Raw genomic sequence first — 118,927 nt, forward strand, 5'->3', positions numbered from 1 at the left:
GATCCGGATCTCTCCGGAGCGCAGGGCCACGCTGAAAAGCCCCGGCTCTGTGGCTTCCACGAGGTGGTAGGAGAGCCAGGCATTGCGCCCCGAGTCTGCATCTATTGCCATCACCTTGGTGATGAGAGCAGGAGGGGTGGTGGAGCGGGAGATCCGGAACTGGGCAGCTGAGTCCTCCCCAGCCCTGGGGAAAAGCACCTGGGGGGCATTGTCATTCTGGTCCACTATAAAAACATGAACCAGTGTCCTGTTCCTCAGGGCTGGGGAGCCACCGTCAGAGACCTCCACGTGGAACTGGAGATAGGTGGTTTGCTCATAGTCAAAAGGGAGTTTGGCAGAGACCTGCCCACTTGTGGGATGTATAGAGAGGTAGCGAGTAGGATCCAGGCCTGGATCTGTCCCACCAGCTCGCAGGATGGAGTAGGAGAGGCGGGAATTCTGCTCCGAGTCTGGGTCGGTAGCAGAAACTGCAACCAGCACGCTGCCCGCAGGGTTGTTTTCTGCCACCAGCACTTCGTAGGATGCTTGCTCAAACTGGGGAGCGTTGTCATTGACATCTACCAGGATGATTGGCAAGATGGTGTGGTGGGAGAGAGGTGGACTGCCCAGGTCCGAGGCAGAGACCGTGACGTTGTAGTAGGCAACACGCTCCCGGTCCAAACGGGTGCTGGTTAGCAGCGAGTACTGGTGCTCATAGTCCTTACGCAGCTGGAAGGGAAGATCTGGAGACACGTGACACTGGACCTTGCCCTGATCCCCAGAATCCCTGTCTCTGACGTGTATGACAGCCACCACTGTGCCTGGGGGTGCATCCTCACTCAGGGAGCTGGAGAAGGAGGTGAGAATGACCTCAGGGGCGTTGTCATTGACATCGGTGATTTCCACCACCACGCTGCAGTGCTCCTCCATCCTGGGCGACCCCATGTCTTTGGCCTCCACTTCAATCTCGTACACAGTCGCCTCCTCGAAGTCCAGGTTCCCCTGGACCCGAATCTCCCCAGTTTGCTCATCGATGGCAAAGATCTGGCGTAAGGCAGCCGAGTTGTGGCTACTGAGGGAGTAGCGGATGTCTCCGTTGGGCCCTTCGTCCACATCGGTGGCATTTAACTTCACCACGAGGGTGCCCAGTGGTGAGTTCTCCACCAAGCGAGCTCCGTAGGATGGTCTGTCGAAGACCGGGTGGTTGTCATTGGCATCCAGGACCTGAATAGTGATGCGTATCTTGCTGGACTGAGGAGGAGAACCTCCATCCTCAGCAGTCAGGACCAGATAGTGGAAAGCTCTGAGCTCCCGGTCCAGAGCCTTCTCCAACACCAGCTCAGGAAACTTTCCACCGTCTGTGCGCGCCTTCACGTTGAGGTTGAAGTTCTCGTTGGCACTCAGGTGGTAGGTCTGCAAGGTGTTGGTGCCCACGTCAGGGTCCTGGGCAGGCTGGATGGGGAAGCGGGCACCCAGGGATGCCAGCTCATAGATGCGCAAGGAGACCTCCTCAGCAGGGAACTCCGGGGGGTTATCGTTGATGTCCAGGATCTCCACCTCGATCCGATAAAACTCCACCGGGTTCTCGATGGCAAGTTTCAGGTGGAGGAAGCAGCGGGGGTTCTGCCCACAGAGCTGCTCCCGGTCAATCCTCTCGCTGACCATGATAACCCCAGTGTTCACGTTGACAGAGAAGTACTGGGAATCCGAATCGGACAGTACCTGCAGATTAGCTGCTGCCAGTTTCCCCACATCGGTGCCCAGGTCCTTCGCGATATTGCCCACGAAGGAGCCCCGGGTGAGCTCCTCCGGGATGATGTACCGGATCTGAGCCGAGGAGCTGTGCAAGAACAGACAGAAGGAGAAGACACGCGGCAGTCCCAGGGACCGGCCCGCCTTCCCTGCCCTGGGCATCCTGGCCGGGTGGGCGGCAGGAGAGCGATGCCCTCCGCGCTGCGGGGCCGCACTCAGTGCTCGCCGCTCCCATTCATTGTTTGGGGCGGACACGGTTCGGGGAGGGGGGGGATGGAGGAGGGGGCGCCGGGGCTCCGCGCAACCGCTTCGCCATTGGCTCCGAACGCCGCGCAGCTCCTCCAATCGCCACGCTCCTTCCTCAGGACAGCAACACCGGCGCCAATCGCAACCCGACGGTCGTTGCCGCGCGGCGCAAACCGACGGCGCTTCCCCGAGCGGCGGCGGGTCCACACCCCCCACACCCCCCACGCCGAGCGGGACCGGGAGCGGCCCCGGGGAGCCGGGCGAGCCCCTGCCCCCGGGCTCTCACCTGGCCTGGGTCCCGCAGAGTACCGGTAGCAGAGAGGAAAGCCCTGGTTTCCCTCGGGAGGGTGGCGGGGGGAGGGCAAGGCCGCAGGAAAGTGAAGTCGCTGCGGTCCGAGCCGGGGGAGAAGCAGGTGCTGTAGCACTGGGACTGGGAGTCGGTGGGTCGCAGGGTGACCTCCATGTACTTAAGGGTGCCGTCGGAGCTGAGCTGGAGCTTGGGGCTGGAGTGCTTGAAGAAGTCCCGGGAGGGTGACTCGCTGAGCCAGCAGCAGCAGTAGGGCGAGGCGGTGGCACGGCCTCTGCGACGGAGGCACCGGGCAGCCAGGAGGGTGACAGTGGCAAGTGCCACAGTGCTAACAGCTGCCAGGGCGATGATCAGGTAGAGGGTCAGGTCTGGCTTCTCCTTGGCACTGGCCAGAAAATCCCGAGGCTTGTAGCTCTCCTCCAGGGTTGCCTCCTCCAGGGCCACGGTGATGGTGACAGTGGTGGAGAGTGGGGGGTCACCATTGTCCATCACCTGGACAACGAGCTGCTGTGCTGCCATGTCGGTGTCCTGGAAGGCACGTGCTGTCCTCACCTCCCCAGTGTACAGTGACACACGGAACAAGGAGGGGTCGGTGGACTGTGGCAGCAGTCGATACGAGAGCCAGGCATTGTGCCCAGCATCCGCATCCACTGCTGTCACCTTGGTGACCAAATAGCCCGGTGGGGCTGACAGTGGGACCCTCTGGGGTTCTGGGACATCGCTGTCACTAGCAGGGTGCAGGATGGTGGGGGAGTGATCATTCTGATCCAGCACAAAGATGTAGACAGTAACGTTGGCACGGAGTGGGGGGGACCCCGAGTCCCGCACGGCCACAGAGACTGGCAAAACCTGCAGCAGCTCAAAGTCAAAGGTGCGCTGAGCATAGAGGTTACCATTTTCAGGGTTGATGTGGACGTAAGAAGAGGTGGGGGCACCCTCCACTTGGCCCCTCTCTATGGAGTAAACAAGTCTGGAATTATCCCCATCGTCAGGGTCTGAGGCAGAGACAGTGCAGAGCAGGGAGCCAGGTGGGTTGTTCTCTGGCAGGAAGGCATCGTAGGAGGGCTGTGAGAAACGTGGAGGGTTGTCATTCACATCAGATATGTTGAGGAGCAGTGTGAGCGTTGTGGTAAGGGCAGGGGATCCACCATCCTGGGCGATCAGCTCCACTACATACCGTGGGGCGGACTCCCGGTCCAGGTTCTCCTGGGTGACCAGGGAGAAGTGGTTCTGAAGGGACTTAATGGTGAAAGGCACGTTGGGGGTGATCTCCAAGCTCACATCCCCATTGGCTCCTGAGTCTCGGTCCCGTACGTTGAGGAGCCCCACAGCGGTCCCTCGTGGGGTGTCTTCTGGCACCGGGTTCAGCAGGGAGGTGAGCAGCACCTCGGGGGGATTATCATTGGCATCCTCCACTTCCACCCGTAGCACACAGTGGCCCTCCATCTCTGGGACCCCACCATCACGGGCTCGCACATAGATCTCATAGAAAGGTGATTCCTCAAAATCCAGGGCCCCACTCACCCGGACCTCACCGCTGTGGGGATCCAGGGTAAAGAGCCTTCGGACCGAGTCGGAGGTGTGAACCCCAAAGGAGTACTGCAGCTCCCCATTGGGACCCTCATCAGGGTCAGATGCATTGAGCCGGAGGAGCAGGGCCCCCAGGGGTGCATTTTCCAGGACCTGCACCTTATATGTGGCACGGTCAAAGGTGGGTGCATTGTCATTGACATCCAGGACCAGGACCGTGATCTGCACCGTGCCCGAGCGGGGTGGATTTCCCCCATCCATGGCCGTCAGCACCAGCTGCAGTTCTGGCTGCTCTTCCCTGTCCAGGGTGCGCTCCAGCACCAGCTCCGGGAAGAGTTTGCCATCCTGCTGCTGCTTGACGTCCAGGGAGAAGTGGGAGTTGGGGCTCAGCCGGTAGAAGCCCACAGCATTGGTGCCCACATCGGGGTCCTGCGCGCTCTCCAGGGGGAAGCGCGCAGCCACCGTGGCAGACTCGGCGACGCGCAGCGTGCGGTGAGGGGTGGGGAAACTCGGGGAGTTGTCGTTCAGGTCCAGGATCTCCACTTCCAGACGGAAGAGCTGCAGGGGGTTCTCCGTCACCACCTGCACCGAGAGCACGCAGCTGGCAGCCGCTCCGCACAGACGCTCCCGGTCCAGCTGCTGGCTCACCACCAGCTCACCACTGTCCAGGCGCACGGAAAAGTGGCTCAAGCTCTCCTCCGAGCCCAGGCGCAGCCTGCGACCCGGCAACTCCTCCACCTTCAAGCCCAGGTCCCGGGCCACGTTACCCACCACTGTTCCCACCTCCGATTCCTCAACTACCGAGTAGCGGATCTGCCCGGAGACCCAGCCCCAGCCGCAGAGCGAAAACAAACTCAGTACTTGCCATTTCCAAGTGGATCGCTGGAGGCTGACACTCTCCATGTCCGTGCGCGTCCGGCCCGGGACGCAGCAGGCACTGGGGTGCTGTAAAAAAATCCCTGGATCTCTCTTCCACGGCTTGGAAAACAGCTCCGGGGGCTCCGGCAGGCAGCAGCTCCGACTGTCAGCCTCCGAGCAGAGGGGGTGGGCTGGGGGAGGGGAACTGAATCACAGTCCCAGCGCGGAGGTGGAAGGGGGAAAAAAAAAGATTTCCCCCCCCCTCCCTCCCTTTCCCGCTGTAGATCAACGCCCAATTGGCCGAAAGCTCCGTCCCCTCCCGGGCAGCCGGGGGTCCCCGGCAGGGTGGGAAGCAGGGGCCTGAGCCGGCATCAGCAGGGCTGCCACCCCCGGCCTCCCCTCCGCCAGCCTGAATCACTTGCTCCGACAGCTCGCTTCCCCGTTCGCAGGGCAACTGCACGTCCTGGCAGCCTGGAAGCTAGGTACAAACCCTCCCTGTGCGCTCCCCTCCTCCCACAATGGTGGCTTCACATCGCCCCCACAGACAAAGGGCAGCTGTCATGAGCGCGGCCCAAAGGACTTTTCATGCCCGATGAAAAGGTGCTTGTTAGAGCCCCGAGGTGCCAGGGGCTCTTCTCCCACCCCTTTTCTCACCCTCCAGCTAATGCATTGCCTGCTGCTTGGACCCCAGGATTGCCACTCGCTGCCACTGGTATCACCAGCAGCCCGAAGACCTCACACCACGACAGGGATGCCCACCCCTGCCAGCCCCCCGTGGGTGTTGGAGGCAGAAGGTGGGAACACAGACACATGTGAGCCGTTCAAGGCTGCAACCCAGCTTGTCCCCACTCACACCAGGCTGGATGCCTCTTCCCGACCCTGTGACTTGTCAGGAAGGGGTCAACCCTCACAGTACCCGAGGTGCTGCAAACACACAGAGCCAGCCTGCAAGCCCACTAGACCACCAGAAGCTCACAATATCAGACTGGAAGGAGGCCCCAACCTTCCTCCTGGCAGACACATGCTGAAATACTGCAGCAGACACAGGTTTGCATTCGAGCGATCTCCCAGAGGGCAAAACAAAGGGTCTCAGCCTCCCCAGAACAGTCATTTCCCCCTCCCCCTGTCCCAGGGGAAGGTGGCAGGCTTCAGGGTGTTAGCTCGGTTCACATCCCTGCAGAAGCCTAGAGCAGTCATGCCCTGCAGTCCTATCATTGGAGCACTTAAGGCCACCCTGACCTCCTTTGGGTGCACTCAGACCCTGCGGGTCCGCAGTGATGTGACAGGTAGGGGACCCAGCTCTTGCCGGAGGCCCTGCCTGTCCCCACCACCCCGGGAACCAAGGGGACCTGGGGGAAACAGGGCAGAAAGGCTGGAGACATCGGTGGCTGGCAAGCAGGACCGTGTCCCTGTCACAGTCCACCCTGGGCGAGGACAGAACCGGTGTCGGTGCTGTCACCAGGAGCTTCCCTCCCCTCTGCAGCCCCTTCTGCCCGTTCCAAGAGCCACGGGGTGGGACTATCCACGGGAGAGACAGAGCAAGGAGCCTCACGATTGGTAGAAAACACCTCCGGCTCCCACCTACTGCCTGCTTCAGGAGAGGGGAGGGGGAATTCTTAAAGTGCCAAGACAGAAAAATCACGGACAAGCAGATTCTGCAGCGCACACAGACCGGTACCTGTTCGGATGTGCTCGTTCCCTAAGGGCTTCCGACGGTGCCACCAGCAGGAAGCTGTCACAGTAACCTTGACTCTGAGATGTGCCTTGTCCCCATCCCAGGCAGGGCCCTGGACAGCACAGCCAGGTGACAGACATGGCCACCAGCAACATGGGGTGCTGCAACCCTGGGAATGGGTTTGGTTCTCCTGAAGTGCTTCAGCAGGAGCCCCCCTGTGAAGCCCTTTGGTCTAGGAGAATCCATGCAGTGTCCTGAAGGGGCTTGGTCACCAAGGGGATGGAGTAAGGGATGGGCTTCATATGGGGGATTCTGCTGTTGCTTAGGCCTGCCAAAGCCTGGGATGGGGATGGTGGCAAGGTAGGAAGGACATGGGGTGTCTAGGATAGAGAAGAACATGTCCCCTTCCTGGAGGCCTGGAGCTCACCCTGTGGAAAGGCTCCAACCCAGAGGACCCAGGGAGCTGAGACAACACTGGAGAACCTGCAGGGCAGGTTCCCTCATGGCAGGACATGTCACCTGCCACAGATGGGACCAGCACCATCCTCTCTGCCTTAGTTTTGGGGTCCGGCTGCTGGCATACAGAACAAAGAGGTGTGAGGCCTTTGCAGGCTTGACACAGTCCGTGACATTGGATTGGTTCTGCTGCCACCACAAAGACTGAAAATCCAGGAGCCAGTGCCAGCCCAGCTGGCTCCTCACTACCAGTGCCTTTCTGATATAGAACTAGGGACTACGAGAGAGCCATAGCTAGGATTTGGGCTTTCTGCCCATTATCACCTCTTTCCATCCCCACTCTTAAAACATTTACTGTCCCCACCCTCAGAGGCATCTTGCCAGGACTCTTTGGTAGAGGGGACATCCCTGTCCCCAGCTGTAGCATGACTCAGAGCCACAAAAGGAACACTTGCTCCTGCAGCTGCTGTGCAGCCATTTCCAGCTGCCACAAATCAGAAATGCTGAGTCTTAGGAAAAAAAAAAAAAAAAAGACAAAATAAATCTGGGAGGTTCCTTCCTCCGCCTGTGATTTGGCCACAGTGAGCAGGCGGCACACGCAGCCCCACACCCAAGCACAGCTTCCGCTGCACCTCACTTCCCTCTGCTCCAAGGAACGATCACTGCTCCTCACAGCCTCCCGGGAAGGGACACACACTACCGGCACCAACCTCCTTGGAAACCCTTCAAATCCCCCCCCTTCTCCAGCTTCTGCTGGATCCACCACCCAGCCTCACCTCTGAGGATCAAAGAGTTCCTGTAATTGAAAGCTCTCAAATTAAGCTGCACAGTTCCCTCCGGGGAAGAAACACTGAAGCTGCCTGCGATGTGTGAACACCTTCCTGGCTGCAATCAGGACACCAAACACCACCCAGAGCCAGCACACTACAAATTGTCCAAGGTTTGTGATAAGATGGTTAAAACACCACCTGCTCGGAGGATTCACCACCCTGCTCAGAGCCACAGCCCAGCACAGCGGAGCCCTGGAAGCAATTTGGGATAGTCTGCAATTCCACCCCCATCACCCTGAAGAGATCATCACAGAACTGCCATGGAAACAGCACCAGGACCATCAGGAGTCAAACATGACGCAGGACACGGGTGGGAGGGACTTCTCCATCTGCCAAACAGAGGAACCTTCATCTTTGCCTGTTACACTGTGGGAAGTGAAGACCTGCCACGGGCAGCTGGTGGATCCCAGCCCCATTTGCACCACCACCTCCACAATCCATACCAGGGCACGACGCAGAGAGGTTACTTTCCCCCTGCAGTGCCTGAGCCCACAAGCAGTCCCCTCGGGTATCGTCTTGCAAAGGAAAGGAAATACCATTAGCAGCAACATTTCTGCCAAGGATTTGGAAGTGGCTGCAAGCTAACCTCAACATCCACCAGTTATCCAGTGGGTGTACCCAAAACTGCAACCAGAAAGACGGATGTTTGCCAGCCTGAGCAAGCTGACTCACTTGAGTCACATTTGCTCACCACTGTGCAAATGGTACCAGCACTCAGGATGCCTCGTTTGACTCCAAAGAAACCTTTTCAGCTATAGATACCACTCTTTAGAAACGCGGCAGACCAGAACATCCCCCCCGACCCATTACCATATGGCTATGAACCACAGCTCTGCCCGGCACTGGGAAATGCCACAGAAGCAGCTACATTACCTCTGCAGGTGCAGGGAGCCTGTTTGCAGTGCCCACTATCTGGTGGTACAGCCCTGGCTCACCATTCCTCATGGTGCTCTGGCGGCTTCCCAGAGGGCTGGAGGTGAAGGGCTTTTTAGTCAGGTCACTCTGGCGAGAGTCTGTGGTAAGATAGACCTGTTGGTACAAGCTGGGTGCCATGTAGCCACCCCGCACGGCATCAATGTGGTGGAAGGGCCCTGGTGTCCTGTACAGAGTGCTCCTGGAGTTGTTGAACATCTCCTTCGACTGCCTCCACTTGTAGCACTTGAAGATGCCCACTGACAGCATGGAGATGAAGAAGGCTGCTGACACCAGAATCACAGCCAGGATGAGATAGAAGGTCACGTGCTTCCTGGGATCACTGGTGGGTGTCATGTCAGTGAGGTCAGTGAGCACCTCCTTGATCATCTCAGCCACAGAGATGGAGACAGTGGCACTGGCAGACAGCACAGGTTCCCCATGGTCTTTCAGCAGGATGACCAGTGTGTGCTGGGGAGCATCGTCCTCCCGAAGCTGACGGGCAGTGAAGATCTCCCCACTGTGCAGCCCAACTGCAAAGAGGCTGGGGTCAGTGGCCTGCAGCAGGGTGTAGGAGATCCAAGCATTGTACCCTGCATCCGCATCCACCGCCACCACCTTGGTGACCATGTGGCCGGCAGGAGTGCCTGGTGCCACTACGTCAGAGTAGGTGGCGGTGGTGTTGGGCTGAGGGTACAGCACCACTGGGGCGTTGTCATTGAGGTCAGTGACAAACACACTGACTGACACATTAGTGGCCAGAGGTGGAGAGCCACTATCCTGGACCTGCACCATCATGCTAAACTCCACCTGGTCCTCATGGTCCAGGGAAGTGAGCAGATAGAGGGTGCCATTCTCCTGGTTGATGGAGAAAAGGTGGCCTACAGTAGGGTCACCCTGGAAGAGAGTATAGAAGAGGTGGGCGTTGCGCCCAAGGTCCGGGTCTGTGGCGCTCACGTTAAGGATGGGGATGCCAGGCACGTTGTTCTCCAGAACATACACATCATAGGAGTCCTGGGAAGACTTGGGTGCATTGTCATTGACATCTGACACCTGCACCAGGATCTGTTTTACTGCAGACAAGGGTGGTGAGCCCGAGTCCCTGGCTGTGATAGTGATGTTATACTCAGATTCCTTTTCCCGGTCCAGAGCTGCTTTTGTTTTCAACGTGTAGTAATTTTTGAGGGAGGAGCTGAGCATGAAGGGGATCCCAGGGGAAATGAAGCAGTTGACCAAACCATTGTCGTGGGAGTCCAAATCTGTTACACTCAGCAGAGCTACAACTGTCCCTGGGGCTGCATCTTCAGGCACGGGGCTGTACACCGAAGTCACTGTCACCTCTGGAGCATTGTCATTCACATCCACAACTTCCACCAGCACTTTGCAATGGGCCACGCCAGGAACTGCACCCTTGTCTTTAGCCTGTAAGTAAATCTCATACAACTTCGTTTCCTCATAGTCCAGCTGCCCCTTGACCCTCAGCTCCCCCGTGGCTGAGTCCAGACCAAAGAGCTCTCGTACCTTGGTGGGTGTGTGGCTGCTGAAGGAATAGATGATGTCTCCATTGGGCCCATCATCCAGATCATAGGCACTGATCTTGGCGACCAGGGTACCGCTGGGCGTGTTCTCCCTCACACTTGCCTTGTAGGTTGATTGATTGAAGACCGGGGCGTTATCATTGGCATCCAGGACATCAATGTGGATCTGCACGTGGGCTGATCGGGGCGGGCTGCCCCCATCCAGCGCAGTCAAGACCAAGCGAACCTCCCGTTGCTCCTCCCTGTCCAGCTCCTTCTCTAGAACCAGTTCTGCATACTTGCTGCCATCCACCCTCGTCTGCACGTCGAGCACAAAGTGCGGGTTGGCGCTTAGCTGGTAGGTCTGCAAAGAGTTAATTCCCACATCGGGGTCTTGCGCGCTCTCTAGCGGGAAGCGCGCTCCGGCCGCCACCGACTCGCTGATTTCCAACTTCGCCTGGCTGCTGGGAAAAACCGGGTCGTTGTCATTGATGTCCTGGATCTCCACGGTGCCGCTGTACAGCTCCAGCGGGTTTTCCACCACGATCTCAAAGCTGAGGGAGCAGGGGGAGACCGCGCCGCAGAGCTCCTCCCGGTCTATCCGCTCGCTCACCAGCAGCGCGCCGCTCGTCAGATCCACCCCGAAGTACTTCTTGTTGCCGCCCGACACCACTTGCAACCGGCGCCCCGGCAGCCGCCCGAGGTCCAGAGCCAGGTCGGCTACCACGTTCCCCACCACCGAGCCTCTCCGCGCCTCCTCGGGAATCGCATAGCGAATCGCGGCGGAAACCCAGGCGGAAAAGCTGAACAAAAGCAAGAGGCTCAGTACCTGCCCCGTCGTCACCCCGCTGCTCCTTACAGCAACGCCGTTCATCGCACAGGACGGCCGCGCTCCCCTCCTCGTCCCCCCCCGTCTAGAAATGCTCAGCTCGCCCCGTCATGCCGCTGCCCAAGCCGGGAAGGGGCGGCCGGCGGGGAGAGGGGCATCGCTCTGCGGGCTCCGCCGTGACTCTCTCCCCGGCTCTCTCTGAGCCCGTCTGTTCTTCATCCCGGCTCCGAGCTGGGCCGGGCCGCCAGATCCCCCCCGCTCCATCATTGGCCGACAGCGGCACACAGAGTCCCGGCCAATAACTGCACGGAGCGTGGGGCTACCGGAACCCCGCGGGGCTGCCAGAGCCCCGCCGAGCAGCACTGGGAGGAAGCGCGGCGGCACCAACCCCAAAACAACGGGGTTCAAACCCTGAAGGGAGAGCACAGCCCCGCCAGAAACCCAGTGACAGGGACAGGCGGGCTGGGAGAGTGCTGGCAAAGGCAGCGTGGATCGGGCACGCGTGTGCTAGCAGGAAGGTGTAAGAGTTGGTGCAGAGGATGAAGCCAAAAAGGGCGAGATAGAAACAGGGTGGGGGTGACCCCGGGAAAAAACAATTGGAAAGAGGCAGAGGGAGCAACGAGGGGAGTTGGAGAGGGCGGAGGGGTTGGTTTGGGGGAGTGCCGGCCGGGGCAGGCAGGGCGCTGGGGGGGAATCAGCCTCGGTACAAAGCCCCAGCGCCGAGTGTCATATCGGGATGGCTCGGGACCCTCGGGATGCCGGTCCTCTCCCCCAAGTAGGATGTGAACCCCTTCCTGACATCGCAACGTCTTGCCTCTCTGTACCACCAAAGAAGCGTCGCCGGAAAAACAAAAACAAAAAAAAACCAAAACCACGCTAATTTTTGTGCTGCCGACTTACCAGCAGCTCCTACGACCTCAGCACACACCGCCCCAAGGGGCAACTCCTGCCGAAAGGGCTCCCCGGAGCATCACCCCTCTTGCTTCCCACCGCCACCCCTGTCCTAGCAGGCATCTTTCCCGACACAGCATAGAAACCTCGGCTTAATGCGCCCTCTTGCTCTCGCCACTTCCAAGCTTGCTCTCCGCTCTCTCTTTCCACCAGGGAAATGAGGGGCTGTGATGTGCTGGTTCATCCAGGAGGGGAGCAGTTCCCGTTCCCCTGCGGCACCTGGGCGAGAAGCAGCCAGACCTCGGGCTCCCTGCCTGCCTTTGGGGTTGTTGCTGTCAACAACAACTCGCCATTCGTCGGGTTTTTCAGATGTTTCGAAAGCCGATACGGCTAAAACTACCTCAATTTTGGCGTTCGCTGTCAGTCACCTGCTCAGCTCTCACGGTACAATGCGAAGAGGCCAAAGGAGCTTGAGAAGGGAGAGCCAAACCCTGTCAAGATTGTTCCGATCAGCTGCCGTGAGCACACGGGATGTACCCAGAAGGACACTGCGTGGAAAGCCCACGGTACCGAACGGATCAGCACAATCTTTTTTTTCTCTGCATGCTCAGTTATTTCCTTTCCTATCGGAAACTCGTTGCTGAAGGGTAGGTATCAGGGCTGCTTCTTATCAGCAATCCAGAGAACGTTATAAAAGTATGAGCTTCATCCCAATAAAATCTTATCACTTTAAATAAAATTAAATTCTGGGGCAATTCAATGACTGAGCAGAAAACCGGCATGCTTTACCCACTGCAGCTGCATCGTGCACGTAAGTACAAACAAATAATGATTCTCTATCCATTTTGGGTCTCTTCCATAACCGACCAGGTCTGCAGGCTCACAGTGCTGAGAGATTTCTTTTCCCATAGGCTCTTATGCAACCAAATCCCAATTACCTTTCTCTCTTACATATAATCTAAAAAGAAGAAAATCCACAGCTCTCTTCGAGGTAAATCTCCAAACAGCCTTCAGCCACTTCTTTTCTCTGAAATAAGCTCTGAATCTTTTTTTTTTTTCCCCAGCCACTCCCCCTTTCATGTCTTTCCTAAACTCAAACATGCACAGCACAAGTCTTAATGAGTTTTTCTTCCTTTGGGTGCACACACGACCCGTATTCAGAATATCCTTTTGACATCATCCCGGCAGCACTAGAACAGCCAAGCAGCAGAGAACTGAGAAGAGCAAAGAGATGCCAGGAAAGGCATGGAAGTCTGAATACTTTCCATTTCCTACATTTCGAGTGATCTGGGGACATAACACCTCCTTCACTTTGCCAGGCATCCCTAATACTGAAGGCAACACCTCGGAGCTCCTAAAGGCACCATTTGGAGGGGGAGGAATGGAAATGTGCCACAGCTAATGGGAAAGGAGCCTTTCCTCTGCCAAAGCCTCTCACTTTGCCACCATTCCCAGCGGTGCCGGGGGTACCAGAGGACCCAAAACATTTTGTCTTCGGGTCCGGGCTCGTAGCTACAGTAGTTCTCCCTATGCAGGGGAAATGTTAAGCCACAGGTGTACACAACAGCTTCCTTTTGAGAGGTTCAGAGTGAAAAGAACCGAACAGGAAGGGAAAGAAGTGGACTACAGAGTCACTGCCCTCCCCGAATACACAGCCCGGGATAGATCCCATACTGATACCACAGGAAAGTGCTTAAATCTGGCAGAGGCAATAAATGAAGAAATCACTATGCTATGGGGAGAGGATTGTCTCAGATTCGGACCGCATGACATTTTTGCCCCTGCTCCACCCCATGTCCTCAGCACCACCCTGGCTCTGTGTAACTCGTACCTGGAGCAGGACAGCAAGCCACACAGAGAACACAGAGTCACTTCTAGGGCACAACCAACAATACGTGGATGAAACTGGGCAGGTAAAAAGCAAGAGGCAAGATCACACCCCCATACACACACACTCGCCAACCACAAGCTACTGAGCAGCGCGCCGGGAGGCGACATTGACCTCTGCAGGTTCCCCAGTAAGCCCCGACGGCAAAACAAGTGAAGAGGAAGATTCACAAAGAGTGGAACCCAGGGACAGAAGCTCACCTGTGAAGAGCTCTCGAGACTAAGAGGATCCTTCTCGGAGTGAGAGCCTGAGCTGATTTCCCTGGCCAAAAGACGGTCAGACTGCACTGACGCCCCAGTTCTCAGAAATGTGAAGTCCTTCTGGCCTGACTCGGTGGCTAATCGCACCTCATAGGAGTATGGCAAGGGCAGCGTGCTGCTGCAGTAGTTGTACGGTGCTTTTGAACCCAGACTGGAATAAAGTTCCTTATCAGAAGTTATAAAAATGGGAGGGCTCCTCGACATTCGGCATTTAAAAAAAAATATTAAAATTATTGTCATAACGAATAACAAGGACACGGCGGCGAGGGCCACTACAAGAATGACGTTGAGATCAAACGCCAGCTCGGACGCAGTGTCACTGTCACTCAGCTCCGGCAGCGCCTCCTGCAAGCTCTCGGCCAGCACCACGTGCAGCGTGGCCGTGGCCGACAGCGCCGGCTGCCCGTGGTCCTTCACCACGGCCACCACCCGCTGCTTCGCCGCGTCCCTCTCCGACACTGCCCGCGCCGTCCGCACCTCGCCGCTGTGCAGCCCCACGCGGAACAGCGCCGGCTCCGCCGCCTGCACCAGCTCGTACGACAGCCACGCGTTGCGCCCCGCGTCCGCGTCCACCGCCACCACCTTGCCCACCAGGTACCCGGCCTCGGCCGAACGCGGCACCACCTCGAACGCCAACGACGACGACAAAGACGACGAGGAGGAAGCCTCGGCCCCCGCGGGGGTCCCTGCCGGCGGCCACAGCACCCGCGGCGCGTTGTCGTTGCGGTCCAGCACGAAGACGCGCACCGTCGCCGTGGAGCTCCGCGCCGGCGCCCCGCCGTCCTGCGCCCGCACCGCCACCGTGAACTCGCGGCACTGCTCGTAGTCGAAGGAGCGCTGCGCGTACACCGCGCCGCTCCGCGCCTCCACCGACACGTACGGCGCCGCGCCCGCGCTGCCGCCCGCCAGCCAGTAGCTGACGCGCCCGTTGGCGCCCGCGTCCGCGTCCCGCGCAACCACGCGCACCACCGCCGCGCCCGCCGCGTTGTTCTCCGCCACGTACGCGCTGTACGCCGCCTCCTCGAACACCGGCGCGTTGTCGTTCACGTCCGACACCTCCAGCACCAGCTCCGCGCTGCTCCACAGCGACGGGCTGCCCCGGTCCCTCGCCACCACCCTCACGCGGTGCTCCGACGCCTGCTCGCGGTCCAGCGCGCTCGCCGTCAACACCTTGTACGACCCGCCCGACGAGGCCACCAGCGACAGCGGCGCCTCGCCCGACAGCTCGCACCGCACATCGCCGTTCTCCCCGGAGTCCGCGTCGTTGACGTTCAGGAGGGCTACCACCGTGCCTGCTGGGGCATCCTCGGGCACGGGGCTCGACACCGATAGGATCGTGATTTCGGGAGCGTTGTCGTTCACGTCCAGCACCTCCACCTCCACCTTGCAGTGAGCCACAAGACCTCCTCCGTCCCTCGCCTCCACCAGAAGTTTGTAGCCGTGCGTGTCCTCATAGTCCAGCGCCTCCTTTAGCGTGAGGATTCCTCTCTGCGCGTCCAACCAGAATTTTTCAATCAGTTTGGTAGGAGTTTCCCCGAAGCCGTAGGTGATGCGCGCGTTGGTGCCGGCGTCAGCGTCCGAGGCTGAGACGTTCAGCACCATCGAACCGGGCAGCGCGTCCTCCCGCAGGCTCACGCGGTACCGGTCCTGCGCGAACACGGGTGGGTTATCGTTGGCGTCAGTGACGTTGATGCAGAGCTGGGCGGTGCCGCTGCGGGGCGGGTCACCGCCGTCCAGCGCCGTCAGCACCAACCGCACGCTCTGCTCGCTCTCCCGGTCCAGCGCTCGGCGCAGAACCAGCTCCGCGAACTTGCTGCCGTCCTCGCTCTCCTTCACCTCCACCCCGAAGTACTTGTTGGCCTCCAGCTCGTAGCCCTGCAGCGAGTTACTGCCCACGTCCGGGTCTTCAGCCCTGCCCAAAGCAAAACGCGCGCCAGGAGAAGTGAACTCGTTGATCTCCAACTGGATATTGTCACGCAGGAACCGCGGGGCATTGTCGTTGACGTCCTGGATGTCGACGTGGACGTGGAAAACGTTGAGCGGGTTCTCCACCAGCGCCTCGAAGCTGACGGAACAGGACGCCGCCTCGCCGCACATCTCCTCCCGGTCCAGCCTCTCGCTCACGTACAGCTCCCCGCTCTCCTCGCTCACCGAGAAGTATTTCAGCTGCTTTTTGGCTGCAGACACCACCCGCAGCTTGCGTGCCGGCAGCTCGGCGGGGCTCAGCCCCAGGTCCCTCGCCAGCGGCCCCACCAGCGAGCCTCTGCCCAGCTCCTCGGGGATGGCGTAGCGGATCCGCTCGCCCGCCGCCCGGCAGCACAAGCCCAGCAGCAACGCGGCCAGCACCACCACTCGCCCGCCTGCTCGCCGCCGGCTCAGCCCCTGCCTCTTCCCGCACGCCATGCTCGGCATCACAGCTCGCCAAGATATTCCCTACCAGTCCCTCTCCGCAGGCAGCTCCGGGCTCGGACGCCGCTGCTCTCGCCTCTGCTGCCCGTGCCGCTGCCGCTCTGGCCGGCGCCGGGCGAGCGAGCAGCCTGCGGGGGCAGAACGCTGCGGCTGCGGCTCCAGCGCCGCTCCGCGTCGGCCAACAGCGGCACCCGGAGGATCCGACACGGCACCGCATTCCGTCCCCGGGCAGCTCTGTTGTTTGCTGTCGGGAGTCGGCGCCATCCGCCGCCGAAACGCGAGACTCAGCCTCCGTTTTGGCGAGTTTCCTCATACCCGCGGACAAGCAAACCAAACCGCTCTGATCACCCGTGGATATGAAGAGTCGGGTTGGGAAGGGGTTACGGAGCGGTGGAATAGCGCGGTGACAGCGTACAGCAGAGCAGAGGTCAGTACAGGTAAGTACAACATCTGTTCTGTGCAGGAAATGTCTGACGTATTTCAACAGATTCTGCCATTATTGTGGGTGTCTTTCCTTTGCTGTTTTAATTAATGTCTACGAACTCTGAGAAGCAGCAGCTACGAAGCACTTAGGAAGAGAAGCTAGTGGTGAACAGAAGCACCAGACCCATCACTTCCTTTGAGAAGATACTTTTTTATATCCATTTCATTTCCTATAGCTCTCAGAGGGACTGGGAGCTCTGGGACAACATGGCAAGCCTGATATCTCTACAACTGCAGTATCAACATATGCTCCTACAGATCAGGGAGATCACAAAAAAATGTATGGTCTAAAAGTGGGAACACAGACCTATTTAAAAAAAAAATTGCTTCTTTCAATGTGAGAGGTAAGTAAGTAGTTGTCAGAACATGGATGGGAAAAAAAAAGTGCCCATGTGCCTGGAATGCTGCAATTACCAGCATCCTATTTCGAGAATATTGAATATTGGTATACTCCTCCATGCTGATGCCCGATGTGTTTGTGACATGCCAGCCAACCTTCCCAAGACAGTCAGAGACTTCCGGGAAAAACAAAACAAAAAGCAACACGGCAAAAAAAATCACATAGGAGAAAAGACAGAGAGCAATCCTAGAGAAGACAGTTTAGCTGTGACACACACCTAGGGATGTGTACTTTGCAACAATACCGAGAACACTTCAGGCATGGGGTTTCAGACCCATGAGAAGGATAAAAACCCAATGAAAAAGCACCTGCTCCTCCTCAGTGCTTGTTTGTACACTAACACCATCACTCAGCAAGGCTCAGAGGAAATCAGGGAATGCAAGACCCTCTACAAACCAACAAACTTCGGTGGATCACCATGGAGAAATGGTCACACTGGGACCAGCTGAATCCTTTCAAGGTCTCCACAGACCACAAGTTTGGAAACTAGAATACAGCAGATTTTGCCTGCAACTCTATTGCTCCAAACAAGAGATGACTCCATGGATGACTGCTGTGCCAGCACATGGATATCCTGGCTTTAACTCAGTTCTCAGTTACACCGCTCTTGCTGGTCCCCCAAAAGATGCAAAGGCACTACAAGACTCAGTTTCCCAACTCAAAATCCTTCCACTGCAGCATTTATTAGCAAACAACCACTCGGTCACAACGTCACTGTGAGAAAAAGCTCTTCCTGACTATTCTCACAATGAAGTAGCCACACTCTACTTCAGCTGGAGAAACACATACAGGAAGGTCACCTGTATGCAGGTATTTAGGCTGAATCTTGTCCTTCCTCAACGTTTGAGATGTCATTACTAAGGTACCGCTTACGTGCATTTCAAATAGTTAAGTGCTTTCAAATGAATCTGCAAATAGTTAAATGAAAACGCTGGGTTGTAAGACAATAGTGATAAAGCAAGAAAGGAAAGACAGACTTTTAGGGAAAAAATGCGACTAATAAACCATTTACAATGAAAATACATCTGTGTGCTTAATAGTCCACCTGAGTAACGCTGCCGAGCAAGAAATAACCATTATTTGGCACCTTGGGACACATCGTCCCTACACCTCTCCCTCTAACTACCCATCTCTGTAAGAGACGCTGCGACGAACAGTAAAACAGATGAAAAATGCCCAGGGGTAGAAGCCATCCCTCAGAGATGAATCCCCCTTTGGAAAAAATTGGCTGCAAGGTTGCTGCAGGAACAAACTTGTGGTCAGCAAGATGATTCCGGCTGTTTAGGAGCACAGGAGGAAGTAACAACCTCTCTAACCAGTAACACCACTAAGAACACACAGCAGTCTGTTTGCACCGATTTTACACAGCTAAAATGGAAAGACCTGCTGCTACACGAACGTAACGATATGTAAAGGCACATTAAAAGCACAGTAATTAATAACCCTCACAGAAAGAAAATCTTGACGTTTCTGTGAGCACCATGCTGCCTGCCACACACCCCAGGGGAAACCGTGACAATACTCTCACTTTTTAGCATTTCACCCATAGCTGGAAGGCCTTATAGAGTCTGTAAGCACAACACTGAGTCTGGAAACACAGATTTCTTCACATCATCAGTGGTCACCAGCCACTGCTCATGTGCACACATATATTTCCGAATTTAACACCTACCAACAGGTAAGTTCGATTCTTCTTCCACCCTCTTCCTGATTGGAAGGAGTGTTCTCATGGAGGTCACTTTAAAACAATCAAGAACATTCCCAGAAAGCAACAAGGAATTTACAGGAACACCTGAAAATAGTCCCCTGGCTAATGAACTGCCTTCAGTGTGGAAACATACACATCATTCTAGCACGGAAAAGTTGACACTGCTCTCACTACTGGCTGAGGATTCCGCACATGAGAAAACGGCAAGTTCCACCCCAAAGCAGACACAGAAGAGGCTCACTATTTGATTCCAATTAGGGAAAAAAAAAAAAAAAAAAAAAAAAAAAAAAAAAAAAGGAAAAAGGAGAAAGGAGAAAAAAAGATAAGGAAAAAGTGATAATTAAGTCAACCAAAGCCATAGTTGAGAAAAAAAACGCAATTAACGTACCATTCACGATAAAGAATAAATGAAAAAAAAACAAACGGTATTTCTAATAAAACGATATTACGAGTAAAATTGCCCACTAACTGATAAAGAGCAATGAAAACCATGAGAAATCTTCTAATAAATAACCACTAAGAAAAAATTGATGCTTTCAACGACAACGAGCAACATATGAGCAAGTGCTAAAACACATGAGAACAAGTGGTGATACGACACCAGGAATAAGGCTGCATAAAGGCCATCCTAACAAAACTCCAGCCAAAAGAACCACCACTTCATCCGCCTGACACAATAGCGATAAAAATCAGCAACAACTGCACGCTCAGAGCCCGCACAAAGCAACAACCTGTCCAACCCGTCCGGACCATCGGGTAGTGGGAAAGCGGCACGGAGAATAAGAGCAGCGAATCAAGCGTGGTCAGAGGCACTCACCGGGGTCGGGGCGGTGGGGTCGGGGGGGCAGGGGGCACCGTCAGGGTCCTCGGCGAGCAGCGGCGCGGGCTCGTCGGGCGGCGGTCGGGCCGGCAGGGTGTCACAGCAGCTGCCGGGCGACAAGCGGAGGTGGCTCTTGCGCGAGTCGGCGGTGAGCGACACCTCGTGCGAGTAGGAGTGCAGGAAGGCGCGGACGCCGTCGATGCCCACGAAGTGCGAGGGCCGGGACGCCGCGCAAGGCGCCGCTGCCCGCCGCCAGCAGCTGCTGCGAGCGGCGCCAGCGCCGCAGGCGCAGCGTCAGCAGCAGCAGCAGGAAGGCGAGGAAGAGGCAGGACACGGCCGCCACGGCCACCACCAGCCAGCGCGTCAGCCTGCCGCCCGCCTCGCCCGGCCCCGCCGCCGCCGCCGACGAGCCCGCGCTGCCCAGCTCCGACACCAGCTCGGCCACGCTCTCGGCCAGCACCAGCGTCAGCGTCGCCGTGGCCGACAGCGCCGGCCGCCCGTGGTCCTTCACCACCACCACCAGGCTCTGCCGCGCCGCGTCGCGGGCCAGCGGGAACCGCGCCGTCCGCACCTCGCCGCTGTGCAACCCCACGCGGAACAGACCCGGCTCCGTCGCCTTCCACACCTCGTACGACAGCCACGCGTTCTGACCCGCGTCCGCGTCCACCGCCACCACCTTGGCCACCAGCGACCCGGGCTCCGACCACCGCGGCGCCAGCTCCACCGCCGGCCACCCCACTGACGACGACGACCCCGAGGCCGGCGGCGGGTAGAGCACCTGCGGCGCGTTGTCGTTCTCGTCCAGGATCTCCAGCCGCACCGACACGTTGCTGCTCAGCGCCGGCGCGCCGCCGTCCTCCGCCACCACCCACAGCCCCACCTCGCGCACCTCCTCGTAGTCGAAGGAGCGCAGCGCGTACAGCGCGCCCGTCTCCCCCTGCACCGACACGTACGACGACAGCGCTGCTCCCCGCACCCGGCCCTCCACCAGCCGGTACCGCACGCGCGCGTTCTCCCCCAGTCCGCGTCCGACGCCCGCACCCGCACCACCACCGCGCCCGCCGCGTTGTTCTCGGCCACACGCGCGCTGTACCGCTCCTCCGAGAACACCGGCGCGTTGTCGTTCACGTCCAGCACCCGCAGCGCCAGCACCGCGCTGCTCCACAGCGCCGGCGACCCGCCGTCTGCTGCCCGCACCGTCACGTTGTACTCCGACACCTTCTCCCGGTCCAGCTCCCGGGACGTCTCCACGCTGTAGTAGCTGCCCCGGGAGCCTCGCAGACTAAAAGGGACCCCGCCTTCCAGGGAGCACCGCACTTGGCCGTTCGCACCCGAGTCCCGGTCCTGTACGTGCAGAAGGGCCACCACCGTCCTCGACGGCGCGTCCTCGGATATCTCGCTCAAAGCCGACAGCACCGAAATCTCGGGTGCGTTGTCGTTGACGTCTGTTACGGCGATGGAAACTTTCGCCGTGTCGAAGAGATCTCCATGGTCCAGTGCCTGTACCTCCAGTTCATAAGAGCTACCTTCCTCGAAATCCAGGCTTTGCAACAGACTGATGGCTCCCGTTTCGGAATCCAACTGAAAAATCTCCGATGCCGCGTCTGACACTTTCTTCAACGAGTATTTGACGTGGCCGTTCATGCCCTCGTCGGCGTCGGTGGCCGTGAGGGTGACGAGGACGGAGCCCACGGGCACGTCCTCCGCCACACGCACCGTGTACTCCGCCGCGCTGAACACGGGCGCGTTGTCGTTGGCGTCCAGCACCGCCACGCGGATCCGCGCCGTGCCCGTCCGTGCCGGCTCTCCGCCGTCGCTCGCCCGCAGCACCAGCTCGTGAAACACCGCCTCCTCCCGGTCCAGCGCCTTCGCCAGCACCAGCTCGGGCCGCTGATCCCCGCCGGGGCCCGTCTGCACGGCCAGCGAGAAGTGCTCGTCGCCGCTCAGCTCGTAGCTCTGCAGAGAATTCTGACCCAAGTCTGGGTCGTGAGCCTCGGCCAAGAGAAACCGAGAGCCCGGAGCTGCAGCTTCGCTTATTCTCAGCTGTTTTTCTTCCTCTCGGAATGTGGGCGCATTGTCGTTTATGTCCGTGATTTCCACTTCGATTTCGTAAAACTTCATTTCCCCCTCCACTATCAGCTCACACCGCAGCAAGCACTGCTGCACACTCTCGCACAGCTGCTCCCGGTCTATCCTCTCCGCTGTCACCAAATGTCCCGTCTCCTCCTGCAGACCCAAATACTGTGTCCTGCCTCTGTCTGTGAGGCGGACGCCGCGTTCTCCGAGCGCCGTCAGGTCCAGCGCCAGGTCCTTTGCCACGTCGCCCACGAACGAGCCCTTGGGCAGCTCCTCGGGAACCGAGTAGCGCAGCTGTCCCCACGCCGCCTCCCACGCCGCCACCAGCACGCCCCACAGCAGGGCTCGCTCCCGCCGGCCCCAACGCCTCCCCGCCATTCCACGCACCTCCGCCGATAACAACGCCGCCGATCCGGCTCCGGATCCCGCTCCGGGCTCCTCTCCGCTCCCCTCCGCCTCGCTGCAGCACGGCTCCGCACCGGGGGACGCTCGCAGACCGCCCGGCCGCCGAGCCAGCCAGCCAGCCAGCGATGGAGCCGGGCCGCAGCGGGCGGGGCTGCTGCTCCGCTCCGGCCTTCCTCTCGCTCCTCCTCGGTCAGCAGCGGCACCCGCAGCCTCCTCCCGGCACTGCACCCACCCAGCGCTGCCCGAACCTCCGCTGCCACCGGCATCTCGCACGGCGAGGTATCATGCCGCCCGGAAGAAGCAATTCAGAACACGGATTAAATTATAAATAAATATTTTTTTTAAAAAAAATCTGTTCGAATTGTTTGGACGCTCAATGTTACACGAGACTCCACTTATTCCAAAATCACAATCACCATAACTAATTGCACAGCTTCAGCACCGAAAGAGATCTAACCTGGCTGTCTTTTCAGCTGTCGAACAGGTTCAACTGCACCACTCTGGAAAAATCGATCAGAGAATGAAACGCCAGTACTTGTCCGGTACTCAAGTCAATCTCATTTCCCCACCCCATAATGTAGAATAATCTAGTCTCATTTTACAGTGTAAGGATCCCCTTTCACTATTACAAAAACAGCCCATTTCTTTCAGCAGAGCTTTTGTTGACAAAACTTCCCCGTGGAATCTGAGTGAACTCAGTTAATTCCTCTGAGAAGAGGGGCTTACACGGAGACACAGATTTGGAAAGGATCTACTTGTGAATTACGAAGCATTCTATTCGCGGGTCATCCTTCTACATACACTGTAAAGCATTAATACTTCATAGCTAGAGAACTGTCATTGCCGTCCAGGTCGGACGTAGCCAAGATCACTGCATGAATGGCATCAGGCATGAAATTAAGCCACTGCTCAGCCAAAACCACATTAACACACCCTTTTCTTTACACCTGGTTAACTAACAAAGGAAGAATGGGAAACGTACAGAAATGAAGGGATCGGAGCTTAATGTTTCAGATTATATCAACTGCAGTAGGTAAAAAAGAAAATATATCAAGATGATAAAAGTCCACACGAAGCTCACGGAATAACTCACACCATGGGACCACAGCCACGGTTCTTTCATGTGATTTATGTGGACAACAAAGTAGGGAAAATGCATGGAACCACAACTGTGAGTCACATAAAACAGCGAGGAGAAACTGAACGTTTACATCGTTCATTTTAAATCATACCAAAACCAACGATATTCATCATTTGCAGATAGAATCCACCAAAAGAAAAGCTGCTCACAGAATGCCGCCTTACCATGGAAAATACTTGATTTCTTGCCACGTGTATGGGACAAGCAGGAGCATTTACTCCTGGAACTTAAAAAAACCCAAACGAACAACCAAACAAAACCAAACACCTCTACCAAAGTCTTTTCTCGGATGTAAATGGGAAAGGCACATCAGATCAGCCAGATAAATGGAACAGACGACTTTCTACTCGTTACCAAAGCCTCCCATTTAAGGTTATCACAATAATCAAAGCCAGAAGTGAACCCCTGCAGAAAGGAAGGCACAAAAGAAAACTCTGCTTCATAGTGGCTCTTAAGGTAGGTACATGTTTAGTAGAAAAAGTTAATTCTTGCCAAGGCTCTCATTTGTCCTATGTAACTTAAGTTGTTAGTGTTAATTACAACCTTCAACGACACAGGAAGAACCTCCCAAGGCTACCAATACAGCTGGAGTAACTCGTCTGCTAGCCAAACTTCTTTAAGGACATCAGTCTTGCCCTGTATAATCATATACATGGCCACGGAAAGAGAAAAATTATTTCTCCTTCAACAACCCCTCCCTCACAGCTCCCACGACTCTCATATCCAAGCCTTCCACTTTCCTTGACAATAAAATTTCTCTAACGTGTCATCAAAGGGCCAGGTGCCCAGACCATTTATTTCCAACATGCATCACCATCACACCACAGAGTTCACACGGGTACCTTTACACCTCTGAACCGAGAAGGTAGATGTGTCTACAGACAAGAAGCACCAGGGTTCTAAACGGAAAAGAGAAGTATTCCCCAGTAAAAGACTGGGACAGTGAATACGTGGACAGGGGAAACCTCCCTCCCTTAAACATTCCACCTTCTATCTGTCCCCTCCCGGCACTGTGTGTACTTACAAACCCAATGCACATCAAACACAGTAACGAACAAGTCAAGAAACAAGCCACTGTTATAAACAAATCAATGTAAAAAATGCGGAATCACCGAAACACATCACCCGTTACCTCCAGTAATCCTTTTCACACAGACACCCGCAGATTGCTTCAAACAGCCACAACTTCTAGAACGGTCTCTCACGTTCCCACTAGACAGACAGACCGACAATCAAGGAACTAAACGTTCCTAGGCCCATTCCACCAGCCAAGAAAGAACGAATGGAACACTGGCGAATACAACGACATCTCGCTGCTCACCGCGTTACTATTGAAAACCGAGAAGTGTGCTAAGAGGAGAAAGCACGAGGAGCAGGATAACTGAACCAATAACTTTCCATTTCTGATGCTACACAAACACAATTACTACCAAGAAAACGTCGGAAAATACTGAAAAGCAGAATTGGATATTGGTAACAATGCAACATATCTGTGCTAAGGCTGGTTTTAACAAGAAAATCAGTATTGCACGCAAAAGGACAAAATGAGAAACGATATGGCACGTATTAAAACCACACAGACCAGTTCAACCAAAACGCCACACAAGAGCAACCCCAGTCCTACTGTATCCGAAAAAAAAGGTAAATCCGAGCAAGGACCAAACATTCACCAAGCCAAATCAACAAAAAAACCGCCCTCACAGAACGTGCAGCACAGCAAAGCATGGCCTACCCTGCCATACAGTTTCCCACGGCACGGAGGGATGCCCAGGAATTGGGAAACTGGAACGTAGAGTAAGAGCATCGAATCAAGCGTGGTCAGAGGCACTCACCGGGGTCGGGGCGGTGGGGTCGGGGGGGCAGGGGGCACCGTCAGGGTCCTCGGCGAGCAGCGGCGCGGGCTCGTCGGGCGGCGGTCGGGCCGGCAGGGTGTCACAGCAGCTGCCGGGCGACAAGCGGAGGTGGCTCTTGCGCGAGTCGGCGGTGAGCGACACCTCGTGCGAGTAGGAGTGCAGGAAGGCGCGGACGCCGTCGATGCCCACGAAGTGCGAGGCCGGGACGCCGCGCAAGGCGCCGCTGCCCGCCGCCAGCAGCTGCTGCGAGCGGCGCCAGCGCCGCAGGCGCAGCGTCAGCAGCAGCAGCAGGAAGGCGAGGAAGAGGCAGGACACGGCCGCCACGGCCACCACCAGCCAGCGCGTCAGCCTGCCGCCCGCCTCGCCCGGCCCCGCCGCCGCCGCCGACGAGCCCGCGCTGCCCAGCTCCGACACCAGCTCGGCCACGCTCTCGGCCAGCACCAGCGTCAGCGTCGCCGTGGCCGACAGCGCCGGCCGCCCGTGGTCCTTCACCACCACCACCAGGCTCTGCCGCGCCGCGTCGCGGGCCAGCGGGAACCGCGCCGTCCGCACCTCGCCGCTGTGCAGCCCCACGCGGAACAGACCCGGCTCCGTCGCCTTCCACACCTCGTACGACAGCCACGCGTTCTGACCCGCGTCCGCGTCCACCGCCACCACCTTGGCCACCAGCGACCCGGGCTCCGACCACCGCGGCGCCAGCTCCACCGCCGGCCACCCCACTGACGACGACGACCCCGAGGCCGAGGCCGGCGGCGGGTAGAGCACCTGCGGCGCGTTGTCGTTCTCGTCCAGGATCTCCAGCCGCACCGACACGTTGCTGCTCAGCGCCGGCGCGCCGCCGTCCTCCGCCACCACCCACAGCCCCACCTCGCGCACCTCCTCGTAGTCGAAGGAGCGCAGCGCGTACAGCGCGCCCGTCTCCGCCTGCACCGACACGTACGACGACAGCGCTGCTCCCCGCACCCGGCCCTCCACCAGCCGGTACCGCACGCGCGCGTTCTCCCCCCAGTCCGCGTCCGACGCCCGCACCCGCACCACCACCGCGCCCGCCGCGTTGTTCTCGGCCACACGCGCGCTGTACCGCTCCTCCGAGAACACCGGCGCGTTGTCGTTCACGTCCAGCACCCGCAGCGCCAGCACCGCGCTGCTCCACAGCGCCGGCGACCCGCCGTCTGCCGCCCGCACAGTCACGTTGTACTCCGACACCTTCTCCCGGTCCAGTTCCCGAGATGTGACCAGATGGTAGTAATTCTCAAGCGACTTCACCAGCCTGAACGGGACGCCCGTTTCCAGGGAGCACCGCACCTCGCCGTTGGCTCCTGAGTCAAAGTCCTGCACATGCAGCAGGGCCACCACTGTCCCCGACGGAGCATCCTCAGAGATCTCGCGCAGTGCCGATGATACGGCCAGTTCTGGCGCGTTGTCATTGACGTCTGTTACAGAGATGGAGATTTTCGCTGTGTCGTAAAGGCCACCTCCATCATGCGCCTGTACATCGAGTTCATAGGAGTTGCCTTCCTCAAAGTCCAGGCCCCGCATCACACTGATCGCTCCCGTCTCAGAGTCCAAGTGGAAAATCTGCATGGCAATGTCCTTCTTTTTCTTCACCGAGAATTTGACGTGGCCGTTCACGCCCTCGTCGGCATCAGTGGCCGTGAGGGTGACGAGGACGGAGCCCACGGGCACGTCCTCCGCCACACGCACCGTGTACTCCGCCGCGCTGAACACGGGCGCGTTGTCATTGGCGTCCAGCACCGCCACGCGGATCCGCGCCGTGCCCGTCCGTGCCGGCTCTCCGCCGTCACTCGCCCGCAGCACCAGCTCGTGAAACGCCGCCTCTTCCCGGTCCAGCGCCTTCGCCAGCACCAGCTCGGGCCGCTGATCCCCGCCGGGGCCCGTCTGCACGGCCAGCGAGAAGTGCTCGTCGCCGCTCAGCTCGTAGTTCTGCAGAGAATTCTGACCCAAGTCTGGGTCGTGAGCCTCGGCTAACGGAAACCGGGACCCTAGAGCTGTCGTCTCACTCATTTTCATCTCAGTTTCGCCCTCCTGGAAGCCGGGAGCGTTGTCGTTAACGTCCGTGATTTCCACTTCGATTTCGTAAAACTTCATTTCCCCCTCCACTATCAGCTCACACCGCAGCACGCATTTCTCCACCAGCCGGCACAGCTGCTCCCGGTCTATCCTCTCCGCTGTCACCAAATGTCCCGTCTTCCCCTGCAGACCGAAATACTGCGTCCTGCCTTTATCTAAGATGCGTACTCTGCGTTCTCCGAGCGCCGTCAGGTCCAGTGCCAAGTCCTTGGCCACGTCGCCCACGAACGAGCCCTTGGGCAGCTCCTCGGGAACCGAGTAGTGCAGCTGTCCCCACGCCGCCTCCCACGCCGCCACCAGCACGCCCCACAGCAGGGCTCGCTCCCGCCGGCCCCAACGCCTCCCCGCCATTCCACGCACCTCCGCCGCTGATAACAACGCCGACGATCCGGCTCCGGCTCCCGCTCCGGGCTCCTCTCCGCTCCCCTCCGCCTCGCTGCAGCACGGCTCCGCACCGGGGGACGCTCGCAGACCGCCCGGCCGCCGAGCCAGCCAGCCAGCCAGCGATGGAGCCGGGCCGCAGCGGGCGGGGCTGCTGCACCGCTCCGGCCTTCCTCTCGCTCCTCCTCGGTCAGCAGCGGCACCCGCAGCCTCCTCCCGGCACTGCACCCACCCAGCGCTGCCCGAACCTCCGCTGCCACCGGCAGCTCGCGGGAATAGATAGCATTCCGCGCAGGGAAAATCAACTCTGAATGCCCATGGAAAAAGAAAATTCCTTTCGTCGTGACTTCTCTGCTTCTGCAAAGCAGGAAACCCCATAACGAAAAGAATAGCTCCTGGAGCAGTGCTTGAATGATTTTTCTCTCGCTCTTGTTGCAAACTGAAAGTACTTCTTAGAGCCGCTCTAATTCCCCACATCCTCAGCCACAGACCGACACAACAAGGAAGATATTCCTTGAAATGAAGACCCGAAATTTCCTTCCTTCCCTTCCTCTAAGCTCTGCTTTTCTAAATGGCACCTGTGGTTTCTACATTCCGTTTCATCATAAAGAGTATTTCCAGCCTTTTCATCCCGCTTCGAAACCATCCCCATTAGGAATTTCTCTCGCACTCACGCTTGAACGCGTTACACAAATAACAAAAGAAATTAAAACGTGACAATGCAATAAAACCGCGACTCTGAAACTGCTCAGACAGAAACGCGCGGAAAACCTGGAAGTATCAGACTCATTAACACGAGGGGCTGGAACTCTACTTAAATACTGCATACGGAACACGATGTAAATCAACTTCCCAACCACAACTGACTGAGATCAGACATTTAAAGGATTAACAAGGTGGGACTGGTTCCACCTGCCCAGAATCATCTACTCGGCTCCCCACAAGCTGTCGGGAAAATGGCTTTTTTAAAATGGAGAAGAGCAATGGAACGGGAACGTTTCAGTTAACTGAGCTCCTGGCCAGACCACTAAACTGTAGGAACGCATGAAGGTGCAGCTACTACGGCTCTTGGAGAAATTACTCAGACATTTCATTCCCACACGGAAACACAAAACAACACTCCCATTCCACTCCACCCACCGAAACCAGTAGAATCGCAATTCCCCCCCTCTAAAGAGCATCAATCAAGCACCTGTCTTAGGGAAAGGAGAGAAAAGTAACTTCATTTGCATTTGAGATACCATTTTAAGCCTCCACTTCTTCACGAAAGTCCAGTCAAGCCTTTTTCTTCCGTCATCACCGAGAAAACCTAAAAACATTTAACTGCCTGCTCTTAGATTAGGCGAAGCTTCCCTGCTACATTCCTTCCCGGAACACGCACCAACTCTCCCCATGCAATATACACAGTCTAAAGTTAGAGTTACAGTTTTTGTTTCGCTTTGCTTTTAAGATATCATTTCACACTCCCGCTTCTTCCTGGAGGGCCAATAAAAGCTGCACAAAGAAGGGGAACTGAGAGAAATAAAATAAAGTAGAAAGGAAATATCATATTTGGGCAAAACGTATCAACCCAACTTATGATAATAATCAACAGCATGTTTTTCATCGACGATGAGAAAGCACAATCCCTAAAAGGAAACAAACATATTTCCAGAAAGAAAACGCTCTCCAACACTACCCGTCAGCTGTATTGTCCCAACTCCATCACGGAGCACGAGAACTCGTTCTACACTGGAAGGGGTCACCTTCTGCGCTGCTAGACCAACTTATTTCAGACAACACAAACGTTCAAGACAAAACCTCTCGGCTCAGTCTGAACCTGCCAACACCGAAGAACAGAACTGACAGTTCTAATTCACAAGAATTGTGACTTCTTCACAAGAAGGGAATCACCTCACTCCATTGCCTCCCAGAGACACGCACCAGCACTCCCGATCTAACCAATCACCCGCCGAAAACCACAGAGCAAGAGTCAACCACGGCAAAGGCTGGTAAAGAATGGGGCTGAAGGAGAAAAGCAACAAGGAATCTCCTTCTCCGCTACTGGCACAAAACCACTCGGCTCAGCCTGTCAACACCGAAGAACAGAACTGAAAATTATAATTCTCAAGAAGGGAGTCACCTCACTCCATTCCCTCCTGTAGGCACTCACCAGCACTCCCCATCTAACCATTCACCCACCGAAAACCACAAAGCAAGAGCCACCGACAGCAAAGACTGGGTAAAGAAGCAGAGTGAAGGAGCAGAGCGGTAGCGCTTGGGCTTACAGACCTGCGGTGCGTCGGGGCGGGCGGGCGGCTGTGCCGGTCCGGCGCTGTGGCTCGGGCTCCGCTCCCCGCAGGGCTCCCCGGCGAGCAGCTCCTCGGCGGGCAGGCTGGGCACGGGCGGAGGCGGCCAAGCGGGCTCGGGCAGGGCGCGTCCCGGCGCCACGCAGAGGTTGTAGGAGTAGGGCAAGGTGCCCTCGCAGAAGTCGGCCGGGAAGGCGGCGCCGGGCCCGGAGAAGCGCTGCGCGGCCAGGCAGCGCAGGACGGCGGGCGGCCCGGCCCGGCGCAGCCGCGCCAGCACGGCCAGCGCCACGCTCAGCAGGAAGAGGGCGGAGAGCAGCGCCAGCGCCAGCACCAGGTAGAACTGCAGCTCGGCCGGCGAGTCGGCGCCCGCCGCCCGCTCGCTCAGCTCCGGCAGCGCCTCCTGCAAGCTCTCGGCCAGCACCACGTGCAGCGTGGCCGTGGCCGACAGCGCCGGCTGCCCGTGGTCCTTCACCACGGCCACCACCCGCTGCTTCGCCGCGTCCCTCTCCGACACGGTCCGCGCCGTCCGCACCTCGCCGCTGTGCAGCCCCACGCGGAACAGCGCCGGCTCCGCCGCCTGCACCAGCTCGTACGACAGCCACGCGTTGCGCCCCGCGTCCGCGTCCACCGCCACCACCTTGCCCACCAGGTACCCGGCCTCGGCCGAACGCGGCACCACCTCGAACGCCAACGACGACGACAAAGACGAGGAGGAGGAAGCCTCCGCCCCGACGGGGGTCCCTGCCGGCGGCCACAGCACCCGCGGCGCGTTGTCGTTGCGGTCCAGCACGAAGACGCGCACCGTCGCCGTGGAGCTCCGCGCCGGCGCCCCGCCGTCCTGCGCCCGCACCGCCACCGTGAACTCGCGGCACTGCTCGTAGTCGAAGGAGCGCTGCGCGTACACCGCGCCGCTCCGCGCCTCCACCGACACGTACGGCGCCGCGCCCGCGCTGCCGCCCGCCAGCCAGTAGCTGACGCGCCCGTTGGCGCCCGCGTCCGCGTCCCGCGCAACCACGCGCACCACCGCCGCGCCCGCCGCATTGTTCTCCGCCACGTACGCGCTGTACGCCGCCTCCTCGAACACCGGCGCGTTGTCGTTCACGTCCGACACCTCCAGCACCAGCTCCGCGCTGCTCCACAGCGACGGGCTGCCCCGGTCCCTCGCCACCACCCTCACGCGGTGCTCCGACGCCTGCTCGCGGTCCAGCGCGCTCGCCGTCAACACCTTGTACGACCCGCCCGACGAGGCCACCAGCGACAGCGGTGCCTCGCCCGACAGCTCGCACCGCACATCGCCGTTCTCCCCGGAGTCCGCGTCGTTGACGTTCAGGAGGGCCACCACGGTGCCTGTTGGGGCATCCTCGGGCACGGGGCTCGACACCGACAGGATCGTGATTTCGGGAGCGTTGTCGTTCACGTCCAACACTTCCACGTCCACCTTGCAGTGAGCTGTCAACCCGCCCCCGTCCCTAGCTTCCACAGCCAAGCTGAAATCACGCGTGTCCTCATAGTCCAGCGCCTCCTTTAGCGTGATGATCCCGCTCTCTGCGTCCACCACGAACTTGTCAAGCACCCTCGCCGGAGTTTCTCCGAAGCCATAGCTGATGCGCGCGTTGGTGCCTGCGTCGGCGTCCGAGGCCGACACGTTCAACACCGTCGAGCCCGGCAAAGCGTCCTCCCGAAGGCTCACCCGGTACCAGTCCTGCGCGAACACGGGTGGGTTGTCGTTGGCGTCAGTGACGTTGATGCAGAGCTGGGCGGTGCCGCTGCGGGGCGGGTCACCGCCGTCCAGCGCCGTCAGCACCAACCGCACGCTCTCCTCACTCTCCCGGTCCAGCGCTCTTCGCAGAACCAGTTCTGCGAACTTCTTGCCATCCTGCCTCTCCTTCCCCTCCACCTCGAAGTACTTGTTGGCCTCCAACTCGTAGCTCTGCAGCGAGTTACTGCCCACGTCCGGGTCTTCAGCCATGCCCAAGTGAAATCGAGCGCCAGGAGAAGTCAACTCATTGATCTCCAACTGGATATTGTCACGCAGGAACCGCGGGGAATTGTCGTTGACATCCTGGATGTCGACGTGGACGTGGAAAACGTTGAGCGGGTTCTCCACCAGCGCCTCGAAGCTGACGGAGCAGGACGCCGCCTCGCCGCACATCTCCTCCCGGTCCAGCCTCTCGCTCACGTACAGCTCCCCGCTCTCCTCGCTCACCGAGAAGTATTTCAGCTGCTTTTTAGCTGCAGACACCACCCGCAGCTTGCGTGCCGGCAGCTCGGCGGGGCTCAGCCCCAGGTCCCTCGCCAGCGGCCCCACCAGCGAGCCTCTGCCCAGCTCCTCGGGGATGGCGTAGCGGATCCGCTCGCCCGCCGCCCGGCAGCACAAGCCCAGCACCAAGGCGGCCAGCACCACCACTCGCCCAACTGCTCGACCCACGCTCGGCCTCTGCCCCTGCCCGCACGGCATGCTCGGCCCCGCAGCTCGCCGCGATCCTCCCTCCTGCCGCTGCCCTTTCTGCTTGCCTGCCAGTTCCTCTCCGCAGGCAGCTCCGGGCTCGGACGCCGCTGCTCTCGCCTCTGCTGCCCGTGCCGCTGCCGCTCTGGCCGGCGCCGGGCGAGCGAGCAGCCTGCGGGGGCAGAACGCTGCGGCGGCTCCGGCTGCGGCTGCGGCTCCAGCGCCGCTCCGCGTCGGCCAACAGCGGCACCCGGAGGATCCGACACGGTACCGCAGCCTTCTCATCGCCCTCACTGGGGTACCGGCTTTTTTTGTGTGAGATGTAGACAGGTCAATGGGAACAGTGCAGTACTGTATGGCTGTGGATGGCGTTATAATAATTTCTTCTTTCCGTACATGGGACAAACACCAGGAAGGATCGTGTTGGATTCATCAGTAAATAATCAGAAACTGGTTGGATCAATCGGTTTCCATCTTCTCAGGTTTGGTTTTTTTTTCATTTGGCTCATTTATATCTTTGAGGTTTGTGCCACCGTTTTCCTTGCTGGGAGAACAATTACACTGAGAAATAGATCATCTCGAAGACATTTCTGTCTTGTCTACTGTCTAAACCTCTTCTCTTTCAGTTTAACAGCTTTGAGCCTTGTCTTATCATGACAGAACCTGATAAAAACAGACACCCTGACATCGAGCTGTAGATCATCACAACTCTCCAGGTAAAAGTAAGAAGCCTACAGCTATGAATGGATCAGCTGGAATCATATTTTTTAGGCCAAAATTCATGAGAAGAAGAAACTCCAATGGTATGCCTGGTCCCACAACCCCAGAGTTAATTAAATGCCAAGGAGAAGTAGAGGAGGGATCAGCTTTTCTTCCACAGCCCCTGCCAACAGAGTTCCTCTGAGTACTCTTCCAAAGCACAAGGAATTGCCAGGTTTGCTTCTGACCCTCTGAACTGGTAAAAACAAATGAGGTGATGATGCAGCACAATCAGACAAGGAAGGCTGGGACTGTTGTTTGCTCAGCACTATTCTCAGAGGAAACAGAAGGATTCGAAGGGACATGGATGAGCAATGGCTGAAGTACAAGTCATCCAGCACAGACCTGCTACAATCTCCTCCCCACTCCTTTCACACGCACTGTTACACAGAGATGCAGCCTCAGCTCTATTCCTGCTTTCATCTACACTCCCTGCACAAAACATAACAGAAACACAACCTCACATCTCCTCTCTTCCTTCTGGAGCACGAGCAAGAGGCACTAACACACAATGGAAAAGATCCTGGTACTTAGAACCAACACCACACACATAGGAGATCCAGAAGGGGAAAAAACCCAGAAGCAATGCACAAGGAACACAAGGAACTCCCTGACTAGGAAATGTTGCAGAAGGAACTCACAGGCAATGTCTCATTCTTCACTGCGAGCATTGACAATAATTCATTGGAAGTTGCTGGGGTCTCCCAACTAGAACCATACAACTTTTATCCTGAACTGCATAGTAGAGGGGTTCATTTTATGAAATACTCAATACCTCATTTTTTTTCCCCTCCCCTGTGGCCTGTTCATCTTCATACAAATAAAATGCTCTGAGTGTGAAGACTTTATCATGGGCCTCTTTCTGAAGCAAAGGGAACAAGAAGCAAAGAATTTGGTTTAACTTCAGCCTTATTCTCATCACACCTCAAATTCTGTATACATGCTAAAGCTAAATTTTTCCTGCAACATAAAACTCCCAGGTTCAAATGCAAAAGGTTGATCCAAAAAATGGGGAGGATGATCATCAACCTCCAGGGCATCAAAGAAACATTACATGACAACATTTTAGGGAGAGAGGGACTAATAAAGGAGGTTCCACACAGAAATTTCAAGCCATTCTACCCATCCATCATTATTCTAGGTACACACTTATGCTTAAACGTCTTATTGTCAAAGGGATTTCATGTTCAGTGAAGCCAGAATTAAAACATGATTGGAACAGACAGCAAAATCAATTGCCCAGCCAAAGATGCACTGACCCACCAGTTTTCCTTCTTGCTCTCCATTCAGACTCTTTAGATAAACCATGGGAAATACACAGCACTGGGCCATGTGTCAGTGAAAGGCAAAAGAGCATTTCTTGTTAGGGCTGGAAAACTGCTCCTCCAGCCTGAGGATTTTTACAGATTGCTACTTTTAAAGAATATCTCTCAAACTGAGGCCTAGTTGTAGAACATGAGAAGAAACAACACGAGAAAAATTACCACACTATGGATGAACACAAAGTTATCTCCCCACAGTCCTTGGAAGAAAGGTCAATATGCAGTGCAGTCAAAGATTCAGGTGTTTGTTATCATCTCAAAAACCCACCATCCTGCACATGAGCAGTTTGGAAGGTACATGACTGCAGCCATTAAGGTAATGTTTATATCTATTCCAACCAAAAGCAATGAGTAACTTTGAGTGCATAAAATAACCAGCTTCTTCTATATAGCTCAGATAACAGCCCCCAAGCCCAGACATTCCTGAGTAAAGCATCCTCCCATCTGCTACTGTTACTTCATATGTGCAAGAGACACCAATAACATCCCAAGGTTGGCTGAGACTGGGAAAAGCTCAATACAACAAGGATGAACACACACATCACAGCCTTTGAAGAACATGTGGATGTGGAAATGATGTTTCACACAGCAGTTCCTAGAAATAGCACCCATAAACCATGTTTGCACTTCCATGGCTATTTCTTGCAGACAAATTTCTTAGAGGGTTCTCATCCCCTTTCAGGATATGGGAAAAGGGAGCTTGGTATAAGTAGCAGAGGCCTCAGCATGAGGCATGACATTAAAGCACTCCTCCCAGTCAGATGGAGCACACACCACTCTTTTCCTGCCTGACTTCTTCCCACTCATTTCTCATCCTGTGTATTTCACAAGCATTTCTCCCAGTGACATGTTCAGACCTTATCAGGCACACAGAGGCCCACACTTACCACATCACAACAAGCAAGGTAAGAATTGCACCACTGTGCACAGTAAAAAGCATCAACTGGGAAAGCAAAATGAAGAACACACAGCTTTGGCAGCTGAGGTTCAAGAGAGGTGACATCCACAACTAAAACTCCTCCAGACTCATCTGGTGGACTTCTTCAGGGGGGTGATCAGAGTCAAGAGCAGTGATCATCCAAGAGACAATGGAACATTGGAAAATAAAAATCATGGCCTAGGGAGAAATTCTGCCCTCCTTCTCCTGTCCTGCAGAGGATCAGCTTCTCCTAAGGTGGTGTTTCTATCTATTCCTCTCCATCAATCACAAAACACAATGATGCCATCACACCTCCTGCCTTTCACACCCACTGTAGCATAAGCCACAAGCACCAAAACAAGATAAGTGCTAAAGGAATCTCTGCTGATGGACACTGTGGAACCCAAACCAAACCAAACAAACAAAACCTTACAAAAACATAAATCAGAAAAGCAAGAAGGACACATAACATCTTTAGAAGACAGACTCATCACATAACCACAGCAAGAGAACTTCTCAGTCTTCACTGCAGGCCAGAAAATTTATCCCCCAGAGCACATAGAAGTAATTTATACCTCAGTCTGCAAGAGTTTCCAACAATCCTGCTCTGCACTAAAACTATAGGGCTTCATTTTATGAAACAGTCATCAACTCTCAGTCATCTAATCCATCACCCACTGCTCTCCCACAAATAACCCATAAGTGATAACATCATAACACAGGCCTCTTCCTCAAGCTGAGTCTTCTGAGAAATTACAGAATGGCCTCTTTAACCATGCAGAACATTTCTATGCGTACTTATCCCACAAAGAACACTATGGCTGGAGAACTGGCATTGCCTTGCAGGACAGGGAAACCAGATGAGTGGCATTAGAGATGAAATCAGGCACACAAACCCATCCATTGCCCTAGTTCAGAGCCAGTCTCTCTCCCTCCTTGCTCTGCATTCACTGCTCTTGGCTGCACCACAGACAATATTCAGCAGTTTGCCCATGTGTCAAGCAGGCAAAAGAGTATTTCATTCAGCTGCATGTTGAGGAAAGAGAATTGCATGAAAGTCTGTGCCTGCTGCTGACCATCTTCAAGGTATGGCTGGGAACTCTACCCTAGCCTCTAAAATCTAACAGACCTATTCATGTTCTCAGGGCTACCATTCACAGTTAGGATCCTCTGCAGACCCCCTTAACAACAAATCAACAATGGGAAACCTACAACGAAGGCATTAGAAGAACATTTCAGGCTCTGTCAGCTCCAGAAGATAACCATGAAAGACATCAAATTGGATAAAAGTCCACAGAAAGCTCACACCAAAGACTGTAGCCATAGTTCCTGACTTTCCTTGGATAATAACGTAGGGAAAATGCATAGAATCACAACATTTTAACATTTCAGGTTATGTGAACTGCAGAAGATGAACATGAAAGGCATCTCAGTCATCTGATGTCAGTCATCATTAGATGACCTCTCAGTCATCTGTTCCATCACCCTCTGCTCTCCCACAAATTACCCATAAGTGAAAACATCATAACACAGGCCTCTTCCTCAAACTGAGTCTGCTGAGAAATTATAAAATCGGCTCTCTAAACATGAAAGGCATCGAACTGGATAAAAGACCACAGGAAGCTCACACCAAGGACCATAGACATAGTTCCTCACTGTCTTGGATAATACGGTAGAGAACATGCATAGAGTCACAAGTTCTGTCCATATATGACAAGTAGAAGAAGCTGAGCCCTTAAACACAACTATTTCATCCCTTCCAAATCACCCCAGAGCAAACTTTTCACCTCCCAGGTCGCTCTTTGAAGCACAAAAACATCACTCAACGGGAAAGTCACCCCTACGGTCACACACCACTGAACGGAAACGTCAGCAAATGTTTTCTCCTTAGCAGAGAAAAAAGGTCCCAGCATGGATGCACAGCAACAGATTAACCTGCTCGCCACACTAATTCAAAGAAATGGAAAATATTCTCAAGGCAGAGAAGTTGCCCAGCGCCAATAAAGACACAGTCATCAAAGTAGAAGCTCACAGACACCACCAGCCTGCAGCAAGGGGGCGACGGGCAACACGCAACACCAGGACACGTTCAGCTTCAGCCTGTGATACTCAGCAGCAAACCCCATGAATTAAAAGCCCTCACAGCTCCGATCCATCACGACCACCTCACACGGAGCACAGGAAAGCGTCGCAGAGCAATTGAAGTCAGAGGCACTCACCGGGGTCGGGGCGGTGGGGTCGGGGGGGGCAGGGGGCACCGTCAGGGTCCTCGGCGAGCAGCGGCGCGGGCTCGTCGGGCGGCGGTCGGGCCGGCAGGGTGTCACAGCAGCTGCCGGGCGACAAGCGGAGGTGGCTCTTGCGCGAGTCGGCGGTGAGCGACACCTCGTGCGAGTAGGAGTGCAGGAAGGCGCGGACCGCCGTCGATGCCCACGAAGTGCGAGGCCGGGACGCCGCGCAAGGCGCCGCTGCCCGCCGCCAGCAGCTGCTGCGAGCGGCGCCAGCGCGCAGGCGCAGCGTCAGCAGCAGCAGCAGGAAGGCGAGGAAGAGGCAGGACACGGCCGCCACGGCCACCACCAGCCAGCGCGTCAGCCTGCCGCCCGCCTCGCCCGGCCCCGCCGCCGCCGCCGCCGAGCCCGCGCTGCCCAGCTCCGACACCAGCTCGGCCACGCTCTCGGCCAGCACCAGCGTCAGCGTCGCCGTGGCCGACAGCGCCGGCCGCCCGTGGTCCTTCACCACCACCACCAGGCTCTGCCGCGCCGCGTCGCGGGCCAGCGGGAACCGCGCCGTCCGCACCTCGCCGCTGTGCAGCCCCACGCGGAACAGACCCGGCTCCGTCGCCTTCCACACCTCGTACGACAGCCACGCGTTCTGACCCGCGTCCGCGTCCACCGCCACCACCTTGGCCACCAGCGAGCCGGGCTCCGACCACCGAGGCGCCAGCTCCACCGCCGGCCACCCCACTGACGACGACGACCCCGAGGCCGAGGCCGGCGGCGGGTAGAGCACCTGCGGCGCGTTGTCGTTCTCGTCCAGGATCTCCAGCCGCACCGACACGTTGCTGCTCAGCGCCGGCGCGCCGCCGTCCTCCGCCACCACCCACAGCCCCACCTCGCGCACCTCCTCGTAGTCGAAGGAGCGCAGCGCGTACAGCGCGCCCGTCTCCGCCTGCACCGACACGTACGACGACAGCGCTGCTCCCCGCACCCGGCCCTCCACCAGCCGGTACCGCACGCGCGCGTTCTCCCCCAGTCCGCGTCCGACGCCCGCACCCGCACCACCACCGCGCCCGCCGCGTTGTTCTCGGCCACACGCGCGCTGTACCGCTCCTCCGAGAACACCGGCGCGTTGTCGTTCACGTCCAGCACCCGCAGCGCCAGCACCGCGCTGCTCCACAGCGCCGGCGACCCGCCGTCTGCCGCCCGCACAGTCACGTTGTACTCCGACACCTTCTCCCGATCCAGTTCCTGAGACGTCTCCACGCGGTAGTAATTCTCAAGGGATTTCACCAGCCGGAATGGGACGCCCCTATCCAGCGAGCACCGCACCTGGCCGTTGGCTCCCGAGTCCCTGTCCTGCACATGCAGTAGGGCCACCACAGTTCCCGTCGGAGCGTCCTCGGAGATCTCGCTCAGCTGAGAGGTTATTATCAATTCGGGCGCGTTGTCGTTGACGTCAGTCACGGTGATGGAAAGCTTCGCTGTGTCGGAAAGGCCCCCTCCGTCCCGTGCCTGCAACTTAAGTTCGTAGTAGTCTGCTTCTTCGAAGTCCAGGTTCCGCAAGAGCGTTATTTCTCCCGTCTCAGAGTCCAATTGAAAAAACACCGATGCCATGTTCGAATCTTTCTTCAAGGAGTATTTGACGTGTCCATTAGTGCCGTCATCCACGTCGGTGGCCGTGAGGGTGACGAGGACGGAGCCCACGGGCACGTCCTCCGCCACACGCACCGTGTACTCCGCCGCGCTGAACACGGGCGCGTTGTCGTTGGCGTCCAGCACCGCCACGCGGATCCGCGCCGTGCCCGTCCGTGCCGGCTCTCCGCCGTCGCTCGCCCGCAGCACCAGCTCGTGAAACGCCGCCTCCTCCCGGTCCAGCGCCTTCGCCAGCACCAGCTCGGGCCGCTGATCCCCGCCGGGGCCCGTCTGCACGGCCAGCGAGAAGTGCTCGTCGCCGCTCAGCTCGTAGCTCTGCAGGGAATTCCGTCCCAAATCCGGGTCGTCAGCCTCGGACAGGGGAAATCGAGATCCCGGAGCTGTCGTCTCGCTCATTCTTTCCTCCATCTCCGTTTCCTTGAAGCTGGGCGCATTGTCGTTAATATCCATTATTTCCACTTCGATTTCGTAAACCTTCATTTCTCCCTCCACTATCAGCTCACACCGCAGCACACATTTCTCCACCAGCCGGCACAGCTGCTCCCGGTCTATCCTCTCCGCTGTCACCAAATGTCCCGTCTTCCCCTCCAGACCGAAATACTGTGTCCTGCCTCTGTCGATGAGGCGGACGCCGCGTTCTCCGAGCGCCGTCAGGTCCAGCGCCAGGTCCTTAGCCACGTCGCCCACGAACGAGCCCTTGGGCAGCTCCTCGGGAACCGAGTAGCGCAGCTGTCCCCACGCCGCCTCCCACGCCGCCACCAGCACGCCCCACAGCAGGGCTCGCTCCCGCCGGCCCCAACGCCTCCCCGCCATTCCACGCACCTCCGCCGCTGATAACAACGCCGACGATCCGGCTCCGGATCCCGCTCCGGGCTCCTCTCCGCTCCCCTCCGCCTCGCTGCAGCACGGCTCCGCACCGGGGGACGCTCGCAGACCGCCCGGCCGCCGAGCCAGCCAGCCAGCCAGCGATGGAGCCGGGCCGCAGCGGGCGGGGCTGCTGCACCGCTCCGGCCTTCCTCTCGCTCCTCCTCGGTCAGCAGCGGCACCCGCAGCCTCCTCCCGGCACTGCACCCACCCAGCGCTGCCCGAACCTCCGCTGCCACCGGCAGCTCGCGGGAATAGATAGCATTCCGCGCAGGGAAAATCAACTCTGAATGCCGATGGAAAAAGAAAAGAATTCCTTTCGTCGTTACTTCTCTGCTTCTGCAAAGTAGCGATCCCCGTAACGAAAACCTGTAATTTAATCTGCATTTAATCTGTATTTTTTCCTGAAAATACGCCATCCTAACTTGGAATTGTATAACCTTATAGGCATATGTAGTTACTTAATTTGACATTTTTAACGACTCGTAAAGTTTCTGTTCCAGAAACCAAGGTGTGAGGAATTGCAATTTCTTTCACACAATTTGAATCTAATTCCTAAATCATAGTCTTGAAAACCACCTTTCAACCGAGTACTGTAGAACAGTAAAAGGTAATAGCACACTCTAAACTACTTCTACTATTTGGACTATTTGTAAGCGTGTTAATGCACTTTATTCACGTGCCTAATTGCTTCATTTACATATGTACATCACCAGAACAGAGACCTTTTTTATCTGGAAGGCTGAACTGATATAGAAAGTACCGAGAGACTGAACTTTACGGATTGGTAATCCCCCCCCCTCACCGACATCAACCAAGCACCTCCCTAAGGGAAGGAAGAGAAAATAGGAAAGTCCTTTTGCTTTTGAGATACCACTTTCTTTATGAAAGGCCAGTCAAGCCTTTTTCTTCTTTCACCACCGATAAAACAGAAAAACATTTAACTGCCTGCTCTTAAATTAGGCGAAGCTTCCCTGCTACATTGCTTCCCGGAGACAAGCACCAACACACCACATATAATACATACAGTAGAGTTACAGTTTTTGTTTTCATTTGCTTTTAAGATATCATTTTACACTTCCGCTTCTTCATCAAGGGCCAACAAAGAACTGCACAAAAGAGGGGAACTGAGAGAAATAACATAAAGTAGAAAAGAGATATCATACTTGGATAAAATATATCAACCCGACTTATGCTACTAATCAAGAGCATGTTTTCATGGAGGGGAAGGAAGCATAACCCCTAAAAGGAAACGCATAGCTCCGGAAAGAAAAAGCTCTCCAACACTACCCGTCAATTGTATTGTCCCAACTCCATCACGAAGCACCAGAACTCGTTCTACACTGGAAGGAGTCACCTTCTGCGCTGCTAGACCAAATGATTTCAGACAACACAAACGTTCAAGACAAAACCTCTCGGCTCAACCTGAACTTGCAAACACCGAGAACAGAACTGAGAATTCTAACTCACAAGAAGAAAGTCGTTCTGCTCTTCTTGACCAAATTCTTTCTCTACAACACAAACGTTCAAGACAAAACCACACAGCTCAACCTGAACTCATAACCAACGAAGAACGGAACTGCCACGTCTATCTCACAAGAAAGGAGTCACCTCGCTACATTCTTTCACGGAGCCACACATCAGCAACCCTTGGCCGAAAACCCAGAGCAAGAGGCAACCACAGCAAAGGTTGGGAAAGAAGAAGGGCGAAGGAGAAAAACAATAAGGTGTCAGCTTCTCCGCTCCTAGCACAAAACCACTCGGCTCAACCTGAACCTGTCAACACCGAAGAACAGAACTGCCACATCTATCTCAAAAGAAGAGAGTCACCCCTCTTCATTCCCCCTGTAGGCACTCACCAGCACTCCCCATCTAACCATTCACCCACCGATAAACCACAGAGCAAGAGTAACCGACAGCAAAGGCTGGGAAAGAAGCAGGGTGAAGGAGCAGAGCGGGTAGCGCTTGGGCTTACAGACCTGCGGTGCGTCGGGGCGGGCGGCGGCTGTTGCCGGTCCGGCGCTGTGGCTCGGGCTCCGCTCCCCGCAGGGCTCCCCGGCGAGCAGCTCCTCGGCGGGCAGGCTGGGCCACGGGCGGCGGCGGCAAGCGGGCTCGGGCAGGGCGCGTCCCGGCGCCACGCAGAGGTTGTAGGAGTAGGGCAAGGTGCCCTCGCAGAAGTCGGCCGGGAAGGCGGCGCCGGGCCCGGAGAAGCGCTGCGCGGCCAGGCAGCGCAGGACGGCGGGCGGCCCGGCCCGGCGCAGCCGCGCCAGCACGGCCAGCGCCACGCTCAGCAGGAAAGAGGGCGGAGAGCAGCGCCAGCGCCAAGCACCAGGTAGAACTGCAGCTCGGCCGGCGAGTCGGCGCCCGCCGCCCGCTCGCTCAGCTCCGGCAGCGCCTCCTGCAAGCTCTCGGCCAGCAACCACGTGCAGCGTGGCCAGTGGCCGACAGCGCCGGCTGCCGTGGTCCTTCACCACGGCCACCCACCCGCTGCTTCGCCGCGTCCCTCTCCGACACGGCCCGCGCCGTCCGCACCTCGCCGCTGTGCAGCCCCCACGCGGAACAGCGCCGGCTCCGCCGCCTCACAGCTCGTACGACAGCCACGCGTTGCGCCCCGCGTCCGCGTCCACCGCCACCACCTTGCCCACCAGGTACCCGGCCTTCGGCCGAACGCGGCACCACCTCGAACGCCAACGACGACGACAAAGACGAGGAGGAAGCCTCCGCCCCGACGGGGGTCCCTGCGGCGGGGGTCCCTGCCGGCGGCCACAGCACCCGCGGCGCGTTGTCGTTGCGGTCCAGCACGAAGACGCGCACCGTCGCCGTGGAGCTCCGCGCCGGCGCCCCGCCGTCCTGCGCCCGCACCGCCACCGTGAACTCGCGGCACTGCTCGTAGTCGAAGGAGCGCTGCGCGTACACCGCGCCGCTCCGCGCCTCCACCGGACACGTACGGCGCCGCGCCCGCGCTGCCGCCCGCCAGCCAGTAGCTGACGCGCCCGTTGGCGGCCCGCGTCCGCGTCCGCGCAACCAACGCGCACTCACCGCCGCGCCCGCCGCGTTGTTCTCCGCCACGTACGCGCTGTACGCCGCCTCCTCGAACACCGGCGCGTTGTCGTTCACGTCCGACACCTCCAGCACCAGCTCCGCGCTGCTCCACCAGCGACGGGCTGCCCCGGGTCCCTCGCCACCACCCTCACGCGGTGCTCCGACGCCTGCTCGCGGTCCAGCGCGCTCGCGTCACACTTGTACGACCCGCCCGACGAGGCACCAGCGACAGCGGCGCCTCGCCCGACAGCTCGCACCGCACATCGCCGTTCTCCCCAGAGTCCGCGTCTTTCACTTTCAGGAGGGCCACCACGGTGCCTGTTGGGGCATCCTCGGGCACGGGGCTCGACACCGACAGGATCGTGATTTCGGGTGCGTTGTCGTTTATGTCCAACACTTCTACCTCCACTTTGCAGTGAGCCACAAGACCTCCTCCGTCCCTGGCCTCCACGAGAAGCGTGTAACCCTGCGTGTCCTCATAGTCTAGTGCTTCCTTTAGCGTGAGGATTCCGCTTTCTGCCTCCAGTGCGAATTTCTCAAGCACGCTGGACGGCATTTTCCCAGAGCCGTAGGTGATACGCGCGTTGGTGCCGGCGTCAGCGTCCGAGGCTGAGACGTTCAACACCGTCAAGCCCGGCAAAGCGTCCTCCCGAAGGCTCACCCGGTACCGGTCCTGCACGAACACGGGTGGGTTGTCGTTGGCGTCGGTGACGTTGATGCAGAGCTGGGCGGTGCCGCTGCGGGGCGGGTCGCCGCCGTCCAGCGCCGTCAGCACCAACCGCACGCTCTTCTCACTCTCCCGGTCCAGCGCTCTTCGCAGCACCAGCTCAGCGAACTTCTTCCCGTCTTCGCTCTCCTTCACCTCCACCTCGAAGTACTTGTTGGCCTCCAGCTCGTAGCGCTGCAGCGAGTTACTGCCCACGTCCGGGTCTTCCGCCACGCCCAAGGCAAATCTGGCTCCGGGTGAAGTCAACTCATTGATCTCCAGCTCAAAACTGTCTTGCAGGAATCTCGGGGAATTGTCATTGACGTCCTGGATGTCGACGTGGACGTGGAAAACGTTGAGCGGGTTCTCCACCAGCGCCTCGAAGCTGACGGAGCAGGACGCCGCCTCGCCGCACATCTCCTCCCGGTCCAGCCTCTCGCTCACGTACAGCTCCCCGCTCTCCTCGCTCACCCCGAAGTATTGCTTCTCGGCGCTGAGCCGCAGCTTGCGTGCCGGCAGCTCGGCGGGGCTCAGCCCCAGGTCCCTCGCCAGCGGCCCCACCAGCGAGCCTCTGCCCAGCTCCTCGGGGATGGCGTAGCGGATCCGCTCGCCCGCCGCCCGGCAGCACAAGCCCAGCACCAAGGCGGCCAGCACCACCACTCGTCCGCCTGCTCGCCCCCGGTTCAGCCCCTGCATCTCCCCGCACGCCATGCTCGGCCCCGCAGCTCGCCAAGATATTCCCTACCAGTCCCTCTCCGCAGGCAGCTCCGGGTTCGGACGCCGCTGCTCTCGCCTCTGCTGCCCGTGCCGCTGCCGCTCTGGCCGGCGCCGGGCGAGCGAGCAGCCTGCGGGGGCAGAACGCTGCGGCGGCTGCGGCTGCGGCTCCAGCGCCGCTCCGCGTCGGCCAACAGCGGCACCCGGAGGATCCGACACGGCACCGCAGCCTCTTCATCGCCCTCACCGGGGTACCGGCTTCTTTTGTGTGAGATGTAGACAGGTCAATGGGAACAATGCAGTACTGTATGGCTGGAAGGCGTTATAATAATTTCTTCTCTCCGTACATGGGACAAACACCAGGAAGGATCGTGTTGGATTCATCAGTAAATAATCAGAAAATGATTGGATCATTCGGTAAATAATCAGAAACTGAAGGAAGCAGAAGACACTTCAAGCTCTTCATTCTGGGTCTTGCAAAGGGTTTCCATCTTCTCAGGTTTTGTTTTTTTTTCATTTGGCTCATTTATACCTCTGAGATTTGTGCCACTGTTTTCCTTGTAGGGAGAACAATTACACTGAGAAACAGATCATCTCAAAGACATTTCTGTCTTGTGCACTGTCTAAGCCTCTTCTCTTTCAGTTTAACAGGTTTGAGTCTCGTCTTATCATGACAGAACCTGATAAAAACAGACACCCTGACATCGAGCTGTAGCTCATCACAACTCTCCAGGTAAAAGTAAGAAGCCTACAGATATGAATGGATCAGCTAAAATCATATTTTTTAGGTTAATCTTTATGAGAAGAAGAAACTCCAATGGTATGCCTGGTCCCACAACCCCATAGGTAATTAGAGGCCAATGAGAAGTAGAGGAAGGATCAGCTTTTCTTCCACAGCCCCTGCCAACAGAGTTCCTCTGAGTACTCTTTCAAAGCACAAGGAATTGCCAGGTTTGCTTCTGACCCTCTGAACTGGTAAAAACAAATGAGGTGATGATGCAGCACAATCAGACAAGGAAGGCTGGGACTGTTGTTTGCTCAGCACTATTCTCAGAGGAAACAGAAGGATTCTAAGGGACATGGATGAGCAATGGCTGAAGTACAAGTCATCCAGCACAGACCTGGGACAATCTCCTCCCCACTCCTTTCACACGCACTGTTACACAGAGATGCAGCCTCAGCTCTATTCCTGCTTTCATCTACACTCCCTGTACAAAACATAACAGAAACACAACCTCACAGGCAATGTCTCATTCTTCACTGCAAGCATTGACAATTATTCATTGGAAGTTGCTGGGGTCTCCCAACTAGAACCATAAAAGCTTTATCCCAGAATACATACTGGAGGGTGTGGCTTCAGCCTTATTCTCATCACACCTCAAATTCTGCCTTACATGCTTGAACTAAGATTTTCCTGCAACACAAAACTCCCAGCTTCAAATGAGAAAGGATGATCCAAAACAATGGGGCTGATGAACATCAACCTCCAAGGAAACAAAGCCTGAAAGAAATGCTACATGACAATGATCTAGGGAGAGAGGGACTAATAAAGGATGTTCCACACAGACATTTTAAGCCATTCTACCCATCCATCATTATTCCAGGTACACACTTATGCTTAACAAATTTAGTGTCAGAGGGACTTCGACTTCAGTGGAACCAGAATGAAAACATGATTGGAACAGACAGCAAAATCAATTGCCCAGCCAAAGATGCACTGACCCACCAGTTTTCCGGGTTGGAAGACTCTCACTCTCCTTGGTCTCCATTCACACTCTTCAGATAAACCATGGGAAATACACAACACTAGGCCAGGTATGAGTGAAAGGCAAAAGATCATTTCTTACTAGGGCTGGAAAACTGCTTCTCCACACTGATGATTTTAACAGATTGCTACTTTTGAAGAATATCTCTCAAACTGAGGCCTAGTTTTACAACATGAGGGGAAACAACATGAGAAAAATTACCAAAGTATGAATGCACACAAACTTATCTCCCCACAGTCCTTGGAAGAAAGGTCAATATGCAGTGCAGTCAAAGATTCAGGTGTTTGTTATCAGCTCAAAAAAACACCATCCTGCACATGAGCAGTTTGGAAGGTACATGACTGCAGCCATTAAGGCAATGTTTGTATCTATTCCAACCAAAAGTTATGAGTAACTTTGAGTGCATAAAATAACCAGCTTCTTCTATATAGCTCAGATAACAGCCCCCAAGCCCAGACATTCCTGAGTAAAGCATCCTCCCATCTGCTACTGTTACTTCATATGTGCAAGAGACACCAATAACATCCCAAGGTTGGTTCAGACTGGGAAAAGCTCAATACAACAAGGATGAAAATACTCATCACAGCCTTTGAAGAACATGTGGATGTGGAAATGATGTTTCACACAGCAGTTCCTCAAAATAGCACCCATAAAACATGTTTGCACTTCTATGGCTATTTCTTGCAGACAAATTTCTTAGAGGGTTCTCATCCCCTTTCAGGATATGGGAAAAGGGAGCTTGGTATAAGTAGCAGAGGCCTCAGCATGAGGCATGACATTAAAGCACTCCTCCCAGTCAGATGGAGCACACACCACTCCTTTCCTGCCTGACTTCTTCCCACTCATTTCTCATCCTGTGTATTTCACAAGCATTTCTCCCAGTGACATGTTCAGACCTTATCAGGCACGCAGAGGCCCACACTTACCACATCACAACAAGCAAGGTAAGAATTGCACCACTGTGCACAGTAAAAAGCATCAACTGGGAAAGCAAAATGAAGAACACACAGCTTTGGCAGCTGAGGTCCAAGCAAGGTGACATCCAAAACTGAAACTCCTCCAGACTCATCTGGTGGACTTCTTCAGGGGGGTGATCAGAGTCAAGGGGAGTGATCATCCAAGAGACAATGGAACATCCTTCTCCTGTCCTGCAGAGGATCAGCTTCTCCTGAGGTGGTGTTTCTATCTATTCCTCTCCAGCAGTCACAAAACACAATGATGCCATCACACCTCCTGCCTTTCACACCCACTGTAGCATAAGCCACATGGACCAACATAGCACAAGTGCTAAATAAATCTCTGCTGATTATTACAAATAAAACCATGGACATAGTAGAACATGAAAAGAAAAAAAGAAAACAAAACAAAAAAAACAACCCAGCAAAACATAAATCCAAAAAACAAGAAGGAGGCAGAAAATCATTAGAACACAGACTCATCACATAACCACAGCAAGAGAACACCTCAGTCTTCACTACAGGCAAGAAAAGTTATCCCCCAGAGCACATAGAAGTCATTTAAACATCAATCTGCAAGAGTTTCCAACAACCCTGCTCTGGATTAGAAGTACAGGGCTTCATTTTATGAAACAGTCATCACCTCTCAGTCATCTAATCCATCACCCACTGCTCTCCCACAAATAACCCATAAGTGATAACATCATAACACAGGCCTCTTCCTCAAGCTGAGTCTTCTGAGAAATTATAAAATGGCCTCTTTAACCATGAAAGGCATCGAACTGTATAAAAGACCACAGGAAGCTCACTCCAAGGACCACAGCCATAGTTCCTCACTTTCTTGGATAATACGGTAGGGAATATGCATAGAGTCACAACTCCTGTCCTATATGACAAGTAGAAGAAGCTGAGCCTTAAACACAACTATTTCATCCCTTCTAAATCACCCCAGAGCAAACCTTTCACCTCCCACGTCGCTCTTTGAAGTACACAAACATCACTCAATGGGAAAGTCACCCTTACGGTCACACACCACTGAACGGAAACGTCAGCAAATGTTTTCTCCTTAGCAGAGAAAAAAGATCCCAGCATGGATGCACAGCAACAGATTAACCTGCTCACCACACTAATTTAAAGAAATGGAAAATATTCTCAAGGCAGAGAAGTTGCCCAGCGCCAATAAAGACACAGTCATCAAAGTAGAAGCTCACAGGCACCATCAGCCTGCAGCAAGGGGGCGACGGGCAACACACAACACCAGGACACGTTCAGCTTCATCCTGTGATACTCAGCAGCAAACCCCATGAATTAAAAGCCCTCACAGCTCCGATCCATCACGACCACTCACACGGAGCACAGGAAAGCGTCGCAGAGCAATTGAAGTCAGAGGCACTCACCGGGGTCGGGGCGGTGGGTCGGGGGGGCAGGGGGCACCGTCAGGGTCCTCGCGAGCAGCGGCGCGGGCTCGTCGGGCGGCGGTCGGGCCGGCAGGGTGTCACAGCAGCTGCCGGGCGACAAGCGGAGGTGGCTCTTGCGCGAGTCGGCGGTGAGCGACACCTCGTGCGAGTAGGAGTGCAGGAAGGCGCGGACGCCGTCGATGCCCACGAAGTGCGAGGCCGGGACGCCGCGCAAGGCGCCGCTGCCCGCCGCCAGCAGCTGCTGCGAGCGGCGCCAGCGCCGCAGGCGCAGCGTCAGCAGCAGCAGCAGGAAGGCGAGGAAGAAGGCAGGACACGGCCGCCACGGCCACCACCAGCCAGCGCGTCAGCCTGCCGCCCGCCTCGCCCAGCCCCGCCGACGACGACGACGAGCCCGCGCTGCCCAGCTCCGACACCAGCTCGGCCACGCTCTCGGCCAGCACCAGCGTCAGCGTCGCCGTGGCCGACAGCGCCGGCCGCCCGTGGTCCTTCACCACCACCACCAGGCTCTGCCGCGCCGCGTCGCGGCCAGCGGGAACCGCGCCGTCCGCACCTCGCCGCTGTGCAGCCCCACGCGGAACAGACCCGGCTCCGTCGCCTTCCACACCTCGTACGACAGCCACGCGTTTCTGACCCGCGTCCGCGTCCACCGCCACCACCTTGGCCACCAGCGACCCGGGCTCCGACCACCGCGGCGCCAGCTCCACCGCCGGCCACCCCACTGACGACGACGACCCGAGGCCGAGGCCGGCGTGCGGGTAGAGCACCTGCGGCGCGTTGTCGTTCTCGTCCAGATCTCCAGCCGCACCGACACGTTGCTGCTCAGGCCCGGCGCGCCGCGTCCTCCGCCACCACCCACAGCCCCACCTCGCGCACCTCCTCGTAGTCGAAGGAGCGCAGCGCGTACAGCGCGCCCGTCTCCGCCTGCACCGACCGTACGACGACAGCGCTGCTCCCCGCACCCGGCCCTCCACCAGCCGGTACCGCACGCGCGCGTTCTCCCCCCAGTCCGCGTCCGACGGCCGCACCCGCACCACCACCGCGCCCGCCGCGTTGTTCTCGGCCACACGCGCGCTGTACCGCTCCTCCGAGAACACCGGCGCGTTGTCGTTCACGTCCCAGCACCCCGCAGCGCCAGCACCGCGCTGCTCCACAGCGCCGGCGACCCGCCGTCTGCTGCCCGCACCGTCACGTTGTACTCCGACACCTTCTCCCGGTCCAGCTCCCGAGACGTCTCCACTCGGTAGAAATTCTCAAGAGTCTTTACCAGACGGAATGGGACGCCCCCATCCAGCGAGCACCGCACCTGGCCGTTGGCGCCCGAGTCCCGGTCCTGCACATGCAGCAAGGCCACCACCGTCCCCGACGGAGCGTCCTCGGAGATCTCGGTCAGCTGAGAGGTTACTGTCAATTCTGGAGCGTTGTCATTGATGTCTGTTATTGTGATCGACACCTTAGCCGTGTCGAAAAGGTCTCCGTCGTCCAGTGCCTGTATCTCCAATTCGTAGGAGCTACCTTCCTCGAAATCCAGGCTTCGCAACAGCGTTATTTCTCCCGTCTCGGAATCCAAGTGGAAAATCTCCGATGCCACGTCTGACACTTTCTTCCACGAGTATTTGACGTGGCCGTTCACGCCCTCGTCGGCGTCGGTGGCCGTGAGGGTGAGGAGGACGGAGCCCACGGGCACGTCCTCCGCCACACGCACCGTGTACTCCGCCGCGCTGAACACGGGCGCGTTGTCGTTGGCGTCCAGCACCGCCACGCGGATCCGTGCCGTGCCCGTCCGTGCCGGCTCTCCGCCGTCGCTCGCCCGCAGCACCAGCTCGTGAAACGCCGCCTCCTCCCGGTCCAGCGCCTTCGCCAGCACCAGCTCGGGCCGCTGATCCCCGCCGGGGCCCGTCTGCACGGCCAGCGAGAAGTGCTCGTCGCCGCTCAGCTCGTAGCTCTGCAGAGAATTCTGACCCAAGTCTGGGTCGTGAGCCTCAGCCAAGAGAAACCGGGACCCTGAAGCTGTCGTCTCACTTATTCTCAGCTGTTTTTCTTCCTCTCGGAAAGCTGGCGCGTTATCGTTAACGTCCATGATTTCCACATCGATTTCATAAACTTTCATGTCTCCCTCCACTATCAGCTCACACCGCAGCACACATTTCTCCACCAACCGGCACAGCTGCTCCCGGTCTATCCTCTCCGCTGTCACCAAATGTCCCGTCTTCCCCTCCAGACCGAAATACTGGGTCCTGCCTTTATCTAAGATCCGTACTCTGCGTTCTCCGAGCGCCGTCAGGTCCAGCGCCAGGTCCTTGGCCACGTCGCCCACGAACGAGCCCTTGGGCAGCTCCTCGGGAACCGAGTAGCGCAGCTGTCCCCACGCCACCTCCCACGCCGCCACCAGCACGCCCCACAGCAGGGCTCGCTCCCGCCGGCCCCAACGCCTCGCCGCCATTCCACGCACCTCCGCCGCTGAGTAACGCCGCTTATGCTCCGGCTCCCGCTCCGGGCTCCTCTCCGCTCCCCTCCGCCTCGCTGCAGCACGGCTCCGCACCGGGGGACGCTCGCAGACCGCCCGGCCGCCGAGCCAGCCAGCCAGCCAGCGATGGAGCCGGGCCGCAGCGGGCGGGGCTGCTGCACCGCTCCGGCCTTCCTCTCGCTCCTCCTCGGTCAGCAGCGGCACCCGCAGCCTCCTCCCGGCACTGCACCCACCCAGCGCTGCCCGAACCTCCACTGCCACCGGCAGCTCGCACGGCGAGGTATCATGCCGTCCGGAAGAAGCAATTCAGAACACCGATTAAATTATAAATAATTATTTAAAAAAAAAAAATCTGTTCGAATTGTTTGGACGCGCAATGTTACACGAGACTCCACTTATTCCAAAATCACAATCACCATAACTAATTGCACAGCTTCAGCACCGAAAGAGATCTAACCTGGCGGTCTTTTCAGCTGTCGAAGAGGTTCAACTGCACCACTCTGGAAAAATCGATCAGAGAAAGGAAAGCCAGTACTTGTCCAGTACTCAGGTCAATCTCATTTTCCCACCCCATAATGTAGAATAATTTGGTTTCATTTTACAGTGTAAGGATCCCCTTTCACTATTACAAAAACAGCCCGTTTCTTTCAGCAGAGCTTTTGTTGACAAAACTTCCCCGTGGAATCTGAGTGAACTCAGTTAATTCCTCTGAGAAGAGGGGCTTACACGGAGACACAGATTTGGAAAGGATCTACTTGTGAATTACGAAGCATTCTATTCGCGGGTCATCCTTCTACATACACTGTAAAGCATTAATACTTCATAGCTAGAGAACTGTCATTGCCGTCCAGGTCGGACGTAGCCAAGATCACTGCATGAATGGCATCAGGCATGAAATTAAGCCACTGCTCAGCCAAAACCACATTAACACACCCTTTTCTTTACACCTGGTTAACTAACAAAGGAAGAATGGGAAACGTACAGAAATGAAGGGATCGGAGCTTAATGTTTCAGATTATATCAACTGCAGTAGGTAAAAAAGAAAATATATCAAGATGATAAAAAGTCCACACGAAGCTCACGGAATAACTCACACCATGGGACCACAGCCACGGTTCTTTCATGTGATTTATGTGGACAACAAAGTAGGGAAAATGCATGGAACCACAACTGTGAGTCACATAAAACAGCGAGGAGAAACTGAACGTTTACATCGTTCATTTTAAATCATACCAAAGCCAACGATATTCATCATTTGCAGATAGAATCCACCAAAAGAAAAGCTGCTCACAGAATGCCGCCTTACCATGGAAAATACTTGATTTCTTGCCACGTGTATGGGACAAGCAGGAGCATTTACTCCTGGAACTTAAAAAAACCCAAACGAACAACCAAACAAAACCAAACACCTCTACCAAAGTCTTTTCTCGGATGTAAATGGGAAAGGCACATCAGATCAGCCAGATAAACGGAACAGATAAGACCTTCTACTCGTTACCAAAACCTCCCATTTAGGTCATCACAAAATCAAAGCCAGAAGTGAACCCCTGCAGAAAGGAAGGCATAAGCAAATACTCTGCTTCATAGTGGCTCTTAAGGTAAGTACATAATATGTTTAGTAGAAAAAGTTAATTCTTGCCAAGGCTCTCATTTGTCCTGTGTAACTTAAGTTGTTAGTGTTAATTACAACCTTCAACGACACAGGAAGAACCTCCCAAGGCTACCAATACAGCTGGAGTAACTCGTCTGCTAGCCAAACTTCTTTAAGGACATCAGTCTTGCCCTGTATAATCATATACATGGCCACGGCAAAGAGAAAAATAATTTCTCCTTCAACAACCCCTCCCTCACAGCTCCCACGACTCTCATATCCAAGCCTTCCACTTTCTTTGACAATAAAATTTCTCTAACGTGTCATCAAAGGGCCAGGTGCCCAGACCATTTATTTCCAACATGCATCACCATCACACCACAGAGTTCACACGGGTACCTTTACACCTCTGAACCGAAAAGGTAGATGTGTCTACAGACAAGAAGCACCAGGGTTCTAAACGGAAAAGAGAAGTATTCCCCAGTAAAAGACTGGGACAGTGAATACGTGGACAGGGGCAACCTCCCTCCCCTTAAACATTCCACCTTCTATCTGTCCCCTCCCGGCACTGTGTGTACTTACAAACCCAATGCACATCAAACACTGTAACGAACAAGTCAAGAAACAAGCCACTGTTATAAACAAATCAATGTAAAAAATGCGGAATCACCGAAACACATCACCCGTTACCTCCAGTAATCCTTTTCACACAGACACCCGCAGATTGCTTCAAACAGCCACAACTTCTAGAACGGTCTCTCACGTTCCCACTAGACAGACAGACCGACAACCAAGGAACTAAACGTTGCCAGGCCCATTCCACCAGCCAAGAAAGAACGAATGGAACACTGGCGAATACAACGACATCTCGCTGCTCACCGCATTACTATTGAAAACCGAGAAGTGTGCAAAGAGGAGAAGGCAGCAGGAGCAGGAAAACTGAACCAATAACTTTCCATTTCTGATGCTACACAAGCACAATTACTACCAAGAAAACGTCGGAAAATACTGAAAAGCAGAATTGGATATTGGTAACAATGCAACATATCTGTGCTCAGGCTCGTTTTAACAAGAAAATCAGTATTGCACGCAAAAGGACAACATGAGAAACGATCTGGCACATATTAAAACCACACAGACCAGTTCAACCAAAACGCCACCAAAGAGCAACCCCAGTCCTACTGTATCCGAAAAAAACCGGTAAATCCGAGCAAGGACCAAACATTCACCAAGCCAAATCAACAAAAAAAAACGCCATCACAGAACGTGCAGCACAGCAAAGCATGGCCTTCCCTGCCATACAGTTTCCCACGACACGGATGGATGCCCAGGAATTGGGAAACTGGAACCTAAAATAAGAGCATCGAATCAAGCGTGGTCAGAGGCACTCACCGCGGTCGGGGCGGCGGGGTCGGGGGGGCAGGGGGCACCGTCAGGGTCCTCGGCGAGCAGCGGCGCGGGCTCGTCGGGCGGCGGTCGGGCCGGCAGGGTGTCACAGCAGCTGCCGGGCGACAAGCGGAGGTGGCTCTTGCGCGAGTCGGCGGTGAGCGACACCTCGTGCGAGTAGGAGTGCAGGAAGGCGCGGACGCCGTCGATGCCCACGAAGTGCGAGGCCGGGACGCCGCGCAAGGCGCCGCTGCCCGCCGCCAGCAGCTGCTGCGAGCGGCGCCAGCGCCGCAGGCGCAGCGTCAGCAGCAGCAGCAGGAAGGCGAGGAAGAGGCAGGACACGGCCGCCACGGCCACCACCAGCCAGCGCGTCAGCCTGCCACCCGCCTCGCCCGGCCCCGCCGCCGCCGAGCCCGCGCTGCCCATCTCCGACACCAGCTCGGCCACGCTCTCGGCCAGCACCAGCGTCAGCGTCGCCGTGGCCGACAGCGCCGGCCGCCCGTGGTCCTTCACCACCACCACCAGGCTCTGCCGCGCCGCGTCGCGGGCCAGCGGGAACCGCGCCGTCCGCACCTCGCCGCTGTGCAGCCCCACGCGGAACAGACCCGGCTCCGTCGCCTTCCACACCTCGTACGACAGCCACGCGTTCTGACCCGCGTCCGCGTCCACCGCCACCACCTTGGCCACCAGCGACCCGGGCTCCGACCACCGCGGCGCCAGCTCCACCGCCGGCCACCCCACTGACGACGACGACCCCGAGGCCGAGGCCGGCGGCGGGTAGAGCACCTGCGGCGCGTTGTCGTTCTCGTCCAGGATCTCCAGCCGCACCGACACGTTGCTGCTCAGCGCCGGCGCGCCGCCGTCCTCCGCCACCACCCACAGCCCCACCTCGCGCACCTCCTCGTAGTCGAAGGAGCGCAGCGCGTACAGCGCGCCCGTCTCCGCCTGCACCGACACGTACGACGACAGCGCTGCTCCCCGCACCCGGCCCTCCACCAGCCGGTACCGCACGCGCGCGTTCTCCCCCCAGTCCGCGTCCGACGCCCGCACCCGCACCACCACCGCGCCCGCCGCGTTGTTCTCGGCCACACGCGCGCTGTACCGCTCCTCCGAGAACACCGGCGTGTTGTCGTTCACGTCCAGCACCCGCAGCGCCAGCACCGCGCTGCTCCACAGCGCCGGCGACCCGCCGTCTGCTGCCCGCACCGTCACGTTGTACTCCGACACCTTCTCTCGGTCCAGTTCCCGAGACGTCTCCACGCTATAGTAGTTTCTTCGCGAGCTCCGAAGCCGGAAAGGGACGCCCGTTTCCAGGGAGCACCGCATTTGGCCGTTCGCACCCGAGTCCCTGTCCTGCACATGCAGCAGGGCCACCACCGTCCCCGAAGGGGCGTCCTCAGAAATCTCGCTGAGGGACGATCGCACCGCAATATGTGGCGCATTGTCGTTGACGTCTGTCACGGAGATGTACACTTTCGCGGTATCAAAAAGGCCTCCGCCGTCAAGTGCCTGCACCTCCAGTTCGTAGAAGTCGGCATCCTCGAAGTCTAGACTCTGTAGCAGCATTATTTCTCCCCTCTCGGAGTCCAACAGGAAGTTCTTCGATGCTTTCTCTGTGATTTTCTTAAAACTATATCTTACAACTCCATGCTGCCCCTCGTCGGCGTCGGTGGCCGTGAGGGTGACGAGGATGGAGCCCACGGGCACGTCCTCCGCCACACGCACCGTGTACTCCGCCGCGCTGAACACGGGCGCGTTGTCGTTGGCGTCCAGCACCGCCACGCGGATCCGCGCCGTGCCCGTCCGTGCCGGCTCTCCGCCGTCGCTCGCCCGCAGCACCAGCTCGTGAAACGCCGCCTCCTCCCGGTCCAGCGCCTTCGCCAGCACCAGCTCGGGCCGCTGATCCCCGCCGGGGCCCGTCTGCACGGCCAGCGAGAAGTGCTCGTCGCCGCTCAGCTCGTAGCTCTGCAGAGAATTCCGTCCCAAATCCGGGTCGTGAGCCTCGGATAGGGGAAATCGAAATCCAGGGGCTGTGGTCTCGCTTATTCTCAACTCTGTTTCGCTCTCCTGGAAGCTGGGAGCGTTGTCGTTAATATCCATAATTTCCACTTCGATTTCGTAAAACTTCATTTCCCCCTCCACTATCAGCTCACACCGCAGCACGCATTGCTGCACACTCTCGCACAGCTGCTCCCGGTCTATCCTCTCCGCTGTCACCAAATGCCCCGTCTTCCCCTGCAGACCCAAAAACTGCGTCCTGCCTTCAGACACAAGGCGGACGCCGCGTTCTCCGAGCGCCGTCAGGTCCAGCGCCAGGTCCTTGGCCACGTCGCCCACGAACGAGCCCTTGGGCATCTCCTCGGGAACCGAGTAGCGCAGCTGTCCCCACGCCGCCTCCCACGCCGCCACCAGCACGCCCCACAGCAGGGCTCGCTCCCGCCGGCCCCAACGCCTCCCCGCCATTCCACGCACCTCCGCCGCTGATAACAACGCCTCCGATCCGGCTCCGGATCCCGCTCCGGGCTCCTCTCCGCTCCCCTCCGCCTCGCTGCAGCACGGCTCCGCACCGGGGGACGCTCGCAGACCGCCCGGCCGCCGAGCCAGCCAGCCAGCCAGCGATGGAGCCGGGCCGCAGCGGGCGGGGCTGCTGCACCGCTCCGGCCTTCCTCTCGCTCCTCCTCGGTCAGCAGCGGCACCCGCAGCCTCCTCCCGGCACTGCACCCACCCAGCGCTGCCCGAACCTCCGCTGCCACAGGCAGCTCGCGGGAATAGATAGCATTCCGCGCAGGGAAAATCAACTCTGAATGCCGATGGAAAAGGAAAGGAATTCCTTTTGTCGCGACTTATCTGCTTCTGCAAAGTACCGATCCCCCTAACGATAAGAATAGCTCCTGGAGCAGTGCTTGAATGATTTTTCTCTCACTTTTGTTGCAAAATGAAAGTACTTCTTAGAGCCGCACTAATTCCCCACATCCTCAGCCACAGACCGACACAACAAGGAAGATATTCCTTGAAATGACGACCGGAAATTTTCTTTCCTTCACTTCCTCTAAGCTCTGCTTTTCTAAATGGCACCTGTGGTTTCTACATTCCGTTTCATCATAAAGAGTATTTCCAGCCTTTTCATCCCGCTTCGAAACCATCCCCATCAGGAATTTCTCTCGCACTCACGCTTGAACGCGTTACACAAATAACAAAAGAAATTAAAACGTGACAATGCAATAAAACCGCGACTCTGAAACTGCTCAGACAGAAACGCGTGGAGAACCTGGAAGTATCAGACTCATTAACACGAGGGGCTGGAACTCTACTTAAATACTGCATACGGAACACGATGTAAATCAACTTCCCAACCACAACTGACTGAGATCAGACATTTAAAGGATTAACAAGGTGGGACTGGTTCCACCTGCCCAAAATTATCTACTCGGCTCCCCACAAGCTGTCGGGAAAATGGCTTTTTTAAAATGGAGAAGAGCAATGGAACGGGAACGTTTCAGTTAACTGAGCTCCTGGCCAGACCACTAAACTGTTGGAACGCATGAAGGTGCAGCTACTGCGGCTCTTGGAAAAATTACTCAGACATTTCATTCTCACACGGAAACACAAAACAACACTCCCATTCCACTCCACCCACCGAAACCAGTATAATCGCAATTCCCCCCCTCTAAAGAGCATCAACCAAGCACCTCTCTTAGGGAAAGGAGAGCAAAGTAAGTTCATTTGCATTTCAGATACCATTTTAAGCCTCCACTTCTTCACGAAAGTCCAGTCAAGCCTTTTTCTTCCGTCATCACCGAGAAAACCTAAAAACATTTAACTGCCCGCTCTTAAATTAGGCGAAGCGTCCCTGCTACATTCCTTCCCGGAACACGCACCAACTCTCCCCATGCAATATATACAGTCTAAAGTTAGAGTTACAGTTTTTGTTTTGCTTTGCTTTTAAGATATCATTTCACAATCCGGCTTCTTCCTGAAGGGCCAATAAAAGCTGCACAAAGAAGGGGAACTGAGAGAAATAAAATAAAGTAGAAAGGAAATATCATATTTGGGCAAAATGTATCAACCTAACTTATGCTAGTAATCAACAGCATGTTTTTCATCGAGGATGAGAAAGCACAATCCACTAAAATGAAACAAACATATTTCCAGAAAGAAAAAGCTCTCCAACACTACCCGTCAATGCTATTGTCCCAACTCCATCACGAAGCACCATAACTCGTTCTACTCTGGAAGGGGTCACCTTCTGCGCTGCTAGACCAAATTATTTCTGACAACACAAACTGTCAATACAAAACCTCTCGTCTCAAACTGAACCTGCCAACACCGAACAACAGAACTGACAGTTCTAATTCACAAGAATTGTGACTTCTTCACAAGAAGGGAGTCACCTCACTCCACTACCTCCCAGAGACACGCACCAGCACTCCCCATCTAACCAATCCTTGGCCGAAAACCCAGAGCAAGAGGCAAGCACGGCAAAGGCTGGTAAAGAATAAGGGTGAAGGAGAAAAGCAACAAGGAATCACCTTCTCCGCTACTGGCACAAAACCACTCGGCTCAACCTGTCAACACCGAAGAAGAGAACTGAAAATTCTAATTCTCAAGAAGAGAGTCATTCCCTCCCAGAGACACGCAGCAGCACTCCCCATCTAACCAATCACCCACCGAAAACCTCAGAGCACGAGGCAACCACAGCAAAGGCTGGGAAAGAAGCGGGGTGAAGGAGCAGAGCGGTAGCGCTTGGGCTTACAGACCTGCGGTGCGTCGGGGCGGGCGGGCGGCTGTGCCGGTCCGGCGCTGGGGCTCGGGCTCCGCTCCCCGCAGGGCTCCCCGGCGAGCAGCTCCTCGGCGGGCAGGCTGGGCACGGGCGGCGGCGGCCAAGCGGGCTCGGGCAGGGCGCGTCCCGGCGCCACGCAGAGGTTGTAGGAGTAGGGCAAGGTGCCCTCGCAGAAGTCGGCCGGGAAGGCGGCGCCGGGCCCGGAGAAGCGCTGCGCGGCCAGGCAGCGCAGGACGGCGGGCGGCCCGGCCCGGCGCAGCCGCGCCAGCACGGCCAGCGCCACGCTCAGCAGGAAGAGGGCGGAGAGCAGCGCCAGCGCCAGCACCAGGTAGAACTGCAGCTCGGCCGGCGAGTCGGCGCCCGCCGCCCGCTCGCTCAGCTCCGGCAGCGCCTCCTGCAAGCTCTCGGCCAGCACCACGTGCAACGTGGCCGTGGCCGACAGCGCCGGCTGCCCGTGGTCCTTCACCACGGCCACCACCCGCTGCTTCGCCGCGTCCCTCTCCGACACGGCCCGCGCCGTCCGCACCTCGCCGCTGTGCAGCCCCACGCGGAACAGCGCCGGCTCCGCCGCCTGCACCAGCTCGTACGACAGCCACGCGTTGCGCCCCGCGTCCGCGTCCACCGCCACCACCTTGCCCACCAGGTACCCGGCCTCGGCCGAACGCGGCACCACCTCGAACGCCAACGACGACGACAAAGACGACGACGAGGAGGAAGCCTCGGCCCCCGCGGGGGTCCCTGCCGGCGGCCACAGCACCCGCGGCGCGTTGTCGTTGCGGTCCAGCACGAAGACGCGCACCGTCGCCGTGGAGCTCCGCGCCGGCGCCCCGCCGTCCTGCGCCCGCACCGCCACCGTGAACTCGCGGCACTGCTCGTAGTCGAAGGAGCGCTGCGCGTACACCGCGCCGCTCCGCGCCTCCACCGACACGTACGGCGCCGCGCCCGCGCTGCCGCCCGCCAGCCAGTAGCTGACGCGCCCGTTGGCGCCCGCGTCCGCGTCCCGCGCAACCACGCGCACCACCGCCGCGCCCGCCGCGTTGTTCTCCGCCACGTACGCGCTGTACGCCGCCTCCTCGAACACCGGCGCGTTGTCGTTCACGTCCGACACCTCCAGCACCAGCTCCGCGCTGCTCCACAGCGACGGGCTGCCCCGGTCCCTCGCCACCACCCTCACGCGGTGCTCCGACGCCTGCTCGCGGTCCAGCGCGCTCGCCGTCAACACCTTGTACGACCCGCCCGACGAGGCCACCAGCGACAGCGGCGCCTCGCCCGACAGCTCGCACCGCACATCGCCGTTCTCCCCGGAGTCCGAGTCTTTCACTTTCAGGAGGGCCACCACGGTACCTGTTGGGGCATCCTCAGGCACGGGGCTCGACACCGACAGGATCGTGATTTCGGGTGCGTTGTCGTTTATGTCCAACACTTCTACCTCCACCTTGCAGTGAGCCACAAGACCTCCTCCGTCCCTGGCCTCCACGAGAAGCGTGTAGCCCTGCGTGTCCTCATAGTCTAGTGCTTCCTTTAGCGTGATGATCCCGCTTTCTGCCTCCAGTGCGAATTTCTCAAGCACGCTGGACGGCATTTTCCCAAAGCCGTAGGTGATACGCGCGTTGGTGCCGGCGTCAGCGTCCGACGCTGAGACGTTCAACACCGTCGAACCCGGCAAAGCATCCTCCCGAAGGCTCACCCGGTACCGGTCCTGCGCGAACACGGGTGGGTTGTCGTTGGCGTCGGTGACGTTGATGCAGAGCTGGGCGGTGCCGCTGCGGGGCGGGTCACCGCCATCCAGCGCCCTCAGCACCAACCGCACTCTCTGCTCGCTCTCCCTGTCTAGCGGTCTTCGCAGCACCAGCTCAGCGAACTTCTTCCCGTCTTCGCTCTCCTTCACCTCCACCTCGAAGTACTTGTTTGCCTCCAGCTCGTAGCCTTGCAGCGAGTTACTGCCCACGTCCGGGTCTTCCGCCACGCCCAAGGCAAATCTGGCTCCGGGAGAAGTGAACTCATTGATCTCCAGTTGAAAATTATCTTGCAGGAATCTCGGGGAATTGTCGTTGACGTCCTGGATGTCGACGTGGACGTGGAAAACGTTGAGCGGGTTCTCCACCAGCGCCTCGAAGCTGACGGAGCAGGACGCCGCCTCGCCGCACATCTCCTCCCGGTCCAGCCTCTCGCTCACGTACAGCTCCCCGCTCTCCTCGCTCACACCGAAGTATTGCTTCTCGGCGCTGAGCCGCAGCTTGCGTGCCGGCAGCTCGGCGGGGCTCAGCCCCAGGTCCCTCGCCAGCGGCCCCACCAGCGAGCCTCTGCCCAGCTCCTCGGGGATGGCGTAGCGGATCCGCTCGCCCGCCGCCCGGCAGCACAAGCCCAGCAGCAACGCGGCCAGCACCACCACTCGCCCGGCTTCTCGCTCCCGGCTCGGCCCCTGCCTCTCCCCGCACGCCATGCTCGGCCCCGCAGCTCGCCGCGACCCTCCCTCCTGCCGCTGCCCTTTCTGCTTGCCTGCCAGTCCCTCTCCGCAGGCAGCTCCGGGCTCGGACGCCGCTGCTCTCGCCTCTGCTGCCCGTGCCGCTGCCGCTCTGGCCGGCGCCGGGCGAGCGAGCAGCCTGCGGGGGCAGAACGCTGCGGCGGCTCCGGCTGCGGCTGCGGCTCCAGCGCCGCTCCGCGTCGGCCAACAGCGGCACCCGGAGGATCCGACACGGCACCGCAGCCTCCTCATCGCCCTCATCGGGGTACCGGCTTTTTTTGTGTATCTCTCAGTGAGATGTAGACAGGTCAGTGGGAACAATGCAGTACTGTATGGCTGTGGAAGGCGTTATAATAATTTCTTCTCTCCGTACATGGGACAAACACCAGGAAGGGTCGTGTTGGATTAATCAGTAAATAATCAGAAACTGATTGGATCATTCGGTAAATAATCAGAAACTGAAGGAAGCAGAGGACACTTCATGCTCTTCATTCTGGGCCTTGCAAAGGGTTTCCATCTTCTCAGATTTTGTTTTTTTTTTTTTTCATTTGGCTCATTTATACCTCTGAGATTTGTGCCACAGTTTTCCTTGTAGGGAGAACAATTACACTGAGAAATAGATCATCTCAAAGACATTTCTGTCTTGTGCACTGTCTAAACCTCTTCTCTTTCAGTTTAACAGTTTTGAGTCTTGTCTTATCATGACAGAACCTGATAAAAACAGACACCCTGACATCGAGCTGTAGCTCATCACAACACACCAGGTAAAAGTAAGAAGCCTACAGATATGAATGGATCAGCTGGAATCATATTTTTTAGGTTTACCTTTATGAGAAGAAGAAACTCCAATGGTATGCCTGGTCCCACAACCCAGAGTTAATTAAATGCCAATGAGAAGTAGAGGAAGGATCAGCTTTTCTTCCACAGCCCCTGCCAACAGAGTTCCTCTGAGTACTCTTTCAAAGCACAAAGAATTTCCAGGTTTGCTTCTGACCCTCTCAACTGGTAAAAACAAATGAGGTGATGATGCAGCACAATCAGACAAGGAAGGCTGGGACTGTTGTTTGCTCAGCACTATTCTCAGAGGAAACAGAAGGATTCTAAGGGACATGGATGAGCAATGGTGAAGTACAAGTCATCCAGCACAGACCTGCTACAATCTCCTCCCCACTCCTTTCACACACACTGTTACACAGAGATGCAGCCTCAGCTCTATTCCTGCTTTCATCTACACTCCCTGCACAAAACATAACAGAAACACAACCTCACATCTCCTGGCTTCCTTCTGGAGCACGAGCAAGAGGCACTAACACACAATGGAAAATATCCTGGTACTTAGAACCAACACCACACACATAGGAGATCCAGAAAGGGAGAAAACCCAGAAGCAATGCACAAGGAACACAAGGAACTCCCTGACTAGGAAATGTTGCAGAAGGAACTCACAGGCAATGTCTCATTCTTCACTGCGAGCATTGACAATGATTCATTGGAAGTTGCTGGGGTCTCCCAACTAGAACCATACAACTTTTATCCTGAACTGCATAGTAGAGGGGTTCATTTTATGAAATACTCAATACCTCATTTTTTTTCCCCTACCCTGTGGTCTGTTCATCTTCATACAAATAAAATGCTCTGAGTGTGAAGACTTTATCATGGGCCTCTTTCTGAAGCAAAGGGAACAAGAAGCAAAGAATTTGGTTTAACTTCAGCCTTATTCTCATCACACCTTGAATTCTGTATACATGCTAAAGCTACATTTTTTCTGCAACATAAAACTCCCAGGTTCAAATGCAAAAGGTTGATCCAAAAAATGGGGAGGATGATCATCAACCTCCAGGGCATCAAAGAAACACTACATGACAACATTTTAGGGAGAGAGGGATGAATGAAGGAGGTTCCACACGGAAATTTCAAGCCATTCTACCCATCCATCATTATTCCAGGTACACACTTATGCTTAAACGTCTTATTGTCAAAGGGATTTCATGTTCAGTGAAGCCAGAATGAAAACATGATTGGAACAGACAGCAAAATCAATTGCCCAGCCAAAGGTGCACTGACCCACCAGTTTTCCTTCTTGCTCTCCATTCACACTCTTTAGATAAACCATGGGAAATACACAGCACTGGGCCACGTGTCAGTGAAAGGCAAAAGAGCATTTCTTGTTAGGGCTGGAAAACTGTTCCTCCAGCCTGATGATTTTAACAGATTGCTACTTTTAAAGAATATCTCTCAAACTCAGGCCTAGTTGTAGAACATGAGAAGAAACAACACGAGAAAAATAACCACACTATGGATGCACACAAAGTTATCTCCCCACAGTCCTTGGAAGAAAGGTCAATATGCAGTGCAGTCAAAGATTCAGGTGTTTGTTATCAGCTCAAAAAAACACCATCCTGCACATGAGCAGTTTGGAAGGTACATGACTGCAGCCATTAAGGCAATGTTTGTATCTATTCCAACCAAAAGTCATGAGTAACTCTGAGTGCATAAAATAACCAGCTTCTTCTATATAGCTCAGATAACAGCCCCCAAGCCCAGACATTCCTGAGTAAAGCATCCTCCCATCTGCTACTGTTACTTCATATGTGCAAGAGACACTAATAACATCCCAAGGTTGGCTGAGACTGGGAAAAGCTCAATTCAACAAGGATGAAAATACTCATCACAGCCTTTGAAGAACATGTGGATGTGGAAATGACGTTTCACCACAGCAATTCCTAGAAATAGCACCCATAAAACATGTTTGCACTTCCATGGCTATTTCTTGCAGACAAATTTGTTAGAGGGTTCTCATCCCCTTTCAGGATATGAGAAAAGGGAGCTTGGTATAAGTAGCAGAGGCCTCAGCATGAGGCATGACATGAAAGCACTCCTCCCAGTCAGATGGAGCACACACCACTCTTTTCCTGCCTGACTTCTTCCCACTCATTTCTCATCCTGTGTATTTCACAAGCATTTCTCCCAGTGACATGTTCAGACCTTATCAGGCACGCAGAGGCCCACACTTACCACATCACAACAAGCAAGGGAAGAATTGCACCACTGTGCACAGTAAAAAGCATCAACTGGGAAAGCAAAATGAAGAACACACAGCTTTGGCAGCTGAAGTCCAAGCAAGGTGACATCCAAAACTAAAACTCCTCCAGACTCATCTGGTGGACTTCTTCAGGGGGGTGATCAGAGTCAAGAGCAGTGATCATCCAAGAGACAATGGAACATTGGAAAAGAAAAATCATGGCCTAGGGAGAAATTCTGCCCTCCTTCTCCTGTCCTGCAGAGGATCAGCTTCTCCTAAGGTGGTGTTTCTATCTATTCCTCTGCATCAATCACAAAACACAATGATGCCATCACACCTCCTGCCTTTCACACCCACTGTAGCATAAGCCACAGGCACCAAAACAAGATAAGTGCTAAAGGAATCTCTGCTGATGGACATTGTGGAACCCAAACCAAACCAAACAAACAAAACCTTAAAAAAACATAAATCAGAAAAGCAAGAAGGAGACATAACATCATTAGAAGACAGACTCATCACATAACCACAGCAAGAGAACATCTCAGTCTTCACTGCAGGCAAGAAAATTTATCCCCCAGAGCACATAGAAGTCATTTATACCTCAGTCTGCAAGAGTTTCCAACAATCCTGCTCTGCACGAAAACTATAGGGCTTCATTTTATGACACAGTCATCACCTCTCAGTCATCTAATCCATCACCCACTGCTCTCCCACAAATAACCCATAAGTGAAAACATCATAACACAGGCCTCTTCCTCAAGCTGAGTCTTCTGAGAAATTACAGAATGGCCTCTTTAACCAGGCAGAACATTTCTATGTGTACTTATCCCACAAAGAACACTATGGCTGGAGAACTGGCATTGCCTTGCAGGACAGGGAAACCAGATGAATGGCATCAGAGATGAAATCAGGCACACAAACCCGTCCATTGCCCTAGTTCAGAGCCAGTCTCTCACCCTCCTTGCTCTGCATTCACTGCTCTTGGCTGCACCACAGACAATATTCAGCAGTTTGCCCATGTGTCAAGCAGGCAAAAGAGTATTTCATTCAGCTGCATGTTGAGGAAAGAGAATTGCATCAAAGTCTGTGCCTGCTGCTGACCATCTTCAAGGTATGGCTGGGAATTCTACCCTAGCCTCAAAAATCTAACAGATCTTTTCATGTACTCAGGGCCACCATCCACAGCTAGGATCCTCTGCAGACCCCCTTAACAAACAAATCAACAATGGGAAACCTACAACGAAGGCATCAGAAGAACATTTCAGGCTCTGTCAGCTCCAGAAGATAACCATGAAAGGCATGAAATTGGATAAAAGTCCACAGAAAGCTCACACCAAAGACTGGTGCCATAGTTCCTCCCTTTCCTTGGATAATAACGTAGGGAAAATGCAAAGAATCACAACATTTTAACATTTCAGGTTATGTCAACTGCAGAAGATGAACATGAAAGGCATCTCAGTCATCTGATGTCAGTCATCATTAGATGACCTCTCAGTCATCTGTTCCATCACCCACTGCTCTCCCACAAATAAGCCATAAGTGAAAACATCATAACACAGGCCTCTTCCTCAAGCTGAGTCTGCTGAGAAATTACGAAACTGCCCCTTTAACCATGAAAGGCATCGAACTGGATAAAAGACCACAGGAAGCTCACACCAAGGACCACAGCCATAGTTCCTCACTTTCTTGGATAATACGGTAGAGAACATGCATAGAATCACAAGTTCTGTCCATATATGACAAGTAGAAGAAACTAAGCCCTTAAACACAACTATTTCATCCCTTCTAAATCACCCCAGAGCAAACCTTTCACCTCCCACGTCGCTCTTTGAAGCACACAATCATCACTCAACGGGAAAGTCACCCTTACGGTCACACACCACTGAACGGAAACGTCAGCAAATGTTTTCTCCTTAGCAGAGAAAAAAGATCCCAGCATGGATGCACAGCAACAGATTAACCTGCTCACCACACTAATTCAAAGAAATGGAAAATATTCTCAAGGCAGAGAAGTTGCCCAGCGCCAATAAAGACACAGTCATCAAAGTAGAAGCTCACAAACACCATCAGTCTGCAGCAAGGGGGCGACGGGCAACACACAACACCAGGACACGTTCAGCTTCAGCCTGTGATACTCAGCAGCAAACCCCATGAATTAAAAGCCCTCACAGCTCCGATCCATCACGACCACCTCACACGGAGCACAGGAAAGCGTCGCAGAGCAATTGAAGTCAGAGGCACTCACCGGGGTCGGGGCGGTGGGGTCGGGGGGGCAGGGGGCACCGTCAGGGTCCTCGGCGAGCAGCGGCGCGGGCTCGTCGGGCGGCGGTCGGGCCGGCAGGGTGTCACAGCAGCTGCCGGGCGACAAGCGGAGGTGGCTCTTGCGCGAGTCGGCGGTGAGCGACACCTCGTGCGAGTAGGAGTGCAGGAAGGCGCGGACGCCGTCGATGCCCACGAAGTGCGAGGCCGGGACGCCGCGCAAGGCGCCGCTGCCCGCCGCCAGCAGCTGCTGCGAGCGGCGCCAGCGCCGCAGGCGCAGCGTCAGCAGCAGCAGCAGGAAGGCGAGGAAGAGGCAGGACACGGCCGCCACGGCCACCACCAGCCAGCGCGTCAGCCTGCCGCCCGCCTCGCCCGGCCCCGCCGCCGCCGCCGACGAGCCCGCGCTGCCCAGCTCCGACACCAGCTCGGCCACGCTCTCGGCCAGCACCAGCGTCAGCGTCGCCGTGGCCGACAGCGCCGGCCGCCCGTGGTCCTTCACCACCACCACCAGGCTCTGCCGCGCCGCGTCGCGGGCCAGCGGGAACCGCGCCGTCCGCACCTCGCCGCTGTGCAGCCCCACGCGGAACAGACCCGGCTCCGTCGCCTTCCACACCTCGTACGACAGCCACGCGTTCTGACCCGCGTCCGCGTCCACCGCCACCACCTTGGCCACCAGCGAGCCGGGCTCCGACCACCGCGGCGCCAGCTCCACCGCCGGCCACCCCACTGACGACGACGACCCCGAGGCCGAGGCCGGCGGCGGGTAGAGCACCTGCGGCGCGTTGTCGTTCTCGTCCAGGATCTCCAGCCGCACCGACACGTTGCTGCTCAGCGCCGGCGCGCCGCCGTCCTCCGCCACCACCCACAGCCCCACCTCGCGCACCTCCTCGTAGTCGAAGGAGCGCAGCGCGTACAGCGCGCCCGTCTCCGCCTGCACCGACACGTACGACGACAAGCGCTGCTCCCCGCACCCGGCCCTCCACCAGCCGGTACCGCACGCGCGCGTTCTCCCCCCAGTCCGCGTCCGACGCCCGCACTCGCACCACCACCGCGCCCGCCGCGTTGTTCTCGGCCACACGCGCGCTGTACCGCTCCTCCGAGAACACCGGCGCGTTGTCGTTCACGTCCAGCACCCGCAGCGCCAGCACCGCGCTGCTCCACAGCGCCGGCGACCCGCCGTCTGCTGCCCGCACCGTCACGTTGTACTCCGACACCTTTTCCCGGTCCAGTTCCTGAGACGTCTCCACGCGGTAGTAATTCTCAAGGGATTTCACCAGACGGAATGGGACTCCGCCTTCCAGGGAGCACCGCACTTGGCCGTTGGCTCCCGAGTCCCTGTCATGGACACGCAGCAGGGCCACCACCGTCCCCGAAGAGCAGTCCTCGGATATCTCGCTTAGCTGAGATGTTACTGTCAGTTCGGGCGCATTGTCGTTGACGTCAGTCACGGTGATGGAGACTTTCGCTGTGTCGGAAAGGCCCCCTCCGTCCCGTGCCTGTAACTTTAGTTCGTAGTAGTCTGCTTCTTCGAAGTCCAGGCTTCGCAACAGCGTTATTTCTCCCGTCTCGGAGTCCAACTGGAAAAAGTCCGATGCCATGTTCGAATCTTTCTTCAACGAGTATTTTACAAGTCCATTCTGCCCATCGTCGGCGTCGGTGGCCGTGAGGGTGACGAGGACGGAGCCCACGGGCACGTCCTCTGCCACACGCACCGTGTACTCCGCCGCGCTGAACACCGGCGCGTTGTCGTTGGCGTCCAGCACCGCCACGCGGATCCGCGCCGTGCCCGTCCGTGCCGGCTCTCCGCCGTCGCTCGCCCGCAGCACCAGCTCGTGAAACGCCGCCTCCTCCCGGTCCAGCGCCTTCGCCAGCACCAGCTCGGGCCGCTGATCCCCGCCGGGGCCCGTCTGCACGGCCAGCGAGAAGTGCTCGTCGCCGCTCAGCTCGTAGCTCTGCAGAGAGTTCCGTCCCAAATCCGGGTCGTCAGCCTCGGCCAGGGGAAACCGCGACCCCGGAGCTGTCGTCTCGCTCATTCTCTCCTCCATCTCCGTTTCCTTGAAGCTGGGCGCGTTGTCGTTAACGTCCGTGATTTCAACTTCGATCCCGTAAACCTTCATTTCCCCCTCCACTATCAGCTCACACCGCAGCACGCATTTCTCCACCAACCGGCACAGCTGCTCCCGGTCTATCCTCTCCGCTGTCACCAAATGTCCCGTCTTCCCCTGCAGACCCAAATACTGCGTCCTTCCTTCAGACACAAGGCGGACGCCGCGTTCTCCGAGCGCCGTCAGGTCCAGCGCCAGGTCCTTGGCCACGTCGCCCACGAACGAGCCCTTGGGCATCTCCTCGGGAACCAAGTAGCGCAACTGTCCCCACGCCGCCTCCCACGCCGCCACCAGCACGCCCCACAGCAGGGCTCGCTCCCGCCGGCCCCAACGCCTCCCCGCCATTCCACGCACCTCCGCCGCTGATAACAACGCCTCCGATCCGGCTCCGGATCCCGCTCCGGGCTCCTCTCCGCTCCCCTCCGCCTCGCTGCAGCACGGCTCCGCACCGGGGGACGCTCGCAGACCGCCCGGCCGCCGAGCCAGCCAGCCAGCCAGCGATGGAGCCGGGCCGCAGCGGGCGGGGCTGCTGCACCGCTCCGGCCTTCCTCTCGCTCCTCCTCGGTCAGCAGCGGCACCCGCAGCCTCCTCCCGGCACTGCACCCACCCAGCGCTGCCCGAACCTCCGCTGCCACCGGCAGCTCGCTCAGACAGGTATCAAACCGCGCGGGGAAAATCAAGTCTGAATGCCGATATATGGAAACATAAATTTGGAAAAAAAAAAACAACTTTCTTTTGTCGCGACCTATCTGCTACTGCTATGTAGCAATCCCCATACCGAAAAGAATAGCGCTTGGACCTGTTTTTGAGTGATTTTTGTCTCAGTCTTGTTGCAAAGTGAAAGTACTTCATAGACCCGCACTAATTCCCCACATCCTCAGCCACAGACCGACACAACAAGAAAGATATTCCTTGAAATGAAGACCGGAAATTTCCTTCCTTCGCTTCCACTAAGCTCTGCTTTTCGAAATAGCACGTGTGCTTTCTACATTACGTTTCATTATAAAGAGTATTTCCAGCCTTTTCATCCCGCTTCGAAACCATCCCCATCAGGAACACTCCCATTCCACTCCACCCACCGAACCCAGTAGAAACGCAATCTTCCCCCCCCCGCCCTCCTTCAAGCGCATTAACCAAGCACCTCTCTTAGGGAAAGGAGAGAAAAGAAAGTCTATTAGCGTTTAAGATACCATTTCACGCCTCCACTTCTTTATGAAAGGCCAGTCAAGCCTTTTTCCTCCATCACCACCGAGGAAAGAAGCGCATTCCTTCCGGGAAACCCTCACCAACACTCCCCATGCAATATATACAGTCTAAAATTTGAGTTACAATTTTTGGTTTTGTTTTGCTTTTGAGATATCATTTCACACTCCTGCTTCTTCATGAACGGCAAAGAAAGAACTCCACTGAAAGAAATAAACTTATGCTACTAGTCAACAGCATGTTTTTCATCGAGAAAGAGAAAGCACAATCCATAAAATGGAAACACACATCTCCAAAAAGAAAAAGGTCTCCAACACTACCCTTCAATTGTATTGTCCCAACCCCATCACGAAACAAGAGAACTCGTTCTACACTGGAAGAAGTCACCTTCTGCGCTGCTAGGCCAAATTGTTTCAGACAAGAGAAACGTTCAAGACAAAACCTCTCGGCTCAACCTGAACTTGCCAACACCGAGAACAGAACTGAAAATTCTAACTCACAAGAAGGGAGTCGTTCTGAGCTTCTAGACCAAATTCTTTCTCTACAACAAAACCGTTAAAGACAAAACCACACAGCTCAGCCTGAACTCATAACCACCGAAGAAAAGAACTGCCACATCTATCTCACAAGAAGGGAATCACCTCACTCCATTCCCTCCCAGAGACACGCACCAGCACTCCCCATCTAACCAAACACCCACCGAAAACCTCAGAGCACGAGGCAACCACAGCAAAGGCTGGGAAAAAAGCAGGGTGAAGGAGCAGAGCGGTAGCGCTTGGGCTTACAGACCTGCGGTGCGTCGGGGCGGGCGGGCGGCTGTGCCGGTCCGGCGCTGTGGCTCGGGCTCCGCTCCCCGCAGGGCTCCCCGGCGAGCAGCTCCTCGGCGGGCAGGCTGGGCACGGGCGGCGGCGGCCAAGCGGGCTCGGGCAGGGCGCGTCCCGGCGCCACGCAGAGGTTGTAGGAGTAGGGCAAGGTGCCCTCGCAGAAGTCGGCCGGGAAGGCGGCGCCGGGCCCGGAGAAGCGCTGCGCGGCCAGGCAACGCAGGACGGCGGGCGGCCCGGCCCGGCGCAGCCGCGCCAGCACGGCCAGCGCCACGCTCAGCAGGAAGAGGGCGGAGAGCAGCGCCAGCGCCAGCACCAGGTAGAACTGCAGCTCGGCCGGCGAGTCGGCGCCCGCCGCCCGCTCGCTCAGCTCCGGCAGCGCCTCCTGCAAGCTCTCGGCCAGCACCACGTGCAGCGTGGCCGTGGCCGACAGCGCCGGCTGCCCGTGGTCCTTCACCACGGCCACCACCCGCTGCTTCGCCCGCGTCCTCTCCGACACGGCCCGCGCCGTCCGCACCTCGCCGCTGTGCAGCCCCACGCGGAACAGCGCCGGCTCCGCCGCCTGCCCCAGCTCGTACGACAGCCACGCGTTGCGCCCCGCGTCCGCGTCCACCGCCACCACCTTGCCCACCAGGTACCCGGCCTCGGCCGAACGCGGCACCACCTCGAACGCCAACGACGACGACGACAAGGAGGAAGCCTCGGCCCCCGCGGGGGTCCCTGCGGCGGGGGTCCCTGCCGGCGGCCACAGCACCCGCGGCGCGTTGTCGTTGCGGTCCAGCACGAAGACGCGCACCGTCGCCGTGGAGCTCCGCGCCGGCGCCCCGCCGTCCTGCGCCCGCACCGCCACCGTGAACTCGCGGCACTGCTCGTAGTCGAAGGAGCGCTGCGCGTACACCGCGCCGCTCCGCGCCTCCACCGACACGTACGGCGCCGCGCCCGCGCTGCCGCCCGCCAGCCAGTAGCTGACGCGCCCGTTGGCGCCCGCGTCCGCGTCCCGCGCAACCACGCGCACCACCGCCGCGCCCGCCGCGTTGTTCTCCGCCACGTACGCGCTGTACGCCGCCTCCTCGAACACCGGCGCGTTGTCGTTCACGTCCGACACCTCCAGCACCAGCTCCGCGCTGCTCCACAGCGACGGGCTGCCCCGGTCCCTCGCCACCACCCTCACGCGGTGCTCCGACGCCTGCTCGCGGTCCAGCGCGCTCGCCGTCAACACCTTGTACGACCCGCCCGACGAGGCCACCAGCGACAGCGGCGCCTCGCCCGACAGCTCGCACCGCACATCGCCGTTCTCCCCGGAGTCCGCATCGTTCACTTTCAGGAGGGCCACCACCGTGCCTGCTGGGGCATCCTCGGGAACGGGGCTCGACACCGATAGGATCGTGATTTCAGGAGCGTTGTCGTTCACGTCCAACACTTCCACCTCCACCTTGCAGTGAGCAACAAGACCTCCCCCGTCCCTCGCCTCCACCAGCAGCGTAAAGTCTCGAGTGTCCTCGTAGTCCAGCGGCTCCTTTAGCGTGATGATCCCACTCTCTGCATCCACCACGAACTTCTCAAGCACCTTGGACGGCATTTTCCCGAAGCCATAAGTGATGCGCGCGTTGGTGCCTGCATCGGCATCCGAGGCCGACACGTTCAAAACCGTCGAGCCCGACAAAGCGTCCTCCCGAAGGCTCACCCGGTACCGGTCCTGCGCGAACACGGGTGGGTTGTCGTTGGCGTCGGTGACGTTGATGCAGAGCTGGGCGGTGCCGCTGCGGGGCGGGTCACCGCCGTCCAGCGCCGTCAGCACCAACCGCACGCTCTGCTCGCTTTCTCGGTCCAGTGCTCGGCGCAGAACCAGCTCCGCGAACTTCTTCCTGTCCTCGCTTTCCTTCACCTCCACCTCGAAGTACTTGTTGGCCTCCAGCTCGTAGCCCTGCAGCGAGTTACTGCCCACGTCCGGGTCTTCAGCCATGACCAAGGCAAAACGAGTGCCGGGAGAAGTCAACTCATTGATCTCCATCTGAAAATTGTCTTGCAGGAACCTCGGGGCATTGTCGTTGACGTCCTGGATGTCGACGTGGACGTGGAAAACGTTGAGCGGGTTCTCCACCAGCGCCTCGAAGCTGACGGAGCAGGACGCCGCCTCGCCGCACATCTCCTCCCGGTCCAGCCTCTCGCTCACGTACAGCTCCCCTCTCTCCTCGCTCACCGAGAAGTATTTCAGCTGCTTTTTGGCTGCAGACACCACCCGCAGCTTGCGTGCCGGCAGCTCGGAGGGGCTCAGCCCCAGGTCCCTCGCCAGCGGCCCCACCAGCGAGCCTCTGCCCAGCTCCTCGGGGATGGCGTAGCGGATCCGCTCGCCCGCCGCCCGGCAGCACAAGCCCAGCAGCAACGCGGCCAGCACCACCACTCGCCCGGCTCCTCGCTCCCGGCTCGGCCTCTGCGTCTGCCTCCCCCCGCCCGCCATGCTCGTCCCCGCAGCTCGCCGCGATCCTCCCTCCTGCCGCTGCCCTTTCTGCTTGCCTGCCAGTCCCTCTCCGCAGGCAGCTCCGGGCTCGGACGCCGCTGCTCTCGCCTCTGCTGCCCGTGCCGCTGCCTCTCTGGCCGGCGCCGGGCGAGCGAGCAGCCTGCGGGGGCAGAACGCTGCGGCGGCTCCGGCTGCGGCTGCGGCTCCAGCGCCGCTCCGCGTCGGCCAACAGCGGCACCCGGAGGATCCGACACGGCACCGCAGCCTCCCCGTTAGCTTCTTTGCTTCATTTTCTTCAGACTCGGGTTTTAACAAATTTCGTGTCAGGTGCAGCACGTCTTGGAGTCAAACTCAGCGGGTTACCGGCTTTTTTTGTGTGAGATGTAGACAGGTCAATGGGAACAATGCAGTACTGTATGGCTGTGGAAGGCGTTATAATAATTTCTTCTCTCCGTACATGGGACAAAGACCAGGAAGGATCGTGTTGGATTCATCAGTAAATAATCAGAAACTGATTGGATCATTCGGTAAATAATGAGAAACTGAAGGAAGCAGAAGACACTTCAAGCTCTTCATTCTGGGCCTTGCAAAGGGTTTCCATCTTCTCCGGTTTTTTTTTGTTTTGTTTTTTTTTTTTCCCATTTGGCTCATTTATGCCTCTAAGATTTGTGCCACAGTTTTCCTTGTAGGAAGAACAATTACACTGAGAAATAGATCATCTCAAAGACATTTCTGTCTTGTGTACTGTCTAAACCTCTTCTCTTTCAGTTTAACAGTTTTGAATCTTGTCTTAGCATGACAGAACCTGGTAAAAACAGACACCCTGACATCGAGCTGTAGCTCATCACAACACACCAGGTAAAAGTAAGAAGCCTACAGATATGAATGGATCAGCTGGAATCATATTTTTTAGGTTAACCTTTATGAGAAGAAGAAACTCCAATGGTATGCCTGGTCCCACAACCCCAGAGTTAATTAAATGCCAATGAGAAGTAGAGGAAGGATCAGCTTTTCTTCCACAGCCCCTGCCAACAGAGTTCCTCTGAGTACTCTTTCAAAGCACAAGGAATTGCCAGGTTTGCTTCTGACCCTCTGAACTGGTAAAAACAAATGAGGTGATGATGCAGCACAATCAGACAAGGAAGGCTGGGACTGTTGTTTCCTCAGCACTGTTCTCAGAGGAAACAGAAGGATTCTAAGGGACATGGATGAGCAATGGCTGAAGTACAAGTCATCCAGCACAGACCTGGGACAATCTCCTCCCCACTCCTTTCACACGCACTGTTACACAGAGATGCAGCCTCAGCTCTATTCCTGCTTTCATCTACGCTCCCTGCACAAAACATAACAGAAACACAACCTCACAGGCAATGTCTCATTCTTCACTGCGAGCATCGACAATTATTCATTAGAAGTCTCCCAACTAGAACCATAAAAGCTTTATCCCAGAATACATACTGGAGGGTTTGGCTTCAGCCTTATTCTCATCACACCGCAAATTCTGCCTTACATGCTTGAACTGAGGTTTTGCTCCAACAGAAAACTCCCAGCTTCAAATGAAAACGGATGATCCAAAAAAATGGGGCTGATGAACATCAACCTCCAAGGAAACAAAGCCTGAAAGAAATGCTACATGGCAATATTCAAGGAAGAGAGGGACTAATAAAGGATGTTCCACACAGAAATTTTAAGCCATTCTACCCATCCATCATTATTCCAGGTACACACTTATGCTTAACAAATTTAGTGTCAGAGGGACTCCGAGTTCAGTGGAGCCAGAATGAAAACATGATTGGAACAGACAGCAAAATCAATTGCCCAGTCAAAGATGCACTGACCCACCAGTTTTCCGGGTTGGAAGACTCTCACCCTCCTTGGTCTCCATTCACACTCTTCAGATAAACCATGGGAAATACACAACACTAGGCCAGGTATGAGTGAAAGGCAAAAGAGCATTTCTTACTAGGGCTGGAAAACTGCTCCTCCACACTGATGATTTTAACAGATTGCTACTTTTAAAGAATATCTGTCAAACTGAGGCCTAGTTTTACAACACGAGGATAAACAACATGAGAAAAATTACCGAAGTATGAATGCACACAAAGTTATCTCACCACAGTCCTTGGAAGAAAGGTCAATATGCAGTGCAGTCAAAGATTTAGGTTTTTTCTTATCAGCTCAAAAAAACACCATCCTGCACATGAGCAGTTTGGAAGGTACATGACTGCAGGCATTAAGGCAATGTTTGTATCTATTCCAACCAAAAGCAATGAGTAACTCTGGGTGCATAAAAGAACCAGCTTCTTCTATATAGCTCAGATAACAGCCCCCAAGCCCAGACATTCCTGAGTAAAGCATCCTCCCATCTGCTACTGTTACTTCATATGTGCAAGAGACACCAATAACATCCCAAGGTTGGCTGATACTGGGAAAAGCTCAATACAACAAGGATGAGCACACACATCACAGCCTTTGAAGAACATGTGGATGTGGATTTGATGATTCTCATCCCCTTTCAGGATATGGGAAAAGGGAGCTTGGTATAAGTAGCAGAGGCCTCAGCATGAGGCATGACATGAAAGCACTCCTCCCAGTCAGATGGAGCACACACCACTCTTTTCCTGCCTGACTTCTTCCCACTCATTTCTCATCCTGTGTATTTCACAAGCATTTCTCCCAGTGACATGTTCAGACCTTATCAGGCACCCAGAGGCCCACACTTACCACATCACAACAAGCAAGGGAAGAATTGCACCACTGTGCACAGTAAAAAGCATCAACTGGGAAAGCAAAATGAAGAACACACAGCTTTGGCAGCTGAAGTCCAAGCAAGGTGACATCCAAAACTAAAACTCCTCCAGACTCATCTGGTGGACTTCTTCAGGGGGGTGATCAGAGTCAAGAGCAGTGATCATCCAAGAGACAATGGAACATTGGAAAAGAAAAATCATGGCCTAGGGAGAAATTCTGCCCTCCTTCTCCTGTCCTGCAGAGGATCAGCTTCTCCTAAGGTGGTGTTTCTATCTATTCCTCTGCATCAATCACAAAACACAATGATGCCATCACACCTCCTGCCTTTCACACCCACTGTAGCATAAGCCACAGGCACCAAAACAAGATAAGTGCTAAAGGAATCTCTGCTGATGGACACCGTGGAACCGGAACCAAAACAAACCAACAAAACCTTAAGAAAACATAAATCAGAAAAGCAAGAAGGAGACATAACATCATTAGAAGACAGACTCATCAGATAACCACAGCAAGACAACATCTCAGTCTTCACTGCAGGCCAGAAAAATTATCCCCCAGAGCACATAGAAGTCATTTATACCTCAGTCTGCAAGAGTTTCCAACAAGCCTGCTCTGCACGAAAACTATAGGGCTTCATTTTATGACACAGTCATCACCTCTCAGTCATCTAATCCATCACCCACTGCTCTCCCATTAATAACCCATAAGTGAAAACATCATAACACAGGCCTCTTCATCAAGCTGAGTCTTCTAAAAAATTACAGAATGGCCTCTTTAACCATGCAGAACCTTTCTATATGTACTTATCCCACAAAGAACACTATGGCTGGAGAACTGGCATTGCCTTGCAGGACAGGGAAACCAGATGAATGGCATCAGAGATGAAATCAGGCACACAAACCCGTCCATTGCCCTAGTTCAGAGCCAGTCTCTCACCCTCCTTGCTCTGCATTCACTGCTCTTGGCTGCACCACAGATAATATTCAGCAGTTTGCCCATGTGTCAAGGAGGCAAAAGAGTATTTCATTCAGCTGCATGTTGAGGAAACAGAATTGCATCAAAGTCTTTGCCTCCTGCCGACCATCTTCAAGGTATGGCTGGGAACTCTACCCTAGCCTCAAAAATCTAACAGATCTTTTCATGTACTCAGGGCTACCATCCACAGCTAGGATCCTCTGCAGACCCCCTTAACAAACAAATCAACAATGGGAAACCTTCAATGAAGGCATCAGAAGAACATTTCAGGCTCTGTCAACTCCAGAAGATAACCATGAAAGGCATCAAATTGGATAAAAGTCCACAGAAAGCTCACACCAAAGACTGGTGCCATAGTTCCTCACTTTCCTTGGATAATAACGTAGGGAAAATGCAAAGAATCACAACATTTTAACATTTCAGGTTATGTCAACTGCAGAAGATGAACATGAAAGGCATCTCAGTCATCTAATGTCAGTCATCACAAGATGACCTCTCAGTCATCTGTTCCATCACCCACTGCTCTCCCACAAATAACCCATAAGTGAAAACATCATAACACAGGCCTCTTCCTCAAACTGAGTCTGCTGAGAAATTATAAAATGGCCCCTTTAACCATGAAAGGCATCGAACTGGATAAAAGACCACAGGAAGCTCACACCAAGAACCATAGCCATAGTTCCACACTTTCTTGGATAATATGGTCAGGAACATGCATAGAATCACAAGTTCTGTCCATATATGACAAGTAGAAGAAACTGAGCCCTTAAACGTAACTATTTCATCCATTCTAAATCACCCCAGAGCAAACTTTTCACCTCCCACGTCGCTCTTTGAAGCACACAAACATCACTCAACGGGAAAGTCACCCTTACGGTCACACACCACTGAACGGAAACGTCAGCAAATGTTTTCTCCTTAGCAGAAAAAAAAGATCCCAGCATGGATGCACAACAACAGATTAACCTGCTCACCACACTAATTCAAAGAAATGGAAAATATTCTCAAGGCAGAGAAGTTGCCCAGCGCCAATAAAGACACAGTCATCAAAGTAGAAGCTCACAGGCACCATCAGCCTGCAGCAAGGGGGCGACGGGCAACACACAACACCAGGACACGTTTAGCTTCATCCTGTGATACCCAGCAGCAAACCCCATGAATTAAAAGCCCTCACACCTCCGATCCATCACGACCACCTCACACGGAGCACAGGAAAGCGTCGCAGAGCAATTGAAGTCAGAGGCACTCACCGGGGTCGGGGCGGTGGGTCGGGGGGGCAGGGGCACCGTCAGGGTCCTCGGCGAGCAGCGGCGCGGGGCTCGTCGGGCGGCGGTCGGGCCGGCAGGGTGTCACAGCAGCTGCCGGGCGACAAGCGGAGGTGGCTCTTGCGCGAGTCGCGGTGGGCGACACCTCGTGCGAGTAGGAGTGCAGGAAGGCGCGACGCCGTCGATGCCCACGAAGTGCGAGGCCGGGACGCCGCGCAAGGCGCCGCTGCCGCCGCCAGCAGCTGCTGCGAGCGGCGCCAGCGCCGCAGGCGCAGCGTCAGCAGCAGCAGTCAGGAAGGCGAGGAAGAGGCAGGACACGGCCGCCACGGCCACCGACCAGCCAGCGCGTCAGCCTGCCGCCCCGCCTCGCCGGCCCCCGCCGCCGCCGCCGACGAGCCCGCGCTGCCCAGCTCCGACACCAGCTCGCCACGCTCTCGGCCAGCACCAGCGTCAGCGTCGCCGTGGCCGACAGCGCCGGCCGCCGTGGTCCTTCACCACCACCACCAGGCTCTGCCGCGCCGCGTCGCGGGCCCACGGGAACGCGCCGTCCGCACCTCGCCGCTGTGCAGCCCCCACGCGGAACAGACCCGGCTCCGTTCGCCTTCCACACCTCGTACGACAGCCACGCGTTCTGACCGCGTCCGCGTCCACCGCCACCACCTTGGCCACCAGCGAGCCGGGCTCCGACCACCGCGCGGCGCAGCTCCACCGCCGGCCACCCCACTGACGACGACGACCCGAGGCCGAGGCCGGCGGCGGGTAGAGCACCTGCGGCGCCTGTTGTCGTCTCGTCCAGGATCTCCGCCGCACCGACACGTTGCTGCTCAGCGCCGGCGCGCCGCCGTCCTCCGCCACCCACCCACAGCCCCCCTTCGCGCACCTCCTCGTAGTCGAAGGAGCGCAGCGCGTACAGCGCGCCCGTCTCCGCCTGCACCGACACGTACGACGACAGCGCTGCTCCCGCAACCCGGCCCTCCACCAGCCGGTACCGCACGCGCGCGTTCTCCCCCAGTCCGCGTCCGACGCCCGCACCCGCACCACCACCGCGCCCGCCGCGTTGTTCTCGGCCACACGCGCGCTGTACCGCTCCTCCGAGAACACCGGCGCGTTGTCGTTCACGTCCAGCACCCGCAGCGCCAGCACCGCGCTGCTCCACAGCGCCGGCGACCCGCCGTCTGCCGCCCGCACCGTCACGTTGTACTCCGACACCTTCTCCCGGTCCAGCTCCCGAGACGTCTCCACGCTGTAGTAGTTTCCTCGCGAGCTCCGAAGCCGGAACGGGACGCCCCCATCCAGCGAGCACCGCACCTGCCCGTTGGCTCCCGAATCTCTGTCTTGTACGTGCAGCAAGGCCACCACCGTCCCCGACGGAGCGTCCTCAGAAATCTCGCTCAGCTGAGAAGGTTATTATCAATTCGGGTGCGTTGTTCGTTGACGTCTGTCACAGAGATGGAAACTTTCGCCGTGTCGAAAAGGTCCCCTCCATCCCGTGCCTGTACTTCCAGTTCGTAGACGACTTCTTCCTCGAAGTCCAGGGTCCTCAACAGCGTGAACTCTCCCGTCTCGGTGTTCAGATGGAAAATCTCTGAGTCCATGTCTGCTCTTTTCTTCAGCCGAGTATTTGACGAGCCCATTAATGCCCTCGTCGGCGTCGGTGGCCCGTGAGGGGTGACGAGGATGAAGCCCACGGGCACGTCCTCCGCCACACGCACCGTGTACTCCGCCGCGCTGAACACCGGCGCGTTGTCGTTGGCGTCCAGCACCGCCACGCGGATCCGCGCCGTGCCCGTCCCGTGCCGGCTCTCCGCCGTCGCTCGCCCCGCAGCACCAGCTCGTGAAACGCCGCCTCCTCCCGGTCCAGCGCCTTCGCCAGCACCAGCTCGGGCCGCTGATCCCCGCCGGGGCCCGTCTGCACGGCCAGCGAGAAGTGCTCGTCGCCGCTCAGCTCGTAGCTCTGCAGAGAATTCCGTCCCAAATCCGGGTCGTGAGCTCTGGCTAAGGGGAACCGGGACCCCGGAGCTGTCGTCTCGCTCATTCTCTCCTCGATCTCTGTTTCCTTGAAGCTGGGCGCGTTGTCGTTAATGTCTGTGATTTCCCACTTCGATTTCGTAAAACTTCATTTCCCCCCTCCACTATCAGCTCACACCGCAGCACGCATTTCTCCACCAGCCGGCACAGCTGCTCCCGGTCTATCCTTCCGCTGTCACCAAATGTCCCTTCTTCCCCTGCAGACCGAAATACTGTGTCCTGCCTCTGTCTATGAGGCGGACGCCGCGTTCTCCGAGCGCCGTCAGGTCCAGCGCCAGGTCCTTGGCCACGTCGCCCACGAACGAGCCCTTGGGCATCTCCTCGGGAACGAGTAGCGCAGCTGTCCCCACGCGCCTCCCACGCCGCCACCAGCACGCCCCACAGCAGGGCTCGCTCCGCCGGCCCAACGCCTCCCCGCCATTCCACGCACCTCCGCCGCTGATAACAACGCCTCCGATCCGGCTCCGGGATCCCGCTCGGGCTCCTCTCCGCTCCCCTCCGCCTCGCTGCAGCACGGCTCCGCACCGGGGACGCTCGCAGACCCGCCCGGCCGCCGAGCCAGCCAGCCAGCCAGCGATGGAGCCGGGCCGCAGCGGGCGGGGCTGCTGCACCGCTCCGGCCTTTCCTCTCGCTCCTCCTCGGTCAGCAGCGGCACCCGCAGCCTCCTCCCGGCACTGCACCCACCCAGCGCTGACTCCGCTATATCCCGCCGATTGGTTTCATACGAAAGGAAAAAAACAAGTTCGGAATGTCGCTATATATATAAGTATGACGTGGACGATATTTCAGCCTTTTCTCCAATACTTCGAAATCACGAAAATCTCCCCACGACTTGCACAGCTTTCGTAGCAGTCGAGCTTAAATGACATTTCCCTTACCTTTTCTGCAGACTAAAAATACCTCGTACAGACAGAGCAATTCCCCACTTCTCTGTTGACAGCACGAGGCACCAATGAGAGGCCTCCCACAAGCCGAGGTCGGTGATTGCCTTTCATTTTGCTTCCTCATTACTGGGTTTTTCTGCAAAAAATGAGTGTTGTTTGGATCGCATCGCTAATTGTGAAATATTACGTGTGACATAAATAAGGGAAACACTATTTATTTTATTACAGCGCTATATTGTTTTACCTTGAAGATATTCCTCATCTTTCCCTATTAGTACCATTAGTTCTTAGAACCATCTTAGAATTTCTGTAGCACTCATGCTTACGTGACTGATGCACAGAAAGCAGGAAGAAATAAAATAAGGTCCCTTGGCAAGAAAATAAGGTCTAAGGGACTGCAAATTGCTTGTGAAGTATTCGTCTAATCCCTGATCCTTCTTCGTGAAAGACAGCTTTTCAGTAAAGTAAGACAGCAGAACACAAGTACAGCTACAAATCCATATCGACACGGGACCACCTCTACTGTGCCTTTGTACATCGTTCAGTTGCTAAATTACCTTCGTTTGCACATCTATGCTATTAGCATGGGTAGAGACCTCTCCTGGTAAACGTCATGAAGAAAGAAAGCACGGTTCAACAGGAAAATTCGTCCACGACACCATCATAAAGAGGACCAGATCTCATTCTGCACAAGAGGAAGTTCCTTTTGTAAATATTTGCCACAACAAAGGCACGAGGACAAAACCTGTCAGGTAAAAGTGAACCTGTCACTATCAAAGAACAGAGCAGTGCCAGAGTAATTGACTTCTCTTGGTCTAATGGATTTACCCACCCCATTCCATTCCCTCCCGGGGACATGTCCCAGCACTCCCCATCCGAGATAAACCCGTGAATATGTTGAACAGATTGAACCAATTATTGACCCAGGAAGGGCACCGCTGGTTACAGGCCTCCAACTCGGCTGTGGTCCACTCATCGCCACTCTGAGTTCTCTCACATAGCCAGCTCTCACTCCACATAACTGCCCCACTCATCAGCCCCACAATTCTTCTGTTTCCTAATGAGAAAGTTACGGGACTGAGTATCAAAACTCTTACTGAAGTCAAGGTAGATAGCATCCACGGACTGCTCTCCCTCATCTAGACACACAGTAAGAAGGAGCCACGAAAACATGTTTCTTGAAGAAGCTGTTTTAGAGAACAAAAAGGACGACGACAAAAAATCTCAAGTCAACATGAACTGATCATCACCTAAGAACCGAAAAGAGCCGCAGCGAACTGACTGAATTTAGAGGAAGTCACCCAGCTCTCCCATTCCCTCAGGGACACATGCAGCAGAACTCCCTCTCCACACATTCACCCGATGAAAACCCAGCGTTCAGTGCGGAGGCTGGGAAAGAAGCAGGGTGAAGAGAAAAACAACAAGGAGTCACCTTCTCCGCTACTAGCACAAAAGCTCTCGGCACAACCTGAACCTGTCAACACCGAAAAACAGAACTGAAAATTCTAACTCACAAGAAGGGAGTCACCCCTCTTCATTCCCTCCTGTAGGCACTCACCAGCACTCCCCATCTAACCAATCACCCACCGAAAACCACAGAGCAAGAGTCACCGACAGCAAAGGCTGGGAAAGACAGCAGGGTGAAGGAGCAGAGCGGTAGCGCTTGGGCTTACAGACCTGCGGTGCGTCGGGGCGGGCGGGCGGCTGTGCCGGTCCGGCGCTTGTGGCTCGGGCTCCGCTCCCGCAGGGCTCCCCGGCGAGCAGCTCCTCGGCGGGCAGGCTGGGCACGGGCGGCGGCGGCCAGCGAGCCTCGGCAGGGCGCGTCCCGGCGCCACGCAGAGGTTGTAGGAGTAGGGCAAGGTGCCCTCGCAGGAGTCGGCCGGGAAGGCGGCGCCGGGCCCGGAGAAGCGCTGCGCGGCCAGGCAGCGCAGGACGGCGGGCGGCCCGGCCCGGCGCAGCCGCGCCAGCACGGCCAGCGCCACGCTCAGCAGGAAGGAGGGCGGAGAGCAGCGCCAGCGCCAGCACCAGGTAGAACTGCAGCTCGGCCGGCGAGTCGGCGCCCGCCGCCCGCTCGCTCAGCTCCGGCAGCGCCTCCGCAAGCTCTCGGCCAGCACCACGTGCAGCGTGGCCGTGGCCGACAGCGCCGGCTGCCCGTGGTCCTTCACCACGGCCACCACCCGCTGCTTCGCCGCGTCCCTCTCCGACACGGCCCGCGCCGTCCGCACCTCGCGCCTGGTGCAGCCCCACGCGGAACAGCGCCGGCTCCGCCGCCTGCACCAGCTCGTACGACAGCCACGCGTTGCGCCCCGCGTCCGCGTCCACCGCCACCACCTTGCCCACCAGGTACCCGGCTCGGCCGAACGCGGCACCACCTCGAACGCCAACGACGACGACAAAGACGACGACGAGGAGGAAGCCTCGGCCCCCGCGGGGGTCCCTGCCGGCGGCCACAGCACCCGCGGCGCGTTGTCGTTGCGGTCCAGCACGAAGACGCGCACCGTCGCCGTGGAGCTCCGCGCCGGCGCCCCGCCGTCCTGCGCCCGCACCGCCACCGTGAACTCGCGGCACTGCTCGTAGTCGAAGGAGCGCTGCGCGTACACCGCGCCGCTCCGCGCCTCCACCGACACGTACGGCGCCGCGCACGCGCTGCCGCCCGCCAGCCAGTAGCTGACGCGCCCGTTGGCGCCCGCGTCCGCGTCCCCGCGCAACCACGCGCACCACCGCCGCGCCGCCGCGTTGTTCTCCGCCACGTACGCGCTGTACGCCGCTCCTCGAACACCGGCGCGTTGTCGTTCACGTCCGACACCTCCAGCACCAGCTCCGCGCTGCCCACAGCGACGGGCTGCCCCGGTCCCTCGCCACCACCCTCACGCGGTGCTCCGACGCCTGCTCGCGGTCCAGCGCGCTCGCCGTCAACACCTTGTACGACCCGCCCGACGAGGCCACCAGCGACAGCGGCGCCTCGCCCGACAGCTCGCACCGCACATCGCCGTTCTCCCCGGAGTCCGCATCGTTGACGTTCAGGAGTGCCACCACCGTGCCTGCTGGGGCATCCTCGGGCACGGGGCTCGACACCGATAGGATCGTGATTTCGGGAGCGTTGTCGTTCACGTCCAACACTTCCACGTCCACTTTGCAGTGAGCTGTCAACCCGCCCCCGTCCCTAGCTTCCACAGCCAAGCTGAAATCACGCGTTTCCTCATAGTCCAGCGCCTCCTTTAGTGTGATGATCCCGCTCTCTGCGTCCACCACGAACTTGTCAAGCACCTTCGCCGGAGTTTCTCCGAAGCCATAGCTGATGCGCGCGTTAGTTCCGGCGTCAGCGTCCGAGGCCGACACGTTCAACACCGTCGAGCCCGGCAAAGCGTCCTCCCGAAGGGCTCACCCTGTACCAGTCCTGCGCGAACACGGGTGGGTTGTCGTTGGCGTCGGTGACGTTGATGCAGAGCTGGGCGGTGCCGCTGCGGGGCGGGTCACCGCCGTCCAGCGCCCTCAGCACCAACCGCACGCTCTGCTCGCTCTCCCGGTCCAGCGGTCTTCGCAGAACCAGTTCCGCGAACTTCTTGCCATCCTGCCTCTCCTTCACCTCCACCTCGAAGTACTTGTTGGCCTCCAGCTCGTAGCTCTGCAGCGAGTTACTGCCCACGTCCGGGTCTTCGGCCATGCCCAAGTGAAATCGGGTGCCAGGAGCTGTCGATTCAATGATTTGGAAGTCGAAGTTGTCCTTTAGAAAACGGGGCGCAATTGTCGTTGACGTCCTGGATGTCGACGTGGACGTGGAAAACGTTGAGCGGGGTTCTCCACCAGCGCCTCGAAAGCTGACGGAGCAGGACGCCCGCCTCGCCGCACATCTCCTCCCGGTCCAGCCTCTCGCTCACGTACAGCTCCCCGCTCTCCTCGCTCACCGAGAAGTATTTCAGCTGCTTTTTGGCTGCAGACACCACCCGCAGCTTGCGTGCCGGCCAGCTCGGCGGGGCTCAGCCCCAGGTCCCTCGCCAGCGGCCCACCAGCGAGCCTCTGCCCAGCTCCTCGGGGATGGCGTAGCGGATCCGCTCGCCGCCGCCCGCATGCACAAGCCCAGCACCAAAGGCGGCCAGCACCACCACTCGCCCGCCTGCTCGCTCCTGGCTCGGCCTCTGCCCCTCCCCGCACGCCATGCTCGTCCCCGCAGCTCGCCGCGATCCTCCCTCCTGCCGCTGCCCTTTCTGCTTGCCTGCCAGTCCCTCTCCGCAGGCAGCTCCGGGCTCGGACGCCGCTGCTCTCGCCTCTGCTGCCCGTGCCGCTGCCGCTCTGGCCGGCGCCGGGCGAGCGAGCAGCCTGCGGGGCAGAACGCTGCGGCGGCCGGCTGCGGCTCCAGCGCCGCTCCGCGGTCGGCCAACAGCGGCACCCGGAGGATCCGACCACGGCACCGCAGCCTCCCCGTTAGCTTCTTTGCTTCCATTTTCCTTCAAGACTCGGGTTTTATCAAATTCTGTGTCAGGTGCAGCACGTCTTGGAGTCAAACTCTTTCCAAAGAAGACCACTTCGACCCATTCTTATTTTCTTGCTTTCATTCCAGCTTCTCGCACTCCTTGATCTGGCTTTTACAGCTTTCGAGGAAACCCAGACAACACCCAACATTGGGCCATATATCAGCAAAAGAGCATTTCATTCTACAGTATTTTAGGGGAATGTAAGTATATCAAATCATTGCCTTGGCAGCTTTAGAATTTCTGGTCATGGAAGGAAGCTGCTCCTCCTGCCTTGTCATTTTAACCAATTTCTACTTTTCCAGACTACCATCTTTAACTGGCTTTACAACATGAGGGGAACATGGAAAGAATTGATACCTACTGAAGTGGAGGCATCAGAGTTCTATTTTTCACCCCTTATCAGCCTTATCAGGTCACAAGAAGAGTATTAATTGGATCCAAGAAGAGTTGTGCTGACAGCACATCAGCTCTTCTGAATGAAGCTCTACATCACAAAGACATAGAGATGCCAAAAAGATGTTTCACACAGGAGTTCCTAGACAAAGAAACCTTAGCTATGTCCATGGCTATTGCATACAGGAAAATTGTTTCTTTTATAAATGCAAAAAGAGGCTTTGTGTAGGTAGCAGGACCTTTGGGCGTTAGTCACACTTTGAAAACTTCACCCCAATGGATGGATTATACATCTCTCTTTTCCTGGTTCCAAGCCATCTCTCACTGATCTTACACTCACTTCTCACCATGTCTCCATAACAAGCAAAAGTATTCCTTCTAGTGACATTTTCAGACACATTATCAAACATAGAGTCCCACCTGTACCACATCATGACAAATATGGCAAGAATTTCACCACTGTTCACAGCAAACACCGTGCAGTCAGAAACAAACTGCAAAACATAGGTCTAGGCCAGTGGGAGTCCAAGCAAGGTGATATTCAAATCTCTGCCTTCTTCTTTCACATGCACTGTTCACAGAGATGAAACTTCTGCTAAGATCAGGTTTTCCACCTGTTCCCCTCTGACAATAAGAACCCACAAAGACATCCCCACATCTCCTGCCTTCCAAATCTGCTGTACCAAGTGGCACTAATACACAACATGCTTCTAGAATAAAAGCTATGCTGATTACTACTAGTAACCTACATAAATAATAGACAAGGGAGGGGGAAAAGAAACAACCCACAAAAAGCCCAACAAATATAAATCAGGTCAGAAAGGCAAGGGAGCATTTGAACTGTTCAAGAAAATATAAAGGATCTTGTTATCAGCAAAACTCACTGCAAAGTCCTCTTGGTTTTCACTGCAGACAATGATATTCATTCCCAAGAGCACCTGGGAGTCATTCCAAAAGCTGCTGCCCATTATCTTACTCTGGATTACAGAGTGGGAAGGTTCATTTTATGAAAGTCTTCAGCTCTCACAATTTTGATCCCACTGTCTGGCCTGCTCATCTCCCATGAAGATAAAGACATAACTGTACACATCTTATCATCAGCCTGTTTCTTCAAGGAAGTCTTCCAGGTATTGCAGCAAGGTCTCCAAGTACTTTGCCAATGAGAAAAGGGAAATGCACAGAACCACAACTACAGGACCCCTATAACAACTAGAAGTACTGAATATTGACACCTACCTTTCAGGCAGTTCAGACTGTACCACAGGCAGCTCTTCCACTTGCCCTGTCCTCTGTGCACACCAACTTTGCAGACACTCATCAGTGACAGAAATGTTTCACACACAGCTTCTCTGTCCAGAGAACAAGGATCACAACAGGGATGCACGCAGAGAGACTTCTCTGCTCTGCACACTCAGTGGAAGGAGGGCAAAGACTTTCTGAAGGGCCTAAGTGATGCAAATCTCAGTCACAGACTCAGCTGTTGCTGTCGGCTCAAAGACACCATCACTGCACGTGGGCAACTTGGAAGCTACAGGACACTGCAACATCCATCCAATGTTTGTGTCTACACTAAATAACCACAACCCACAGGAAAAGCTGTCTCCAGCAGGACAGGGCATAAGATGAGTAACTCCCTCACACATACTTCAAATAACAGGCCCCAAACACAGAAATTCCTGACTGAAATACACTTCCACCCACTACCTTCACACCAAGCTTAACACAGACAAAACATCAGCAGTAACCTGATAGCAGCTACAGCCAGCAATACCATCTGAAGGCTGATCAAGTCTGGAAAAAGCTTCACACAGCAAGGATGAAGATCAACATCACAAAGACATAACATGTTCAAGAATGATGTTTCAAACAGTTTCACACACAGCTGAGACCTTCAGACTCTGGTCTGGTGAGGTCACTCCAGGCGCTCTGCAGATTCAAGTGCAGTGATCATCCAAGAGAGAAAGGAATATCCATGCTCATGGCTTGGGGGAATGTCTGCTCTTCTATCACATGCACTGACTCACAGAGATGCTACTTCTGCTAAGGTCAGGTTTCCATCTCTTCCCCTGAAGAACAACACACAAAGATACCCTCAGATATCATGCCTTTCACACCTGCTATAGAATGATCAAGAGGCACCAACACATGACATGTTGTCTGTGTTGATTATTCCAAGCAGACTTGTTAAACAAAGAAGGACAAAAGAAAGAAAAACAAAACAAGGAATCAAGCAAGCTGACATGTAATCAAACCATTGTCCAGACAAGCCAGACTAACCCAACAGTTTTTGTAGTTTAAAGTCAGCCTCTCACCCTCCTTACTCTGGCTGCAGTTTCATGGCTTTGGCAATGAACAGAATCAAGGTATGGACAATTACAGATCTGCTGTTTTCAAGGTTACCCAAAACCATGACACACAGCTTTACCCCCTGACAAAAGCAAAGAAGGAGCAGGGAACTCACAGAAGTGTATTAATCAGAGCTTCACATTTCAGATTCTAACTTTTGCAACAGCAAACACAGGGAATATGTTGCTAAGGAAAGGTACCTAAACAGATTAAAAACACTCAAATCCTGAAACACAGATTGTATGTAAAAAAACTTGTTTTCCTCTTCTCTAGAAACCGATGACACATTAAAAGCTAAGAAACACCAAAGAAAAGTCACAGCTATCAAAATACTAGCTCAAAAGAAACATCAGACTTCTTGAGCAGATGAGCAACTCAAAACACAGGGTGCACTCCTGTGCACTAATGCAAAATTAACATCTAGGCCTAAGAGCCACCATTCACAGGAGTCCTCAGGCAACAGCAAAGGAGATGACGAATTGACAACAAAGAGATCAAGAAAGAGAGGGCGGGAGAAGGTGGTCAGAGGCACTCACCGGGGTCGGGGCGGTGGGGTCAGGGGGGCAGGGGGCACCGTCAGGGTCCTCGCGAGCAGCGGCGCGGGCTCGTCGGGCGGCGGTCGGGCCGGCAGGGTGTCACAGCAGCTGCCGGGCGACAAGCGGAGGTGGCTCTTGCGCGAGTCGGCGGTGAGCGACACCTCGTGCGAGTAGGAGTGCAGGAAGGCGCGGACGCCGTCGATGCCCACGAAGTGCGAGGCCGGGACGCCGCGCAAGGCGCCGCTGCCCGCCGCCAGCAGCTGCTGCGAGCGGCGCCAGCGCCGCAGGCGCAGCGTCAGCAGCAGCAGCAGGAAAGGCGAGGAAGAGGCAGGACACGGCCGCCACGGCCACCACCAGCCAGCGCGTCAGCCTGCCGCCCGCCTCGCCCGGCCCCGCCGCCGCCGCCGACGAGCCCGCGCTGCCAGCTCCGACACCAGCTCGGCCACGCTCTCGGCCCAGCACCAGCGTCAGCGTCGCCGTGGCCGACAGCGCCGGCCGCCCGTGGTCCTTCACCACACCACCAGGCTCTGCCGCGCCGCGTCGCGGGCCAGCGGGAACCGCGCCGTCCGCACCTCGCCGCTGTGCAGCCCCACGCGGAACAGACCCGGCTCCGTCGCCTTCCACACCTCGTACGACAGCCACGCGTTCTGACCCGCGTCCGCGTCCACCGCCACCACCTTGGCCACCAGCGAGCCGGGCTCCGACCACCGCGGCGCCAGCTCCACCGCCGGCCACCCCACTGACGATCCCGACGAAGACGACGAGGCCGGCGGCGGGTAGAGCACCTGCGGCGCGTTGTCGTTCTCGTCCAGGATCTCCAGCCGCACCGACACGTTGCTGCTCAGCGCCGGCGCGCCGCCGTCCTCCGCCACCACCCACAGCCCCACCTCGCGCACCTCCTCGTAGTCGAAGGAGCGCAGCGCGTACAGCGCGCCCGTCTCCGCCTGCACCGACACGTACGACGACAGCGCTGCTCCCCGCACCCGGCCCTCCACCAGCCGGTACCGCACGCGCGCGTTCTCCCCCCAGTCCGCGTCCGACGCCCGCACCCGCACCACCGCCGCGCCCGCCGCGTTGTTCTCGGCCACACGCGCGCTGTACCGCTCCTCCGAGAACACCGGCGCGTTGTCGTTCACGTCCAGCACCCGCAGCGCCAGCACCGCGCTGCTCCACAGCGACGGCGACCCACCGTCTGCTGCCCGCACCGTCACGTTGTACTCCGACACCTTCTCCCGGTCCAGCTCCCGAGACGTCTCCACGCTGTAGTAGTTTCCGCGCGAGCTCCGAAGCCGGAAAGGGACTCCGCCTTCTAGCGAACATCGCACCTGGCCGTTGGCTCCCGAATCCCGATCCTGTACGTTTAGTAAGGCCACCACAGTGCCAGTAGGCGCGTCCTCGGAGATCTCGCTCACTGCCGACCGCACAGAAATCTGAGGAGCATTGTCATTGACATCTGTCAAGGAGATGGTAACTTTAGCAGTATGGAAAAGGCCACCTCCGTCCCGAGCCTGTACTTCCAGTTCAAAAGAGTCTGCTTCTTCGAAGTCCAGGCTTTGCACCACAGTGATCGCTCCTGTCTCGGAGTCTAAACGTAAAACATTCGGGGACATGTCCTTCGTTTTCTTCCACGAGTATTTGACGTGGCCGTTCATGCCCTCGTCAGCGTCGGTGGCCGTGAGGGTGACGAGGACGGAGCCCACGGGCACGTCCTCCGCCACACGCACCGTGTACTCCGCCGCGCTGAACACGGGCGCATTGTCGTTGGCGTCCAGCACCGCCACGCGGATCCGCGCCGTGCCCGTCCGTGCCGGCTCTCCGCCGTCGCTCGCCCGCAGCACCAGCTCGTGAAACGCCGCCTCCTCCCGGTCCAGCGCCTTCGCCAGCACCAGCTCGGGCCGCTGATCCCCGCCGGGGCCCGTCTGCACGGCCAGCGAGAAGTGCTCGTCGCCGCTCAGCTCGTAGCTCTGCAGGGAATTCTGACCTAAGTCTGGGTCGTGAGCCTCGGCCAAGAAAAAACGGGTCCCCGGCACCGTCGTCTCGCTCATCGACAACTCCGTGGCAGTCTCTGGGAAACTAGGCGTGTTATCATTTATGTCCGTGATTTCCACTTCGATTTCGTAATACTTCATCTCCCCCTCCACTATCAGCTCACACCGCAGCACGCATTTCTCCACCAGCCGGCACAGCTGCTCCCGGTCTATCCTCTCCGCTGTCACCAAATGTCCCGTTTTCCCCTGCAGACCCAAATACTGCGTCCTTCCTTCAGACACAAGGCGGACGCCGCGTTCTCCGAGCGCAGTCAGGTCCAGCGCCAGGTCCTTGGCCACGTCGCCCACGAACGAGCCCTTGGGCAGCTCCTCGGGAACCGAGTAGCGCAGCTGTCCCCACGCCGCCTCCCACGCCGCCACCAGCACGCCCCACAGCAGGGCTCGCTCCCGCCGGCCCCAACGCCTCCCCGCCATTCCACGCACCTCCGCCGATAACAACGCCGCCTATCCGGCTCCGGATCCCGCTCCGGGCTCCTCTCCGCTCCCCTCCGCCTCGCTGCAGCACGGCTCCGCACCGGGGGACGCTCGCAGACCGCCCGGCCGCCGAGCCAGCCAGCCAGCCAGCGATGGAGCCGGGCCGCAGCGGGCGGGGCTGCTGCACCGCTCCGGCCTTCCTCTCGCTCCTCCTCGGTCAGCAGCGGCACCCGCAGCCTCCTCCCGGCACTGCACCCACCCAGCCCTCGCCTCGGTGTCTGCCTTGTTTTTTTTGTAAGCTGTTTTTTACTTAATGCAAGTGTCTGTTTTTACAGTGAAGGTAAAATGATTTGTTAGTGAGATTTTACGTTTCGTTTGCGATCATCCTTGAATGGCTTGTACAGGATGAAAACGAAATAGAAGGTTGAGAAGTGATAAAAACACGTCTCATATTCAAACACTAACGGGCTCATTATACGGGGCTTCTCTCAAACTCGGAGGAAAATGGTACACAAAGAGTAACAACGGCTATTTTCCCTATATCCATGCTTCAGAAACACTACTTTCACTTGGAGAAAAGCAATAGAACGCTCCAGCGAAGCCTCTGAATTCAGAACTGGAAACATGAACAAGCAGGAGATGCAGTTATTACTGAAAAAGTAAAATGAATGGGATTTAACCGGTGATTTTCACAATAACATCCTTTTTTCCCTTATAAAATATTCAGCTTGTCCCCGAGTCTTCATCTAGGACAGACACCTATCCAACCCAGTCTTGTAGAAGAGCAGAAGACAAGCGCAGCTGCACGCCTTCACCTCCACGGATCACTTGTAGGTGGCCTTTATTCAAGTGCATAGTTGCTGTAATTTGCATACGTACCTCACTAAAACGAATAGAACCTTTCCTCACCAGTAAAGCACAAATGGTGCAAAATTACTGGGAACCTGAATTCCTCGGTTCCACATTCTTTCACTCACTGAATGCAACAAAGAACCTCTTTTTAGGAAAGAGGACAGCATATAAAGACAAATTTTGTTTGTACCTTTTTTAAAGTTTTTGTTTAGGTTTAATTTTGAGAACCCCTTTTCTACTTCAACTTTTCCTCCACTTCTTTATGAAAGATCAATAAAGAACTGCACAAACCAGAAGAACTAGGAGAACCAGCACAAAGTAGGCAAAAAAGCCCAAACATATGCGGATAGAACCTAAACACCTGAATAATGCTACTAACAGCAAGTATTTTCTTCTACGAGGTGACTAAGACCACAATCTGTAGGAGAAACCCACCACATTTCAACAAAGAAAAACGTCTCCTAGACGTCTTCAATGCTATTTTTCCAACTCCGACATGGAGACATAGACAATATATTTCTAAAGAGGAATGAGTTACCATGGCAGATTCTAGCGCAAAATATTATGATCAGAAGGGCTGAAGACAAAACCTCTCAGATAAAGCTGAACCTCTCACCACCAAAAACCTAAAGACTGCTGCAGCCGGCTCTCAGAACGAGTTAAACACATATTTCATTCCCACACCAAAAGATAAAACAACACTCCTCATCCACATGACGCACCGAAAACCCAACGCATAAGGCACACACAACAAGGACTGGGAAAGAATCAGGGTGAAGGAGCAGAGCGGTAGCGCTTGGGCTTACAGACCTGCGGTGCGTCGGGGCGGGCGGGCGGCTGTGCCGGTCCGGCGCTGGGGCTCGGGCTCCGCTCCCCGCAGGGCTCCCCGGCGAGCAGCTCCTCGGCGGGCAGGCTGGGCACGGGCGGCGGCGGCCAAGCGGGCTCGGGCAGGGCGCGTCCCGGCGCCACGCAGAGGTTGTAGGAGTAGGGCAAGGTGCCCTCGCAGAAGTCGGCCGGGAAGGCGGCGCCGGGCCCGGAGAAGCGCTGCGCGGCCAGGCAGCGCAGGACGGCGGGCGGCCCGGCCCGGCGCAGCCGCGCCAGCACGGCCAGCGCCACGCTCAGCAGGAAGAGGGCGGAGAGCAGCGCCAGCGCCAGCACCAGGTAGAACTGCAGCTCGGCCGGCGAGTCGGCGCCCGCCGCCCGCTCGCTCAGCTCCGGCAGCGCCTCCTGCAAGCTCTCGGCCAGCACCACGTGCAGCGTGGCCGTGGCCGACAGCGCCGGCTGCCCGTGGTCCTTCACCACGGCCACCACCCGCTGCTTCGCCGCGTCCCTCTCCGACACGGCCCGCGCCGTCCGCACCTCGCCGCTGTGCAGCCCCACGCGGAACAGCGCCGGCTCCGCCGCCTGCACCAGCTCGTACGACAGCCACGCGTTGCGCCCCGCGTCCGCGTCCACCGCCACTACCTTGCCCACCAGGTACCCGGCCTCGGCCGAACGCGGCACCACCTCGAACGCCAACGACGACGACAAAGACGACGACGACGAGGAAGCCTCCGCCCCCGCGGGGGTCCCTGCGGCGGGGGTCCCTGCCGGCGGCCACAGCACCCGCGGCGCGTTGTCGTTGCGGTCCAGCACGAAGACGCGCACCGTCGCCGTGGAGCTCCGCGCCGGCGCCCCGCCGTCCTGCGCCCGCACCGCCACCGTGAACTCGCGGCACTGCTCGTAGTCGAAGGAGCGCTGCGCGTACACCGCGCCGCTCCGCGCCTCCACCGACACGTACGGCGCCGCGCCCGCGCTGGCCGCCCGCCAGCCAGTAGCTGACGCGCCCGTTGGCGCCCGCGTCCGCGTCCCGCGCAACCACGCGCACCACCGCCGCGCCCGCCGCGTTGTTCTCCGCCACGTACGCGCTGTACGCCGCCTCCTCGAACACCGGCGCGTTGTCGTTCACGTCCGACACCTCCAGCACCAGCTCCGCGCTGCTCCACAGCGACGGGCTGCCCCGGTCCCTCGCCACCACCCTCACGCGGTGCTCCGACGCCTGCCTCGCGGTCCAGCGCGCTCGCCGTCAACACCTTGTACGACCCGCCCGACGAGGCCACCAGCGACAGCGGCGCCTCGCCCGACAGCTCGCACCGCACATCGCCATTCTCCCCAGAGTCTTTGTCCCGCACTTTCACCAGCGCGATAACGGTGCCTACTGGCACGTCTTCGGGCACGGGGCTCGACACCGACGTCAGTACCACCTCGGGCGCGTTGTCGTTCACGTCCAACACTTCTACATCCACTTCGCTGTGCGCAACGAGACCGCCCCCGTCCCTCGCCTCCACTGCAAGGTTAAACAGGCGCGTGTCCTCGTAGTCCAGCGCCTCCTTTAGCGTGATGATCCCGCGTTCCACGTCCACCACGAACTTCTCAAGTATCTTGGTCGGCATTTTCCCGAAGCCGTAAGTGATACGCGCGTTACTTCCGGCGTCAGCGTCCGAGGCCGATACGTTCAACACCGTCGAGCCCGGCAAAGCGTCCTCCCGAAGGCTCACCCGGTATCGGTCCTGCGCGAACACGGGTGGGTTGTCGTTGGCGTCAGTGACGTTGATGCAGAGCTGGGCGGTGCCGCTGCGGGGCGGGTCACCGCCGTCCAGCGCCCTCAGCACCAATCGCACGCTCTTCTCGCTCTCCCGGTCCAGCGGTGTTCGCAGCACCAGCTCCGCGAACTTCTTGCCATCCTGCCTCTCCTTCACTTCCACCTCGAAGTACTTGTTGGCCTCCAGCTCGTAGCCCTGCAGCGAGTTACTCCCCACGTCCGGGTCTTCAGCCATGCCCAGGTAGAACCGAGAGCCGGGAGCAGTGAACTCGTTGACCTCTAGGTGAAAATTGTCACGCAGGAACCGCGGGGAATTGTCGTTGACGTCCTGGATGTCGACGTGGACGTGGAAAACGTTGAGCGGGTTCTCCACCAGCGCCTCGAAGCTGACGGAGCAGGACGCCGCCTCGCCGCACATCTCCTCCCGGTCCAGCCTCTCGCTCACGTACAGCTCCCCGCTCTCCTCGCTCACCCCGAAGTATTGCTTCTCGGCGCTGAGCCGCAGCTTGCGTGCCGGCAGCTCGGCGGGGCTCAGCCCCAGGTCCCTCGCCAGCGGCCCTACCAGCGAGCCTCTGCCCAGCTCCTCGGGGATGGTGTAGCGGATCCGCTCGCCCGCCGCCCGGCAGCACAAGCCCAGCAGCAACGCGGCCAGCACCACCACTCGCCCGACTCCCTGGCCCACGATCGAACTCAGCCTCGGCCTCTGCCCCTCCCCGCACGCCATGCTCGGCCCCGCAGCTCGCCGCGACCCTCCCTCCTGCCGCTGCCCTTTCTGCTTGCCTGCCAGTCCCTCTCCGCAGGCAGCTCCGGGCTCGGACGCCGCTGCTCTCGCCTCTGCTGCCCGTGCCGCTGCCGCTCTGGCCGGCGCCGGGCGAGCGAGCAGCCTGCGGGGGCAGAACGCTGCGGCGGCTCCGGCTGCGGCTGCGGCTCCAGCGCCGCTCCGCGTCGGCCAACAGCGGCACCCGGAGGATCCGACACGGCACCGCAGCCTCCCCGATAACTTTTTTGCTCATTTTCTTCAGACCCGGGTTTTAACAAATTTCGTGTCAGGTGCAGCACGTCTTGAAGTCAAACTGTTTCCCGAAGAAAACCACTTCGACCCATCTATTTTCTTGCTTTCATTCCAGCTTCTCGCACTCCTTGATCTGCTTTTACAGCTTTAGGGGAACCATAGACAACAGCCAACATTTGGCCATATAGCAGCAAAGAGCATTTCATTGTACAGTATTTTAGGGAATGTAAGTATATCAAATCATTGCCTTGGCAGCTTTAGAATTTCTGGTCATGGAAGGAAGCTGCTCCTCCTGCCTTGTCATTTTAACCAATTTCTACTTTTCCAGACTACCTCTTTAACTGGCTTTACAATATGAGGAGAAACATGGAAGGAATTGATACCTACTGAAGTGGAGGCATCAGAGTTTTATTTTTCACCTCTTATCAGCCTTATCAGGTCACAAGAAGAGTATCTAATTGGATCCAAAAAGAGTTGTACTGACAGCACATCAGCTCTTCTGAATGAAGCTCAACATCGAAAGACATAGAGATGCAAAAAGATGTTTCACACAGGAGTTCCTAGACATACAACCCCTTAGATATGTCCTTGGCTATTGCTTACAGGCAAATTTGTTTCTTTTATAAAATGCAAACAAGAGGCTTTGTGTAGGTAGCAGGGACCTTGGCGTTAGTCACACTATGAAAACTTCACCCCAATGGATGGATTATACATCTCTCTTTTCCTGCTTCAAGGCCAGTCTCTCACTGATCTTACACTCACTTCTCACCATGTCTCCATAACAAGCTAAAGTATTCCTTCTAGTGACATTGTCAGACACATTATCAAACATACAGAGTCCCACCTGTTATATATGTTAATTAATTTGTATTCCTAACCAGTAAATTCAGAATTAAACTAAGAAGAAAGTGAATATGCGGCTAGACAAAGCAGTTGAGACCTATAGTTTTCCACAAAAACAGTGTAAGCAGCACAAGGCCTTAATGAGACAAACTTCTGTCTCAACAATAATTGAAGCGTGGGCACTCTTCTTAAAACAATGCACTGCCAAGGCTAACGAGGCACCAAAAGAATGCAAACATCTCCACAGAGACAACATAAAAATGCCACAACCAGCAGATAAGGGAAAAATTATGACTAGGGTCTAATTTTGCTCTGTAACAAGATAATGAAGTCAGCAAAACCAAGAAAGGTAAAGGATTCAAGTTTGAGGAAGACTTCTTATGTCATCCAAAGACCCCCTAAGAGCCCCGATATCTCCCCAGGAGAGGACTCTACTCAGACTCTGCCTATCTTGAATATTGTAATAACATGACGTAATCCCTATTAATATAAGTAAACCCACCCCTTTTTAATATTCATAGAATTGTAATCAATATAAGGTAATTCTAGAGTTTTAGAAGGGTGCGTGTGAGTGGAGCGGAGACTCCCCATGCACCCAGCACTGCTTTGCTTACTGCAATTTCAATTTATTAATTAAATTAAACCATTAACTGAATATTGAGTCTCGGTCATTTTTAACACACCAGTACCACATCATGACAAATAAGGCAAGAATTTCACCACTGTTCACAGCAAACACCGTGCAGTCAGAAACAAACTGCAAAACATAGGTCTAGGCCAGTGGGAGTCCAAGCAAGGTGATATTCAAATCTCTGCCTTCTTCTTTCACATGCACTGTTCCACAGAGATGAAACTTCTGCTAAGATCAGGTTTCCACCTGTTCCCCTCTGACAATAAGAACCCACAAAGACATCCCCACATCTCCTGCCTTCCAAATCTGCTGTACCAAGTGGCACTAATACACAACATGCTTCTAGAATAAAAGCTATGCTGATTACTACTAGTAACCTACATAAATAATAGACAAGGGAGGGGGGAAATAAACAACCCACAAAAAGCCCAACAAATATAAATCAGGTCAGAAAGGCAAGGGAGCATTTGAACTGTTCAAGAAAATATAAAGGATCTTGTTATCAGCAAAACTCACTGCAAAGTCCTCTTGGTTTTCACTGCAGACAATGATATTCATTCCCAAGAGCACCTGGGAGTCATTCCAAAAGCTGCTGCCCATTATCTTACTCTGGATTACAGAGTGGGAAGGTTCATTTTATGAAAGTTTGGCCTGCTCATCTCCCATGAAGATGAAGACATAACTGTACACATCTTATCATCAGCCTGTTTCTGAAGGAAGTCTTCCAGCTAATTGCAGCAAGGTCTCCAAGTACTTTGCCAATGAGAAAAGGGAAATGCACAGAACCACAACTACGGGACCCCTATAACAACTAGAAGGTACTGAATATTGACACCTACCTTTCAGGCAGTTCAGACTGTACCACAGGCAGCTCTTCCACTTGCCCTGTCTCTGTGCACACCAACTTTGCAGACACTCATCAGTGACAGAAATGTTTCACACACAGCTTCTCCGTCCAGAGAACAAGGATCACAACAGGGATGCATGCAGAGAGACTTCTCTGCTCAGCACACTCAGTGGAAGGAGGGCAAAGACTTTCTGAAGGGCCTAAGTGATGCAAATCTCAGTCACAGACTCAGCTGTTGCTGTCAGCTCAAAGACACCATCACTGCACGTGAGCAATTTGGAAGCTACAGGACACTGCAACATCCATCCAATGTTTATGTCTACACTAAATAACCACAACCCACAGGAAAAGCTGTCTCCAGCAGGACAGGGCATAAGATGAGTAACTCCCTCACACATACTTCAAATAACAGGCCCCAAACCCAGAAATTCCTGACTAAAATACACTCCCACCCACTACCTTCACACCAAGCTTAACACAGACAAAACATCAGCGGTAACCTGATAGCAACTACAGCCAGCAATACCATCTGAAGGTTGATCAAGTCTGGAAAAAGCTTCACACAGCAAGGATGAAGATCAACATGATAAAGGCATACGTGTTCAAGAATGACGTTTCAAGCAGTTTCACACACAGCTGAGACCTTCAGACTCTGGTCTGGTGAGGTCACTCCAGGTGCTCTGCAGACTCAAGTGCAGTGATCATCCAAGAGAGAATGGAATATCATGCTCATGGCTGGGGGGAATGTCTGCTCTTCTATCACATGCACTGACTCACAGAGATGCTACTTCTGCTAAGGTCAGGTTTCCATCTCTTCCCCTCTGACAATAACAACAAACAAAGGTAGCCTCAGATATCATGCCTTTCACACCTGCTATAGAATGATCAAGAGGCACCAACACATGACATGTTGCTTAATGAGTCTGTGTTGATTATTCCAAGCATACTTTCATACAAAGAAAGAAAAAAAAAAAAAAAAACCCACACAAAAACCAAAACCAAAACCAAAAAACCAAACAAAATCAGGAATCAAGCAAGCTGGATATAAATCAAATCGTTGACCAGACAAAGCCAGACTAACCAGACAAAGTCAGCCTCTCACACTCCTTGGTATGGTACGGTTCCAGTTTCTTGGCTTTCGCAATGAAGAGAATCAAGGTATGGATGTAAGCTGTTCCCCCAACCTGACAATTACAGATCTTCTGGTGTTTTCAAGGTTACCCAGTACAATGAAGCCCAGCTTTGCTCCCTGACAAACGCAAAGAAGGAGCAGGAAACTCACAAAAGTGTATTAATCAGAGCTTCACATCTCAGACTCTATCTGTTGCAACAGGCAAACAAAGGCAATATGTTGCTAAGGAAAGGTACCTAAACAGATTTGTGTAAAGATATTTTTTTTGTACCTCCAGAAACTGATGACAAACTAAAAGCTATAAAATACATAAGTGAAGTCCCAGTCATCAAAGCACTAGCTCCAAAAGCAACATCAGACTTCTCCAGCACATGAGCAACTCAAAACACAGGGTGCACTCCTGTGCACTAATGCAAAATTTACATCTAGGCCTAAGAGCCACCATTCACAGGAGTCCTCAAGCAACAGCAAAGGAGATGATGAATCGACAACAAAGAGATCAAGAAAGAGAGGGCAGGAGAAGGTGGTCAGAGGCACTCACCGGGGTCGGGGCGGTGGGGTCGGGGGGGCAGGGGGCACCGTCAGGGTCCTCGGCGAGCAGCAGCGCGGGCTCGTCGGGCGGCGGTCGGGCCGGCAGGGTGTCACAGCAGCTGCCGGGCGACAAGCGGAGGTGGCTCTTGCGCGAGTCGGCGGTAAGCGACACCTCGTGCGAGTAGGAGTGCAGGAAGGCGCGGACGCCGTCGATGCCCACGAAGTGCGAGGCCGGGACGCCGCGCAAGGCGCCGCTGCCCGCCGCCAGCAGCTGCTGCGAGCGGCGCCAGCGCCGCAGGCGCAGCGTCAGCAGCAGCAGCAGGAAGGCGAGGAAGAGGCAGGACACGGCCGCCACGGCCACCACCAGCCAGCGCGTCAGCCTGCCGCCCGCCTCGCCCGGCCCCGCCGACGACGACGACGAGCCCGCGCTGCCCAGCTCCGACACCAGCTCGGCCACGCTCTCGGCCAGCACCAGCGTCAGCGTCGCCGTGGCCGACAGCGCCGGCCGCCCGTGGTCCTTCACCACCACCACCAGGCTCTGCCGCGCCGCGTCGCGGGCCAGCGGGAACCGCGCCGTCCGCACCTCGCCGCTGTGCAGCCCCACGCGGAACAGACCCGGCTCCGTCGCCTTCCACACCTCGTACGACAGCCACGCGTTCTGACCCGCGTCCGCGTCCACCGCCACCACCTTGGCCACCAGCGAGCCGGGCTCCGACGACCTCGGTGCCAGCTCCACCGCCGGCCACCCCACTGACGACGACGACCCCGAGGCCGAGGCCGGCGGCGGGTAGAGCACCTGCGGCGCGTTGTCGTTCTCGTCCAGGATCTCCAGCCGCACCGACACGTTGCTGCTCAGCGCCGGCGCGCCGCCGTCCTCCGCCACCACCCACAGCCCCACTCGCGCACCTCCTCGTAGTCGAAGGAGCGCAGCGCGTACAGCGCGCCCGTCTCCGCCTGCACCGACACGTACGACGACAGCGCTGCTCCCCGCACCCGGCCCTCCACCAGCCGGTACCGCACGCGCGCGTTCTCCCCCCAGTCCGCGTCCGACGCCCGCACCCGCACCACCACCGCGCCCGCCGCGTTGTTCTCGGCCACACGCGCGCTGTACCGCTCCTCCGAGAACACCGGCGCGTTGTCGTTCACGTCCAGCACCCGCAGCGCCAGCACCGCGCTGCTCCACAGCGCCGGCGACCCGCCGTCTGCTGCCCGCACAGTCACGTTGTACTCCGACACCTTCTCCCGGTCCAGCTCCCGAGACGTCTCCACGCTGTAATAGCTGCCCCGGGAGCCCCGCAGACTAAAAGGGACTCCGCCTTCCAGGGAGCACCGCACTTGGCCGTTGGCACCCGAGTCCCTGTCCTGTACGTGCAGCAGGGCCACCACCGTCCCCGTCGGAGCGTCCTCGGAAATCTCGCTCAACGCCGATCGCACCGAAATCTCAGGTGCGTTGTCGTTGACGTCTGTTACGGCGATGGAAACTTTCGCCGTGTCGAAAAGATCTCCGTGGTCCAGTGCCTGTACCTCCAGTTCATAAGAGCTACCTTCCTCGAAATCCAGGCTTTGCAACAGACTGATGGCTCCCGTTTCGGAATCCAACTGAAAAATCTCCGATGCCACGTCTGACACTTTCTTCCACGAGTATTTGACGTGGCCGTTCATGCCCTCGTCGGCGTCGGTGGCCGTGAGGGTGACGAGGACGGAGCCCACGGGCACGTCCTCCGCCACACGCACCGTGTACTCCGCCACGCTGAACACGGGCGCGTTGTCGTTGGCGTCCAGCACTGCCACGCGGATCCGCGCCGTGCCCGTCCGTGCCGGCTCTCCGCCGTCGCTCGCCCGCAGCACCAGCTCGTGAAACGCCGCCTCCTCCCGGTCCAGCGCCTTCGCCAGCACCAGCTCGGGCCGTTGATCCCCGCCGGGGCCCGTCTGCACGGCCAGCGAGAAGTGCTCGTCGCCGCTCAGCTCGTAGCTCTGCAGAGAATTCTGACCCAAGTCTGGGTCGTGGGCCTCCGCCAAGAGAAACCGAGATCCGGGAGCTGTTGTCTCGCTTATTCTCAGCTGTTTTTCTGTCTCACGGAATGTGGGCGCATTGTCGTTTATGTCCGTGATTTCCACTTCGATTTCGTAAACCTTCATTTCTCCCTCCACTATCAGCTCACACCGCAGCACACATTTCTCCACCAGCCGGCACAGCTGCTCCCGGTCTATCCTCTCCGCTGTCACCAAATGTCCCGTCTTCCCCTGCAGACCCAAATACTGTGTCCTGCCTTCAGACACAAGGCGGACGCCGCGTTCTCCGAGCGCCGTCAGGTCCAGCGCCAGGTCCTTGGCCACGTCACCCACGAACGAGCCCTTGGGCATCTCCTCGGGAACCGAGTAGCGCAGCTGTCCCCACGCCGCCTCCCACGCCGCCACCAGCACGCCCCACAGCAGGGCTCGCTCCCGCCGGCCCCAACGCCTCCCCGCCATTCCACGCACCTCCGCCGCTGAGTAACGCCTCCGATCCGGCTCCGGCTCCCGCTCCGGGCTCCTCTCCGCTCCCCTCCGCCTCGCTGCAGCACGGCTCCGCACCGGGGGACGCTCGCAGACCGCCCGGCCGCCGAGCCAGCCAGCCAGCCAGCGATGGAGCCGGGCCGCAGCGGGCGGGGCTGCTGCACCGCTCCGGCCTTCCTCTCGCTCCTCCTCGGTCAGCAGCGGCACCCGCAGCCTCCTCCCGGCACTGCACCCACCCAGCGCTGCCCGAACCTCCGCTGCCACCGGCAGCTCGCGGGAATAGATAGCATTCCGCGCACGGAAAATCAACTCTGAATGCCGATGGAAAAAGAAAAGAATTCCTTTTGTCGCGACTTCTCTGCTTCTGCAAAGTAGCGATCCCCGTAACGAAAAGAATAGCTTTTGGAGCAGTGCTTGAATGATTTTTTTCTCGCTCTTGTTGCAAACTGAAAGTACTTCTTAGAGCCGCACTAATTCCCCACATCCTCAGCCACAGACCGACACAACAAGGAAGATATTCCTTGAGATGAAGACCGGAAATTGCCTTCCTTCGCTTCCTCTAAGCTCTGCTTTTCTAAATGGCACCTGTGGTTTCTACATTCCGTTTCATCATAAAGAGTATTTCCAGCCTTTTCATCCCGCTTCGAAACCATCCCCATCAGGAATTTCTCTCGCACTCACGCTTGAATGCGTTACACAAATAACAAAAGAAATTAAAACGTGACAATGCAATAAAACCGCGACTCTGAAACTGCTCAGACAGAAACGCGCAGAGAACCTGGAAGTATCAGACTCATTAACACGAGGGGCTGGAACTCTACTTAAATACTGCATACGGAACACGATGCAAATCAACTTCCCAACCACAACCGACTGAGATCAGACATTTAAAGGATTAACAAGGTGGGACTGGTTCCACCTGCCCAGAATCACCTACTCTGCTCCCCACATGCTGTTGGGAAGATGGCTATTTCGAAATGGAGAAGAGCAATGGAACGGGAACGTTTCAGTTAACTGAGCTCCTGGCCAGACCACTAAACTGTTGGAACGCATGAAGGTGCAGCTACTGCGGCTCTTGGAAGAAATTACTCAGACATTTCATTCCCACACGGAAACACAAAACAACACTCCCATTCCACTCCTCCCACCGAACCCAGTAGAATCGTGATCCCTTCTCCTCAATGACATCAGCCAAGCATCTCTATTAGGGAAAGGAGAGAAAAGAAAGTTCATTTGCATTTGAGATACCATTTTACGCCTCCACTTCTTTATGAAAGGCCAGTCAAGCCTTTTTCTTCTGTCATCACCGAGAAAAGAAGTGAAACATTTAACTGCCTCCTCTTAGATTAGGCGAACCTTCCCTGCTACATTCCTCCCCGGAGACAAGCAGCAACACTCCCCATGCAATATATACAGTCTAAAGTTAGAGTTACAGTTATTGTTTTGCTATGCTTTTAAGATATCATTTTACACTCCCGCTTCTTCATGAATAAATAACTGCACATAAGAGGGGAACTGAAAAAATAAAGTAGAAAACAAATATCATACTTGAAGAAAATGTATCAACCCAACTTATGCTACTAGTCTACATCAAGTTTTTCATAGAGAAAGCACGATTCACAAAATGGAAACACACATATTTCCAGAAAGAAAAAGGTCTCCAACACTACCCTTCAATCGTATTGTCCCAACTCCATCACGAAGCACCAGAACTCGTTCTACACCGGAAGGAGTCACCTTGTGCGCTGCTAGACCAAACTATTTCAGACAACATCAAACGTTCAAGACAAAACCTCTCAGCTCAGTATGAACCTGCCAACACCGAAGAACAGAACTGACAATTCTAACTCACAAGAACTGCATCTTCTTCACAAGAAGGGAGTCACCTCACTCCATTACCTCCCAGAGAGACGCACCAGCACTCCCCATCTAACCATTCCCGAACCCAAAACCACAAAGCCACCATCACTCAGAGCAAAGGCTGGGAAAGAAGCAGGGTGAAGGAGCAGAGCGGTAGCGCTTGGGCTTACAGACCTGCGGTGCGTCGGGGCGGGCGGGCGGCTGTGCCGGTCCGGCGCTGTGGCTCGGGCTCCGCTCCCCGCAGGGCTCCCCGGCGAGCAGCTCCTCGGCGGGCAGGCTGGGCACGGGCGGCGGCGGCCAAGCGGGCTCGGGCAGGGCGCGTCCCGGCGCCACGCAGAGGTTGTAGGAGTAGGGCAAGGTGCCCTCGCAGAAGTCGGCCGGGAAGGCGGCGCCGGGCCCGGAGAAGCGCTGCGCGGCCAGGCAGCGCAGGACGGCGGGCGGCCCGGCCCGGCGCAGCCGCGCCAGCACGGCCAGCGCCACGCTCAGCAGGAAGAGGGCGGAGAGCAGCGCCAGCGCCAGCACCAGGTAGAACTGCAGCTCGGCCGGCGAGTCGGCGCCCGCCGCCCGCTCGCTCAGCTCCGGCAGCGCCTCCTGCAAGCTCTCGGCCAGCACCACGTGCAGCGTGGCCGTGGCCGACAGCGCCGGCTGCCCGTGGTCCTTCACCACGGCCACCACCCGCTGCTTCGCCGCGTCCCTCTCCGACACGGCCCGCGCCGTCCGCACCTCGCCGCTGTGCAGCCCCACGCGGAACAGCGCCGGCTCCGCCGCCTGCCCCAGCTCGTACGACAGCCACGCGTTGCGCCCCGCGTCCGCGTCCACCGCCACCACCTTGCCCACCAGGTACCCGGCCCTCGGCCGAACGCGGCACCACCTCGAACGCCAACGACGACGACGAGGAGGAGAAAGCCTCTGCCCCCGCGGGGGTCCCTGCCGGCGGCCACAGCACCCGCGGCGCGTTGTCGTTGCGGTCCAGCACGAAGACGCGCACCGTCCGCCGTGGAGCTCCGCGCCGGCGCCCCGCCGTCCTGCGCCCGCACCGCCACCGTGAACTCGCGGCACTGCTCGTAGTCGAAGGAGCGCTGCGCGTACACCGCGCCGCTCCGCGCCTCCACCGACACGTACGGCGCCGCGCCCGCGCTGCCGCCCGCCAGCCAGTAGCTGACGCGCCCGTTGGCGCCCGCGTCCGCGTCCCGCGCAACCACGCGCACCACCGCCGCGCCCGCCGCGTTGTTCTCCGCCACGTACGCGCTGTACGCCGCCTCCTCGAACACCGGCGCGTTGTCGTTCACGTCCGACACCTCCAGCACCAGCTCCGCGCTGCTCCACAGCGACGGGCTGCCCCGGTCCCTAGCAGTGATGGTGATGTTGTAAGCAGAGGTCTTTTCTCTGTCCAGGTCGCTGCCTGTTATTAGTTTATAGGTGTTCGCTGATGATGCTTCTAATCTGAAAGGCAAATCCTCGTCGATATTGCAGATCACTTCTCCGTTATCCCCGGAATCTCTGTCACGGACGTTGATCACAGCTACAACTGTGCTTGGAACTGAGTCTTCGGGTATCGGATTTAAAATCGGAAGGAGGGTAAGGGTTGGAGCGTTGTCGTTCATGTCTAGAATATCTATGTGCACTTTGGCGTGTGCACTCAAGCCACCTCCATCCTTACCTTCAACAGTCGCTTCGTAATATTTACCTTCTTCGTAATCTAAGGGGCCTGAAACCTTCACATCTCCTGTTCTGGAGTCCAGACTGAAAAGCTGACGGGCATTGTTGGAAATGTCACTGAAAGAGTAGGTAATTTCCGCATTTGTGCCTTCGTCGCTGTCAGTAGCTTTTACCTGAAAGGCTAAGGAGCCTTCTGGCAAGTTTTCCAGCAGCCGAACCTTGTATATCTCTTTGGTGAATACAGGTGCGTTGTCATTTGCGTCGGTAACTTCAATCTTAATCTGTGTGGTTCCGGATCGGACTGGATCCCCGCCATCCACCGCCGTCAGGATTAAATGGTGATTTCTCTGCTTTTCTCGATCTAAACTATTCTCCAGCACCAATTCCGCGTGTTTAGTCCCATCAGGACTCTCCTTCACTAAAAGGGAGAATAGCGGGTTTTGGCTCAGTTGATAGCTTTGTAATGAATTTTCTCCCATGTCGGGGTCTCTGCCACTGCCCAGTGGGAACCTGGTCCCAGGAGGCGTAGACTCGATCATTTCTATGGCAACAGATTCTCTGTCAAACTGCGGCGCATTATCGTTGATATCCTGGATAGTAACGCTCACATGAAATATATTGAAAGGGTTTTCCACGAATGCCTCCAAAGTGAGGACACAGGGCGACACGGCTCCGCAGATGGCCTCTCGGTCTATCCTCTCGTTTACCAGCAGATTTGTATTATCTTCCCCCAGGACCAAGTATTGCTTTTCGTCTCCAGAGACAATCCGCAGCTTGCGTGCCGGCAGCTCTGCGGGGCTCAGCCCCAGATCCCGCGCCAGCGGCCCCACCAGCGAGCCTCTGCCCAGCTCCTCGGGGATGACATAGCGGATCCACTCCGGTGCAGCTCCGCAGCACACCGGCAGCATCAAGGCCAACAGCGCGACTCTCCCGGCAGCTGCCCGGCCCTGCGCTGCCGGCAGGACCTCCATTCTCTTCTTTGCTGAAGTATATTCAGCAGACGGTCTGGAATGAGGATTTCTGAGCAGCTGATTCAGCGTCCCAGAAAAATAAATAAATTAGATCCTTGGCGGCAGCCGGAGGACAGGGCTGAGTCGGGCAATTCCTGTTCTCTGTGCTCTGCGTAGTAGCACTGCGTGGGCTGCGGGGCCGGGGAGGAGCCGACGTCGGAGTCGTTTTTCCAGCTTTGTCAACAGTGACACCCTGAGTCGGTACCTGGGAACCGCAGCATCCAAGAGCAAAGTCCTGCTATGAGCATCTATAAAAGAGACCAAGGTGGAAGATCGAGGTATGCGTGTCCTTAAACCGCACTCACATGCGGTTTGGGACATACAGATGATGCTGGGAGCGCGAAACAGAAAACTTGCTGAAACGGTGAATCTAGGAATTTCTCTTCTCTCCATTTCTTACACTTGGAAGTCATCTGCAAGACAAATCCTCCCCCATACCTCGGAGGATGCGGGACAAGACCTCTGTCTGCCTTACAGTAATCTTAGCTCTCTAGGGTCAGAGCACGAGTGAGCCCATCAGAGGGAGAGAAGTGGAAGGGTGGGGCGGACACTGAAGCACTGCTCATAGATGGTGTTCTTATTTTCGATAGCTGGGACACCCCGAGCCAGCATTCAGCTTTTCTGTTTTAAATGGTGATCACTGATGGACGAGAAAAGCTGAGAATCCCAGCCACTGAAGAAACCAGAGCTGTCACAGCAGACCTACTGGATCCCATCTCTTTTGACATTCATTCAACCCAACGTCATCGTGGCAGTGCCATCCAACCCAGTTCCGAATTTCTTTTGTCTGTGTCTCTGACAGACTATGTCCTTATGGACAGACTATGTCCTTATCTCCTGAACTGGAAGCTGGTCTCAGATTTTAAGAACACTGTAAAACCCAGCAACAGTTACTGATGCTTGAACGAGCCAAGGGAAAACAGACAGATCCCTCATCATTACCTATTGATCTCCCCTGTACATTAAACCTCATTTGTCTTGTAATGAAGAAGAAAAAAATCAAATAAATAAATGAATAAATACCTGAGAAAAGGCTACATCATCAAAATCCCTTATGCAGAAGACAGGAAAAGGCTAGAAAACTCCCCACCTATCTGGTTGAAGTGGCTCTTACACCAGCATTGGGTAGCTATAGATGCCAATGTGAAGACCTCCTCCCCATCTCAGTAAAGTGTTGTTAGAAAACATTTTGTCATGCTAATTCTAGCCACTGATCCAGGGGATGATAATTTATTTTCCTCCAGCTGCTCCTACACAACTCACGGTAACAAAATAATAACAAAATGAGAAGTTGATTTGAATTTGTAGTGTTTCAGGAGTCAAGAAGGTAACAGCCAAATGGACAGAGAGGGAAATGGATATTTATATAGGGATGGAATGACTGATGAAACATGCTGGGGATAATCCACTGCCTGCTATATAGCAAGACTTGCATGACAATGTGTTTCTGGGTTGGAATATGCATCTTCACACCACCAAAGCACCCTCCAAAATAGCTGTTTCCAACTGGAGCTTGATGTCTTCTAGCTCCACAATTTTCTCTTTTCCCTTTGTACCCAGGCCTGCAACTCACAGCACAGTTCAGTCCCAGGAGGATGCAGCCAAGAGCCAGCCTGCATCAGAGAGGGCAACGTTTTCTTCCCATATTGCATGTGAGTTTCTCCAGCAGAAGCAGAAATTGGTAACAGCCACAAAGTTAATTCATGTGGAGCATTGGTTTGTCTCAGCTTACATTCCCACCACACACAGAAGCAGCAATACAAGGTCTAGGGTCAACACACACACACATAATCTATTTAGACCTTCCTCAGGATCCATACACTACGATTTTCTCTCAACTTGAAAGCAGCCATTTTGATGTGCCACTAGGTTATTTTGTTTAAAAGGCAATTATACAATGTATTACCAGCTTAAAGAGCAAAATAAATCACAGAACAATGTTGTATTTTCATTAATTAGATTCCTGAAGTCCTAAAAATCTTGATGCCCATGATGAAAGATCAATAATGGAGGAAATAAGGCAACCCACTTGAAAGAAAACCTGTTTGGTAGACACGCTTTCCAGATGGAATGGCATGTTTGGCAGGAAATAAAGGAATAAAATATTTTATGTTCTCAGACTAACATGCATTCTGCAATTAGACACAAGAGAATCATGCTGTGATGAATCATAGTTTGTTTTAAAATATCTTTCATTTGTATTCTAAATATTTCATGTCAATACCTGTACATAAATCAACAGTAATATTTGCATTGAATCCCAAGTTTAAGTCAGGAAGACCAGCAGTGGGAAATGACACAATGGGCTATCAGAGGAATTTTCCACCATGCAACACGAACCTATTTCTGGAACTCTGGGTGCCCTTAACAACTGATAATTTGTTTATTGAAGTAACTCAAAATTTCAAAAGTGCTGACTACAACTCTACCCAATTCTACCAGAATTTGAGGGCTAATACAGGGAAAATTCTGGAAACTGGCTACTAGGAAGTACTTAGATTTCAAGAAAGTGTGATAAAAAGATATAGAGATTTAAATACCCTTGAAGAGTTGTGCATGCAATGGAATCTTCCCAGTCTTAGAAAAAGCCAGAGCTCTGCCCAGCCAGTAGTGAATATGTCACATAAAACACAAACAGACTCAGCAGACATTCAGGGAGTAATATTATGAACTGGTTATCTCACTAAAATTTGATTTCTAAGAGTGTGAACCATGCACTTTTGAAATGCCTGTGTCTTTCCCAGCAATGCTATGCACAATGTATATAAAGGAAGGTTAAAAAAATTAATAAACCTGAAAGGAATCTTGGCCAATATCTTGACATTGTGTCCTCTCATAAGAACAAGATCACCAGAAGCTTTAGTCAAGATGTCAGTCACAATTCTGACACAATTTGATGAGATTGAATATAGATAATGCTATCTAATCTCCACAGAACCCTCAGCAGAGTAGCTTCACAGAAGACTCAAGCCACACGTAGCATGCCATGCAGACCCCAGACACAAAAAAAGAGAAAGAGTTCCCCATTTCTATCATTGAAGCAATTTTAGGAATGCTCTGGGGAAAAAAAAATAAAATACCCAAAAACCTCTATTGATTATTGATCAATTCATGTGTCACAATAAAAGAAGCTTCTAATGTGATCTTACTTCTTGCAAGTGGCTTTCTCACCAGTAGCAAGTGGAAGCTGCCTGCAGCTTGACAAGGAGCTGGCTGAGTTTATGCTGCTAACCAGGGCTTTATGCCACACAGCACAAGCCTGTGCCCTTCCCAGATTACTTGGACTGTGGATTGTTCAGTCTTCGATGTCCAATGACCTTTTGATCAGCACAATTCCACCAATGTGTCCTCAAAACTTACCTTTTTCTCTAGACCTTTATGGGAGGGATAGCAGCAGCCTTCAGTGTTTCCCAAGAGTGAATCTTCTTCATGGCAGCTGTTAAACCCCCACAAATGCTCACCTCCTGGGGCTCCCCCAGATAACTTCATACAGGAACACGTGTGCTGTCTGCCAACCAAACCCAAAAACCTCTAGAATGGCAATACTTAGAGCTCAAACACCTCACAGATGTCATCCCAGAGTCACAGCTGCCAGTAGAGGCAGAAAGGTCACACACTCACCCAGCCTTCCCCTCACATCTTTACAGAGGCCTTTGCATTCCCAGGGTCCCTCTTAGGGAAAGGAGTTTCCTCTGGCCTGGATCTAAACGAGTCCTATCTCAATCAGAAGCTTAGCACTGAAGAAAACCCATAGACTCCTGCAAATCTCCTCCTACCCACAATCTTCCTAAATGGTCTGGTAACCCAGGACCCAAACTCAGGAAGAGGACCTGCTCATCTTTACCTCAGCCAAGGGACAGAACGGGACCAAAACTCCCAGCCTTTTTAAAAACTTAACCAGATCTTTCCCAGGAAGGAACTTCTCCACAAAGATTGTCTCCACACAAAGCATTCCAATGTTCTCTTTATTTCACTTTTACACACAGGGGGATCCTGGCTTAGAGCAGTACAGGTTATCAGTGCAGCTCAGCACAGCACGAGGCTTTACAGCCACTCCATGCCACACTCCCATCATGGAAATAACCCATGGTGATACAGGGGGGGATGGTCCTTCTGGAGGGGAAAGGCTGAAACACTGCTCAAACACAGTTCACAGAGGAGAAGCAGAAATGGCAACATGGAAAATGCAAATGCTCTGACACAAACACAGGAAGTCTTATTGGGGCAGCTTTCCACTCCCATTGAGAAGCCTCTGAGTGCAGAAACAACAGTGATGAGACCAAACTCAACAGCCAGTGTCCAAGTCCATCTCAATTCTCCCTTCCACACAAAGGCCTTGGAAGTGACTTGTGGAGTTTCCAACCAATCCACCAAAAGACAATGAACACATTTTCACAACTTTGTATAGTTACAGTCTATCTCAACACTGTGTTGATACATATTCAAGGCAATCCTAAAGGACAACCCTCTCTCATGGGCCTAGTGAAGATCTCATGTAGTTATTCTCTGAAAGAGAAGATGACACTGATGACTCAAAGGGTCAAATTTCCCTTCTGGATTCATGAGCTGGGTTTGTGCACATTGCAATAGTGAGGTGTGAGCAACTCACAACTTCACCAGGCATCATGTGTGCAGCATACACAGACACACAATGGGTGTCTGATCAGAAATACCAACTAAAAGGCAAAAAGCACAGATCCACACATATCAGAGACAGACAACAAAAACCCAGAGAAGCAAGAGCCCCATGCCTGCACCACGCTACAACAGAACACTCACAACTTCCTTGCCTTTTGGTTTTTCTGATACTGAATGAGCTCCAAGTATTCCAGAGAGCATGGGAGTTCTCTGCCTGACTGTACCACTGCATCAGAGCACAGAACAAGATGTCCATAACCTTGCCAGACAGCAAGTGAGAGAAGAACTTGGGCAGGGAAAATGGACCCAACCTCACTCTCAAAGCATTGCAGAAATGGCTGTAACAGAGCTAGAAACTTGCTTAACTGAGGGTTTGTTTTCTTCTTTAGCTTAGAAGGGAAAACAACCTTTCTTCTGAGTTAGAACCTGAGGGAAGTTGGTCATGCCAGCTGCAAAAGCAGAGTTACCCAAAGGAACCACTACCATATGTCATAGCCCAGATCCCTTCTCATGGTGAGGCACAAAGCCTCTCTCTGTGCTGACTCCACATTAGTTAAAGGAAAAATGATTGAACTGTTCAGCAGAGAGTGTCCCAGGATTGTCTGGTGCCATGTCCCCCGCAGGGATGGGGTCATAAGGGAGATCCTGTTCATTGTTGGTGCGCCCACCCATGGCACAATGCTGGGGTGGCACGTTGGGGAGCATGGGCTTCAGAAATTTGAACTCACTGTTGCCTGAGCCTGTTGTGAGGCTGACCTCATAGCAATAGGCACGGGGCAGGGTCCCCACGGCAGCTGCATCAGCCAGGCCACTCTGCAGGTCACAAGCACCATAAAGGACATGATCACTCTTCAGCTCCTTTCTCTTGCACACCTTGTGTACAACAACGGCTGCCATGGATGCGAGGAAGAGGAGGGAGACAGTGACCAAGGAAATGATTAAATAGATTGTCAGGGAGTCATCTTCATCCTCTGTGGCCAGGCTGCTCTGTGGTAGGTGCACATCTGAGAAGTCACTGAGCAGGACTGCACTCAGTGCTGCCGTGGCTGACAGGGGGGGCCGCCCATTGTCTCTCACCAGGACAACGAGTTTCTGCTTCCCAGCATCTCTCTCCATCACCTGCCTCTTCAGACGCACCTCCCCGCTCTGGGCACCCACCACAAACAGCCCGGGGTCAGTGGCCCTCAGCAGGTGGTATGAGAGCCACGAGTTCTGCCCTGAGTCTGCGTCAACAGCCACCACTTTGGTGATGAGGTAGCCTGCCTCTGCTGACACGGGCACCAGCTCGCTGGGCACAGGGCTGCTCTCCTGGGCCGGATGCAGAACCAGGGGTGCATTGTCATTCTCATCTACCACAACAACATGGACGGTGACATTGGCACTGAGAGGAGGTGACCCTGCATCAGAGGCAGTCACCAAGACCTCAATCTGCCTGATCTTCTCATAGTCCAGAGGCCTCAGCACAAACACATGACCGTTCTCAGAGTTCACAGAGATGCAGGAGCAGGGAGGCTGCTCTGTGGGGTGGGCTGGTGCCAGGAAATAAGTCACCTTGGCATTGGGCCCCACATCAGCATCAGAGGCATTGACAGCTCCTATGAGTACCATGGGGATATTGTTCTCTCGCACGTACATGGTGTATGATGTCTGGTTGAAGATAGGTGCATTGTCGTTCACATCAGAGATGTCCACTGTGAAGGTCTGGGTGGTTGTGAGAGGAGGTGACCCCGCATCTGCTGCTGTGACAGTGAGGATGTACTGGGCTGTCTTCTCCCGGTCCAGTGCACTCACAGTCACCAGCTCATAGTAGTTCTTATAGGCTGGACGCAGGGTGAACAACAGCTCAAGGTCCTCAAGGGCACAGGAGATCTTCCCATTGGCACCAGCATCCCGGTCCCTGACAGCAAAGAGGGCAACCACTGTCCCAGGTGATGTGTCCTCAGGGATGGGGCTGCTGAAGGAACTGACCACCAGCTCTGGTGCGTTGTCATTCACATCCAGCACCTCCACCAGCACCTTGCAGATCGCAGAGAGGCCCCCACCATCTGTGGCCCGCACGCTGAGCTCGTGTTTCTCTGCCATTTCAAAGTCCAGAGACTTTGTGAGTTTAATTTCACCATTCATGGGGTCAATTGAGAATGCAGAGTTACTCTGGCTCAATACTTGGCTGAACTGGTAGGAGATGTTCCCGTTAGGTCCGATATCCTGATCAGTTGCCACCACAGTCAGAACCACAGAGCCCTCTTGGGCATTTTCCAAAACTTTCCCAATATATCTCTCCTGAGTGAAGACAGGAGCATTGTCATTCACATCTAGAACAACAATGCGGATTTGGGTGGTCCCACTCCTGGGTGGAGAACCTCCATCTACAGCAGTGAGAATGAAAGACACCTCCACCTGCTCCTCCCTGTCCAGTGGCTTTCCCAGGACCAGTTCAACATATCTGTCACCTTCACTCCGGCTCCCAAAGGAGACACTAAAGTATTCATTTTCAGGAGCAATGCTATAAGCCTGGATACTGTTGATGCCAATATCCAGATCCTGAGCCCCCTCCAGCGGGAAACTCGAGCCCGGGTTGCTCGTTTCTGGAATTTGAAAAGTAATTTTGTCCTCGGGGAAAACGGGCGAATGGTCGTTGATATCCTCCACGGCCACCTCGACCCGAAAGATCTGCAGAGGAGTTGCCAGCAGCAGCTCGAAGGGGAGCACGCAGGTAGCTGACTGCCCGCACAGCTCCTCCCGGTCCAGCCTCTCCGCCACAACGAGGCGGCCGGTGCCGGGGTCTAAACGAAAGTGCTGCGGGACATCCTCCGGGGCCAGGCGGGCGCGGCGAGCCCAGAGCTGAGCCGGGGTCAGCCCAGCGTCCTCCGCCAGGTTGGCTACCACGGAGCCGCTGGCCACCTCCTCAGCTACGGAGTAGCGGATGGGCTCGGAGAGCGCGTGAGGCAGACAAAATAGAGCAGAGAGACAAAGCACTTGCCTTGCGATTGCCATGCCGGGGCCTCCGTGTCCCGGCTCACCGGCGCAGTCCTCCGCGGAACGCGGCACCCGGCAGCAGCGCGGCGATGATGGGTGGGGAGTAACGGGCGGGCTCCCTCCCTCTGTTTCTCCGAGTGCGGCTGGTGGCCAGAAGCACAGTCGCCCTATTCTGGTTGCAGTTGGCTCTGAGCACCGCTGGCAGCCTCCCACCCTTATTACCCTTGTCGCCGCGGTTACCTGACCGGGTTGGGCTGGGCCGGTCGCGGTTCCGACACCGCCCCGCCCGCCGCCGCTCGGCGCCGCTTGTCCGGGAGCGCCACCCTGCGGCCTCTGCCGGAACTGCGCCCCCGTGGCGCTGGAACACGGGAGAACACGCGCGGCTGCGGCCACTCGCCCGCCACGGGGCCCCGCGGAGAACGGGAAAAAAAGCCATGAGTTCTGTGGGATCACACCCGGCTCCCAGCACACGGGTGGCGCCGGCAGCGGCTCCCCCGCTGCCGATACTGGAGGGCAGGTTTTTGGGCTTTGCTCCCGGGAGGCCAAATCGTAGCCACCAGGAAACACAGGGGTAAAACATGCACAAGGCTCTTCCCACGGCAGCGTGGGGTGAAAGCTGAGCTCGGAGAGTCTGAACTGCCTTCACTGGACCGTCAATCTGGGAAGAAAAATCCGTAGGGAATAGCACAGGCTTAGCACTACAGCTACTATGGAAGTTCAATCTGAGGACCTGGAAGGGAGAAGAATTCCATCAATATTCAGGCATGGACGCGCCCATCGGTCAGCCACTCGGGCAGAAAAACGGCAGGAGGGGCTGCACTCCCTGGGGCTGCTTCCTTCCCTCCCGCGGGCTGCGAGCTACAGAGGGGTTTCTCATCCAGGTTCGGCCCCTCCTCAGCGCTGCTTGGCGGGACAGTCAGGACAGGCCTCAGAAACTGGAAGTCACTCTTCCCTGAGCCGGTGGTCAAGCACACTTCATAGCGGTAATTCGGCGACAGAGTGCCCGTGCCCCTCATGTCCACACCGTCGGCGGCGAAGTCTCCATCAGCGTAGCAGTGGACAGCGGGAGGTGAAAGGCTCCCCCGAAGGCGAGACTTGGAGCAGAGCCTGGACATCGAGAAGCCAAGGACGGACAGAAGGAATAGCGACGACACACAGACGAGAGAGGCGATGAGGTAGATGGTGAGCAGGTCCTCGTCGGCCTCCTCTGACTGCTGCCTCACCGCCGGAGCCTGGTTGAGCTCTTGAAAGGTGTCGGAGAAGCCGTCCACCAGGGCGATGCCCAGCGTGGCGGTGGCCGAGCGCGGCGGCTGCCCGCGGTCTCGCACCAGTACCACCAGCCTCTGCCGGGACGCGTCCCTCTCCGACACGGCCCGCGCCGTCCGCACCTCGCCGTTGTGCAGCCCCACGCGGAACAGACCCGGCTCCGTCGCCTTCCACACCTCGTACGACAGCCACGCGTTCTGACCCGCGTCCGCGTCCACCGCCACCACCTTGGCCACCAGCGAGCCGGGCTCCGACCACCGCGGTGCCAGCTCCACCACCGGCCACTCCGATGACAACGACCCCGAGGCCGAGGCCGGCGGCGGGTAGAGCACCTGCGGCGCGTTGTCGTTCTCGTCCAGGATCTCCAGCCGCACCGACACGTTGCTGCTCAGCGCCGGCGCGCCGCCGTCCTCCGCCACCACCCACAGCCCCACCTCGCGCACCTCCTCGTAGTCGAAGGAGCGCAGCGCGTACAGCGCGCCCGTCTCCGCCTGCACCGACACGTACGACGACAGCGCTGCTCCCCGCACCCGGCCCTCCACCAGCCGGTACCGCACGCGCGCGTTCTCCCCCCAGTCCGCGTCCGACGCCCGCACCCGCACCACCACCGCGCCCGCCGCGTTGTTCTCGGCCACACGCGCGCTGTACCGCTCCTCCGAGAACACCGGCGCGTTGTCGTTCACGTCCAGCACCCGCAGCGCCAGCACCGCGCTGCTCCACAGCGCCGGCGACCCGCCGTCTGCTGCCCGCACCGTCACGTTGTACTCCGACACCTTCTCCCGGTCCAGCTCCCGAGACGTCTCCACGCGGTAGTAATTCTCGAGAGTCTTTACCAGACGGAATGGGACACCCCCATCCAGTGAGCACCGCACTTGGCCGTTGGCTCCTGAGTCAAAGTCCTGCACGTGCAGCAGGGCCACCACTGTCCCTGACGGTGCGTCCTCGGAGATCTCACTCAGCAGAGAGGTTACTGTCAGTTCGGGCGCGTTGTCATTGACGTCTGTCACGGTAACAGTGACTTTCGCGGTGTCGGAAAGCCCCCCTCCATCTTCTGCCTGTACCTTCAGTTCATAGAAGTGTCCTTCCTCGAAGTCCAGGCTCCGCAACAGCCTGATTACTCCCGACTCGGAGTTCAGCTGGAAATTTTCCGACGCACGATCCGAAATTTTCTGAAAACTATACTTAACATTCCCGTTCATGCCCTCGTCGGCGTCGGTGGCCGTGAGGGTGACGAGGACGGAGCCCACGGGCACGTCCTCCGCCACACGCACCGTGTACTCCGCCGCGCTGAACACCGGCGCGTTGTCGTTGGCGTCCAGCACCGCCACGCGGATCCGCGCCGTGCCCGTCCGTGCCGGCTCTCCGCCGTCGCTCGCCCGCAGCACCAGCTCGTGAAACGCCGCCTCCTCCCGGTCCAGCGCCTTCGCCAGCACCAGCTCGGGCCGCTGATCCCCGCCGGGGCCCGTCTGCACGGCCAGCGAGAAGTGCTCGTCGCCGCTCAGCTCGTAGCTCTGCAGAGAATTCCGACCCAAATCCGGGTCGTGAGCCTCGGACAGGGGAAATCGCGATCCCGGGGCTGTCGTCTCTCTTATTCTCAGTTCTTTCTGTGCATCCCGGAAGCTGGGAACATTGTCATTAACATCCGTGATCTCCACCTCGATTGCATAAATCTTTCTCCCGCCCTCCACTATCAGCTCACACCGCAGCACGCATTGCTGCACACTCTCGCACAGCTGCTCCCGGTCTATCCTCTCCGCTGTCACCAAATGTCCCGTCTTCCCCTCCAGACCGAAATACTGCGTCCTACCTTCAGACACAAGGCGGACGCCGCGTTCGCCGAGCGCCGTCAGGTCCAGCGCCAGGTCCTTGGCCACGTCGCCCACGAACGAGCCCTTGGGCATCTCCTCGGGAACCGAGTAGCGCAGCTGTCCCCACGCCGCATCCCACGCAACCACCAGCACGCCCCACAGCAGGATTCTCTCCCGCCGACCCCAGCCTCCTCCTCTCTCCGCCATTACCAAGCCCAGCAGCCGCTGCCCGTTCGCTCCCCCCCCGAGCACCTGAGCTGGTCTGCGGGTCTCTGCCGCCGCCTCACTCCTTCCTCCGAGGCTTTCCCAGAGCTGTCCCCTCTGTTCGCTCCTTCCGCTCCGCTCCGGGCTCGCCCAGCGCTCGGTCTCGCTCGCCCACTCCCCGTTGCTCCATCCGCGTTTCGGCCCATCGTGATCCAACAGTGACACTCACAGACACCGCCTGCAACTGCAGCTCTGCCACAGCTGCGCCATGGGAACACTGATGGGAATAACGATGGGGGTTCAGGGGATTTGCCTGCATTTGGGATAAGCTCCCTGGCGAGTCCTGCCCACCGCAGTGCTTCACAGAAGCAACGAATCATAGGACAGTGTCATAGAATCATTGACTAATTTGTGTTGGAAGGGGCATTTAAAGAACACCTACTACAAACTCTATGCAATGATCAGCAACATCTTCAACTAGATCAGGTACCTGAGAGCCCCATCCAACATAACCTAGGATATCTCCATGGATGGGGCTTCTAACACCCCTCTGGATAACGTGGGCCACTGTCTCACCACCCTCACTGTAAATATTTCCTCTTTGTATTTCATCCAAATCTCCCCTCTTTGGGTTTTAACTCCATCGAAGCTTTTCTTACCACTACAGGATCCCTCAAAAGCCTGTCCCCTTCTTATAAGCTCCCTTTACTTCCTGAAAAGGCACAGTAAGGTTTCCCCACAACCTTCTTTGCTCCAGCTTGAACAGCCTCAACTCTCACAGCCTTTACTCTTAGCAAACATGTTCCACCCCTCTGGTAATTTTTTGTGACTCTCTTCTGGACCCACTCCAGCAGGTTTGTGTCTGTATTATACAGAGGACTCCGGATCAGAACAAAGGGGAAATTTACCTACCTTGACCTGCAGACCACAGAGGTGGTGATGTAACCCAGGACACAGATGGCTTTGTAGCCTCTGAGGACACATCCCCAGTGTACATCCAAGCCTTTCATCCACCCAGTCCTCCTCCAAAGGGCTGCTTCCTATCTGTTCAACACCCAGCCTGTACTGGTACCAGGGGTTTGCCCCAGCCCAGGTGCAGGACTATATACTTGGTGTTATTGAACCTGGTGAGATGCACCTGGGCCCACTT

At 56.2% G+C, this 118,927-nt stretch overlaps 12 protein-coding genes and 1 pseudogene across 12 annotated transcripts in view; all 13 read right to left on the reverse strand.

Annotated features, from left to right (window-relative positions):
- The window catches only part of LOC103537167 (protocadherin gamma-C5-like), a 27,784-nt gene extending 25,818 nt beyond the window's left edge, over positions 1-1,966 (reverse strand). Inside the window, 2 exon segments of the mRNA XM_030459342.1 lie at positions 1-1,938; positions 1,940-1,966. The exon segment at positions 1-1,938 is cut by the window's left edge and continues 531 nt beyond it. Coding sequence (XP_030315202.1) covers positions 1-1,938; positions 1,940-1,966 — 1,965 coding nt within the window.
- An 11,548-nt stretch (positions 1,967-13,514) lies between these two features.
- Positions 13,515-27,405, reverse strand: LOC103537170 (protocadherin-16). The gene is given in 9 exon segments (XM_030459364.1): positions 13,515-13,613; positions 13,871-16,363; positions 19,748-19,966; positions 19,968-20,764; positions 20,767-22,188; positions 22,191-22,313; positions 22,316-22,390; positions 22,393-22,453; positions 25,205-27,405. Coding segments are annotated over 9 exon segments (7,419 nt in total). The 5' UTR covers positions 27,335-27,405.
- Positions 27,406-27,504: 99 nt separating this feature from the next.
- On the reverse strand, positions 27,505-32,443 carry LOC103533043 (protocadherin gamma-B5-like). Its single transcript, XM_030459365.1, has 3 exons — positions 29,879-32,443; positions 29,273-29,325; positions 27,505-28,054 (listed from the first exon to the last, which is right to left on the reverse strand). Exons 1-3 carry the CDS (start codon positions 32,441-32,443, stop codon positions 27,505-27,507), a joined length of 3,168 nt encoding a protein of 1,055 aa, XP_030315225.1.
- A 5,193-nt stretch (positions 32,444-37,636) lies between these two features.
- Positions 37,637-40,583, reverse strand: LOC115599084 (protocadherin gamma-A10-like). Its single transcript, XM_030459366.1, is given in 8 exon segments — positions 37,637-37,846; positions 37,848-37,936; positions 37,939-38,673; positions 38,676-40,139; positions 40,142-40,225; positions 40,228-40,299; positions 40,302-40,450; positions 40,579-40,583. Coding segments are annotated over 8 exon segments (2,808 nt in total).
- A 1,461-nt stretch (positions 40,584-42,044) lies between these two features.
- On the reverse strand, positions 42,045-53,705 carry LOC115599085 (protocadherin gamma-A12-like). The gene is given in 14 exon segments (XM_030459367.1): positions 42,045-42,461; positions 42,463-42,489; positions 42,491-42,580; positions 42,582-42,599; positions 42,601-42,696; positions 49,317-49,391; positions 49,393-49,556; positions 49,559-49,603; positions 49,606-49,698; positions 49,701-49,887; positions 49,890-51,313; positions 51,316-51,387; positions 51,390-51,484; positions 53,701-53,705. Coding segments are annotated over 14 exon segments (2,808 nt in total).
- Positions 53,706-54,189: 484 nt separating this feature from the next.
- LOC115599086 (protocadherin gamma-A10-like) lies at positions 54,190-58,001 on the reverse strand. The gene is given in 5 exon segments (XM_030459368.1): positions 54,190-56,696; positions 56,699-56,782; positions 56,785-56,856; positions 56,859-56,953; positions 57,970-58,001. Coding segments are annotated over 5 exon segments (2,790 nt in total).
- An 882-nt stretch (positions 58,002-58,883) lies between these two features.
- On the reverse strand, positions 58,884-68,853 carry LOC115599087. The gene is given in 4 exon segments (XM_030459369.1): positions 58,884-61,486; positions 61,539-61,737; positions 66,719-67,696; positions 67,698-68,853. Coding segments are annotated over 4 exon segments (4,932 nt in total). The 5' UTR covers positions 68,850-68,853.
- Positions 68,854-70,748: 1,895 nt separating this feature from the next.
- LOC115599088 (protocadherin gamma-B5-like) lies at positions 70,749-73,319 on the reverse strand. Its single transcript, XM_030459370.1, has one exon. It carries the CDS (start codon positions 73,317-73,319, stop codon positions 70,749-70,751), a length of 2,571 nt encoding a protein of 856 aa, XP_030315230.1.
- Positions 73,320-78,281: 4,962 nt separating this feature from the next.
- Positions 78,282-81,793, reverse strand: LOC115599089 (annotated as a pseudogene).
- Positions 81,794-82,577: 784 nt separating this feature from the next.
- LOC115599090 (protocadherin gamma-A12-like) lies at positions 82,578-91,904 on the reverse strand. Its single transcript, XM_030459371.1, is given in 9 exon segments — positions 82,578-82,611; positions 82,900-83,216; positions 83,218-83,318; positions 83,321-83,447; positions 89,542-91,415; positions 91,418-91,540; positions 91,543-91,614; positions 91,617-91,713; positions 91,800-91,904. Coding segments are annotated over 9 exon segments (2,850 nt in total).
- A 1,147-nt stretch (positions 91,905-93,051) lies between these two features.
- On the reverse strand, positions 93,052-106,783 carry LOC103527072 (protocadherin-16-like). The gene is given in 10 exon segments (XM_030459372.1): positions 93,052-94,053; positions 94,055-94,321; positions 94,323-95,537; positions 95,584-95,880; positions 99,871-100,734; positions 100,767-102,720; positions 103,505-103,557; positions 104,391-105,065; positions 105,067-105,207; positions 105,209-106,783. Coding segments are annotated over 10 exon segments (8,043 nt in total).
- Positions 106,784-112,029: 5,246 nt separating this feature from the next.
- LOC103527073 (protocadherin beta-15-like) lies at positions 112,030-114,733 on the reverse strand. Its single transcript, XM_008492231.2, has one exon. The coding sequence runs from the start codon at positions 114,515-114,517 to the stop codon at positions 112,073-112,075; it is 2,445 nt and encodes an 814-aa protein (XP_008490453.2). The 5' UTR covers positions 114,518-114,733; the 3' UTR covers positions 112,030-112,072.
- Positions 114,734-115,257: 524 nt separating this feature from the next.
- On the reverse strand, positions 115,258-117,780 carry LOC115599091 (protocadherin gamma-A10-like). Its single transcript, XM_030459373.1, has one exon. It carries the CDS (start codon positions 117,778-117,780, stop codon positions 115,258-115,260), a length of 2,523 nt encoding a protein of 840 aa, XP_030315233.1.
- Between the last annotated feature and the right edge of the window lie 1,147 nt (positions 117,781-118,927).

This window comes from Calypte anna, chromosome 13 (genome assembly GCF_003957555.1).
Source record: "Calypte anna isolate BGI_N300 chromosome 13, bCalAnn1_v1.p, whole genome shotgun sequence".
Classification (NCBI taxonomy): Eukaryota; Metazoa; Chordata; class Aves; order Apodiformes; family Trochilidae; genus Calypte; species Calypte anna.

Bases quoted from the DNA above. Each gene is read 5' to 3' on its own strand.
- LOC103533043 (XM_030459365.1), bottom strand. From the start codon at position 32,443: ATGCCGTGCGGGCAGGGGCAGAGGCCGAGCGTGGGTCGAGCAGTTGGG. The intron at 29,326-29,878 runs GTGGGTGAATGG...GTTTCCTTTTAG, and splicing joins CTCTTGCTTTGTGGTTTTCG to GGATTGTGCTTTCTCATCGT. The intron at 28,055-29,272 runs GTTGGGTTGATA...CCTGCTTTGCAG, and splicing joins GCTGTTGATTATTATCATAA to AAGCAGAGAAGTCACGACGA.
- LOC103527073 (XM_008492231.2), bottom strand. From the start codon at position 114,517: ATGGCAATCGCAAGGCAAGTGCTTTGTCTCTCTGCTCTATTTTGTCTG.
- LOC115599091 (XM_030459373.1), bottom strand. From the start codon at position 117,780: ATGGCGGAGAGAGGAGGAGGCTGGGGTCGGCGGGAGAGAATCCTGCTG.
- LOC115599088 (XM_030459370.1), bottom strand. From the start codon at position 73,319: ATGGCGGGCGGGGGGAGGCAGACGCAGAGGCCGAGCCGGGAGCGAGGA.